At 44.6% G+C, this 143,622-nt stretch overlaps 7 protein-coding genes and 1 long non-coding RNA gene across 9 annotated transcripts; 4 read left to right on the top strand and 4 right to left on the bottom strand.

Annotated features, from left to right (window-relative positions):
- The first annotated feature begins 30,169 nt into the window (after positions 1-30,169).
- Positions 30,170-34,874, top strand: LOC127311878 (receptor-like cytosolic serine/threonine-protein kinase RBK1). 2 transcript variants are annotated; one of them, XM_051342364.2, is made up of 9 exons: positions 30,170-30,606; positions 30,773-30,829; positions 31,740-32,318; positions 32,728-32,982; positions 33,383-33,537; positions 33,644-33,723; positions 33,833-33,968; positions 34,167-34,316; positions 34,383-34,874. In XM_051342364.2, the coding sequence occupies exons 1-9, from the start codon at positions 30,591-30,593 to the stop codon at positions 34,542-34,544; spliced, it is 1,590 nt and encodes a 529-aa protein (XP_051198324.1). In that variant the 5' UTR covers positions 30,170-30,590; the 3' UTR covers positions 34,545-34,874. The 2 variants fall into 2 exon arrangements, with proteins under 2 accessions (XP_051198324.1, XP_051198323.1); XM_051342363.2 differs by lacking the exon at positions 30,170-30,606 and having other exon boundaries at positions 30,619-30,829.
- Positions 34,875-35,182: 308 nt separating this feature from the next.
- LOC127311879 (fructose-1,6-bisphosphatase, chloroplastic) lies at positions 35,183-38,394 on the bottom strand. Its single transcript, XM_051342366.2, has 3 exons — positions 37,971-38,394; positions 36,389-36,785; positions 35,183-35,786 (listed from the first exon to the last, which is right to left on the bottom strand). Exons 1-3 carry the CDS (start codon positions 38,346-38,348, stop codon positions 35,386-35,388), a joined length of 1,176 nt encoding a protein of 391 aa, XP_051198326.1. The 5' UTR covers positions 38,349-38,394; the 3' UTR covers positions 35,183-35,385.
- Positions 38,395-74,311: 35,917 nt separating this feature from the next.
- Positions 74,312-79,037, top strand: LOC127311880 (vacuolar-sorting receptor 7). The gene is made up of 11 exons (XM_051342367.2): positions 74,312-74,993; positions 76,212-76,999; positions 77,080-77,149; positions 77,280-77,363; positions 77,459-77,535; positions 77,622-77,703; positions 77,785-77,867; positions 77,968-78,031; positions 78,143-78,274; positions 78,380-78,483; positions 78,566-79,037. The coding sequence occupies exons 1-11, from the start codon at positions 74,696-74,698 to the stop codon at positions 78,668-78,670; spliced, it is 1,887 nt and encodes a 628-aa protein (XP_051198327.1). The 5' UTR covers positions 74,312-74,695; the 3' UTR covers positions 78,671-79,037.
- A 2,229-nt stretch (positions 79,038-81,266) lies between these two features.
- On the bottom strand, positions 81,267-84,698 carry LOC127311882 (uncharacterized). Its single transcript, XM_051342369.2, has 4 exons — positions 83,719-84,698; positions 83,485-83,628; positions 82,394-82,579; positions 81,267-81,663 (listed from the first exon to the last, which is right to left on the bottom strand). Exons 1-4 carry the CDS (start codon positions 84,628-84,630, stop codon positions 81,583-81,585), a joined length of 1,323 nt encoding a protein of 440 aa, XP_051198329.1. The 5' UTR covers positions 84,631-84,698; the 3' UTR covers positions 81,267-81,582.
- Positions 84,699-89,507: 4,809 nt separating this feature from the next.
- Positions 89,508-90,839, bottom strand: LOC127315067 (uncharacterized). Its single transcript, XM_051345598.1, has one exon. The coding sequence runs from the start codon at positions 90,837-90,839 to the stop codon at positions 89,508-89,510; it is 1,332 nt and encodes a 443-aa protein (XP_051201558.1).
- A 21,136-nt stretch (positions 90,840-111,975) lies between these two features.
- LOC127315068 (uncharacterized) lies at positions 111,976-116,249 on the top strand. The gene is made up of 3 exons (XM_071824394.1): positions 111,976-112,005; positions 112,456-112,642; positions 114,809-116,249. The coding sequence occupies exons 1-3, from the start codon at positions 111,976-111,978 to the stop codon at positions 116,053-116,055; spliced, it is 1,464 nt and encodes a 487-aa protein (XP_071680495.1). The 3' UTR covers positions 116,056-116,249.
- Positions 116,250-119,352: 3,103 nt separating this feature from the next.
- LOC127315069 (putative F-box protein At4g22170) lies at positions 119,353-125,580 on the top strand. The gene is made up of 2 exons (XM_051345600.2): positions 119,353-119,785; positions 123,887-125,580. The coding sequence occupies exons 1-2, from the start codon at positions 119,476-119,478 to the stop codon at positions 125,128-125,130; spliced, it is 1,554 nt and encodes a 517-aa protein (XP_051201560.2). The 5' UTR covers positions 119,353-119,475; the 3' UTR covers positions 125,131-125,580.
- A 1,724-nt stretch (positions 125,581-127,304) lies between these two features.
- On the bottom strand, positions 127,305-128,686 carry LOC127311883 (uncharacterized). Its single transcript, XR_007857959.1, has 2 exons — positions 128,396-128,686; positions 127,305-127,681 (listed from the first exon to the last, which is right to left on the bottom strand). It is a non-coding gene; the product is annotated as an uncharacterized lncRNA (long non-coding RNA).
- Between the last annotated feature and the right edge of the window lie 14,936 nt (positions 128,687-143,622).

Genomic DNA, 143,622 nt, shown 5'->3' with positions numbered 1-143,622 from the left:
GATCAATAGACTAAACCAAGAACTAACATAGCATGCACACTGTCACCTTCATGCATATGTAGGAGGAATAGATCACATCAATATTATCATAGCAATAGTTAACTTCGCAATCTACAAGAGATCATGATCATAGCATAAACCAAGTACTAACACGGTGCACACACTGTCACCTTTACACACGTGCAGGAGGAATAGGACTACTTTAATAACATTGCTAGAGTAGCACATAGATGAATAGTGATACAAAACTCATATGAATCTCAATCATGTAAAGCAGCTCATGAGATCATGGTATTGAAGTACATGGAGAGAGATTAACCACATAGCTACCGGTACAGCCCCGAGCCTCGATGGAGAACTACTCCCTCCTCATGGGAGCAGCAGCGGTGATGAAGATGGCGGTGGAGATGGCAGCGGTGTCGATGGAGAAGCCTTCCGGGGGCACTTCCCCGTTCCGGCAGCGTGCCGGAACAGAGACTCCTGTCCCCCAGATCTTGGCGTCGCGATGGCGGCGGCTCTGGAAGGTTTCTGTGGTTTTCGTCGAACGCCTCAGGGTTTTCGATCCAGGGGCTTTATATAGGCGAAGAGGCGGCGCAGGAGGGCTTCTGGGGGGCCCACACCATAGGGCGGCGCGGCCCCCCCTCTGGCCGCGCCAGGGTGTGGTGTGGGGCCCCCAGGGCTCCCCTCTGGCGGCTCTCGGGTGTTCTGGATGGTTCCGGGAAAAATAGGAACCTGGGCGTTGATTTCGTCCGATTCCGAGAATATTTCGTTACTAGGATTTCTGAAACCAAAAACAGCAGAAAACAGGAACTGGCACTTCGGCATCTTGTTAATAGGTTAGTTCCAGAAAATGCACGAATATGACATAAAGTGTGCATAAAACATGTAGATAACATCAATAATGTGGCATGGAACAGAAGAAATTATCGATACGTCGGAGACGTATCAACGCCTCCTGCAGACATTGCAAGGGCAACGGGGACGAACAATCCCCTTCGAACCACGAGCTAACTCCTTCACTAACAAATCGGTCTTCCATTTCCATTCATCTGTCACTTGAGTCGAACTAACACGGCCACTGTACATCCACTCATTATCAGCCATCCTGCTTTATTGCGTGACAAACAACAAATAGTAGCATGAAATTGAATGCATCATATTTTTACTTTTCTACCGGCGAAAACGCGTGCATCAACCTACATCTCTACTAGGTGGGCTCCTAGCAGCCCCCGGACCCGTAGTTGGGTACGTTCTCCACGTTCTGCTCGGGTGCGAGACAGAATTTCGGCAGCACCTCCCCGCTGCTCTCCCGATACACGTCTCGGCAAAAAGCCGAGAGGATGTGCATCCGGAGAACAACAGGGAGGCGCTGACGAAATCCTGTCTCGCACCCGAGCAGAACATGGAAAACGTACCCAACTACGGGTCCGGCGACTGTCCCGTAAATGCCACAAGCGTTACGGTTCAAAATATGCTGACCACTAATGCATATTTATCCGCGTAACGCTTGCGGACGGGAATTGACACCTAGGTTACGCGACTTGACGGAGATATGAAATCTAATGACATAAAAAATGCGGAGGGGGAGTCGGCAATTCAGCTCACCCTCGGCTGTAGAGGAAGTAGTCGAACAACCGGCGATGTCGACGGCCGTAGAGATGCGCCGCAAGATCCGGGATCGTCACGCGGGATGCTCACTACGGGACCTAGTTAAAATAATAAAAATTTGTCAATGCAAATTCATCGCTAAATAGATTTCATTTTCAATTTCAATTAGCATTTCAATTTCAATTTCATTTTGCATTTCAATTTTATTTTCAATTAGCATTTCAATTTCATTTTCATTTTCAATTAGCATTTCAATTTCAATTTCATTTAGCATTTCAATTTTATTTTCAATTAGCATTTCAATATCTTTTTCAACTAGCATTTCAATTTCAATTAGCATTTCAATTTCATTTTCCATTTCAATTTTCCCTAACTATTAACTACTCAATAACTAACTAACTACCAAATAGACACAAAAATAAAAATAAAAAGAAGAAAAATTACCTTCAATTACCGGGGCGAGGCGGGCAGGGGCAGCGGAGGCGAGGGGGGCTGGGGCGAGGCGGTGCTGCAGGCGCGGCGGAGGCGAGGGGGTCGGGGCGGGCGCGGCCGCAGCGCGGCGCGGCGGGCCGACGCGGCGAGGCGAGGGCGGCCGGCGTCGGCGGGTGGTGGCGGAGGAAGAGGGCGGCCGGGCGTTGGCCGGCGTCGGCGGGTGGTGGCGGAGGCGAGGGGGTCGGGGCGGGCGGCTGCACGCGCGGGCGGGCGGCCGCCGACGCGGCGGAGGCGAGGGCGGCCGGCGTCGGCGGGTGGTGGCGGAGGAAGAGGGCGGCCGGGCGTTGGCCGGCGTCGGCGGGTGGTGGCGGAGGCGAGGGTGGCCGGCGTCGGCGGGTGGTGGCGGAGGCGAGGGCGGCCGGGCGTGGCGGCGGGTGGCGGCCGGGAGAGACGGCGGCGGCGCGGGGGTGGGGGTGTGACTGAGAGTGGATGAGGTGGTCGGGCCGCGCGCCGATCTGATTATGTTGGACACCCTGTGCCGACGGCTAGGTTGTGCCGACGGTGACCGTCGGCACAGGTAGTTTTTTTTGTTTTTTATTTTTTATTTTTTAAAATAAATACTGTCACTATTTACTGCAAATAATAAGAATAGAATAGATCATCTTAAATCCTAACCCTAACACTAACCCTAAACACTAACCCTAACCCTATAGGTTGTGTCACCGTCGGCACAAGTAGTTTTTTTATTTTTTATTTTTTATTTTTTAAAATAAATACTGTCAGTATTTACTGCAAATAATAAGAATAGAATAGATCATCTCAAATCCTAACCCTAACCCTAACCCTAAACACTAACCCTAAACAATTAGTGTAGAACCCCCTGTCCGAGAAGCCGGACACACCCGGGGGGGTAGCATTGGATGTAGAACCATCACAAATCACTTATGTGCATGCCATGTGGACACACACAACTTTTGGGGCCATTCCCTAGGTCCGATGCTCGATTTCTGACGAAACCCTAGTTCTGTTGACCGCGCCGTCTACCCCTTTGACTGCATCCCATCGGGGTTCCCCCGGTGGGCGTATGCCTACGTTTGAGCTTGGTTAGGTCATAGGTACATGTGGAAACAAGGATCATACCCTATGATCCCAAGGTTCTCTCCGGTTCACCTCCGAGGGAGTTCCCCCCTATACATGCAGAATCTGCCTAAGTGTAGGAACCCCATGTCCGAGGAGCCGGGCACACCCGGAGGGGGTAGCATTGGATATAGAACCATCTCAAATCACTTTTGTGCATGCCATGTGGACACACACAACTTTTGGGGCCATTCCCTAGGTCCGATGCTCGATTTCTGACGAAACCCTAGTTCTGTTGACCGCGCCGTCTACCCCTTTGACTGCATCCCATCGGGGTTCCTCCGGTGGGCGTATGCCTACGTTTGAGCTTGGTTAGGTCATAGGTACATGTGGAAACAAGGATCATCCCATATGATCCCAAGGTTCTCTCCGGTTCACCTCCGAGGGAGTTCCCCCCTATACATGCAGAATCTGCCTAAGTGTAGGAACCCCATGTCCGGGAAGCCGGGCACACCCGGAGGGGGTAGCATTGGATATAGAACCATCTCAAATCACTTTTGTGCATGCCATGTGGACACACACAACTTTTGGGGCCATTCCCTAGGTCCGATGCTCGATTTCTGACGAAACCCTAGTTCTGTTGACCGCGCCGTCTACCCCTTTGACTGCATCCCATCGGGGTCCCCCGGTGGGCGTATGCCTACGTTTGAGCTTGGTTAGGTCATAGGTACATGTGGAAACAAGGATCATCCCATATGATCCCAAGGTTCTCTCCGGTTCACCTCCGAGGGAGTTCCCCCCTATACATGCAGACCGCCTAAGTGTAGGAACCCCATGTCCGAGAAGGCGGGCACTCCGGTATGGGGTAGCATTGGATATAGAACCATCTCAAATCACTTTTGTGCATGCCATGTGGACACACACAAATTTTGGGGCCATTCCCTAGGTCCGATGCTCGATTTCTGACGAAACCCTAGTTCTGTTGACCGCGCCGTCTACCCCTTTGACTGCATCCCATCGGGGTTCCCCCGGTGGGCGTATGCCTACGTTTGAGCTTGGTTAGGTCATAGGTACATGTGGAAACAAGGATCATACCCTATGATCCCAAGGTTCTCTCCGGTTCACCTCCGAGGGAGTTCCCCCCTATACATGCAGAATCTGCCTAAATGTAGGAACCCCATGTCCGAGAAGCCGGGCACACCCGGAGGGGGTAGCATTGGATATAGAACCATCTCAAATCACTTTTGTGCATGCCATGTGGACACACACAAATTTTGGGGCCATTCCCTAGGTCCGATGCTCGATTTCTGACGAAACCCTAGTTCTGTTGACCGCGTCGTCTACCCCTTTGACTGCATCCCATCGGGGGTCCCCCGGTGGGCGTATGCCTACGTTTGAGCTTGGTTAGGTCATAGGTACATGTGGAAACAAGGATCGTACCATATGATCCCAAGGTTCTCTAAGGTTCACCTCCGAGGGAGTTCCCCCCTATACATGCAGAATCTGCCTAAGTGTAGGAACCCCATGTCCGGGAAGCCGGGCACACCCGGAGGGGGTAGCATTGGATATAGAACCATCTCAAATCACTTTTGTGCATGCCATGTGGACACACACAACTTTTGGGGCCATTCCCTAGGTCCGATGCTCGAATTCTGACGAAACCCTAGTTCTATTGACCGTGCCGTCTACCCCTTTGACTGCATCCCATCGGGGGTCCCCCGGTGGGCGTATGCCTACGTTTGAGCTTGGTTAGGTCATAGGTACATGTGGAAACAAGGATCATACCCTATGATCCCAAGGTTCTCTCCGGTTCACCTCCGAGGGAGTTCCCCCCTATACATGCAGAATCTGCCTAAGTGTAGGAACCCCATGTCCGGGAAGCCGGGCACACCCGGAGGGGTAGCATTGGATATAGAACCATCTCAAATCACTTTTGTGCATGTCATGTGGACACACACAACTTTTGGGGCCATTCCCTAGGTCCGATGCTCGATTTCTGACGAAACCCTAGTTCTGTTGACCGCGCCATCTACCCCTTTGACTGCATCCCATCGGGGGTCCCCCGGTGGGCGTATGCCTACGTTTGAGCTTGGTTAGGTCATAGGTACATGTGGAAACAAGGATCATCCCATATGATCCCAATGTTCTCTCCGGTTCACCTCCGAGGGAGTTCCCCCCTATACATGCAGAATCTGCCTAAGTGTAGGAACCCCATGTCCGAGAAGCCGGGCACACCCGGAGGGGGTAGCATTGGATATAGAACCATCTCAAATCACTTTTGTGCATGCCATGTGGACACACACAAATTTTGGGGCCATTCCCTAGGTCCGATGCTCGATTTCTGACGAAACCCTAGTTCTGTTGACCGCGCCGTCTACCCCTTTGACTGCATCCCATCGGGGTTCCCCCGGTGGGCGTATGCCTACGTTTGAGCTTGGTTAGGTCATAGGTACATGTGGAAACAAGGATCATACCCTATGATCCCAAGGTTCTCTCCGGTTCACCTCCGAGGGAGTTCCCCCCTATACATGCGAGACCGCCTAAGTGTAGGAACCCCATGTCGGGGAAGCCGGGCACCCCCGGAGGGGTAGCATTGGATATAGAACCATCTCAAATCACTTTTGTGCATGTCATGTGGACACACACAACTTTTGGGGCCATTCCCTAGGTCCGATGCTCGATTTCTGACGAAACCCTAGTTCTGTTGACCGCGCCGTCTACCCCTTTGACTGCATCCCATCGGGGTTCCCCCGGTGGGCGTATGCCTACGTTTGAGCTTGCTTAGGTCATAGGTACATGTGGAAACAAGTATCATCCCATATGATCCCAAGGTTCTCTACGGTTCACCTCCGAGGGAGTTCCCCCCTATACATGCAGAATCTCTCCTGCCCTTTTTTCCGCCCACCCTTTTCCCGCTGCTTCTCTCCCGCCCTTTTTTCCCGCCCACCCTTTCCCGCTGCTTCTCTCCCGCCCTTTTTTCCCGCCCACCCTTTCCCGCTGCTTCTCTCCCGCCCTTTTTTCCCGCCCACCCTTTCCCGCCCATTCTCTCCCGCCATGTTTTCCCGCCGTTTCAGCCCCTCGTCGGCCTATATATAGCCATGGCTTCTCCACTAACAGCACCAGCAACATTTCTCCCTTCATCACTTCTCTCATCCAATAGAACCACAAAATCCTCTGAGCTGAGCTGCCGCTGAGATGGCTCCTCGTCGCCGTAGCAACACGGGCTTCATCGGCGTTCGCCTGCGGCCTGCGGGACATTTCGCGGCTGAAATCACCGCCGGTGGTACGCGTGTGTGGCTCGGCACCTTCTACACGAAGGAGGCTGCTGCCCGCGCATACGACGTTGCGGCTTGGAGGTTTGGCCGGCCGCGCCACGAAATGAACTTCCCGGAGGTCAGGTCTCTGACGGAAGCCGAGAGTCTCTCTACTGAGCCGCTACTTCGCTCAGAGGGTGAAGCGCAGCGGTTCAGAGATGGCCAGCGGCGGATTGATACCACCGAGGCGGACGAGCAGTTCATGGCACAGTGGCGCAGAGACCATCCCGGAGACGTCGTGGCCACGCGCGCATTCTGGAAGGAGAAGCAGGCGTACAGGACAGGAGAGAGAGGAGGGCGGGAAAGCGGCAGAGGAGGGCCGAATATGACGCGGAGTACGCCAAAGGAGAGGCGTCGACATGGGGGGAAAATGATGAACGGTGGTTTTCGTACCTCTCAAGTACCGCTTCAGAGGACACCCCCAGCGAGGATGAAGATTTCGACTTCTCTGATTAATATGTGTGTGTCGAGTCCGTGTGTCTAGCGGGTCATGTGTCGACCCAGTGTTCTTTAAATGCTTTGGTTTGTGTGTGGGTCTAGTTCTTTAAGTGTTTTGGTTCATGTGTGTGGGTGTAGTTTCTTTAAGTGTTTTGCTTCCTCTGTGTGGGTGTAATTCTTTAACTGTTTCAGTTCGTGTGTGGGTCTAGTTCTGTAAGCGCTTTGGTATGTGTGTGAGTCTAGTTATTTAAGTATTTTGTATCGTGAGTGGGTCTTAAGTATTTTGTATCGTGTGTGGGCCATTCACCCCCTCCGAGGTTCGATTTCTGGCGAAGGGGTTCTATACCGCCCTTATACATATATATAGGTTTCCCGCAAAGGGGTTCGCCAAAATAGCAGTGAGAAATAAATAAACAAAAAAATGATTGGGATTAATAATTATCTCTTTGGTGCAAAAAAAATGGAAAAACAAAAAAATGTGCATAATTGGCTGTGCCGACGGCCTTTTTTGTGCCGTGGGTGACCGTCGGCACAGAAGAAGGGGGACCCAGTTTTCAGTCCCTGTGCCGACGGCCGCCGTTGCGCCGTGGGCTACCGTCGGCACATCAGACGGCGCGTGACAGCCTAACGGCTGGGCCCGCCTGTCTGCGCGTGTACCGACGGCCGTGGCTGTGCCGACGGTGACCTTCGGGCGCCAAGTTTCTGTGCCGACGGTCCGGTTTGCGCCGACGGTGACCGTCGGTGTAGACAGCTGTGTGCCGACGGTGACCGTGCGCCGACGGTCAGCTCCGTCGCCGGTCGACGAGGGCCTCTGTGCCGACGGCCCCGACATTTGGCCGTCGGCACATGGGCTGGCCGTCGGCACATTAAGTTTCTCCCGTAGTGCACACCACCGCCCATCCTAATATATCTTGGTTTCTTTAATAAATGGATTTTGAAACTTGTATAAAATATCACCAATATACCTAACAAGGTGATACACGTAAACGCCGAAAAATCGAAGTGTCAGTGTCTCCAATACAAGTCTTCGCTGTCAGGTACAGTATGGGACGACGAACCGATCGCCGGGTTTGACGCACCTCAAGGGAGATCACCGGCCGTGGCGGCGGGGCGGTGCGCGCGCGCACACGAGGCACGGCACTATCGCCACGCATGTCTCGGCTCACGTGGATGGAGTAAAAGTTGGGTAGGTTCCGGTCGGTTTCTTGCCGCCGGCGACCACATGCGCCCGCGACGGCAGCATCTCCACAGGATCCTACTCACTCGCTCCTGTGATCGCGGCGGAAGTAGCACACGGTGGGCCAGTACTAGTTGTTGGTCATCTTTTTAAGCTCTCGTCATATTTCTTCGTTCTGTTTCGGTCCTTCATGTGTGTGGGCTGAATTCAGTTCCCGTTTGAAAATTCAGCTCCAGATAAAAAGAAAATTTGTCACTTCTCATCTCAATACTACTACTACTAATTGCAATGAAAAAAATCATAACAATAGCGCATTCAAATTACCTGGTTCACAAAGTAAACTGATCAAAGTCGAAATATGGTAGCTTGACACACGTGCAACGCTTCAGCGCAACATATATGGTGTAAAATGAGGAGGGAAAACAGAAAATAGCCAAAAGGTTATTCTCTCATTTATATTCATACTAGTACAAAGCCCGTGCTTCGCTACGGAGCAAACACAAGAATATTCCGTGACTGGTTCGTTTCCCAGCCAAAATCCTTGGTTCCAATAGGAAAAATACCCAATAGTATTGTTATTGTCGCATTTTTTCTTGAAGATGTTGGTTGGTCCGTGATACAACAGAGTGCAATTAGCGTGGTGGGAATTCTCCCGTGGCCGCTGCGGCTGTTTGGCATGTTCGTTTTCGGGTTGACCAACCTTCTCGATATTAGTTTATCTTTTCTTCTTTTTTTTTGGATGTGCTTGTGACGTGGCTCCATCAGGTATATCGTGTGGTTGCTATATTAATATGGCGAGAGAAAGCCTATTTTGAGAAGAAGCTAAATGAGTGTATTCATGGTAAAAAGGAACAAGCTGCCATGAAAACTTATTGTTGCAAGCTCACTGCAGCTCCTTTGCTTTTATAATTTTACTGTAAAAGGAATACTTAGGTCTCAAAAATATCCCCTTTTCCCATTTCTCGCACGAGCCAACTGTACTGTACCAAAATCCAGTATATCGTTGAATCTCGGCAAGAATGCCCGTTCTGTACTATCACTATATATATTCTGAATGCTTTGCTTTCAGATACTTTTCAGTTCCATTCTAAACAATAAAAGTTATGAAAGCTTGAGAAATCAAATAGTCTGAACTTTGATGTACAAGAGGGATCAGTGCACATAAAGGATACTCCTACTTTGTTTGACAACAAAACATGTCCAACTTATATTATACATAATATATCCCATTAGATTTCAGAGAGTAGGTTCAGAGGAGAGAGAAGCACCAAGTGAACTTTTTTTTCATGTAAGAACTATGGGAACTGCCATAACAAATTATGGAATTTCTTTCTTTGAACTTAATTAAACTTTACATTGTTTGGCATAAAAGATTTCCGATTTGTGGATTTTTAAAAAATGACATAAGCATAGGAAAGCTACAGCTAGTATAATCATCATCGATAGTTCGTTTAGTAACATGCTCACTCTTCAATTTTTCATCTAGCAAGGATCCCAAGTTTCGCTAGACAAAAAAAAATCACACACCGCAGGTATTTAAAAAGGTAAGACACGTAACAGTAGACACACTTGGGCATGCATTTGAGACTGAATTTTCCAAACTTCGTCAGCGGGTTCAGAGTTCAGACTCATCCACTGCTAGACATGTGACCCGTTTGTATCTTGGACTTCTGTGAGGGCCAACAGGAAGCCGGAGGGAGCAGCTCCTCCTCGCCGGCGCGGAGGTGGTCGCGGCCAAAAATCCAGCAGGACGGCTCCCAACCGGACCGACTCCTCGCGTGCAGGCTCTACCTACCGCTGTCCGCATCGATTTCCGGCCAAGAACGGCCGCCCGCCGCCTCCTTCCACCTGGACACGCCGCTGGCCTATCTCCACCGCATGGCCAAATCAACTTGAGGTCGAAGTACCGCTGCCGCTGCTCCTCGTGAGCAACCACAGAATACAGCTCACGTTTTGGTTTTGTTGACCACGGCCAAAATTTCAGAATCGTGTGCAGCCGAAAATTCAGAAAAAAAAGAAAAAAAGAGGAAGCGGTGGATCGAGATCCAAGAGCAACAGAATTATGTGCAGTCGAAAATTCGGAAGAAGAAAAAAGAGGAAGAGGTTGATCCAGATCCAAAATCATCGTCTGCAGCCGAAAATTCAGCAAAAATAGAAAAGATAGAGGAAGTGGCTGATCCAGATTCAAGAGCAATTCCTCTTCCACCAGCACTTTTCCCCGACCACCTCGCACAGGAGCACCTCGTCGCCGATCGCCTCGCACACCCCAATCACCGGAGCACCCCACGACGACGCGGTTGCGGTCTCGCTGCGAGGGCGGGGAAGCGCAAAATTAGCGACGGAGAAGAGCTGGGACCGGTGTGAGCTAGCGAGTTCGACGAAGCGAACTGTTCTGTTACATGAGCGGTGGCATCGCTCGTAAATTGGATAGAAAACAAAGGCTAAGTATAAAACGGACCAAAATTTGGGGGAGAAACCTTACTTCCTTTATTAGTAGGTATAGGTATATATTACGTCTCATTCAAATAAATCTATGTAGCTAGAAACGTCCATCTTCTTTATCCACCGCAAAAGAAAACTTCCGCCGCTCTCCAAAACCCTAGCAGCCTCCACTTCAGCCTCCTCCATAGATCGGTTCCCCCTCCTCCGGTCGGCTTCGCCGGCGTCGGGAGGAGTGGAAAATCCGATCTATGTGTGGAGTTTCCAATAAAAGTAGTATTTTCGGTTGATTATGTTAAGATTTTGGTAGTCGTCTTCTTGTTTGTTTCCCCCCAGTGGAGATGGTATCATCTGCAACAAGTGATCTTCGGGCTTTTGTTCGACGACGAGATCTTCTTCCCGACATCAATGGTATGGGCCTTCAGATCTTGCTTCGCCAGATCGATTTTGGAACGTTTGTCGTTGTTGCCGCGAGGAGAATTATCCTCGCAGCTTTTGTCCCGGCTGCTACGTCCTCGACAATGGTGATTCGTACTCTCGGCTCTCCGTCGACATCGACATGGCTAGTCGGTTGTTATTCCCTGATATACTAATGTTGGTACTCTTGCCGATGTTTAATGACTGCTTTAATGATTGCGCACATGCACGCAGCCTTAGCATTGCGGCTCAAATTAAAATTGTGAGAGAACCTTCGTCGGTATTTACAGGTTTATGGTTCATTATCTGTCTTTGGCTGCCTTCAGAAGAGTACAAGATTGCGTTCTGAAAGAAGAAAAAAATTTGAAGATCTCGAAGATTTGTTAGTATCTTTTAGACATTATTTTGTAATCGTTGGAGTCAGCTCATGTATCTCTACCATGTATTATTTGTTACTATAAATATATGTGGTATTGATTGTCAAAAAAAATCTATGCAGATCTATTTTAATTTTTTATATAAATATTAGCGATAAATAATATAAATGGTAGGAATCTATTTTTCGTTTTTGCTTCAGAGAAGGGAACCTACACGATTAGCGCCGCTGTTGACGAGGTAGCAGTGTGCCGTGATGCCACGAGTGGCACCTTTTTGGCAGCATGTGTAGGTGCGAGACTGCGAGGAGTCGCTCACCTGCTCGATCTCTCTAGTCTCTCCACACTTGTTTCGGTCACTGGTTGCACGCTCGCGCGCAGTCACAAAGCCCGTTCTCTCGCCAGCCACTACGCTGCTACGTACCACTCCAACTCCATTGACAGCAGCATCCACAGACGAGGTGAACAAGCTTTGCCGCGAGTGTCAAGTCAAATCCGGCGTTCTTTTCGTAGTGGGGAGTGACTTAAACCGGCCTATGTCTGCCTCATCCGCCGCCCGGAAAAGTGCTGCTACTACCACTGATCAAAACTTTGTTAGCGTTTGACCACACCCCACAGCTGGGCCGGCCGTGCGACGCTTACAAGCACTTCAAATCCAATCGTGGGTTCGTTGCTTTACCTTATGTGCGTGCAGGTTCGTGGTTATAGACCAAATATTTGTCTTTTTTATTGTGTGAAACATATTATAATTATAGACGCTTACATATACGTACATATACTCACTACTATGAACGCACACACATACATGCACTTACTTCTATGAACGCATGTCTATGAGCATCTTCGAGAGATTGCGTCCAATAAACTGATTTAACGCATCTTGAGATTGACGTGCAGATGCACATTGACATACTAGGAGTGGGATCAACGCACACCTCATGTAGCTAGGGCATGATCTGCATCATCGGAACCATGTGCCCATGCATCGTTGTCTTGTTTTGCCCACATGAATCTCAATGCAAATTTGGTGACGGTTCTGAAGAGATTGCAAAAGGAAATATGTTTCACTAGTGCTGATTAAACAGAGAACACTCGGCTTACAAGCTTTCCTAGTTTCCAACCCACTCTTGTTTCGGAGAAGTTAACAAACGTGCTGCGTGCCGCGTGCGTGGCGGATTTTCGGCGCTGGTGGGGTTGGGCATTCTTCAGTGCCCGGGTGACGAGTGACTCAGTGACTCGAGGGAACTGAATTAACGGGCGACGAGGGTTCAGTTCACCAACTCCTGGTTTCCTGCTCATGTTATGGCACAACAAGATCAGGTTGGGTAAAACAAAGGTAGGGTCACACCGCTCGCATACGTGCGTAAAAGTGTCGCAAGCGTGGCAGCTTGGAAAAGGTGGCGTGTTTACGCAGAGCTGGATTCGGTTAACCAACTCATGTTTTCCTGCTCATGTTATGGGCAAGTTAATAAAACTAAGTGTTTACGTTGGTTAAATATAAGGGTCCTACGAACTCTGTACCTTAATATTCTCTTTGTACCCTATGGTATGAAAAAATTCTCAATTACAATCCTCTCAGGGTCTACCCACTTATAAAAGCGTCTTCACCGTCACGTCCAAAATTGTAGCCTGCAGCAGCGCCAACAAAGTGCTATTGGGGGAGCCAGTAACAATCATCGGTCTACTGGGAACAGGTGAACCCACCAGCGTCCCCAGTAGGTAATCCCAAAAAAATTCAAATAAAATTCAAATTTACATTCAAATTTAGAACAAAGTTTGCAAAATATAAACTAAAACATAGTAATAAGCCTAATCTACCAGTATAATGTGTCGTAGTCGAGGTTGTCACTGCGTCATCGTCGTCGTTGAACCATGTTTCATCTAAGATGTCGTCCTCGGGCGGATCCTCTTGCGGCGGCACCTCTGGCTCCATGAGGTCAATGATGGCGCTGCTCTCTGACGTGGAACACCACTGCACAAATGCATTGGTGTCCTGCTAGATCTCGTCGAACGAGCTCACCATGAGCATCTCCTAGCTCGGCGTGTCTTTGATGTCGCTTGACTCACGGAGAGCCACCAAAAGCTCCAACTATAATTCCCACCACGCCTTCTCCTTCTTCGGTGACAACGTGGGGACATGTTGTGGATATACTTCATAGGTATACCATCGACATGGTCCAATTCCGGCAAGCCCGGGTGGCCCACAGATGGTGGTGATGTCATATGGCCCACCGGGTAGCCCAGTTGTTGTTGATCAAGATGGAAGATGTCCAACCCAGGAACAAGGAGTCGGATCCGAACCGCCCTAGGAAGGTAGCCGGATCCAAACCACCCTACAGAGGTACCCGGATCCGAACCGCCCTACAGAGGTACCCGGATCCGAACCGACCTACAGAGGTACCCGGATCCGAACCGACCTACAGAGGTACCCGGATCCGAGGAGGTCTATGCCAGGAGTCAGATCCGTGAAGGCCCATGAAGGAAGCCGGATCCATGACGACAAGTTAGGAATAGGTGGATCCTTGACGTACACGGCAATGTAATATTCCGTAGTTAGGCAACTTGTATTCCGGGTAGGACTCTCCGTAGAAACCCTAGATCCGGGCGCCTATATAAGCCGGATCCCGGGAGCCCTGAGGGGAGATCTCGAGCTAGAAGCGAGAGGACCTCAACTCATTGTAACATCGTGAAAGCGCCCAGATAATTCCAGACAAGCAGCAGTAGGCCCTGTCATCGTGCAGGTGTTCCGAAGCTGGGTAAATCGCGTACCACCGTCCCGTGTGCACTCCGCCCTATGACCTCTACTTCTTCTCCCCCTCGTGAGGATCCCTCCTCCGGGGTACTGTCGATTAGGCAACGACAGTTGGCGCCCACCGTGGGGCCTGCGGCGTCTGGAGGCCGGAACCGGGCGGGTTCCACATCTTCATCTGCGAGACCGTTGATTTCGACGGAAACGCACTGGTAAGTAATGTAGCTACGACCGCCGCCGAGCAGGACGCAGCTGCAAAGATCCGATCCGAGTCGCTGGAGCTTTCCACGGAAGAATCCGCCTTAGACCTGGAAATTTCAAATTCTGGTTTCGGTAGCCGGATCCGCGCCTACGTTTTTGGTAGTCGGATCCGCACCTACGTTTTTGGTTGCCGGATCCGCGCCTACGTTTTTGGTAGTCGGATCCGCACCTATGTTTTTGGTTGCCGGATCCGCGCCTACGTTTTTGGTAGACGGATCCGCACCTATGTTTTTGGTTGCCGGATCCGCGCCTACGTTTTTGGTAGTCGGGTCCGCACCTATGTTTTTTGTTGCCGGATCCGCGCCTACGTTTTTGGTAGACGGGTCCGCACCTATGTTTTTGGTTGCCGGATCCGCGCCTACGTTTTTGGTAGTCGGATCCGCACCTATGTTTTTGGTTGCCGGATCCGCGCCTACGTTTTTGGTAGACGGGTCCGCACCTATGTTTTTGGTTGCCGGATCCGCGCCTACGTTTTTGGTACTCGGATCCGCACCTATGTTTTTTGTAGCCGGATCCATACTAAAATTTTGGTAAGTGAATCCGCACCTAATTGTTGGTAGCCGGATCCGCACCTATATTTTGGTGATCGGATCCGCACCTACATAACCACCGCCTAGCATGCTCCGGCTAGCATGGCTCGGAATCTACAGCCCGACATTGAGGAACTTCCGCCTTGGGGTGCGAAATCTGCGTCGCCATCACAGGTGACCTCGCGCACGTGATATGGTCGAAGACAACGGTGGGCGAAATAAATCCATAGGTCATTGATTTTTCCGCCTAGCTGGTTCAAGATCATCCGTGTCATGCCTACTGATGCGGCCGTCGAATTCGCGTTAAAGGAAGATCGATTAGCAGGAAAAGAAGATTGATTTTGCTGGCTTACGTGCACGGCACAAGTCCCAATGAGTTGTTGTATTTTATTACAACATACTAATTACGCTGGCTGCAGAATCAATCAGTGAGGCCTCTTCATGCCTCAGCTCACATGCTTTAAACATAAACCATTGCGGTGTTGTGGTGAAAGACGCGGATGCCAGAACCGCGACAAATCGGGCACCCTTGGCGCTCTCTTGCCGTGATCGATTCCGGCAACCTAAACATCACATCTGTATCTGATCCCTCCGCCTTCATCTGGTTTAGGCGGAAATTTATAGCCTCCGTTGGTTCTTACAGTCGAAGTAGTAAGACCTGGAGCGATTATCGCCAAAAGCCGTCCCGCCGGTTTAAGCCGTTGGCTGGGAGAAGGCTTGCACGACTACATCTCCGGCTGCGCGTTCGGTTAATATGGTTACTTCGGTTCGGTTAATACGGTTTTTCAGTAAATACGATTTCAATATTTCGGTAAATACGGTTACGTATAAAAATACGATTCGGTTTCGGTAATAACCATGTAAATTCGGTTCGGTTTCGGTAATAACCAAATTAACCAAAGTTGACGCGAATTTTTGAATAGCACCTATTTTCTAGGACATATATTTTGTTTCTATATATTTTTAAGACCAAACTAATTGTGTTATGGGAGAAAAAAAAAGATAAATAGCAAAAATGCGGTCAAACTAAAAAAATTGCAGCATTGTTGTCCATCAGGGACTTGAACTCACGACCTGTTCTCATGTAAATGTATACTACCAAGTCCATAACAACATGCTGGAGCGCATTCCTTGTACAATACACTCTTCCAGACTTATATAAAAGGTTAACGTGCATGTAGGATGGGCCTGGAAACGAAACTGTCTGTTCGTCTAGGCTATTCGGTTTTCTTTCGGTTAACTGCGGTTTTTCGGTTTTTAACTGAATTAACCGAATTTTATATGGTTAGCACTTTTACTAACTGAAACCTAACCACAAAACCATAAAAACTGAAATTTGGTTACGGTTAGGTTTTTTTCGGTTCGGTTTTCAGTTTCGGTTCGGTTTTGTGCAGCCGGAACTACATCAATCTGTTATATGTCAATGTAAACTATGAACTTTGCCATAGTCGGATTCGTGTGGTCGCCACAATGTTCGGATTTGTCTCCGCCACAACTGACGTTGACTCCGCTCCAAACAGCTAAGTCCCTATTTATATTTAATATTTTAAAAGTTTATGATCATGAGATTAAGATTGGTTCACTCATATCCTGAGTCTTTTACCGCTTTCACTGTTGATCATATCTTTTCGACGATTTGCCTCGCGCTCGTGAAAAACTTTGTACTGTTTTTGCTGCATAAGGCTCCAGTACGCTACAAAATTTCCTCCTTCGAGCGTTAGCTTGAGTTTTCTGGCCTACACGTTTTCTGTTGTTTATATGTGGATTTCTTAGTAGTGACATTTCGGTACTTAAAGCCGGCCTCTGTTTCTGTGGTTCTTGATTGTTTCGCTATTAAGCGCTATCGCCTCAGCAGATGTTCTGTGTTTAAAGTTTGCCGTCTCGCGAAAAGTCAAGCATATAAACCAGAAGAACGGATAAACCAGCACTTGCTTAAAACATATAAATTACATTAACTGTTCAAGATAGTCGAGTTTTTTCCGCCTTGACAGTTTTATGTTGTTCAACTGCTGCATAGTTTCAGCTTTAAAACATTTGTTCAAAGGCCGTTTTTGTTCCGTCTTACATTTGTTCGTTGAACATGATCAAAGAAACAATTTATACAAATATGTTTTTATGTTTATGTATCAGGTACATGACACTTGGACGTACAACAGTCCTCGATTTAAGGTGTTTTCAAGCTGATCTAGCACCGCGCGAAGCCCCACGGGAAGCTAGCCGGATCCAATGAGAGAAGGTTAGGCGGATCCATGGCGTGCACAGGTGGAAAAGCAACTTGAGTTTTGATTCCGCTATGCTTAGCCGGAACCAACCCTCGGGGGCTGCGATTTTGATCTTAAGTGAAAAGTGTGTTTCCTTTCGAGTATTAGTGCTAGAAATTTCCGCATAGATGCTTGGGATTTACACTATTCCTTGGTCACATATAAAGATAAAGCTACTCTAAGAGCTCCAAGCCGGATTTTCAAGTAAATTCACCTTGGCGCTCGGGGGCTACATCGATGAAGTTCTCTTTGGAGCAACTAACCGAAAAATTTCCACCTTGACGCTTGGGGGCTAAGTTTCTGAGCATCGAGTCTCCTTGGAGCAAGCCGACTCAACGCTCGGAGGCTACATACATATTGTTATGTCAAGAAAAATTTCAAAGATGACGAAAATCTGGCTAACTAGTCGGATCCGCACCTAATTTTTTGGTAGTCGGATCCGCACCTAATTTTTTGGTAGTCGGATCCGCACCTAATTTTTTTGGTAGCCGGATCCGCACCTAATTTTTGGTAGTCGGATCCGCACCTTAATTTTTTGGTAGCCGGATCCGCACCTAATTTTTGGTAGTCGGATCCGCACCTTAATTTTTGGTAGTCGGATCCGCACCTCAATTTTCGGTAGCCGGATCCGCACCTAATTTTTTGTTAGTCGGATCCGCACCTATATTTTTGGGTGGTCAGATCCACACCTATATTTTGGCTAGTCAGATCCGAACCTACATTTGGCTAGTCGGATCCATATCGAAGATTACGTTGGATGGTGTCTTCGAAGAATCTGACCATTGGATCATGAAGTTTCCGACCAATATTTGGTTGGAGATATGAAGTTTGGAGTCCTTCAAGATTCTCTATTATTCAGTCCAGCCAAAGGATGAAGATACATGCGCAAGCTGAGCTGGATGGAAGAACGGTGAATCTTGGAGAACTCCGGGGGCTACTGTTGTGGATATACTTCATAGGTATACCATCGACATGGTCCAATTCCGGCAAGCCCGGGTGGCCCACAGATGGTGGTGATGGCATATGGCCCACCGGGTAGCCCAGTTGTTGTTGATCAAGATGGAAGATGTCCAACCCAGGAACAAGGAGTCGGATCCGAAACGCCCTAGGAAGGTAGCCGGATCCAAACCACCCTACAGAGGTACCCGGATCCGAACCGCCCTACAGAGGTACCCGGATCCGAACCGACCTACAGAGGTACCCGGATCCGAACCGACCTACAGAGGTACCCGGATCCGAGGAGGTCTATGCCAGGAGTCAGATCCGTGAAGGCCCATGAAGGAAGCCGGATCCATGACGACAAGTTAGGAATAGGTGGATCCTTGACGTACACGGCAATGTAATATTCCGTAGTTAGGCAACTTGTATTCCGGGTAGGACTCTCCGTAGAAACCCTAGATCCGGGCGCCTATATAAGCCGGATCCCGGGAGCCCTGAGGGTAGATCTCGAGCTAGAAGCGAGAGGACCTCAACTCATTGTAACATCGCGAAAGCGCCCAGATAATTCCAGACAAGCAGCAGTAGGCCCTGTCATCGTGCAGGTGTTCCGAAGCTGGGTAAATCACGTACCACCGTCCCGTGTGCACTCCGCCCTATGGCCCCTACTTCTTCTCCCCCTCGTGAGGATCCCTCCTCCGGGGTACCGTCGATTAGGCAACGACAGGACACCAAGCATATCCTTCTTATTCTTTAGGTGCTAGAGGAAAGGGACCCACGAGGCAGCGACTGCGGCTCTTCTTTCTTTGGGCACATAGATGGAGAGTAGGCGCCACTGCATCCTTCTCCTTCTTCGTCGCTAACGGTCCGCGTGAGTTAAACTGCTCGTGGATGATGATGCGGCATACGTGAGCACCGATGAGGAGTAGGGCGCCGAGCGTTGGCACATGGGTGAACCCGACAACCCCAACTAAGAAGCTGACCGAGGCGGCACAGGGAAGACCGATGCTCACGGTAGATGGTGATGAGGAGGAGGCGACCGATATCCGTGATGGCCGAGCATCTCCTCGACGTTGCGCTCCTTTCATCAAGGACGCTGCCCGAGGCAATTGTAGCGCCTGGAGTTGGATCGTACAAATGGGCCAACTCGACTTCCCGTTCCCGTTGGAAGAGCGGGGGCAGAGTTGGCTGGTTGCCTTCCAATTTGCATCCGTCCTGTCGCGCCTCCGGTAGCTCAGCCCGGTGGCGCGCGATGTATGCCTACAGATTTGCTCTCCTTTGATATTCGGGGAACCGTGTAGCTAGAGTTGGAGTTATTCCAGTAGTGCGGTAGGCTGAGGTCCGTCGGCATGAGAAGGTTGTTCTCGTCCAGGACCGCCGCCTCCTCTAGGTTGAGGTTTTCGGTCCAGGGCTCAACGTTGTCCTGGCCAGCACTAGAGTTGTTGCCTCCTTCCCCGTGGTTGTGCGACATTGCCGACACGAGGTGAGAATGGCGGCGAGAGGCAGCTAGGGTTTTTGGGACAGTCAAGATGACACGCCAGTGTAACCGTGTAAGGCGGTGAGCAAGCCAGCTCCCCTTAAATGGCCGTGGCCGAAGTAGAGGTGGTATTGGGCCCTAGGCTGGGTGTTACGATCATTGTTTCAGCTCGCAGACTCAAATCGTATTCAAAGCACATTATTTCCATTATTTTTCCGGTTTTTTTCTAGTTCAACGAGTGTCTCTTAAAAAACCAGACGGGCGCTGGTTTAGATTTTTTTTTTCCGGTTGGACCGCTGGTCCGGTCAAGTTTTAAATTACGGGTGTAAGGAGGTGAGCAAACCACCTCTCCTTAAATGGACGCGGCCGCAGTTGCTGGACGGGCCGGCCGCAGTCACGTCGTCACGCAACCATCGACGTGTGCCGGAGACGGGTGGCCGTGCTTGGGGAACGCGACAATAAACAACATAGACATCCGCTCGTGTCACTGCCAAGGTGGGCTGCCTTGTCAGATTCGACTTGCGGTGGCAGGTGATGCCGCCCCTCCCCGATCCTTTTGGGTAGTGGCATGGGTGCGCCGACGATTTTATTGGACTTAAAAATGTGCTGGCACATTTTAGGGTACGCTTGCGGCAGTCTAAAATTGAGCGGAGCCCAATAGACATATTAGAGGCGCTATTGGGGCTGCCGGTGAAAATGCTCTAACTCCTGCCAGACCTAAAATTCGCAATTTAAATCGAGCGGCTTTAACTTGAGTCAATGTAGATTAGCAAAATCCTGAAATAAAAAAAAGTTGGGACATGCACTGCCATAGCGAGAGTTCCATGAGGTGCTCTCTGACCGACTGGTCATGTGAGTCGGACACTGCACGCGTGGCAACTTGGAAAAAGAGGTCGATGACAACATTTGAATATCGAGTTGTGCCAACCACCAACGCAAACCACTTAACTCTCACTGTTCATTACATGATGTCGTTCAATTTCACCTAATTAACTGAATCCTGGCATGGTTGATGACAGCATTTGGAAATCCAGACTTGTGCTAACCACCGACGCAAAGCACTTCAGTGTTCGCTGCATGATGTCGTTCAGTTTCACCACAGGTCCGTGGGATCTACATACTCCTATAATTAACTGAATCCTAGCATGAGCAAATGGCACCTGGACAAGAGATCGATGGCAACATTTGAAAATCCAGATCCGGTAAGTAGGTGCCGGCGCCAGTCTGGTTGTTGCAGTCAATAGCGTTAGGACAATTTGGGATGCGATGAATGACTTCGGATGTGAACGTTGCCACGACGCCTTTTTGTGTACAGGCTGCCGGACTGTTGTATACAAGGACAGAGCGAGCAATCTTCCCGTGCCCAAGGTGGATACTGCGAATTTACGCATGCACTTGGGCCGAACACGAAGGCTAGAAAGCAGTTAATGTTGTGTCTCGTGTGGGGTGACTGAATGAATGCTCGGATCTGCACAGCAGCTTCGGTGTCTGAATTTGAAATTCCCAAAGAGTACTAGCCAGTCATGTAGCAGTAGATTAGCTAGGCTTAACCACCGGCACGTCTCGCGACCAAAGAGAAAACAAAACGGGATTTCTACTTTCGGAAGTACAAACTCCAACGCCTCCAACAAAAAAGATTAATCCCTGATATAAAGGTATAAACATATTTTCAGATTCATAGTACTCTTTGACCTTGTACAAAAATTATGAAGCGTCTCAAAAATAGGTGCAGAGCTCGTTGGATTCATCTACTACGATGGTTGCAGAGGCCGTTGGATTCGTCTACAATGGTTGCAGAGGCCGTTGGATTCGTCTCAAATATTACGAATCGTGTTCTTTGATCTTGTACCTTTTGGTGTCCAGAGGCTTCCCGAAAATCCAAAATACTAACATAACATTTTTCTGTCAAACTGAGTTATAACCAGAATAAACAAGATATTTTTAGAAAATCCCTGAAATCAATGTAAAATATAATTCTAATAGTATATAAGATGCAAATATGCTGGAATATAACATAATAAACAACAAATAACATAGATGCATTTTACATGGATCAACTTGGTCCACCTTAACATATGCCCGTCCTCAAGCATAAAGGTGATAACTAAATGGGTTTTGTAGATTATTGGCAATACATGCACAATATATATAGAGTTCATGATCATCTATACTCAAAGTATGAAAGTTTATTTATAAATATATAGCATTAAGAAATCATCATATGAAGTAAAAGAAAACATAAAATTCAAATATGCATAAGAATAAAGACATCCCGAATAAAGTAAATGAACAAGTATTATCAGCAATTAAACAAACTTGCATGCAAGATATTAATGATTAGTAAGCAAGCTTACGTATCTAGAAATGTTCGTATCTTTTGGTTTTAGAATAGAAATATTAAAAAAAACTTTATATCTTAGACTCGGAAAAAAGTAGAAAATTAGTAGGGATTAAACACGTGCATGATATCTAGCTTCCGAACCTCATCACTTAAGAGCATGCTTTATTGTTGAGTTTTATTGCCCTATCATGAGCATCGTTAATATCAACTACATCCTTTTATGTCCCAAATGTTATAAGTTATACATGACATAAAAACAGTAAAGTTTGACATTAATCTTTATAATATCTATTGCACCTTTGTACAAGTAGCCACCCGGCGGTCACACCATCATGTTTATATTGATGACTATCCATACTCTAATGACAATAAAATCAGCTGAATTTGTTTTAAGGTGAAATTGTCCATCATAAATTAAGGGTCCAAACACCATGTCAAACTCAACTAAGCAAATGAGGTAGACAAGCATATCAACTATTATTCTTTTAATAATGCCACCCTTAGTTGGTGGATTTGTTGCCTCATCTTTTATAACTCATTTTATTACTAACACGGTGGTTGTGCCTATCAAGTTCGTGGATCACCCCACAACAAACTTCTCCATTTCAAGCATAGATAAAAGCAACATGATTTAGAATCTCGATAAAATAGCACATGAAAAATATACTTGTAATAGCATGAATGCTATGTAGGAACATATGGAGAACTCTGCAGGAAATAACTTAGTTTAAGGATTTTGGATGTACAAGCTTTGCTTCATTTTTGAAAGGCTAACAAGAGGGAGAATGTTGACCACGGAAAAAATTGTTCATTAGTACTACTCATTCCCTAACATGAAAGTTATAACGATACTTAAACATACAAGAAGTAAATGAAAGCTAGTACTAAATATGGCGCTTCCAAGATATCATAAACTCAAAAATAAAACATCACACAAAGTGTAGAAATAGTCACTAGTTAAGCTTATGTAACTATTCATCCTTTTTTCCCTTTCTTTAAATGTGCACCCAAGTTATTTTATTTCTACAAATGCTTTATTGATAGTCATCTTGGCAACATGATTAAGATACATGATAACCTAAATAACTATAGGTATAGACGCTCCAAGTTTATGCACACATATTATATTACTAAAAACAAAAGTTAAAGAGTTTGCAAACCGAGAGTTCTATGGGTCCGGTGGGGTATCTTGGGAAGCCACAAGCTTATGTTTTTCATCATCTGGGGGTGACTCCTTGTTGGTCGTTTCTTCATTCCTTGTGAAAAGACTTCAACACAAAATTTCTCTCGTTTCTTTTCTTGGGGAGGGGGGGAGAGGAGGGGTAACATTAGTGGTATACATATGATTCCTTTGATGTGATCAAGACACAAATACAAATTGGTTTCATACGTTCAGAGAGTGTGGCTCAACTGTCTAACATTCTCAAAAAGTCAAAGGACCCAAAAAAAATGAATTAGAAACTCAAAATAGCTACTTTTGCAACAAAAGACAGAATCTGTCGAGAAAACACCATGTGGAAAACATGCGGATCTGCCCACTTAGGAACGTATCCAGCACGAGCAAATACAACCCTAGTGATGGGTTTTAAGGCCGTTTATGTGCATGCATGGGAGTTATTAAAACATAATATCCAAACACCGCAGTAAATTTTTTGGTTGCTATTAGTTTATCCCCATTGATTTGTCATCTTTGTTCATCCGTAACCTATAAACACACGAAACGGTGAGAACCTTATGAATTCTCCTAACCTATGTGTGTGCTCATAATCAGTACATAAGACATTCATAGAAGATAACAAACTTGTAAGCAACCATAAAAAAATCTATCACCATAGCTATGAATAAGTCACTACTCAAATCTGGACATAGATATACAATATATCATGAGAAAATAATAGCTTGCACTCACCATCATGTTTTCCAAGAGATTAGAGCACGGAGATAGATTATATGAAGGCGGTATTGATGTAGATGTAGATGTTGACGTTGACCACGCTGGAGGAGGGTGGAGCCACCCGGGGTGACTCTAGCAGCAGTTCCCCCCCTCCAATCTTCGTCGGTGGTGGACTGCATACTATCTGTTTATGTGGTTTTTTATCCGCCTCCGTGTTTCAAGAGGAAGACCACCATATGGTATATATGTAAAGGGATTTAGGTAAAAACATACCCGTACGCGAAATTTTGAGGCCATCGGATAGCTAAGGTGGCAAGGAGGGTAGGTGGCGCGACCTGATACTCGCAACGCGCCATCAAAACTCATGGACAGACTATTGAGCTTATGGTGGCCCACTTTATCTCATTGGCTTCGTCTCAAAAATTCTAAAGAGTTATTTATGAACTCACCGTTTTGGAGTCCCGAAGCTCCCTCAAAGTCCAAAATACAAATAGGAGGGTTTTTCTGCCAAACAAAGTAAGAACCAAAATAAAGGGAATAATTTGAAAATTTCCGAAATCAATGTAAAACATGATTCTAACGGTATATAAGATGCAAATATGTCGGAATATAACACAATAAACGACAAAGAACGTAGATGCATTTTACATGCATCGGGGGCCGACGCTTTTGGTGCCTCTCAAAAGGTCCCCATGTTCGCTCCTGTAGGAATCCAATCTGGTGCACAAATTGCATCCATTATGGCCATGTCGCTCGTTTCTGTTGAGTTATGCCACACACCCATGAGTCTACAACACTTCATTCTGCTACATCCGATCCTGCTCCCACCAATGATGCTTTCCGGGTGCATATGCAGCATGTACTCCTGGAGGAGGTCGTGTTGCTTTGCTCCAAGCTTCATGACTGCCATGCATGTGGTCTGAGGGTTTTCGTTAGAGCGGAACATGCTCTAGGAAAATTGCATGCTATGCCTTTGCTATCTCAGCACCTGGCACCAACACCAGGTGGGTTCATTCGAGTGTGTGGACTTATGTGCTTCCTATGAGCAGAAATCATCCGTGGTTGTGGATGATAATGCGTTGCTGAGATGATATCGAAGGCTGACATTGAAGCCATTGTTGATAAGACCCAAGGGAAGGAGGATGAGTCTGTGGTTGTGGAACATTTTTGGTTTTTTACACTCCTTGTGTCAGGTCTAGCCCATCACTACAACATGACATGTTAACCCATCACTACATCACTACAACACGACATGTTGATTGTCTCTGAGTGCGAGGACATCGTTGTGATCATGGCTCATGTGATACAGATCATGCATGAGCTTAAAGAGCTGTGTGGGGAGCCCTCACCCTCTCCTCCTCTATCGATGGTGTAGCAGCATGTGGAATTTCTTGGGGCCTCCACGGTGGTATATACAACACCACTAGTGGATCTTGGACAACCACTTGACCTCATTGGCCATGGCGACAAGGTTAATGATACGACTGCTGTGACACCTAACGCAAAGGCGCTCTTTGAGAAGAGCTTTGCAAGCTACTCTTTAGTTTGAAGGATTCTAACTCTGGATCTAGCGAAGAGATTGCGAGCCTCCTGTTGGACAAGGCTACGATGGGCAAAATCAAAAAGGTGAAGGAGTACCTTAGAAGTATAAGAAAGAAGAGGGGTGCCGCAAGGGAGGTGGAGGCAACCGACTAATGATGATTCTCATCTTTTAGGTTGCCATGTCCAAGATCTCTGTTCGACAGGGTTTTATCTTTATAGATAGAATTTGCAGTCGTAGCTGGTTGAGAGTGTTGGTTGTTTTGTGTTTACAGTTAGGGAGTCCCATACTTTGGACTAGTTCGCGTGTGTAACGGTTTTCATCCGGCTTTTTGTTACTTAACTGGATAATTCTCTTCTTCTTAATTAATAGATTAGGACCAAGCTTTTGCGTCTGTTTAGAAAATATGGAGTGTATCTCTAGCTTAGTGAGATAGCACCAGGTTTCCCAGACACTAATTTTTTAAAATACTACTAGTGGCAGAATAGAACAAGAAAACTGATTTGTTAGGAAAGACTCCACAAAACAAAGGCAATGCATCAACCTCCAAATTGCCAAACTCAACTTGATCCAACACAGACAAAACTTACTCACTCCAATCCACAATAAGTGCCGAGATTTAATAAAATGTTATACTAACTTTGTACTAAATTTAAGGTACTTATTATGGATCGAAGGGAGTGATATTTTTATCCGTAACCGTACAGGGGCACCACACCATCATCTTGATTTCCCTGCCCATAATATAACACTAACAAAAACATCTAAACCATGCACCGGGAATTTACTGAGATGGGTAAGACATACAAATAAAAAAAAACCAGTATTCTTTCCACCACCAACTCTGATATCTCTTTTCCTGCATCACTCCATGAGAGCATGAGAACCATTCCATTAGTACAAAGTTTTTTTCTCCGTGGCAATAATGTATTCCATTTTATTCTCTAGCCCTGGTTTGGCTTGGACTTCCCTCTCGTAGTCATGCCCTACCCTGCTCGTAGTGGAAGAGATATTCAGTCAGTCCGGTTGACCACTGACGAGTGCGTTGCAGGAACTGAATTAACGGGCGATGGGGATTCAGTTCACCGACTCTACTCTTTGCACTCATCCCGTTCATGTCATTGCCAAGATAATAAGTGTTCAGGTCAGCTAAAGTAGAACTAGGGTCTAGGGACACAATACATACGTAATCTACGCAGACGGTCTTATGACATTTGCACGCGTGGCAAGTGGCAACCTGTTTACGCAGGAGTAGAGCGGCAACCACTCCCGGTTCTGCTAACCATTCATTCAAGAACTTTCAGCACATCATCTAAAAAAAAAAGAACTTTCAGCACATTCGGTCCCACCTGATGATTCCGCCAGAGCTCCGTGGGATCAACCCCTACCGGTAAATCAGCTATAGCAACCTGGACAAGCTTTGATGGCATAAGAACAAGTTCAATAGTAGAGTCAACGGTTGACTATAAACTAAGTGTCATGTCACCTATAGTCAATCTAGAATTAACATGTACAATATGAGCTATACAATTGTACTACTTTATTAATGGATGACCCACCATTTACTCTCACAAAGTATATAGGAGCACGTGCTAGAGCTGGCACTTGCATTAGACCACTCCTTTTCTCTCTTCTTCTCTCTATCCTCCAACTAGGCAACAATATATTATTCTAATCTTTGTAGCTAGCTGACTAGAATTTATTGTACTTGCTCTCATTTGAAAATCGATATGAGAATATTCCACCGCTAGTTGTGCTCGGACATTATTATATTAGATATCGAGCTTCTAACATTTTAAAAAAATGTGAACTAAACCATAAGCATTGTTTATGCTATTTTTTATTTTGTGTAGAAAATAGGAGAAATTCAATTCACCTCTGGGATGTGTATGCTCTCTCTACCAAAAAAATCATATTTTGAAGTGTTGAAGTTTTTTGACAAAAAATCTACATGTACATCTCTATAATATATGTGTGTTCATTAAGTTTCATGAAAAACCAATAATTTTTGTGGTCTATGAAAAAAGCGGAAATTTATCTTGTGAAAAGCATTATTTTTAGCACTGAACTTTGTATTTTTTTTATAGATTTCATATGACAAGTCGATTTTTTATGAAATGAATTTGTGAACGTGTAGCACGTGAAGTTATACGCACGAATTTTTGTTTCTATTTTTAAAATTCAAAATATATGTAAGATGCATTTCAAAATATAAGGAACCGTATTCTTCCATGTTCCAAAATACCACTTCCAAATAGATCTTTATCAAGCAGCCAGGATTACAGAAAACTGAATGCGGTCTCCTGAAGAACAACATCAGGTCCACTGAGCCAAATTCCAGAACTATGCTTTGTCCTTGTCAAGTTTGCAAGAATGACTCGTGCTAACTTGCCCGTGGTCTACTTTTACAAAGCCGCTGACTCTACCCTTAATATACACCCGTAAAATGTTATCTCAAAATATGATCATATGTGACCTGCGAAAAAATAGAAGACATAAATGAATATTATCTCATGCTATTTAGAAATTATTCGTTATCTTTTGTGTAAGTCAGATATTGTTATATTTTTAAATAAAATTTTACAGGCGCACAAGATATAACATAACATGGACCCATGATTTATTTTACATTTCTTTGGAAATTTGAAAGTGGGATATAGTACAAAATAGTAAGGTGCACCAGCACCTACTTACAATCAATGATCAGGGTCGATTAGGGATGGATCCGGATGTGAACGTTGCCACGATGCACCGGTCAGACTGTGCTGGTACAAGGACAAGGCAATCGTCCCGTGTCCAAGGTGGATACGATGCTGCTATGGTCTTTGGTGCACTTGCGCCCGCCGCACACGAGGCTAGCAGTAGTTAATGTTGTGTCTTGTGTGGGGATAAAACTGAATCAATGCTCGGATCTGCACAACAGCTTCGAATGTCTGAAATTTGAACTTCCCCAAGAGTACCAGCATCCGTGTAGTGTCTACTAGGTTAGCTAGACTTAACGGCCGGTACGTCTCTCCACGAAGCGAAAACGAAACTGGATTTCTAGGGTACAGATTCACTGTATCGTTAGATAAAAAAGAAAATTCAGTGTGTTTTATTTCAGAAATTTAATTCGATAAACTTGTCGTGTTATCAAGTTTTCTTTTTTGCGAAAATTCTACTAACCTTTAAATAAAAAATCATCAAGTTTTTCTTCTTAGCTCCTATGTGGAATTGTGGATGAAGCGCACCATCTCGAAGGCCAAAGCTAAACTAAATCCGCACTAGGCATATTTAACTGGAATGTGGTTATTTTGTCCATGTGAGATGATTATTTTTAGGTGCTGATATTATTGAAGCGGGGTTATTTCAGGTGTGATAACAAATTTTACAGCTGGTAAAATCTATTTACCTTCTTAATATGTGCTTTAAAGGGGAGCTTGTGTTTTGGCTCATAGATGCAGATGAACATAGTATTATAAAAAAATGTATAAAAACACAATTAAAAATGTCAAAAAATTACCAAAATAAAATTTCGCGTGCATATCAGAACATACTTTGTTCGCATACAAGTTTTCAGTGGAAAAGAACATTTTATGTGGCATGTGTAAAAGAGAACACCCAGGATGATGATTAGTCTCAGCTAAGCATATCCCAATCACACATGATACACAACAAAGTTTGTTTGATTCCATAACAGAATTTAAAACAAAAAGATCCTTACCCAAGAGGTCTGAGTAGATGTGAAATGCATTGCACATAACATGATTTCGTATTAAAAATGCATACAAGATTCAATTCTACAAGTCAAATTAATAACAGCTACTCTAGAAAATATTTTTTAGGATTTAAATTCTAAAAAAATCTAACAAAATCCGTTCAATCAAAGAGATCATTTATGTAAAATCCTTTTTAAAAAAAGTATATGAAATTCAATCATACAATGATACAAATAAAACAACCAGTATAAAGTAAATTCTCCAGCATATAAATTCTTGATAATTCCTACAGAAATCTTTCAAGTCAAAGAGACCCTAACTGTTAAATTTCTGCAACAACAAACAATCTCTTAATGAACAATAAATCGAAAACATTGGTCCTGAGTCCTTAAACACAAGCGGCGTAGCAATGATCCCCTGGGCAAAGGGACCCCTTTTTATGCGACCTTTTGAGCTGAAACTTTATTGCCACCACGACATGGAGCGAAGCATGATCCACAAATCTTGCCAACCGGCCATTGCCGCTTTTACACCAGATGAGGGCATGCATTTTCACATTGTTCATCTCAATGCATGTGCTACCAATGCTATCCATGCGAAGTGGAGTGCATCTGTAGCTCTGTGACACCACCGGATCTCCCGGAACTCATATTAAAATTGAGAAGTACTAGTTGCAGAATAGACCAAGAAAAATGGATACGGTTGGAAGGACTCCGCAGACCACAGGCAAGACATCACCCTCCAACTGCCAAACCCTACTTGATCCAATATGGAGAAAAGTAAGCCATGCACCAAAGTCTAATCTTTGTTCCTAATTGCACAGAGGCGAACCACACCATCACCTCAATTGCCCTGCCCCCTAACACTAACAGCAACATCTAATCCATGCACCAAATATTTACTGATCAGAAAGAAGACAAGCACATCAAGATCCAATTATAATTATTCTTTCCACCACCAACTCTCACATCTCCTCCCCTCTCAGCCTCCTGCATCACTCCATGAGACCATGACAGAACCATTCCATTAGTACAAAGTTTTTTTCTTTGTGCCAATAATTTATGCCATTTTATTCTCTAGCCTTGGCATGGCTTGCAATGTGTAGGTCCCCTACAGGTCCAAGGAGGTCATTACATAAAGTGGCACTAGAGAGACTCATTGTTCATCGCCTCTCTGTCCCCTCCCCGCACTCCCCCACTCTCTCTCTCTCTAGACCTCTCTCCACATTGTTCTCTTCTTTTGAGAGAAGGGAGGAATATCTGTGGCCGAGAGGGAAACACTGCCAAGTTTCAAAAGAACCGCCACCCCTCCCCTCTCTCTCTCTACACCGGCCTAGTACCTTCAATCCTCTCTCTTATTTACTACTGGTTGCCCCCATCCTCCATTTCTTGGTCGCCGTGCGCAGACAGAGCTCCGAGAAAGAAGTACTGCCTAACCTGCTGCTAGTTGTGTTTGCTTCCATCTTTCTCCCTCCCTCGTTTCCTCTCTGGTGATTCGCCAACAACAAGCAGTGTTGGTAGTCTCTTCAATGCAAGAAAGTATCAGCGGAAGGTAGCCTCGGTGAGTTTCGTCAAGCTCGTCGCTGTCTCCGAAAGAAAAGTCCTTGCAGCGAGCGGTAGAGGATATAATGGCCTCCAAGGAAGGTATTCTTCTTCCTCCTCTCTCTACCAGATTCTGGTAAAAATTACTACTTGCTTCCCCTTTTCACTTCTCCTTGCCTGCATCCATTCGGGGATGCGGAGGAGGGGAGTGGCAAGAAATTGTTGGCGATGACGAAACTGAAGGAGTATTTCCTGCTTGAATCTGCAGAGGCGGGCGGGGGAGAGAGGGCAGAGGATTTTCGTCGTCCTGCTTCTGACGAGGAAGGTGAGCCCTGGTTACCGATTGCTTTCCCCATCTTTACCTGCGTGAGAGAAATCAGAATCTTAGCTCATCATTTGTTTCCTCATTTGCTTCGTTTTCCTGCTCCATTGGGCAGATGCAAAAAAAATCTCTTTTTTTAGCAACCAAATTTCAGCAATTAAAATGAAGATTCTTATTTCGAATTCTGGAGTTTGGTCTGTGTTGCCACACGTGTTCCAACTTCCAAGGACTGACCAAGAGTTGTAGGTCTTTTTTGAAGGGAGATTGTTGATGTCAGCTTGGGGATCCTGACCATGTTTGTAACCGTTTAATACTTTAGGTTGGGCTGACCCAGAGTTTAGACTTCTTGAGGAGAGATCGTTGATGTCAATTTGGGGATTCTGACCATGTTTGTAACCGTTTAATACTTCAGGTTCAGCTATCTTCTATATCACTCCATATAAGAAACTGATAGGTTGTCAAATTCCTCCAAATTTTCCCTCCCCTACCAAAATCTCTGAAGTGGACATATATATTTGTCTATCTGCACCCACCTCACCTGTTTCAAATATGCCATCTTACATGTCTGCATGGGTTAATTTAAGCCTTTGGACGTGGTAGGCAGAAGGAGAGCATCAGTTTTGGAAGGTTGCAGGGGTGGTGCAGATGTCAATTTGTTGGGGGCATGCATATCTCTGCATGAGAACACCTCTCAGCGGCAGCATGTGGTTTTCATGGCAAACCGGACAAGCACAAACCTCCTGCTATCATGGATCATGATGGAATAGAATAGAGCCTATATGTGATAACGATGTGTTCCTTACGGTTCGCGGCATTGCGCTTTGTCTCGTTCTTGAGTAGGTAGTTGATTTGTTCATGCCAAGGGCTTCAATTTTGTTGCCTAACTGTGTAAATCTTGATTTGCTCTGCTTAGTGCAAGGAGTGGAGCAAGAAGAGAGCAAGAGAAGCCCCAGCGAACAGGCTGACGAGGATTGCGACAACAGTGGGTCAGTAACCGCTGCCCCTGCGCCAAGTGAAGATCCCAGTGAGGGGCACAGCAGTGACAGCAGCAACCAATGTGCTGGTTCTGACGGAGGTGCCAAAGAGGTGCCTGAAATGGATTCCAAGGGAAGCAACTACGACAACTCTGAGTGCATCGACCAGAGCTCTCCACGTGCTGTATTGGATATATCGGTATCGGGTAGCGTGGACTCTGACGAGAACTCCTCCACTGAGCAGACAGCAGAGCCCAGCCGCAGTTTGCACTGGAGAAATCTGGTCGGTGGACTAATACTGTCGAGGAAGAAGTTGATGGCTAGAGCAGTGACATTCCCTCAGAGATCCAAGAGCTCCGGGCTTAAAAGGTACCTGGGGAGGATCCGGAGTGGTAGGAACCAGATAGACTGCAGTGCCATTGCCCCAGAGATCTTCCCTGAAATTGAGAAGTGGAGGCCATCATGGAGAAGCTTTGACTACGATGAGCTCTGTGCTGCAACTGACAGATTTAGTTCAGGTAACATGCACACTAACTTCTATGTTGATGTAATTCAGTGACTTAATTATTAGACTTTGTCACTATCATTGCAAAACTTGTGGGATGTAGCTTTGACATAAAGCTAAGGATGCATAATTGGAGTGATGTGCTTTCAACAGGAAAGAGGGTTTGAGGTCCTAATCATGAACTGTACCTTAGGTTAATCATGGTTGTTACTGGCTGCTGTTATTACTCTATGCTAGTTTCTTTACGTGTCCACTTTTCTGGATTGTGGTACCTCTAATATTTTGACAATATAATATGGAAATCTAATAGTCCCTGTATGTTGTAAGACAAGTACAGTTCTTGGCCAGAATTAGTTTTCTGTATCTGCATTGTATCTGAACATTTTTGCTTGACACCTGAATACCTGATATTATATTACTAGATAATTTGATCGGAAAGGGAGGGCATGCTGAGGTGTACAGAGGACAGCTTGCTGATGGACAGTTTGTGGCAGTGAAGAGACTAACAAAAGGTGGTAACAAAGAGGACAGGATTAGCGATTTCCTATCTGAGCTTGGAATTATAGCACATGTTAACCACCCAAATGCGGCACAGCTCTTGGGGTTCAGTGTGGAAGGTGGCTTGCACTTGGTTCTTCAATTCTCACCACATGGAAGCTTGGCTTCTGTTCTCCATGGTACAGCCCTCTTAACAATTTGTTAGGCAATGAATGTCATGGTTGAGATTTCTTGGTGGCATAGTTTACATCATAGTTCCAAAAAAAAGAGGGAGGGAAATCTCATGACATGTATGCCAATTCAGCATAAACATCTAGAAAATATCTTAAATGCTGCTTCCTATTGAGTGCATTTTAAGACCACATAAGGTCGTAATTTGCATTTCTGCATACTATTTATAAATATCGCATCATCACTTCGTGTAGTGTTTTTTTTTTGAGTTGCTTCTGGATCACATATGCTAAAGTTTAAAATATATGCATGTCAGAAGAATCACTCTTATCTAATGTAAAGGACGGTGTAAATAATTGTACTTAAGGTGCCGTCAATCTAGTGACATAATGTTGCTTGGCTGATCAGGTGCAAAGGGAGCCCTCAGGTGGAAGGCCCGGTTCAGTATTGCACTTGGAATCGCTGAAGGGCTATTTTATTTACATGAAGGTTGTCATCGGCACATCATTCACAGAGACATCAAGGCTTCAAATATTCTTTTAACTGAAGAGTATCAACCTCAGGTACGTATTCTACTATTAGTCTGTTATACACTAGCCCCACGCCATTCTACTATTCCTGAGTCCTGACGATGTAAACTGACAAATTTCATGCTCCCTTGTTGCACAGATTTCAGATTTTGGCCTTGCGAAATGGCTTCCTGATAAATGCACCCATCAGGTTGTGTTCCCCATTGAAGGCACATTTGGGTGAGTTTGATATGTTCCCGAGTCCCGACTACTACTTCATGTTCAAAATGATATACTTCCGAGTAAACCAAAACAATGTTTCATTTTTATTCCAACTTTGATTTTACAGGTATATGGCTCCAGAGTACTTCATGCATGGGATCATAAATGAGAAGACCGATGTATTTGCATATGGAGTATTGCTTCTTGAACTAGTGACAGGGCGGAAAGCGGTGGACTCTTCCAGACAAAGCCTAGTAATATGGGTGAGTATAGCAGATTGATTTGATATACTTCACGTCAAGTAGATTCCAATCAGCTCACTGAATATTATTGTTTGATCATATAGTTATAGCAAACCGACAGTTCAATTTTAAGTGAATGTGCATTGAAAGCATAAAGCAGGACAGTTACGTACTTCTGGAACCCTTTTAGCTCATAATCTGTTCTTGATTATTTCAAAGGCAAAACCGCTGCTCGAGTCGAACAACATGAAGGGACTAGTGGATCCTTCTCTTGATGCTGGATATGACCCAGAAGAGATGGCACTCACCCTAGCAGTGGCATCGATGTGCATTCACCACAGCTCAAACTTGCGGCCTAGCATGAGATCGGTGAGTGTCTATTGCTTCAGTGCAAAATGAGCATTGCAAATTGCTGAAGTGATGTGTTGGTTGCAGGTGGTCCGTTTCTTGAAGGGAGACAGAGAATCACTTGAACTGATGGGGAAGCCTAAACCCACGAAACCCCCTATGTTTGACTCCTGTGATTCAGAAGATTACACTCGCACAAGTTACCTCAATGATCTGGACAAGCACAAACAGCTTGCCTTGGAGCAGTAAATCTAGTTGGCTTTGGACAGATTTTGTCATTTTTTGTACATTGTCACTGCCTACATTGTGATCCTCCTGCTTTCCAGAGATGCTCAAAGATTGTATGGATAGAAGTGAGGGATCAATACTTGCTGGTTGATGATTTAAGGTGTCAATTTGGCTTCCAATCCTTATTGCAGGCTGTGATACCATGATCTGTATGACCAGGACCTTGTGTCAAGTGCTGCTGCCCTAGTGACAGCATATCATTATTCCTCAGATGGGAAAGTGTTTAGGTATAGAAGAATGTATGTATTTGGATCACGTGCAGGGTTAATTCATGTGTCCTTGTTGTGAGCTTTTCTTTTTGTCAGTTTAGGCTTTCAGCACTTATGTTTGATGGTAAGCTAAGTCATTGCATAAATATTGGTTATCATTCCAGCTCACAGATCTCCTAAGGGTTAGTCCTTAACTGAAGCAATGAATGTTGAACACTAGCCGCTGGTGCCTCTTGTGCATTTTGGTGTCTTCTGTCTGCGTCCCTTTCTTTAATCATTTGTGGAACACTATGTTAGTGCAAAGCCCACCCAAAAAAGAAATACTACAGCACGTTGCCTTTATTTCTGGCCAAATATGGAAGTATATTTTATAAAACAAAAAGAAGCATGGAAATGAGAAAACTCATATTGCATCTTTTGTTTTCACACTGAACTATAGAAAATTCTTGCATGTACTCTCTACAACCACGTAGGTAAGAAAGCAAAGAAAACAAGACACATACAACATTGTTCTTGCAAATATAGACTTGCCCTAGATACATTTGTTACCTCATTTTATGCTACAGTAACTGAAGATTTTACCTACTTTCACATTAAACTTCGTATCCGGGATTGACCTTCTGCTGGACATCTCCATAGCTTTCTAACTCAAGCATGTCATCCATGCTTCCCAGGAACAATGGCAGCCTCTGGTGCAGCTTCACAGGCTGAATGGAAAGGATTCTGGCCTTGCCATCTGAGCCTCGACCACCAGCCTGCTCGGCAAGGAAACTGAGAGGATTTGCCTCATAAACCAATCGAAGGTGATCCCTTGGGTTCATTGCAACTCCACCATAAATGAGCGTCCGATGAAAATCAGCGACCAGTGAGCAAACATACCGGGCTGAGTATTTCTTCGGATGCTGCCCCTTGCCTTGTCTGATCGTGTCAATGTACTTCCTTAGGCCCTCGGGCCAGTCGAAATATCGTGCATCATTCACTGAATATATCTGTCCTGGCATAGTATGCAATTGCCGATTTTGAGAAGAAGATAAAAGCAACAGATAAAGCATGCATTCTTAACTTACAGGGATAACTGCATACCAAAAGGAAGCTACAAAGAATGAAGCACAGCAGCAATACAGCAAAGTACGGTGTTCATATTTCAGGAAGTTATTCTATAGTTATCTTCTAAAGTAACTCATATTGTATGTCAACTGAACCCTACAAATTGTAAAGAAAGAGTTGAGATAGTTTGTCCTGCTAGTTCACTGGAACTAGGTAGGTAACAACCAATAAAGATTTAATAAACAATGAGGCAGTCAGAAAATCAGTAAGATCTGGTATTCATCTCTTTTTCTCTATTGCAAGAACCGCATATAAATACTCCCTCCATTCAACGAATAAAGTTTGACCCGACTTTTAGAAAGAAAAAAAACTATCAAGAATCATGATATTATATAGATATCATACGGAAATATATTTCATGATATATCTAGCGGCGTCGATTTTGGATTGTACACATTTATAATTTTTCCTAAAAACTTGGTCAAACTTTATGTACTTTGATTTCTAGAAAAAAAATATAAGTCTACGGAGGTAGTACATCTTAGTTACCTCTAGGGGGTATTTGGATGGAAGGATGTGTCAGAATAAATTCTCCCGTCGACCGATCCAACGTGAAGCCATGGGTTCCTGCACCGAAGCTGATACAGAAGATGGTGGCAGATGAATACAGGACGTAACCAGCAGCGACCATATGAGTTCCACTTTGCAGCGAATTCAGCTGAGCTCTTTCCTCCACAGAAAGATTGTCAAGTTCCACAAGCCTATTGTATATCCCAAATATTGTCCCGGTGGGGATGGAGACCTCGATGTTGCGAGAACCATCAAGCGGGTCTGTGACAACAACATAGGGACCATCATCGTACATCCAGACGGGGAGATCATTTTCTTCAGACGCTACCACTGCAACTTTTCCCGAACTTTGCAGCGACGACAAGATGATCTCATTCTGAATGAAAACAAAGTTGTAGTCATGCCAAGATGCATATAACTTCCACCAGATATACAATAAGAGGAAACAGAAGATACTCTTTACAGTAAGCTGCTGCGAGCGCACCACATACAGCGGGAACTGACCGTCATTCTTGAGGTACGAGATACAGTTTACGAATTCAAACAAAGTCTACTAGCAGAAACTTATGCCGGAAGAAAAGTCTAATACAAAGGCTACTAGCATATGTAATTGCCTCTCCAATCCAAAGTCTACATAACTGAACTCAGGAATGCCGCAGCTCTCCAAACCTGCAGTTCTTACGGCTTCAGTTGTTTTTTTTTTTCAAGAACATGTAAAAGGGTGCATGTCTTTTCATTAAGCTTGGAGAAAGTATTTACAAGATTGTTGCATACATCTGCGAAAGCGCAGCAATGTCCGCCGCAAAGCACTAAGGACTACTCCTCCCTATCCTCTGCCACACGCCTAGCCTGTTGCCTGTGCCCACAAGGCAAATTCCGCTAGAACTAGATTACAGACCGCCAAATCGGTCATAATTTTGCGATTAAAACCCGTATAGTTTCGCTCTAGCCAAGCTTTCGACAACAAGCCACTCCAAGTGTCGCCAGATGAAGTCTCGAGTTCTTTGGTTGGCATCTCTGTGAACTACACCACCAGCTTCGGAGGTTGTCATCTATGTTGGGGGTGAAGCCTTTGCAAGCCGTGTGACCTGAGAGTTTGCAACCACACTGTTCTCGCGAAAGGGCCCTGAACCATGACGTGGTCAATGGTTTCAGGTGCCTGATCGCATAGTGGGTATAGGCTGGGTCCTGGGAATCCTCTATGTGCAAGATGATCTCCAGTCCAGCAGCGGCTGCGTAATGCCAGCCTTAGGAACAGCTTCTCCTTCAACGGGGCGCAATTCCCCCATAGCAACTCTGCGTAGTCCGCGGCGCTCGTGCCATGGAAGAAGCCCAGGTATGCAGATTTTGCAGAATATACGCCTGTACTGGTCAATCTCCAACTGCATCTCTCTTGCTCTTCAGAGAAAGGAGGTAGCGCCCGTATTTGTTCCCACGGCTTGATGAATTGCTACGGTTTCAGCTCTCATCGAGCAACACAAATCGTCGCGAAACTCATTTAGTAGACGCCGGAACTGACGCAGGAAACAAAAGAAAACCCCGCGGAACCTGGTACACGCACCGACAATTCGTCGAGCGGCTTGGGCGCGTCCCGCCCGGCGGCCACCGCCTCGGCCCCGCCGCCTGCCGCCTTCGCCCGCGACAGGTCCGCGTTGCCCGGGGACGCCGCGAGCGCGGCGATGCTCTTGCAGGCGCCCTGGATGTGGGCGACGAGGACGGCGAGGTCGGCGGGCGTGCCGGCCCGGCCCATGTACTCGAGCAGCGTCGGGGCCGATGGCGAGGCCGCGGCAGGGGCGGCCATGTCCGCGGCGCCCGCGCGTGCGAGGAGGACGCTGCGGCGGCGTGTGAGCCGCGGGAGGCGGGAGACGGGCGGCGGCGAGCGGTTTGAAGTTGGCGGGAGAGCCGGTGGAGGGTGGAGAGACACAGAGGATAACGGCATAGTTTGGCCACCCGTGGCGCTGGATGACTTCGTCACGACTCACGACTCGGGATTGGGGAAAACATATGAGAATGGGGACACGTGTACAATGATTTCCTATGTAGTTTTTCTTTCTTCTGAGAAACGCAGTACAAATGCAGAGGTTCACGCACACGCGTATACCCTATCCCTTTGAGAACATCCGGAAGACTGAGCCGATGGATTGAATCTTGAAATTGACGAAGTTACCACAGGCACCTCGCTATCGACGGGAACGTCGCCTCCCATTAAATGAATATTCAGAGACACACAGATGTCAAACCTGGGGTTTAAACTCTGGTGGACTAGGGTTACAATCATCCTCCTAACCACCCAACCTCATATTGGTTATCGATTTTCCTCTGTAGGCTCCCACAATAAACCGCATTTTCCAGAAATGCGAGGAAAATGGTTTGTTTTTTTACACGAGAGATATGGAAGAAAAAATGGTTGTGAGAGAGTGTGTCATATTTTAATCTTAATATTTGGATCATCATCAAGATGAAAATGAACTACCCGGCTTGGTCCTGTTATTGTCCCGCTAAACCTGTAACAGGATTGTAGGTCCAAGGTTTGATCCGCACCTGCTTGGGCAGGGTCATGGGTAAACACAGTTTTGGCCCTCCAGTTGTTGCTGGACTGAGTTAGTCGCAAAAGTTGCATCAGAAGTGGGCGGCAACGAGGAAATTTCGGGGAGGCGGGATGTCTAAGCTCTACTCCGAAACTCCGACGAGCTCTAAGCCCACGTACTCAGAACCTAGGGTGCGAGTGCCTCCTGTTAGATGTAGATGGGTTGCAGCTCACAGCCTATGTAGCTTACAATTCATGAAATCTCAACGCCCATCATGTTAGCAGCCTGGGGACAGTCTTGGGGGACAAAGTTTAGTCCCACATTGTTAGTTGGTAGGAAGTTGAAGTGGTATATAAGTGTTGTTCTTCTAGTCCTTCCAAGTGAGTAAGAATAGAAGGAGCCCTCGCGCACTCCTCCGTCGCCCGCCCCGCCTCGTCTCGTCACACACGTCGCGTTTCGTGACTCAAGTTCGAGTTCGAGCTCGAGATACACTCGATCAAGGAAGCCTCATGTGCATGCTCGACGTGTGTCCCTAGCTTCCAACGCGGTTGGGTCCGAAACCTGTCCGTCGAGATCTTCCACCGGGAGGCGGGCGATAAGATTTTTGGGGAGCGTCTCGGCGTGACTGCTCGCTGCTGTTTGTGTTCTTCTTCGCCAGTTCGACTGCTTCCTCAACAAATTTGACTACAGCATGGGCGACATCAACGATGGCCATGGTGGTGGTGCTGCTGCTGATGCGACCTTCCCGTCGCGATGTATGTGCTTTTACTCTCCTACCTTACACTGCTACTTGTTTCATGTTCAGATCTGATGCATGTGCTTAATCTGGTGTGTGTGGTTAAGTATGCTTGTGCATCTGTAATGTTGGATCTACTCCGACGAGCTCGCGCAACCCAACTGTGAGCACCACCCATGTCGGCGCCTTTCCCCTCTCTCGTGGCGGCTTGCTCACGTGGAGAAGAAAGAGCCGAGAGTAGGTTCGGTTCGACCCTAGGTTCTAAAGGATATTACCCTTGTTGAACCTAAAACTTTGCGGGACACCCCACTACCCTATTGGTGCCAAAAAAGGTTTGGTTCAGCGGGTCAATGGGTCGATCCGGACCCGTTGCATCTTGAGATCATGGAAAACTTTTTTTCCAACTAAAACAACAAGCCTTGCACAAAGATCCCAAAGCAAATGTCTTCATGCGTCAACAATACAATATATATTCTACTTATGCATTACTCACATCTGAAAGGTCTATGTGAGTTCCGGTTCGATCAATGATCGTCGAATATCTCTAACATATTCAATGTGTATTCATTTTGTACTCCAAGAAAACAACAAGTATTACAGTTTATTGAATTTTATTATACCACGAGGAGATACATATAGTTATTTGCACTTTGCTTGCATGAACATTATTTTGGAGAATCTGTTCGACAGCAACATAATGGGCTCCCATAATATTCTTCACATGAGCTTTTTCCTACGTCAAAACCAACTTGGTTTGCACAGAACTGTTTGCATTCACTAATTGAGCATTTTGTTCTCCCAATGCAAGTCTTTACGGTACCTGTGAGGGACAAAAATGCAATATCTCAGCAAAACCAGAGCACCACAAATAGTTTAGAAAAGCGATACAAAAAAATGTGAAACTGCATGTGAAGATAAAGGTAAAGATGTACGTGCCTACCCGCATCACATGTTTGGGTAATGGTTAGGAACACCAACAGAATCGCTATGAATTGTATCCATGTGGTTCTGTTGAAAGACGCCATTGCCAAAAGCTACAGGGTCCTTATGTTCTACAGCTTACTGGGGATGCTTTTCTTATGTTTATATAGCGTGCCAATAAATAAGTTAACAATCTATATTGCTTCATATCTTTTCTATCATGATTAATGTTTTCTCCACTATATATACTTATGTTTATTTCGCCCATGGTTGTGCATAATATTAATGTGTCTGACTCAAATCGTTTGCATTAAAGTTTATCTTTATTCATAAATACACTAGTTTCGAAGTAATCAGTACTATAGACTTATTGTTGATATCTGATCTAACGTTTCGCTAATATTGTATCTTACAATTATATGGATTCTAGTGTTCATGAATATGAGTATATCTAATGTTGGTGAAACGTTAGGTAGCACTAATCGCTCAATAGTATTTATTACTCAGATAAACTTTAATGTTGATATGCAGAACCATGGAAAAATTAACTTTCAAATATTAACCCAGAAAACATTAAAACATGTGATCGTAGGAGAAAATATATCGTTCGGGAGTATTTCCAATGATCTACCAGCAAATGGAAGGATACATTGATCATGAGAGAATACATAGGTCACACCCTTACTAATAGATAGTGTAGTGGTGTTCTGGATAAGGGGTACATGGCGTATTTTGCAGTGTACAAAATTGGGATGCGAGAGGTTTCGGTGAGGCGGGATGTTTCGGCGCTGAACTGGAAATGTGTATTTAGTTACATTCAAGGTAAACTAAAAAAAGTTAGGTGATCACTCCTTGCCATATTCTCAAGTACTCCCTCCATCCAAAATTAGGATGCATATTAATTTTATCAAAGTTAAACTTTAAAACTTTGACCAAATATATAGAAAATAATGTCAACATCTACTACATAAATTCAATGTTAACAGAATCATCATGAGATAAATGTTCATATTATATGCATTTGTTATTGTGGAAACTAATATATTTTTAAATATAGTCAGTCAAACTTTATGAAATTTTGTCTCAAACTATTACCTCTTTTATTTAAAATTTAAAATATTCTTTTCTAACCTATTTTATGTACTGATTGTTATTTGGAAAAAGGTTTAAAACACACTAAAATAAAATAAAAGTGTTTTCTTAAAATAAAAGGGGGAAGCAGCATCCCCAACCGGTCTAGCCCAGTAAGGCCCCAGCCAAGCCAGACCGACACATCAAGCCCACCTAAGTTCACCTAAACACACATCTCTTTGCTCACACTGTGCCTTCCATTCGAACCTCCATCGTACTCACCCACCCGCTTTACCTGCTGCTCTCCTCTCTTCCCCACTCCGTCACTCACTGATACGTCTCCAACGTATCGATAATTTCTTATGTTCCATGCCACATTATTGATGTTATCTACATGTTTTATGCACACTTTATGTCATATTCGTGCATTTTCTGGAACTAACCTATTAACAAGATGCCGAAGTGCCGATTCTGTTTTCTGCTGTTTTTGGTTTCAGAAATCCTAGTAACGAAATATTCTCGGAATTGGACGAAATCAACGCCCAGGGTCCTATTTTGCCACGAAGCTTCCAGAAGACCGAAGAGGAGACGAAGTGGGGCCACGAGGTGGCGACACCCTAGGGCGGCGCGGCCTGGCCCTTGGCCGCGCGGCCCTGTGGTGTGGGCCCCTCGTGCCGCCTCCTGACCTGCCCTTCCGCCTACTTAAAGCCTCCGTCGCGAAACCCCCAGTACCGAGAGCCACGATACGGAAAACCTTCCAGAGACGCCGCCGCCGCCGATCCCATCTCGGGGGATTCAGGAGATCGCCTCCGGCACCCTGCCGGAGAGGGGAATCATCTCCCGGAGGACTCTACGCCGCCATGGTCGCCTCCGGAGTGATGTGTGAGTAGTCTACCCCTGGACTATGGGTCCATAGCAGTAGCTAGATGGTTGTCTTCTCCCCATTGTGCTTCATTGTCGGATCTTGTGAGCTGCCTAACATGATCAAGATCATCTATCTGTAATTCTATATGTTGCGTTTGTTGGGATCCGATGAATAGAGAATACTTGTTATGTTGCTTATCAAAGTTATGTCTATGTGTTGTTTATGATCTTGCATGCTCTCCGTTACTAGTAGATGCTCTGGCCAAGTAGATGCTTGTAACTCCAAGAGGGAGTATTTATGCTCGATAGTGGGTTCATGTCTCCGTGAATCTGGGGAAGTGACAGAAATCTCTAAGATTATGGATGTGCTGTTGCCACTAGGGATAAAACATTGGTGCTATGTTCAAGGATGTAGTTACTGATTACATTACGCGCAATACTTAATGCAATTGTCTATTGTTAGCAACTTAATACTGGAGGGGGTTCGGATGATAACCTGAAGGTGGACTTTTTAGGCATAGATGCATGCTGGATAGCGGTCTATGTACTTTGTCGTAATGCCCAATTAAATCTCACAATACTCATCATAATATGTATGTGCATGGTCATGCCCTCTTTATTTGTCAATTGCCCAACTGTAATTTGTTCACCCAACATGCTGTTTATCTTATGGGAGAGACACCTCTAGTGAACTGTGGACCCCGGTCCAATTCTCTATACTGAAATACAATCATCTGCAATCTTTGTTCTCTTGTTTTCGCAAACAATCATCATCCACACTATACATCTAATCCTTTGTTACAGCAACCCGGTGAGATTGACAACCTCACTGTTTCGTTGGGGCAAAGTACTTTGGTTGTGTTGTGCAGGTTCCACGTTGGCGCCGGAATCCCTGGTGTTGCGCCGCACTACATCCCACTGCCATCAACCTTTAACGTGCTTCTTGGCTCCTCCTGGTTCGATAAACCTTGGTTTCTTTCTGAGGGAAAACTTGCTGCTGTGCGCATCATACCTTCCTCTTGGGGTTCCCAACGAACGTGTGAGTTACACGCCATCAAGCTCTTTTTCTGGCGCCGTTGCCGGGGAGATCAAGACACGCTGCAAGGGGAGTCTCCACATCCCAATCTCTTTACTTTGTTTTTGTCTTGCTTAGTTTTATTTACTACTTTGTTTGCTGCACTAAATCAAAATACAAAAAAATTAGTTGCTAGTTTTACTTTATTTGCTATCTTGTTTGCTATATTAAAAACACAAAAAAATTAGTTACTTGCATTTACTTTACTTGATTCATCATGTTTCCTTTTAAATTTACCACGAAAGACATACCGGTAGGACGTGGGTCTATAGTTGGGAGAAATAATATAGAGGAATTTTTCAACCATGTTAGTACCATTGACGATTTTGAGGATAGACACTTGGTAGACCTTGCTCCTACTTATGAAATTGCTGCTGCTGCTTTAGTTCGCATGTTGGAAACTAAATTTGTTAATCTCAATCCTATAATCCAACACATGTTTCTCACACTTGGTGATATGGAAGAAGGGGAAAAGAAAGATTTTGTTTTAGAAACCCTTCTTAGAGAATTTGGTGGTCTAGCAAGGGAGGCTAGAAAGGTCTTTGCTAAATTTAATATGCTTGGTTCTTATACCAATTTTGTTAGTCTCCTTGAAAAGATGGACATGGATAGAATAAGATACACTAATAATATTGATGATGGTGGGGAGATCAAAGCACCAATACCATGTAAACTCTTAGCTATGAATGATGCACTAGAAAATAACTATGCTTGGCTTGTTCCCGAAAATTTGTTTGATGAGAGTAGCAAGCCCAAGACTAATGAAAAGGGAGATGCTAAAACTTATATATCTAATATACTATGCCTGGTTGAGAAAACTCCATACCCCGCTGAAGATGCACCAACCTCCGATAATACTTGATACACACTTTCTGCGCCTAGCTGAAAGGCGTTAAAGAAAAGCGCTTATGGGAGACAACCCATGGTTTTTACCTACAGTACTTTGTTTTTATTTTGTGTCTTGGAAGTTGTTTACTACTGTAGCAACCTCTCCTTATCTTAGTTTAGTGTTTTGTTGTGCCAAGTAAAGTCGTTGATAGTAAAGTTCATACTAGATTTGGATTACTGCGCAGAAACAGATTTCTTTGCTGTCACGAATCTGGGCTGTTTTCTCTGTAGGTAACTCAGAAAATTATGTCAATTTACGTGAGTGATCCTCAGATATGTACGCAACTTTCATTCAATTTGAGCATTTTCATTTGAGCAAGTCTGGTGCCTCGATAAAATTCGTCAATACGAACTGTTCTGTTTTTGACAGATTCTGCCTTTTATTTCGCATTGCCTCTTTCGCTATGTTGGATGAATTTCTTTGATCCATTAATGTCCAGTAGCTTTATGCAATGTCCAGAAGTGTTAAGAATGATTGTGTCACCTCTGAACATGTTAATTTTTATTGTCGCTAACCCTCTAATGAGTTGTTCTAAGTTTGGTGTGGAGGAAGTTTTCAAGGATCAAGAGAGGGAGATGATACAACATGATCAAGGAGAGTGAAAGCTCTAAGCTTGGGGATGCCCCGGTGGTTCACCCCTGCATATTCTAAGAAGACTCAAGCGTCTAAGCTTGGGGATGCCCAAGGCATCCCCTTCTTCATCGACAACATTATCAGGTTCCTCCCCTGAAACTATATTTTTATTCCATCACATCTTATGTGCTTTGCTTGGAGCGTCGGTTTGTTTTTGTTTTTGTTTTGTTTGAATAAAATGGATCCTAGCATTCATTGTGTGGGAGAGAGACACGCTCCGCTGTAGCATATGGACAAGTATGTCCTTAGGCTCTACTCATAGTATTCATGGCGAAGTTTCTTCTTCGTTAAATTGTTATATGGTTGGAATTGGAAAATGATACATGTAGTAATTGCTATAAATGTCTTGGGTAATGTGATACTTGGCAATTGTTGTGCTCATGTTTAAGCTATTGCATCATATGCTTTGCACCCATTAATGAAGAAATACATAGAGCATGCTAAAATTTGGTTTGCATATTTGGTTTCTCTAAGGTCTAGATAATTTCTAGTATTGAGTTTGAACAACAAGGAAGACGGTGTAGAGTCTTATAATGTTTACAATATGTCTTTTATGTGAGTTTTGCTGCACCGGTTCATCCTTGTGTTTATCTCAAATAAGCCTTGCTAGCCTAAACCTTGTATCGAGAGGGAATACCTCTCATGCATCCAAAATACTTGAGCCAACCACTATGCCATTTGTGTCCACCATACCTACCTACTACATGGTATTTTCCGCCATTCCAAAGTAAATTGCTTGAGTGCTACCTTTAAAATTCCATCATTCACCTTTGCAATATATAGCTCATGGGACAAATAGCTTAAAAACTATTGTGGTATTGAATATGTACTTATGCACTTTATCTCTTATTAAGTTGCTTGTTGTGCGATAACCATGTTCACTGGGGACGCCATCAACTACTCTTTGTTGAATTTCATGTGAGTTGCTATGCATGTTCGTCTTGTCTGAAGTAAGAGCGATCTACCACCTTATGGTTAAGCATGCATATTGTTAGAGAAGAACATTGGGCCGCTAACTAAAGCCATGATCCATGGTGGAAGTTTCAGTTTTGGACATATATCCTCAATCTCATATGAGAAAATTATTAATTGTTGTTACATGCTTATGCATAAAAGAGGAGTCCATTATCTGTTGTCTATGTTGTCCCGGTATGGATGTCTAAGTTGAGAATAATCAATAGCGAGAAATCCAATGCGAGCTTTCTCCTTAGACCTTTGTACAGGCGGCATAGAGGTACCCCTTTGTGACACTTGGTTAAAACATGTGCATTGTGATGATCCGGTAGTCCAAGCTAATTAGGACAAGGTGCGGGCACTATTAGTATACTATGCATGAGGCTTGCAACTTGTAAGATATAATTTACATGATACATATGCTTTATTACTACCGTTGACAAAATTGTTTCATGTTTTCAAAATCAAAGCTCTAGCACAAATATAGCAATCGATGCTTTTCCTCTATGGAGGACCATTCTTTTACTTTCATTGTTGAGTCAGTTCACCTATTTCTCTCCACCTCAAGAAGCAAACACTTGTGTGAACTGTGCATTGATTCCTACATACTTGCATATTGCACTTATTATATTACTCTATGTTGACAATATCCATGAGATATACATGTTACAAGTTGAAAGCAACCGCTGAAACTTAATCTTCCTTTGTGTTGCTTCAATGCTTTTACTATGAATTATTGCTTTATGAGTTAACTCTTATGCAAGACTTATTGATGCTTGTCTTGAAGTGCTATTCATGAAAAGTCTTTGCTATATGATTCACTTGTTTACTCATGTCATATACATTGTTTTGATCGCTGCATTCACTACATATGCTTTACAAATAGTATGATCAAGGTTATGATGGCATGTCACTCCAGAAATTATCTTTGTTATCGTTTTACCTGCTCGGGACGAGCAGAACTAAGCTTGGGGATGCTGATACGTCTCCAACGTATCGATAATTTCTTATGTTCCATGCCACATTATTGATGTTATCTACATGTTTTATGCACACTTTATGTCATATTCGTGCATTTTCTGGAACTAACCTATTAACAAGATGCCGAAGTGCCGATTCTTTGTTTTCTGCTGTTTTTGGTTTCCGAAATCCTAGTAACGAAATATTCTCGGAATTGGACGAAATCAACGCCCAGGGTCCTATTTTGCCACGAAGCTTCCAGAAGACCGAAGAGGAGACGAAGTGGGGCCACGAGGTGGCGACACCCTAGGGCGGCGCGGCCTGGCCCCTGGCCGCGCGGCCCTGTGGTGTGGGCCCCTCGTGCCGCCTCCTGACCTGCCCTTCCGCCTACTTAAAGCCTCCGTCGCGAAACCCCCAGTACCGAGAGCCACGATACGGAAAACCTTCCAGAGACGCCGCCGCCAATCCCATCTCGGGGGATTCAGGAGATCGCCTCCGGCACCCTGCCGGAGAGGGGAATCATCTCCCGGAGGACTCTACGCCGCCATGGTCGCCTCCGGAGTGATGTGTGAGTAGTCTACCCCTGGACTATGGGTCCATAGCAGTAGCTAGATGGTTGTCTTCTCCCCATTGTGCTTCATTGTCGGATCTTGTGAGCTGCCTAACATGATCAAGATCATCTATCTGTAATTCTATATGTTGCGTTTGTTGGGATCCGATGAATAGAGAATACTTGTTATGTTGATTATCAAAGTTATGTCTATGTGTTGTTTATGATCTTGCATGCTCTCCGTTACTAGTAGATGCTCTGGCCAAGTAGATGCTTGTAACTCCAAGAGGGAGTATTTATGCTCGATAGTGGGTTCATGTCTCCGTGAATCTGGGGAAGTGACAGAAATCTCTAAGATTATGGATGTGCTGTTGCCACTAGGGATAAAACATTGGTGCTATGTTCAAGGATGTAGTTACTGATTACATTACGCGCAATACTTAATGCAATTGTCTGTTGTTAGCAACTTAATACTGGAGGGGGTTCGGATGATAACCTGAAGGTGGACTTTTTAGGCATAGATGCATGCTGGATAGCGGTCTATGTACTTTGTCGTAATGCCCAATTAAATCTCACAATACTCATCATAATATGTATGTGCATGGTCATGCCCTCTTTATTTGTCAATTGCCCAACTGTAATTTGTTCACCCAACATGCTGTTTATCTTATGGGAGAGACACCTCTAGTGAACTGTGGACCCCGGTCCAATTCTCTATACTGAAATACAATCATCGCAATCTTGTTCTCTTGTTTTTCTGCAAACAATCATCATCCACACTATACATCTAATCCTTTGTTACAGCAACCCGGTGAGATTGACAACCTCACTGTTTCGTTGGGGCAAAGTACTTTGGTTGTGTTGTGCAGGTTCCACGTTGGCGCCGGAATCCCTGGTGTTGCGCCGCACTACATCCCGCCGCCATCAACCTTCAACGTGCTTCTTGGCTCCTCCTGGTTCGATAAACCTTGGTTTCTTTCTGAGGGAAAACTTGCTGCTGTGCGCATCATACCTTCCTCTTGGGGTTCCCAACGAACGTGTGAGTTACACGCCATCAAGCTCTTTTTCTGGCGCCGTTGCCGGGGAGATCAAGACACGCTGCAAGGGGAGTCTCCACATCCCAATCTCTTTACTTTGTTTTTGTCTTGCTTAGTTTTATTTACTACTTTGTTTGCTGCACTAAATCAAAATACAAAAAAATTAGTTGCTAGTTTTACTTTATTTGCTATCTTGTTTGCTATATTAAAAACACAAAAAAATTAGTTACTTGCATTTACTTTACTTGATTCATCATGTTTCCTTTTAATTTTACCACGAAAGACATGTTCTTGAAGCTTTCCATTCAAATGGTGTGCATGTTCAAGATGAACCATCTCGAAGAGATCATGTTCTTGAAGCTTTCCATTCATATGGTGATCATGGATATGTGAAGATGCGTCAAAGAAGAAGCTCTCTTGTAGTGGATTATGTGGGAGCAATCCACAATGCTTCATCAAGAAAGCACAATCAAGAAAGTTGTTCCATCTTGTCGTGGTTAAGATCGCCATCATCTCGATTAAGTGGAATGCGCAAGGTTAAGATTTGTTCTTGATAGGGTTTCTTTCTTACCAGTTAACATGGGTATACCTAATTAGGCCCATGGCATTGGTATCCCTAGTACATATTCTGGGAGAAGCCCATGATGTATTAGAGCCTGGAAGCATCTGAAGGCTAGGAAGCAGACGTGTTGATGAATAAGGGAAGGCCCACCTAGGGGCCGATGTAAACATAGGTTATTGTAAAATGACCTGGACAGATCTCTGAGACCCGACCTCTTATATAAAGGCTGGGAGGAGCCAGCGGGGAGGGATCACAAAACAATCGATCTAACCCTAGTTTGTTCTAGCAATACGGTGACTTTACCTCATAGTCAATACATCATCGGACTAGTTTGTTTGTCTGATAAACAGATGAGTTCACTAGCGCACCTCTTTCCCCAAAACCCTAAGTACATATCCATGGATATTGCCCAGGCTAAACCTCATCACCGGTCTTGTGGTTCAGTTGGTCGACCGGCTTATAGGTTAGTTGACATACTATTAAGAGGGCTCTCGAGCGAGTAATTCAACCATATCGTTTGGAGATACTCAAATATTTGCATCCTTACATCATATTTCTTGGTTGTTAGTTGGATCTTATCAATGTCGTGTTTTATAGCTTGTTCTTATTCTCATGACAATCTCTAGTTCATCTAAAACGGATTGCGCATGAAATACTTGTTGCGTTTTCGATATTGGCTTTTTTGGCAGTTCTTCGTATTTACAGGTTTCACCTCTAATTAGTGGAAAATTTTATCCCACTTGTTCGTAAGATTATAAATCTTTTCATGGTAGCTCTTTTAATGATCTTTCCAACAAAATTGGTTTCACCTAAATTGGGGTTTTCTAACTCAAGTTGTTGCAGTTTCGATGTTGAAGGTTTTACCGGTTTGTCTCTTATAGATAGGTTAAACCTTTATTAATTTAGTTGTACCCTCCTTTTCTGTACTATGATTTTTCTCTGCATGGTCTTCTAGATCTCATTGTTCGCTACGAAACGAGGCCAAGATCAACAAAATTGGAGTCTAGATGCTCAAGCTATGGTCGTTTGAGTTTCAGCTTTTTTTTTGTCTTTCCCAGGGCCGGAGACTCCGGTCTAAACCTTGTTTTCTCCGTTTCGAAGTGTGCCTTGCTCCCATTATGGGGGGCTGGAGTCTCCAGCCCTCCAGGCTAGAGTCTCCGATGTAAAATGGTTGTAACGGACAAATTTAATGGGGGGCTATAAAAAGGCCCCCTATTTCCCCTTGGGCATTTTCTCTCTCGTCCATTGTTGACCGTTAGTAGCTTGCTCTTTCTCCCTAATCCATCCATGATTTTTGCACCCATTTGTGGGAAAAGGGAGAGTGGATCTAGATCTACATATTCACCAATCAAATCCCTCTCTTCCAAATAGCTTTTTAGATTTGGTGTAATTTGAGAGTGAAGGATTTGAGAATCTTAGTGGTGTTCTTGCCATTGCATTATGTACATCGGTTTGACTTCTCTGTGGTGATACGTGGAGGTGAAAGTTCATGAGATATTCTCTTCAGGAGCTTGTTCCCAGAGCTTATTCCTCTTGGGTCTTTGGACCCTAGACGACTTAGTGATCTTTGTAGTGTACTTGGGGCCTCTAATTAAGTTGTGGAGATTCCTCAAGAGTGAGGCCTTCGTGGCGGTTTCTTCGGAGGCTCCAATTAAGGTTGTGAAGATTTCCCCAAACTTTATGCGGGTTCGGTGACCACCCTCAAGGTTCCATAGTAGATCGAGAGCTTCTCTTTTGGTGGGGAGCCTCGGGGAGAATATGGTGAGGCCTTCGTGGTATTTGAAGAGCCTCGTGCCTCCACACTGCTCCAAGGGAGAGTGGCATTCGCATGAGTGTGAACTTCGGGATACATCGTCATTTCCGCATCACCTCGGTTATTTCTATACCTGAACTCTTTACTTAGGAATTTTAATTTGTGATAGCCTTCTTATTGAAGTTATATATCTTGCTATCACATAGTTGTTTGTCTTTATGATAAATTTAAAACCTTGCTTAAGGGGTCGATCATGCGGGTATGGGTACCATTTTGTATCCTTGTAGGGTTAAATCTTATTTAAAAAGCCGTGTTCGTTGTTATTCACAACTTGGTGAAGTGTTGCTTGGTCGTAGACAACTTACAGTTGATAATACTAATTAACATTGAGTAGTAATTAGCTCTACCACAATCAATAACTTGTAAAACTGCTAACCATGTGAGTGCATTTTTTTGGTCGTAGACAACTTGGGAAGTATTGGGCTGGATTGGTTCAGGTGCTGCTGCTCTCTCTCACACACACACAAACCCTTTTCTGATTTTAAAATTGCTTTCAAATAAGTTTCAAATTTACACTCTATTTGAATTTAAACAGAAAGGTGACAGAGAGAAAATAAAATATTTTAAATAATAATTTTATTTTGTTTTTATAGTTTTGTTTTAGGTTCTGTTAAATGAAAAGGCAAGATGGGGGGTTTTATTAAACCATACAAGAAAATAGATTTTGCTGTAAATAATTTAGTGTTTTTCGCAAAATATGCAAGGTAAGATATGCATGATGCCATGATGATGCAAAAAAGAAAAAGAACAAATAAAATCTAATAGGGGTATTATCCTGGGCCGTTACATGTTGCTTTGGCATAGACAACTTACACTTGATAATACTAATTAACCTTGCGTGGTAATTTTTAGATTATCAGCAACCTCCCCGATTCCATTCATAACATAAATGAAACCAATGTTCAAACACACTCCACCCAAAAACGCACCAAAAGCCACTGCTTAATGTCACACACCCAAAACTGAACTAAGTTTTAAACTACTCATCATAAAACCCTCCAGGGCAGACTAAACTGCTGTAGCCCAACGCCAATAAAAGCACGTCACCCAGCTAAAGAACTCAAACCGAATTCCAAAAACCACCACCTCCACGGCACAACATCATGACAGAACAAAAGTCATATGGGGAGTCTAAAGCCTATTACACACCACTGGAGAACTGAGGTGATTACAGGACAACATGAACCGAGGCATGTTTATTTGGATGTTCCTTCAAATACTCCAGCGAAGCTCGTCCTCCATGAGCAAGTTTGGAAGCAGGAGCCCAGGAGGAAATCCAATCGAAGGAAGAACACTTCAGCTTGGTGCCAGCTCCAGTGGTGCTTTGATCTTGTTTGACAGATGCTCCATGAAGAGGTCCAGTTCCTTCCACAACTGATCCTTGAAAGGAACCTTCCAATTTCTCAGATAGGAAAGAATGACTCTCCACACCTGCTTCAAATCTAACCAAGTGAGTCTATTGAACACTAAGCTATTCCTAGAATTCCAAATCCCCCACAAAATAGTAGAAGATATGAAATTAAATTGTAAGAACCTTTTATTACAGAGCCATCTACTACCTATATCTAAGTACTCCCCTACTTTATACTTAAAAACTTCATCAACCAAACCCCACACCTGTCTAGCAACAATACAGTCGAAAAGGAGATGACGAACACTCTCAAATTCTTTGCAAAAGGAGCACTCCATAGGTTTTGGAATACCCCTCCTACTCAAATTATCCCTAGTCATAATTTTATTTTGTGACATAAACCAGAGGAAAATCTGAATCCCAGACGGGATTTTTAAATCCCAAACAGCAGGTAAATAAATTGGAGTCACTCCTCTAAAATTTACTAAAGCATACATAGATTTTGATGAGTAGAACCCATTTGTCTCATAAGTCCAGATAAGTTGGTCCTCATCAGTATTAAAAACTACAGTCTCTGCAATAGCTATCAATTCCTGCCATTGCACTATCATATCATCAGTAAAACTTCTCCTAAAGTCACATCTCAAATTTGTTCCATCCCATATCTCACTAACAGTTTTAGTTTGTTGATTAGAAATAAAATAAATGTCCCAAAACTGAGTAGCTAAATTGGTATTACTAAACCAAATATCTTCCCAAAATCTAACACTCCTACCATTTCCTATTTTCCATTTATACCCAAATCTCACTGCCTCTGTAGCACCCATCACTCCTTTTCAAAAGGTAGATGGATGTGCATCATGGCAACACAGGATATTGGGATCCTTAGTATTATACTTGCTATCTATCACTTTCCTTCGCAGGGTCCCTTCCCCTTGATACGCGTACAGCACGCGTCCGTTGGGAACCCCAAGAGGAAGGTGTGATGCGTACAGCGGCAAGTTTTCCCTCAGTATGAAACCAAGGTTTATCGAACCACCAGGAGCCAAGAAGCACGTTGAAGGTTGATGGCGGCGAGATGTAGTGCGGCGCGACACCAGGGATTCCGGCGCCAACGTGGAACCTGCACAACACAAACCAAGTACTTTGCCCCAACGAAACAGTGAGGTTATCAATCTCACCGGCTTGCTGTAACAAAGGATTAGATGTATAGTGTGGATGACGATTGTTTGCAGAGAACAGTAGAACAATTGCAGTAGATTGTATTTCAGTATAAAGAATTGGACCGGGGTCCACAGTTCACTAGTGGTGTCTCTCCCATAAGATAAATAGCATGTTGGGTGAACAAATTACAGTTGGGCAATTGACAAATAGAGAGGGCATGACCATGCACATACATATTATGATGAGTATTGTGAGATTTAATTGGGCATTACGACAAAGTACATAGACCGCTATCCAGCATGCATCTATGCCTAAAAAGTCCACCTTCAGGTTATCATCCGAACCCCCTCCAGTATTAAGTTGCTAACAACAGACAATTGCATTAAGTATTGCACGTAATGTAATCAATAACTACATCCTAGGACATAGCATCAATGTTTTATCCCTAGTGGCAACAGCACATCCATAACCTTAGAGGTTTCTATCACTCCCCCAGATTCACGGAGACATGAACCCACTATCGAGCATAAATACCCCCTCTTGGAGTTACTAGCAAAAACTTGGCCAGAGCCTCTACTAATAACGGAGAGCATGCAAGATCATAAACAACACATAGATATAAATTGATAATCAACATAACATAGTATTCTCTATTCATCGGATCCCAACAAACACAACATATAGCATTACAGATAGATGATCTTGATCATGTTCGGCAGCTCACAAGATCCGACAATGAAGCATAATGAGGAGAAGACAACCATCTAGCTACTGCTATGGACCCATAGTCCAGGGGTGAACTACTCACTCATCACTCCGGAGGCGACCATGGCGGTGTAGAGTCCTCCGGGAGATGAATCCCCTCTCCGGCAGGGTGCCGGAGGCGATCTCCTGAATCCCCCGAGATGGGATTGGCGGCGGCGGCGTCTCTGGAAGGTTTTCCGTATCGTAGCTCTCGGTACTGGGGGTTTCGCGACGAAGGCTATTTGTAGGCGGAAGGGCAGGTCAGGGGGCGTCACGAGGGGCCCAGGAGACAGGCCGGCGCGGCCAAGGCTTGGGCCGCGCCGCCCTACCTCCTGGCTGCCTCGTGGCCCCACTTCATTGACTCTTCGGTCTTCTGGAAGCTTCGTGTGAAAATAGGCCCCTGGGCGTTGATTTCGTCCAATTCCGAGAATATTTCCTTACTAGGATTTCTGAAACCAAAAACAGCAGAAAACAGCAACTGGCTCTTCGGCATCTTGTTAATAGGTTAGTTCCAGAAAATGCATAAATATGATGTAAAGTATGCATAAAACATGTAGATATCATCAATAATGTGGCATGGAACATAAGAAATTATCGATACGTCGGAGACGCATCAGCATCCCCAAGCTTAGTTTCTGCTCGTCCCGAGCAGGTAAACGATAACAAAGATAATTTCTGGAGTGACATGCCATCATAACCTTGATCATACTATTGTAAAGCATATGTAGTGAATGAAGCGATCAAAACAATGTAAATGACATGAGTAAACAAATGAATCATATAGCAAAGACTTTTCATGAATAGTACTTCAAGACAAGCATCAATAAGTCTTGCATAAGAGTTAACTCATAAAGCAATAATTTCAAAGTAAAGGCATTGAAGCAACACAAAGAAAGATTAAGTTTCAGCGGTTGCTTTCAACTTATAACATGTATATCTCATGGATATTGTCAATGTAAAGTGATATAACAAGTGCAATATGCAAGTATGTAGGAATCAATACACAGTTCACACAGGTGTTTGCTTCTTAAGATGGAGAGAGATAGGTGAACTGACTCAACATAAAAGTAAAAGAATGGTCCTTCAAAGAGGAAAGCATCGATTGCTATATTTGTGCTAGAGCTTTGGTTTTGAAAACAAGAAACAATTTTGTCAACGGTAATAATAAAGCATATGTGTCATGTAAATTATATCTTACAAGCTGCAAGCCTCATGCATAGTATACTAATAGTGCCCGCACCTTGTCCTAATTAGCTCGGATTACCTGGATTATCATCGCAATGCACATGTTTTAACCAAGTGTCACAAAGGGGTACCTCTATGCCGCCGGTACAAAGGTCTAAGGAGAAAGCTCGCATCGGATTTCTCGCTATTGATTATTCTCAACTTAGACATCCATACCAGGACAACATAGACAATAGATAATGGACTCCTCTTTTATGCATAAGCATGTAGCAACAATTAATTTTCTCATATGAGATTGAGGATATATGTCCAAAACTGAAACTTCCACCATGGATCATGGCTTTAGTTAGCGGCCCAATGTTCTTCTCTAACATTATGCAATGCTCTAACCATTTTAGCGGTAAATCTCCCTTACTTCAGACAAGACGAACATGCATAGCAACTCACATGATATTCAACAAAGAGTAGTTGATGGCGTCCCCAGGAACATGGTTATCGCACAACAAGCAACTTAATAAGAGATAAAGTGCATAAGTACATATTCAATACCACAATAGTTTTTAGGCTATTTGTCCCATGAGCTATATATTGTAAAGGTAGAGGATTAGAAATTTTAAAGGTAGCACTCAAGCAATTTACTTTGGAATGGCGGAGAAATACCATGTAGTAGGTAGGTATGATGGACACAAATGGCATAGTGGTTGGCTCAAGGATTTGGATGCATGAGAAGTATTCCCTCTCGATACAAGGTTTAGGCTAGCAAGGCTATTTGAAACAAACACAAGGATGAACCGGTGCAGCAAAACTCACATAAAAGACATATTGTAAACATTATAAGACTCCACACCGTCTTCCTTGTTGTTCAAACTCAATACTAGAAATTATCTAGACCTTAGAGAGACCAAATATGCAAACCAAATTTTAGCATGCTCTATGTATTTCTTCATTAATAGGTGCAAAGTATATGATGCAAGAGCTTAAACATGAGCACAACAATTGCCAAGTATCACATTATCCAAGACATTTTAGCAAATTACTACATGTATCATTTTCCAATTCCAACCATATAACAATTTAACGAAGAAGAAACTTCGCCATGAATACTATGAGTAAAGCCTAAGGACATATTTTTCCATATGCAACAGCGGAGCGTGTCTCTCTCCCACACAAAGAATGCTAGGATCCATTTTATTCAAACAAAACAAAAACAAAAACAAACCGACGCTCCAAGCAAAGCACATAAGATGTGATGGAATAAAAATATAGTTTCAGGGGAGGAACCTGATAATGTTGTCGATGAAGAAGGGGATGCCTTGGGCATCCCCAAGCTTAGACGCTTGAGTCTTCTTGATATATGCAGGGGTGAACCACCGGGGCATCCCCAAGCTTAGAGCTTTCACTCTCCTTGATCATGTTGTATCATCTCCCTCTCTTGATCCTTGAAAACTTCCTCCACACCAAACTCAAAACAACTCATTAGAGAGTTAGTGCACAATCAAAATATACATGTTCAGAGGTGACATAATCATTATTAACACTTCTGGACATTGCACAAAGCTACTGAAAGTCAATGGAATCGAAATATCCATCGAACATAGCAAAACAGGCAATGCGAAATAAAAGGCAGAATCTGTCAAAATAGAACAGTTCGTAAAGACGAATTTTATTGAGGCACCACACTTTCTCAAATGAAAATGCTAAAATTGAATGAAAGTTGCGTACATATCTGTGGATCACTCACGTAAATTGGCATAATTTTCTGAGTTACCTACAGAGAAAACAGCCCAGATTCGTGACAGCAAAGAAATCTGTTTCTGCGCAGTAATCCAAATCTAGTATGAACCTTACTATCAAAGACTTTACTTGGCACAACAAAACACAAAACTAAGATAAGGAGAGGTTGCTACAGTAGTAAACAACTTCCAAGACACAAAAATAAAACAAAGTACTGTAGTAAAAACATGGGTTGTCTCCCATAAGCGCTTTTCTTTAACGCCTTTCAGCTAGGCGCAGAAAGTGTGTATCAAGTGTTATCAAGAGACGAAGTGTCAACATCATAATTTGTTCTAATAATAGAATCAAAAGGTAACTTCATTCTCTTTCTAGGGAAGTGTTCCATACCTTTCTTGAGAGGAAATTGATATTTAATATTACCTTCCTTCATATCAATGATAGCACCAACAGTTCGAAGAAAAGGTCTTCCCAATATGATGGGACAAGATGCATTGCATTCAATATCCAAGACAACAAAATCAACGGGGACAAGGTTATTGTTAACGGTAATGCGAACATTATCAACTTTCCCCAAAGGTTTCTTTGTAGAATGATCAGCAAGATTAACATCCAAATAACAATTTTTCAATGGTGGCAAGTCAAGCATATTATAAATTTTCTTAGGCATAATAGAAATACTTGCACCAAGATCACATAAAGCATTACAATCAAAGTAATTGACCTTCATCTTAATGATGGGCTCCCAACCATCCTCTAGCTTCCTAGGAATAGAAGCTTCGCGTTCTAATTTCTCTTCTCTAGCTTTTATGAGAGCATTTGTAATATGTTTCGTGAAAGCCAAGTTTATAGCACTAGCATTAGGACTTTTAGCAAGTTTTTGTAAGAACTTAATAACTTCAGAGATGTGGCAATCATCAAAATTTAAACCATTATAATCTAAAGCAATGGGATCATCATCCCCAATGTTGGAAAAAATTTCAGCAGCTTTATCACAAGCAGTTTCAGCAGTTTTAGCAGTTTCAGGCAGTTTTTCGCGCTTTTCATTAGAAGTGGAAACATTGCCAACACCAATTCTTTTACCATTAATAGTAGGAGGTGCAGCAACATGTGTAGCATTAGCATTACTAGTGGTGGTAATAGTCCAAACTTTAGTTATATTATCTTCTTTTTCATTTTCTTCTCTTTCCCACCTAGCACGCAATTCGGCCATCAATCTTATATTCTCATTAATTCTAACTTGGATGGCATTTGCTGTAGTAACAATTTTATTATTATGATTTTCATGAGGCATAACTTTCGATTTCAAAAGATCAACATCAGCAGCAAGACTATCGACTTTAGAAGCAAGTATATCAATTTTTCCAAGCTTTTCTTCAACAGATTTGTTAAAAGCAGTTTGTGTACTAATAAATTCTTTAAGCATAGCTTCAAGTCCAGGGGGTGAATTCCTATTATTGTTGTAAGAATTCCCATAAGAATTACCATAGCCGTTGCCATTATTATAAGGATATGGCCTATAGTTGTTACTAGAATTGTTCCGGTAAGCATTGTTGTTGAAATTATTATTTTTAATGAAGTTGACATCAACATGTTCTTCTTGAGCAACCAATGAAGCTAACGGAACATTATTAGGATCAATATTAGTCCTATCATTCACAAGCATAGACATAATAGCATCAATCTTATCACTCAAGGAAGAGGTTTCTTCGACAGAATTTACCTTCTTACCTTGTGGAGCTCTTTCCGTGTGCCATTCAGAGTAATTAATCATCATATTATCAAGAAGCTTTGTTGCCTCACCAAGAGTGATGGACATAAAGGTACCTCCAGCAGCTGAATCCAATAGGTTCCGCGAAGAAAAATTCAGTCCTGCATAAAAGGTTTGGATGATCATCCAAGTAGTCAGTCCATGGGTTGGGAAATTTTTAACCAAAGATTTCATTCTTTCCCATGCTTGTGCAACATGCTCAGTATCCAATTGTTTAAAATTCATTATGCTACTCCTCAAAGATATAATTTTAGCAGGGGGATAATATCTACCAATAAAAGCATCCTTGCATTTAGTCCATGAATCAATACTATTCTTAGGCAGAGATAGCAACCAATCTTTAGCTCTTCCTCTTAATGAGAAAGGGAACAATTTTAATTTTATAATGTCACCATCTACATCTTTATACTTTTGCATTTCACATAGTTCAACAAAGTTATTGAGATGGGCAGCAGCATCATCAGAACTAACACCAGAAAATTGCTCTCGCATAACAAGATTCAGTAAAGCAGGTTTACAAAGAATTCTGCTGTAGTAGCAGGTGGAGCAATAGGTGTGCATAAGAAATCATTATTATTTGTGGTTGTGAAGTCACACAACTTAGTATTTTCAGGAGTACCCATTTTAGCAACAGTAAATAAAGTAAACTAGATAAAGTAAATGCAAGTAACTAATTTTTTTGTGTTTTTGATATAGAGTGCAAACAAGATAGCAAATAAAGTAAAACTAGCAACTAATTTTTTTGTGTTTTGATTTAGTGCAGCAAACAAAGTAGTAAATAAAATAAAGCAAGACAAAAACAAAGTAAAGAGATTGCGATGTGGAGACTCCCCTTGCAGCGTGTCTTGATCTCCCCGGCAACGGCGCCAGAAAAAGAGCTTGATACGCGTACAGCACGCGTCCGTTGGGAACCCCAAGAGGAAGGTGTGATGCGTACAGCGGCAAGTTTTCCCTCAGTATGAAACCAAGGTTTATCGAACCAGCAGGAGCCAAGAAGCACGTTGAAGGTTGATGGCGGCGAGATATAGTGCGGCGCAACACCAGGGATTCCGGCGCCAACGTGGAACCTGCACAACACAAACCAAGTACTTTGCCCCAACGAAACAGTGAGGTTGTCAATCTCACCGGCTTGCTGTAACAAAGGATTAGATGTATAGTGTGGATGATGATTGTTTGCAGAGAACAGTAGAACAATTGCAGTAGATTGTATTTCAGTATAAAGAATTGGACCGGGGTCCACAGTTCACTAGTGGTGTCTCTCCCATAAGATAAATAGCATGTTGGGTGAACAAATTACAGTTGGGCAATTGACAAATAGAGAGGGCATGACCATGCACATACATATTATGATGAGTATTGTGAGATTTAATTGGGCATTACGACAAAGTACATAGACCGCTATCCAGCATGCATCTATGCCTAAAAAGTCCACCTTCAGGTTATCATCCGAACCCCCTCCAGTATTAAGTTGCTAACAACAGACAATTGCATTAAGTATTGCGCGTAATGTAATCAATAACTACATCCTCGGACATAGCATCAATGTTTTATCCCTAGTGGCAACAGCACATCCATAACCTTAGAGGTTTCTATCACTCCCCCAGATTCACGGAGACATGAACCCACTATCGAGCATAAATACCCCCTCTTGGAGTTACTAGCAAAAACTTGGCCAGAGCCTCTACTAATAACGGAGAGCATGCAAGATCATAAACAACACATAGATATAAATTGATAATCAACATAACATAGTATTCTCTATTCATCGGATCCCAACAAACACAACATATAGCATAATAGATAGATGATCTTGATCATGTTCGGCAGCTCACAAGATCCGACAATGAAGCATAATGAGGAGAAGACGACCATCTAGCTACTGCTATGGACCCATAGTCCAGGGGTGAACTACTCACTCATCACTCCGGAGGCGACCATGGCGGTGTAGAGTCCTCCGGGAGATGAATCCCCTCTCCGGCAGGGTGCCGGAGGCGATCTCCTGAATCCCCCGAGATGGGATTGGCGACGGCGGCGTCTCTGGAAGGTTTTCCGTATCGTGGCTCTCGGTACTGGGGGTTTCGCGACGAAGGCTATTTGTAGGCGGAAGGGCAGGTCAGGGGCGTCACGAGGGGCCCAGGAGACAGGCCGGCGCGGCCAAGGCTTGGGCCGCGCCGCCCTACCTCCTGGCTGCCTCGTGGCCCCACTTCGTTGACTCTTCGGTCTTCTGGAAGCTTCGTGTGAAAATAGGCCCCTGGGCGTTGATTTCGTCCAATTCCGAGAATATTTCCTTACTAGGATTTCTGAAACCAAAAACAGCTGAAAACAGCAACTGGCTCTTCGGCATCTTGTTAATAGGTTAGTTCCAGAAAATGCATAAATATGAAGTAAAGCATGCATAAAACATGTAGATATCATCAATAATGTGGCATGGAACATAAGAAATTATCGATACGTCGGAGACGTATCACCCCTGTATATACCTCTTAATCCAAGACCCTAGGAGACATAGGTTTAAATCCTGCAAATGAGGAATCCCCATGCCACCAAACTCTTTTCTCATACACACAGATGACCAATTAGCTAAATGTATTTTGTTGTTCCTTTCCTCATCATTCCATAAGCAATTAGCTAGCTGTGTATTGATTAGTTTCAAAGCCCATTTGGGGAACTTGAAAAAAGAAAGCAGATAAATTGGGATACTAGCTAAAAATGACCTAACTAGTTCCCTTTTAGCTGCAGAGGACAAAAATTTCCCTCTCCAACCAGCTAATCTACTCAAAAGAAAATCAATCAAAGGTTGTAAATCTTCTCTTTTCAATATGTCATAGTGCAACGGAATCCCTAGATATTTAATTGGAAAAGAGCCTAGTACACAGCCAAAACTCAAGAAGAAGGTGGTACACTCTTCCACTTCTACATTAATAGGTATCAACTCACTTTTATGGTAGTTAATTCGCATGCCAGAGATCTGTTCAAAACAGGTTAAAATCCATTTCATATTAGTTGCAATTTCATTACTTTTCTCAAGGAAGAGTAAAGTATCATCAGCATACTGAAGACACACAACACCTCCTGGGACAAAGTCAGGACAAAGACCTCTAATCAGGCCCTCATTGCCCCCTTTGAGAAGCATTTTGGAGAAAACATCAACTACAAAGTTAAAAAGACCAGGGGACAGAGGGTCCCCTTGTCTTAAACCTTTACCAGTAATGAAGAAGTCACTTTCTACTTCATTTACTTTCACCCCAACTGAACCACCTATAGTTAACTGTTTTATAAGCCTAATCTAGAAAGGGCTAAACCCTCTAAGATGTAAAACCTCATACAAGAAATCTAGATTAACCTATCATATGCTTTTTCATAATCAATTTTAAAAACAAAGCATTCCATTTTCCTCCTATGTACCTCATGCACAATTTCATGTTCTGTAACAACACTCTCCAAACTATATCTATCTTTAATAAAGGCAGATTAATTCTGGGAAATCAATCTCCCTATAATTTTGGCCAACCTATTTGTCAAAACTTTACATAAAATCTTAAAACTACAATTAAGTAAGCTTATAGGCCTGAATTTCTTCATAGTTCTAGCATCATTTTCTTTTGGAATCAAAGTAATCATAGCAAAATTTAATCTAAAAATATCTAGCTTATCATCAAACCAAGCATAAAAAAGATTCAATAAATCTTGAGCAATAATGTCCCAATATTTCTGATAAAAGAAAAAGGACAGACCATCTGGCCCAGGTGCTCCATCAGCATAAGAACCAAAAACAACCTCTTTTATTTCCTCCAAAGTAAATCTACTCCCTAACATCTCATTTTTTTCTACAATTACTTTTTCCTCAGGTAGGAAAAAATTATCTAGTAGCTTCTCAGGTCTCTCTTCAGCCCCAAACAAATCTTTGTAGTAAGTTTTAGTTATCTCTAACATTCCTTTTGTTTCAGTTACAGGACCTTCAGGGCCATCCAGCACAGGAATCATTTTCTTCCTTCTTCTTTGGTTAGCTAAAGCTTGAAAATATGCAGTATTCCTATCCCCCTCACAAATATCTTTATCTCTAGAACGTTGTTTTGCTTTTATTTCCTCAATAATCCAAAAGGAACTCAGTTCAGCAAGGATTTGCTTAAACCTCCCAGCTTCACCCACTAAGAGTTCCTGGGTTTCAGCCTTAATATCTAAAGCATCATATTCTTCCATAAGGGATTTTTCTTTTTCCTAATTTTAGCATCTATATTTGCACTCCAACCTTTAGCAGAGCTCCTAAAACATCTCACTTTAGCTTGCCATATACCCAAAGGATTATTACTATTAACTTGGATAGCCCAAGCTTTAACTACTACATTCACAAAATCTACTCTAGTACTCCACCATTTTTCAAATTTAAAACTACTTAGGAGTATTAGCCTCTCCAGAATCCCAATCTATTGGAGTGCGATCACTCCCTAACCTTGGCAAAGCTCTTGCATTCCCTAGAGGAAATAGAACCTCAAAACTAGTATTATAGAAAATCCTGTCAATCCTACACATAATCCTATTGCTTTCATTATTACTCCAGGTAAAGGATCTACCTGCCAAACCCATCTACACTAAAGCCCACATATCTATCCAAGCATTAAATTTGTCAGCCCATTTAAAATCTATAACACCATTACTCTTATCACTCTGAGACCTGACCAGGTTAAAGTCACCTCCAATCTTGGCAGGCCCATCCCAGTTTAAGAACAACTCATGCAATTATGAAATAAAAACATCCTTACCCTCCTCATAAGGAGAGCCATATATACACTGTAGTTAACCTAATAACTACACCAGAGCTTTTAATCCTAGCAGTTGTACTAACATAGAAAGATTTAATGTTCCAAGAAATAACCTCAAAAATGTCACTATTTATACCAAAAAGTATACCACCAGCAATACCAACTGCAGGCATAAAATTCCACTCAAAATTCCTATTCCCTAAAATAGTTTTCAAGAAAGATTTGGAGAATTTCTCTTTTTTGTCTCCTGAAAACCATTGTAATCAACTTTCAGAGGAATAACAGTGTCCTCTAGGCACTTCTTCCTACCAGGAGCAGTAATCCCTCTAATATTGAAAAAGGAAACTAACATTGTAACCTCTTCTTGGGGTGCTTGCCCCGAGACTTCCTAATAACTTCTATCCATTTCTCCCCTTCATCCTCATAGATTTCATCACACTTCCTATTTATATTATTTGGAGTAGCAACTAAAGCTCCACTACTAGATAATAAAACCATATTCTAAGATTCAAGAAGTAAATTCTCCCTAGGAATCTCAAAATCTACTAACTCACTCATAGGAGAGACCACACTGTCCCCATTAATCCTAGGTTGGACAACATGATTTTTCTCTACCCTACCACTAGCACTAATAGCAGAAATATCAACACCAACACTCCTAGCCAAAGATTCAAGATAATCAACATCTAGAGACTGAAAAACATTAGACTGCATTATACCTTTTATCTTTTTGTTAGGTTCCTCCAGGTTACTCCTCTTCTTGTACTCAATAGATTTCTTCATCACATTCATGGATCTATCCACCCTAGAGCTTTGCCTAGTAGCTTGCGCAGGCCCCCAAACCTTCTTGTTTCTTGCTCTCTCCTGGTTATCTGTGTCCACCCCCTCTTCTTTGTCAGACTTCTCAAGGTTGGAGAGGAACTCTTCTGGCAGAGCAGCTTCAAGACATCAACATTCATCTCCATAGTTTCCAGAACAATCTTCTGGTGACCAGCTAGGTTCTCTTGTTCCTCCAAGAGGAAGCTCTGAACCTCTTCACTCACTGAATCTGCAGAGCTGCTAGCCCCATTTTTCTAGATAAATCTACCATCCTCACCAACACAACCATTCTTGAGCAGCAAATCATACACCTCTGCACCACTGACATACTCCTTGACCTCTTCATCATCAGAGACTAGTCTTCTCACCACAAAACCAGAGCTGGATACACCATGAGTCATCACAGTGGAATTAGCAGAAGCATTCCCTGCTGCATTGCTTCTATCAGTCTCCATGCCATCCTGCCTCTCACCAGTTTGTCCATCATTCCCATGCTCATCATTTCCATCATAAGGAGGGGGAGGTGGGGGAGGAGTATCCTAAGCCACCCCCATAGCAGGCTCTCCCTCAGCTTCAAACAGCAGTTGATGAAACTTCCCTTGAAAATGAAACAACCTGCCAGCAGGAATTCTAGTAGAGTCTCTACACTTTATCTTGACCCTAACCACCTCAGCACAGTCCTTGAACACACTCATCCAATCTATTTCTTCTAAGATTCCACACACAGAGACAGCTTGAGCAATGCAGTTCCATTCACACCATGGAGGTTGCATGCCATGAATCTTCATCCAAGTTTCTTGCATAACTGCCATAGGATCTGGATCATCATCCCAAGCTTCCACTTTAACCCAAACACCAGGTTTTGTCAGACCAAACCTTGGGTAACCAATCACCTGGTCTACTGGGAGATGTGGGGGAAATTTGACCAAGTAAGACCACTAGGTGAGCTCTCTGATCTGCCAAGGCCAATTTGTTCTGTAAATCCCAGCAAACTCCTTGGCTAGCTCAGCTTTTGTGATGTTGCCTTCCTCTATCAACACCAAGCCACAGTTCTTAGTGGTAGCCACAGGGTTTACCACCACATCAGGGATCTCATATATGAAAGAAACCTGAACCATTAGCTGCACTTCCTATATACTTAGCTACTTGAGGTGGCCTCTTGATGACATGACAACCTTCAACATAATGATTTGTGGCTTTGCAGATGAAACAGAGAGCCTTTCTGTCACAAGACTGCTTGAAATGTCCAGGTTCTCCACAGCCAAGACAGATAGTATCTACATATGACATATGATTTGGGATTACCTGAGCAGTTTCACCACTCCCACCACTTCTCTTCTTCTGCATCTGCTTAGGCTCCCCACTCTTTGCTTTAGCAGCATTCACTCCATCTGAGCTCTGATTGCTTTGAGGAAAATCTTCAGAATTTGGGGCTATCCACTGGTTAGATTGATACCCAAACTGCTGTGGGGGAAATTGAGGATAGGCTACCTAGAAAGCCCAAGGAGGAGGCATCCCAATAGGCACAAAGCCATAAGGCTGTGGGGGAAAGAGGAAGGCACCTTGATTTTGTTGGAAATCTTGGAATGGATATTGCTGTTGCTGCTGTGGATTCTATTGGAACTGATTGTTGTGCTGCTGTCGATTCCAGTTATATCCTCTTCCTCCTCCAGATCCTCTCGCTCTGTTTCTTCCACCACGGCCACGGTCAGCCATGATCACCTCCTCAACCTCTAGATCTATAATCTCAGTCTCTTCAGCCCCCAAGTAACATAGGGATGGCCTCTCTGGTGGCAATGGTGGCGGAGGAGGAGGACTTCAACCCGAGGGGGCAGCCGAGGGTTTATATATGTCCCCCCCCCCCTCGTGGGTGGCTTGCCCAGATGCTGAGGAATATGCCAAAGTTGCTCGAAAAGCAGCTCGGTCTCCTTATCCTCCATGTCCACCACAGGTACAGGGCACCCACCTTTTGACTTGGTCCACTGCGCCATGGGCAAGCTCCTGGAACCCACCACCACTTCTTCCACCTGTCCTTTCCCACCAAAACCAAGAGCAGCAGTCCCTATCAGACTTCTAAATCCTCGGATCCTTCTATAGGCACTCCCATTAGCAGTGCATGTTGATGTAGAATCAACAGCGCCAATGTTGCCTTTAGTTCTGTGACAGCCATCCCCAGAGGATGAGGTCTCTTGTTCCAACGCGGCGGTAGCTGCGCATGAGCCCTCTGTACTGCCAAGTCGAATGGGGACAGCTGCCTCACTGGACAAAGTCTCCGCTCCGACAGCCGCCGTTTGTCCACCGACAAGCTCTGCGTCGTATCCTAGAGTTCCAGATCCCTCTATATGGCCTCCTGCAACAACACGGTTCTCGGACCAGGCTTCCGCCCCTGCAACGGCGCCTACAGCGCCAGGAATACCTCTGCGGCGATTTTTTTTGCTTCCGGCTTCGCCTGATTCCTCGATCCCCGCCGCTGCGCCGAGGAAGGCGAGTTCGGGAGCAACGACGATTGGCCCAAACGAGCCCTCGCAGAAGCTGAAGCCTCCGCACCGAGGCGATTGAGCTCCGTCCTCGGCGTGCTCCCGGCGCGACGACCTCTGCCTCGCCATTGCCGATCCAGCTTCCGCACCCGCAGCGCCTTCGCGAGGTCCCATCTCCTCTTCCCCGCCTCCGACACCGCATTCCATCCACCACGACCGCTCCCCCGCTTCCTCTCCCTCCTTATCCGCAGATCACCAGCGTCAGCCTTCGATTCACCCTGGATTTCGGTAGGAACCTAGCTATCGGCGGTGAGCTCGAAGTGAATTTCGGTAGGAACCTTGCGTGGTAATTAGTTCTACCCCAATCAATAACTTGTAAAACTGTCAACCATGTGAGTGCATTTGCGAATTCTTCCTTATTGTGTGCGAAGGAGGAACGCATTAGGTTGATTGTGATTGTTGAAGTATTTAGTTGGTTCCTTACGTGCTCTCTAGCACATTGAAGTTCAGAGTGTCTATAGGTTATTTTAGTGCATGTTTTACCGCCGCTTAAACCAACCATACATCATTTCATGGCTTACTTTACATCTACAAAGTGAGCTTGAGTACCTCACGTAAGACGACGACTTGTTTTGACGAAGCTTACTCCTCAAAGTGTTTCTAAGAGGGGAATAGTGTCCACCGGCGCTGAAAAAGAAAATGAAATGGTAGGCTCAAACAAAGTGAAGAACATGACCAAAATTCGCTTCGAATAGGACATGCCAGGTGAGCGTGCCACCGGAGCCCAGAATGGACACAGTCCAGTAGACACGCCCCTCACGACCGGTGTCCATGATTAGGTCTGATATTCGAGCCGAGCCAAGCCAGCTCAGCTCGACTCGCTAAAGCTCGGTCAACTGGCAAATTAGCTCGACTCAATTCGTATAGCAACCGAGCCCGGTTCAACTCGCAAAGCTAACTAGTAGTTCGATAAAAACTGTCAGAAGAAATGTGTATAATATATGATTTACTTTTCTGATTATTTGAGCATAAATGATACGCAACAATCATAAGGAATATGGTACCACAAAAATACATGGCCACTTAGGTTGGATTAGCTTCTTTGACCAGATTATAGAGCATAATGCTGATTTTTACTGTCGTAAATGAGCTACTTGTGAGCCAGGTGAACTCGACCCGTTTAGCTCAAACTCGCTTATAACAATAAAAATTGAAATTCGGATTAACTCGTTGTACGTCGAGCTCGAGTCCAGGCGTAAATTGTGAGCTTCGAGTTTTAACTCCAGGGCATATCGTGAGGCCTTCCACGAATACCGTTTCGGGCTTTTGACCTAGGAGACAGGCGATTGCCTGGCGACTAGGGTTTCCGCCTTGTTCGTCGGTTCTCCACCGGCGGGAAGTCTTTCTTCTCCCTCCATCAATCTTGACGCGATCCCCTGGGGGCCGGTGGGACCTTGGCGGAGGATCATGGCGTCTCCTCAGGCAAGTTCTACGGACTCGGCCAGTGGGTCGGGATCGAAGAAGATGGACAACAATCTGGATGATATGCTGATGCGGCTCGGGATAGACAAGGACGAGATTGATGATCTCGTGTTCGAGGACGAGGAAGGTGTTCCGAAACAAGGTATGAAGTGGACGGCTTTAGCCAGAATTCACACGGCAAATAGTTTTAGTCCCCAGACCTTTGAGCAGCACATGCGTGTGGCTTGGAGTCCTGCCCAAGAGATCATTTTCACTCCATTGGAAGACAAGCTATTCTCTGTGCAATGTTCTTGTCTAGGCGATTGGATAAAGGTGGAGCAAGGTGGTCCATGGCTGTTTCGACAGAATGCCGTATCGATTGAGGCGTATGATGGATTGGCTCCAACGGAATCAGTCGATCTGAATTTTATCAATGTTTGGATTCAAATTCACAAACTCCCAATAGGTTACAGGAATGAATCCCTTATTAAGAACTTGGTGGAGAAGAAGGTTGGCAAGTGCATCTCTGTTGAACTCAATGTGCAAGGGATTGTGAATTTTGTCCGTGTTAGGGTTCGCCTGGATGTTCGCCTACCTTTGGCTCGAGTGGTAACTATTTCTCGGGAGAAACAAAGGGAGTTCTATGCAGTGAAATATGAGAAGATACCCAGGTTTTGTGGTTTCTGTGGCCTCCTTGGTCACATCCATACTGAGTGTGGTACGGGGAACATGATGAATCGAAGCTTAAGTGGGGGGATTTTATCAAAGCAGACTTTGATACTTGGAAAGGAAGGTTTATGGTGAGCGGTAGAGGTTTTGGGAGTGGCCGTGGACGTGATCCATCTGGTAGAGGGAGGGGCCTGTATGGTCGTGATGCAAATATAAGTTGGAGGTTAACGCTATGAACAATACTGATGGTGGCAGTGCGTCTGATTTACAAGATACTGCTACAAGTCCTATGAAAGACAAAGATATTGATCTGCCTGCTAGTGATAATAATCTCTCTGGGGCAAAGAGGGGACTAGACTTCAACCAAGAGAAAGATGATCTTACGCTTCCTCTGGTTGGCAGTGGGGTAGGTGACCCACAGGCAACGACAATGGATATTGTACCTGTACCTCCCCCGGTTGTGGGTGCAGTCATTGACAAGGATAGAAAGAAGAGATCAAAGAAGGATGGGACTAACTCAAACAACTCTGTAGGATCGGCAGACTCCAGCAAGGGGTCTGTCCGGTCGCAATGAAACTCCTATGTTGGAACTGCCGGGGAATGCGTAAGTCGTCGGCAGTTCGTGCGCTCCTGGTTCTCCAGGCGCGAATAAACCAGATGTGCTTTTTCTGTCTGAGGCACATTTGTGTAAAGTTAAGGCGGAATCTTTGAAGCGGAGATTACTGTTTGATGAGATGTTGGTTGCTGAGAGTGATGGCAGAAGTGGTGGATTAGTCTTGCTCTGGAATAACGATATTACTGTAACGTCTAAGGAGGTGGAGCAGAATTTTATTGACATACGCATTAATGAACATGGTGAGGCGGGATGGTGCTTTACTGGCTTTTATGGTGAACCTAGCAGCGATAGGAAGCATCTATCTTGGGATTATATTCGATCTCTTCACGCAGAGTTTGATCTTCCTTGGATTATGGTGGGGGATTTTAATGAAATTCTTTATTCAAATGAAAAAGAAGGAGGTGCTTCCAGATCACTCCGATGTATGCAAGCATTCAGAGATGTTCTTAATGAATGTGAGTTGGAAGATATGGGCTTTGAGGGGGATATTTTCACTTGGAGAAGAGGGAAGATCAGGGAAAGGCTGGACCGTGCGGTTTGTAATTCTAGATGGGCGGATATGTTCCCTAGTGTAGGAGTTCTTAATGAGGATTTTGGAAAATCAGATCATCGCCCTATCCTTGTGGACACTGAACGATTAAATGGGATTCAGGTGCAGCATGCGGTATCACCTCTCCGGTTCGAGGCTCGTTGGTTGTGTGAGAACTCGGTTGAATCTATCATTCAAACGGCGTGGGACAGAGCCAAACTGCTCCATGCGGAGGCTTCCCTCAGTGACCACACGGCAGAGGTGCATGAAGCACTCCATAATTGGGATAAACATGTTCTTAAAGGACCAAGGAAAAGGCTGCGTGAGCTTCAAGCTGAATTGAACCAAGTCATGTCTGGTCCACTGTCGGACGAGGCTATTTCTAAACAGAGAGACATACAGCTCAAGATGGAAAATCTGTTGGAACAAGAGGAACTTTATTGGGTTCAACGTGGCAGGGTTAACTGGCTCCAGCATGTAGACCAAAATACGGCGTTTTTTCACCGTTTTGCATCAGGGCGCCGTAAACGGAATTTCATTAAATACTTGAAGAATGAAGCTGGAGACGTTATTGAAGACCATGATCAAATTATGGGTATGGCTAAGAATTACTTCCAGACTTTGTTTACTGCGGAGGTACAGGATCCTGATCCTAATGTTTTAAACAAAGTCCTTCCCTCTGTTACTCCCGAGATGAACGAAAAATTGCTAGCTCCTTATTCGAGAGATGAGGTGAAAAAGGCTCTGTTTAATATTGGCGATCTAAAAGCCCCAGGCCCAGATGGGCTTCATGCTGTTTTTTACAAACGCTTCTGGCATATTATTGGCGAGGATCTTACTGACGAGGTTCTTCAAGCTGTGAATTCCAGAGTTATTCCGGAAGGCTGGAATAATACCACAATTGTGCTTATTCCAAAGGTGGAGAACCCGGATCTGATAACACAATTCCGGCCTATTAGCTTATGTAATGTGGTATACAAGGTAATTGCAAAACTGCTTGCTCAGAGACTCAAATATATTCTACCAGAGATTATCTCGACCACACAGAGTGCTTTTGTCCCGGGCAGACTCATTACTGACAATGTACTGGTGGCGTATGAGAGCTACCATACTATCAAAAATAAGAAGTTGGGTAAGTATGGAATTTGTGCTGTGAAGTTGGACATGCACAAAGCATATGATAGAGTGGAGTGGTCTTTCCTGAGGAGAATTCTGATTCGTTTGGGGTTTGACCCTACTTGGGTTGAACTCATTATGGCTTGCGTTGCATCAGTAAGGTACCAAGTTCGTCTGAATAATGATTTGTCTGATTATATTTATCCGTCAAGGGGACTCCGTCAAGGGGATCCTCTTTCACCTTATTTGTTTCTTCTTTGCGCGGAAGGACTATCTAGCCTGCTCAAGTTTGAGGAGAATGAGGGGAATTTAATTGGAGTCAAGGCTTGTAGAAATGCACCTGCAGTGTCCCATCTCCTTTTTGCAGATGATTCTCTCATCCTCATGAGGGCTGATCATGGGAATGCTACATCTCTCCGTAATATTTTGAATGATTACTGTGCCGCTTCGGGTCAATTGGTGAGCGAGGCGAAATCAAGCATTTTCTTTAGCCCCTGTACTGAGATTGATATGAAAGTCGAAGTTTGCAATATTCTGAATATCTTAACAGAAGCGATAACTGATAAGTACTTAGGCCTTCCCCCGTTGGTAGGGGTGGATAGGTCGGATTGTTTCCAGCACTTGATTGATAGAATCTGCAAAATCCTTAGTGGTTGGAAGGAGAAGAACATGTCTTTTGGCGGAAAAGAGGCGCTCATTAAAGCCGTCATTCAGGCCATACCTGCATATGCGATGTCTGTTTTTAAACTACCCAAGAAGATTATTAAAGGGATAATAACAGCAATATCCCAATTCTGGTGGGGAGATGATGATCAGCAAAAACATATGCACTGGTTTTCTTGGTGGAAAATGTGTGTGCCGAAAAAACAGGGAGGTATGGGTTTCCGCAACCTTCACTGTTTTAACCTGTCTATGTTGGCAAAGCAGGTTTGGAGATTAATCTCTGTACCAGACTCTCTTTGTGCTTCAGTTCTGCGAGCAAAATACTATCCATCCGGGGACATTCTGAATTGCCAGTTGAAAAAAGGGAGTTCTTATACATGGCAAAGCATCTGGGCTAGTATCAATACTTTCAAAAGAGGACATATGTGGCGTGTTGGGGATGGTTCAAAAATAAATATTTGGACTGATCCGTGGGTTCCTGGAAGTCCAAATCGTATGATCACCACTAGAAGAGGCAATATTGTTTTGTCAAGAGTTTCTGATTTGATTGATCCTGATACTGAGAAGTGGGATGAAGAAATCTTAAATGAGATCTTTTGGCCTATTGATGTACAGCGTATTCTGAACATTCCCCTAGCGAGTGGGATTATGCAGGATTTTGTTTCTTGGCACTTTACCAAGACGGGTATTTTCTCGGTGCGTTCTTGTTACCATGCAGAATGGGATCATCAACACGGCACCAAACTAAGGAGAACATCAGGTTATGGTACATCTTCGAATTTGCCTGTTTGGAAAACAATATGGGCTTTGAATGTTCCAGCCAAGATGAAAATACACTTGTGGAGATCGCTCCTGGGTGCTATTCCCTGTAATGGGGTGTTAGCTAATAGGCACATGATCACGAGCTCTCAATGCTCACTTTGTCAAACTGACTGTGAGAGCATTCGCCATGCTTATTTCTGCTGTCCGCGGGTTTTGGAAATTTGGAGCTTTCTCGGTATGAGTGAGTTGATATCACATGTGACTTCTGTTGAAACAAATGGCGGCGCAGTTCTGGAAGCTTTGCTTCGGGATAAGTTGGCTGCGGCCCCGATGACCCCGGAGGTGGAGCGGAATGACCTGATAGCAGTAGCGGTTTGGTATATTTGGTGGGAGAGGAGAAAAGCCACGCATGGTGAGGCTGTTCAATCTCCTGCTCGTACTGCACAGTCGATATCTACACTCGCTCTGAACTATTCTAGTGCAAAGAAGAGGATGACAGGTATTGACAGGCATGGGTGGGTAAAACCAAAAGAAAACTTTGTGAAACTTAATGTGGACGCAGGGTTTAACGCTGATGCTGGAACTGGAAGCACTGGTGCAATTCTACGTGATGATAGTGGGGCCTTTCTGGCGGCGAGCTGTTGCGGCATTCCGTTTATCTCTGATCCATCTTCTGCCGAAGCTAGAGCGCTTCGGGATGGATTAATTCTTGCTGGCCAGATAGGATGCAACAGGATAGAGGTGAATTCCGACTGCATGGATGTGATTGAGGTTATGAATCAAGGCGGGAATTCTTTTGGCCCAGCTGCAGCTATTTACGAGGAGTGTTCGATGCTTTGTCATAGTTTTGTAGAGGTGGTGTTCTCTCATTGTCCTAGAGAAGCCAACATGGCAGCACATGCTTTAGCTAGATCCTCAGAGGGACCAGAGTCAATTGTCTGGCTCGATGACCCCCCTGATTTCATTTTTAGTGTGTTGGCAAATGATGTAACGATTATGTGACTCAGACAGCAAGTTTCTTACGCACTCTTTTCCTTACCAGGGTACCGAAGGGTACTGGAAGGTTTTTAATGAGGCGGCTTGCTTGTCTTATATATATATTGGTTTTGCTTCAAAAAAAAAAAACTCCAGGGCATATCCATGAAAGGTACGGCGGTGACTTATGTGAGCAAAAGTAAATAGATTCCAGGACCCAACGTACACGTCCGGCCGGGTACCGTCGACTCGTCGTGCAAGGTCCAGAGCAGACTGGAAACACACGGTTGGTCACGACGACTCCACCCGTGCTCTGCACCCGACGACCGACCGATCCACGACTTGATTTCAGCTCTGTTTTCATGACTCGACTCTTCCCTCAGGACTCCTCATCTTAAAATTCAGGTTTTTCCACGGGAGGAAAAGGTGCGCCTCTCCTTTCGCGCTCCAACTTTCTACAGACCCCTCGCATCCGCCAGCAGTTGGCAGCTCCCTAGCTCCTCCTCTCGCCGCCCGTCGCCTTCCCACTTCTCTTCCCTTGCACGTCACAGAAGCTAGCTGCTGGCTGACGCACACCGAATCCCAATCGGACCAAACGCATTCCGTCAGCTTCCCCAGCAGTACAATCCAAGCAAACCATCCCCATCCCCCTGGCCTCTTCCCTTCCATCCATATCTCGGCTTGCAGTCGCAGGAGGAGTCGAGTAAGAACCCGGCAAGGTCGAGCCATTTCTTTTCTTGCCGGGCCACCTAACCTCGCTCGCCACCAAACGCAGCTCGTCGTAGCTCGTAAGCCTTCTTGGCTCTTCCATCATACACTCCTATTCCTACCTCTCGCCGCCATAGACACGAGATAGACGCGCGCGAGGCGAGGTGATCGAAATTGATCGGTCGAGCGGCGATGGCTAGACGTGCTTGGCCGTTCTTGGCCTTCGCTGCCGTGGTGGCGGCGTCGATGGTGGTCATGCCGGTGCGGGGGCGGTTCGTGGTGGAGAAGAGCAGCGTGAGGGTGCTGGCGCCGGAGCACATCAGGGGCCACCACGACGCCGCCATCGGCAACTTCGGGGTGCCCGACTACGGCGGCACGCTCACCGGCGTCGTGCTCTACCCGGACGCCAAGGCCACTGGCTGCGCCGAGTTCCACACCAAGTTCAAGTCCAAGTCCGGACGCCCCGTCATCCTGCTGCTTGACCGCGGAGGTACCCAACTTCTTGCTAATCCGTGGTTCTTAATGAACTGATGATATACTCACAAGCATCACCATTATTTACCGTGTTACTTCATACTAGTTTGTTATTACCGGTTTTTTCTAATTCTAACGAGGAAGTAGTTGCTGGTGGCTAGCTGCACGAGCTTGAACTGTTCAGTCTTACCAACGACTTATACCTTATGGTCATATATCTTGGTTCATGTCAGAGCTGTGCTATTGATGGGCCAAGTCAACGTGTTAATCTTTAAGTACTAGGAAAAGAAGCTACTAATGGTTAGGTAGTTTGAAACTTGCTACACATGCTAATTACTTTAGTGCTACTAGTACTACTAGTATTGTAACCTGTTGATGTAGATTGGTCTCCAACTTAGATATCACACAAATTGCCATCAATTTTGTTTTATTTTTATTTTTTGCTTGCATATTTCTAGTGGAGTTGAATTCGACCGTATTCCATTGACTCAGCTGTTTCGTACCTACTGGTAGATATTTCTGGTGGAGTATATAATTTGTGAAAATATAGGAAAACAATGTATTACTAAAACAATATGAATTCACACGACATTTGTACAGGATCACACTTTTCTTTTGTCAAGAGTTTCAGATAACTCTCTCTGACCTGAAAGACAAAATAGCAGGTTCAGACATACATTTAGTATATCCAACCATTGGATTTGTTGGTGCTCATTTCATCTGATCCAGCCATCGCAACGCACTTGATCACAACACTTGTACTACCGGTCAGTAGGTGTCGGTATCCCTTCAAGCCAAGGGTAGCATCAAATCAACAATCTGCCTCATCCTTCCTTGATTAATTTCCAAGCAAAGCCTTCCCAACCTTGTTCAAGAATTGCACCTTATGCCATTTCTGAACCCAGAAAGCAAGCAGGATAGGTTCAGACATACAGCCAGTATCCAAGCATGCCATTTGTTGGTGTTTGATCCAGCCATCACAACGCACTTGATCACAACACTTGCACTACCAGTTAGTAGGTGTCAGAGTTACTTCAAGCCAAAGGCAGCACCAGATCGACAGTATGTTCCAATGTTCCATCCACCCTTGATTAATTTCCAAGCAAAGGGAGCCCAAGCTTCTTCAAGAAGTTGCACCTTGTACAATCGAACATATCCTAACGTTGCAGAGATTTTACACCACATCAGTACACACAGAGAATTGACAGTTTGATCATGTGACATGTTTTCGCAGAATGCTACTTTGCGCTCAAGTCGTGGAACGCCCAGCAGGCAGGGGCGGCGGCGGTGCTGATCGCGGACAGCATCGACGAGCAGCTGCTGACGATGGACACCCCCGAGGCGTCGCCGGACACGGAGTACATCGACAAGATCAACATCCCGTCGGCGCTGGTGAACCGCGCCTTCGGGGAGTCCCTAAAGAAGATGGCGGAGAAGGCGGAGGCCGAGGGCGAGGTGGTGGTGAAGCTGGACTGGCGGGAGTCGATGCCGCACCCCGACGAGCGCGTGGAATATGAACTCTGGACCAACAGCAACGACGAGTGCGGGCCGCGGTGCGATGAGCAGGCGGCCTTCGTGAAGAGCTTCCGCGGCCACGCCCAGATCCTGGAGCGCGGCGGGTACGCCCGCTTCACCCCGCACTACATCACCTGGTACTGCCCGGAGGCGTTCAAGCTGACGCGGCAGTGCCAGTCGCAGTGCATCAACCACGGCAGGTACTGTGCGCCGGACCCGGAGCAGGACTTCGGGGCGGGCTACGAGGGCAAGGACGTGGTGGTGGAGAACCTGCGGCAGCTCTGCGTGCACCGCGTGGCCAACGAGACCGGCCGGCCCTGGGCGTGGTGGGACTACGCCATGGACTACAAGCTCCGGTGCTCCATGAAGGAGAAGAAGTACAGCAAGACGTGCGCCGAGGACGTGGTCACCTCGCTTGGGTTGCCGCTGGACAAGGTGCTGGAGTGCATGGGCGATCCCGAAGCTGACGCCGAGAACGCCGTCCTGACCAAGGAGCAGGAGGACCAGGTTCGATCGGCTCCCGGGGCATGGCGACCCCTTCCAGTACTCTGTTCAAGCTAGCATGGTAATGGTGTTTTTGTTTTCAGATTGGCCGTGGATCGCGAGGCGATGTGACCATCCTGCCCACGCTGGTCATCAACGACGTTCAGTACAGAGGTATTGATTGTTGCGGCGTCTCTTTCTTCAGCAACAAGGACGGTTTTGCTAGAGTCGATGCGAAAGATTTGGTATGAAATTAGCTTGCATCTTTGCTGACATGATCGACTGGGATGTTGTGTGCTTGTAGGGAAGCTGGAGAGGACGGCGGTGCTGAAGGCCGTGTGCGCCGGGTTCAAGGAGGGGACCGAACCGCACGTCTGCCTCAGCGACGGTAGGAGAAAACTCTCAAGCGTCGTGTTTCTTGTGTAAAGATCGAAGGTTTTTCTGTCTGAACTTGTGACAAGCTCTTGTGATGCGCCATTGCAGACATTGAGACGAACGAGTGCCTGCACAGGAACGGCGGGTGCTGGCGAGACCAGGCGACAAACGTGACCGCCTGCAGGGTACCTAGTGCTACTAGAAGGCTGAATATTCATCCACTCTGCAGCAATGTGTGATCTGATCTTTGTTCTTTCCTGATGATGCGCAGGACACGTACAGGGGCAGGGTGTGCGAGTGCCCGGTGGTGAACGGCGTCCAGTACGAGGGCGACGGCTACACCCACTGCAAAGGTACGCTTCGCATGCCATTTCATGGCGCTATAGGGAATGCTGGAGACGGTATGCTCATGTTTCTCCCTGTTGCTGCTTCAGCTGTCGGGCCGGGCAGGTGCGCGCTGAACCATGGCGGGTGCTGGTGGGAGACCAGAGGGGAACGCACCTTCTCCGCCTGCTCGGTATATCACTTCTCTTCTCGCTTTCAGAGTTCCACTCGACATGGCCTTCATCGTCTATCCATGTATCTCTGCTAAGTGCTAACCCATGAGTTTGTATCAGGACAATGCGCTGACCGGGTGCCGGTGCCCGTCGGGGTTCCAAGGGGACGGCCACACATGCAAAGGTGAGGTCTCCATTGTTCCCTTCCTGAAACCGGTAGTGCAAGAGATGGTTGGAAGCGTAACAGAGCCGAGTTGCTGAGAACGAGTTCTTATGTCCATGGCTGCTTCTTCAGATCTGGACGAGTGCAAGGAGAAGCTGGCGTGCACCTGCCCGGACTGCCGCTGCAAGAACACCTGGGGCAGCTACGAGTGCAGCTGCAGCAAGGGCAACCAGATCTACATACGAGGGGAGGATGTCTGCATCGGTAAGTACTCCAATGTTCTAGTCTGAAATCCTACCAGTCTGTCCGTCGGAATCCTGTGAACCAATGCTTGAGATGCTCATTGCTTTCACTCCGTGATGGATGCAGCTAGCAGCATGTACAGGTTTGGCTGGCTCATCGGCATCCTGGTCGTGTCATGCGCCGCCGGCCTAGGGGTCGCCGGCTACGTCTTCTACAAGTACAGGCTCAGGGTACGTTCCTCACCGCATCTAAATTCTTCCCCTAGATTATATGTTGTGGTGGTTCAACGATTTATTTGTTTCATTGTTTCAGTCGTACATGGACTCGGAGATCATGGCCATCATGTCCCAGTACATGCCGCTCGACAGCCAGAACAACGAGCACCAGCCCCTCCGGCAACATGCTTCAGACGCCTAAGGCTATATCATCATGAAGCTTTTGAACAGATCTCTTGTTCTGCATCTTATGAACAGGCAGTAGATGGAGATGGATTTGGGAGGGGAAACATGCAGAGTTACACCTTCTGGCTTCAACCATACTCGGCAGATACTTCGTTGTGCATTTCGATGATCTCTTAGTTCCCTTTTTGTATAGAAAAGAAAATGATGGTTTGTACAAAACACACAGGGGTGAGCTGTAGATGATTAGCTAGATAGGCATTTCTGCTCCCCTGGTGGATCAAAAACTTTACAGTCAGATTACATTGGCAAAGATAAAATATACTGCCATGTACAAACCAAAACCAGGACTTGTGTTTTTGTCATTTGGGGTTTGTTTTCTTCAACCTTTCGCGAAAGCTGCAGGTGCTTTACTATTGACATGTATCGGTACTATTCTAGGTGCTTCAGAGCATCTCCGGCCGCGTCCCCCAAAGCGATTTAGGGCGCGCCGGACAAAAAAATCGTTTCAGCCGCGTCCCCCAAAGCCCATTTTTGTCCGGCGCGCCCCCATACGGTGTCCGGCGCCCCGAGCCCGTCCCCGTCCCACAGGGGACGCTCCGGGCACGCCGGACACAACGAAAAGCGAGGCGGGGAGTGGCGGGGCCGACCCGTCAGCGGCTCGGATGCTCAACCGCCGCCTACGTAGCGACGGTGCAGTTGCCCGGAAGCGGAACCGTCGCATTGGCAACCGCGTCGCCCGATGCCCCAACCGCCGGAATGGAGCGTGGACTACTCGGAAGAGCAACCGCCGCTCTCTTCGACTTCTGCGCCGCCGTTCATCCGCGCTCAATAAGAAGACCCGTACGTAGGCGCTTTCGGATCTTCAACCGCCCGCCATTGATCCAAGCTTCCAGCGACGATGAGCTACATCTCGCAGCTTCCATCCGACACCCCCAGCGAGGGCAAGTCTGCTGGATTTCTCCATTGGTGGTACAGAACCCAGACGTCCAGCAGCGGTGATGATTCCCTGCCGGCACTTGACAGCGAGGAGGAATGGCTGGGGTCAGAGGAGGCGGCGACGGCCCGTGCGAAGGCGGAGGCGGACGCGAAAGCGAAGGCCAATGCCAAGGCCAAGGCGAAGCCGGTGAGCACCGGCGACGAGGAGGAGGACACTAGTTCCTCCGACGAGTCGGCCGACACCGCCTCTTCGGAAGAGGTGACGAGCAGAAAGCGCCACCGTGATGACGACGACGAGGCGGGGCCATCATCGAAGAAGAAGACGAAGTAGTTTAAAATAATTTATATGTAATTTAATTATGTTTTTTCGAAGTTTTATATGTAATTTTAAGTTGAACCGATTTGAATATTATAGTAAAGAGTTTTCTTCTATCTATTTAAATTATTTTTAATGTTTGGGGGCGGCGTTTGGAGGACGTGGCTGGGGAGCGACGTCCCCCAAACGCGGCACGAACAAAACACGTCCCCCAAACGCTCGATCCAGCGCCCTTTGGGGGACAGTTTGGGGGACGCGGCTGGAGATGCTCTCAGTATCGAATTGATGATAAAAATAATCGCCCAAACTTCTTAATTTGCATTGGTGTCCTTACAATTAAACCTAATTCACTAATTACTGCCTGAGTGGCCATGCATTATCACAGAATCCAATCTTTAGATGGCGGAGCATGACCAGGTTATACGTTTGTGCATGTAGATCAACAGGCCCATTATGTGATTTTGGGGTCTGTTTGGGTTTTGGAACGAGCTGGAATGGAATGGAACGGTTCCACACCTGGAACCCATTCTCGTGTTCGGTTAGACAAAAGGATGGAACGGAGTGATTCCTCAAAACGGAATATTCTACGTAGATGCGGAACGCACCCGTCCGGCCAAATCGGCCGGACGAGGTGGAACGGCTCGTGCTAATCTCTCTCACGCGTTAACCCCACTCTCTCCCGTGGCCCTCCCTCACTGCAATGCGCTGAAGCCGAGCGATGCGACGGGGCGGCCGGAGCCAAGGCGCGGCCGCCGGCGGATGGAGCAGCGGCCAGGACGGTCACCAAGGCGCGGCCGCCGGCGGACGGAGCAGCGGCCCGGACGGCGCCCTGGACGGCGGACGGAGCAGCGGCCCAGACGGCGCCCATGCGAGAGGCGAGGATGGTGGCCAGGACGGCCGGCGGGGGCTGGCGGCGCGGCGGCCAGACGGCCGCACTCCTCCAAGGGCGGCGGACGGCGGGGGCTGGCGGCGCGGAGGCCAGGACGGCCGGCGGGGGCTAGGGGCGCGGCGGCCATGGCGGAGACGAAGCCGTTCCAGGCTAATTAATTGTAAATCTCTTTAAATTAGGCTAATTAATTGCAGATTTAGATTAGTTACATCCGGTTCCATTCCAAGCTTCTCTTTTCAACCGAACAGAAAAATGGAAGGGGATGGAATGTGATGGAATGGAATGGAACCATTCCATTCCATTCCACCCGGTCTGAAAAACGAACACACCCTTGGTGATCCTACTTGGGCAGCTGACTTGCATGCCCTGAAAGGACTTCGTGCTGAGAGCTCACTTCTTAACACAAGATACCATTTCATCTCTCATTCGGTACAAATAAGCGATCCATAGTACAGGAAATAGATCACTCCCTGATCAATTCAAACATACATAATTTGATTAGCACCTTAATCAAGCATTCATAATTCGACCAGTGCCTTGAGGTAAGGGAGTTTCAGTTGTCATAAACAAATGGCGATGGCACTTCTAGAACAAAAAATGACAAGAGGAAAATCTCCTAGAAGAAATATCCATGTTTTCCAGTGATTTTATTTGCCTAACTACCATCCCAGTAGAAGGGAATATAGCATGAATTGAACATAACATCAAACCTTCTCTGAAAAAGGGAAAATCTGCTAAATCTTCTTAGGGGCAAAATGAGATCTTACAACATTGTACCAGAAGGCTTTCACTTGTATTGTTCTGAAACTTCACGAACAAACTTGTCCATGAATTGACATTTCTTGTCAAAACCCCAGCCAGGATTATTCTGCAAAATACAAGAAAGCAAAGCAGAATACTAACTAAGTTAGCAAGTAGAGAAGCAAATTTTGTCCAAGCAAACAAAACCTATGAGTACTGAAATACATCAAGTATCAACACATAAAAGTATTGTTTCTAAGGTACTATCTAGAACGGCACGCTAAGCTGTATATTGCAAATAATCATGATTCTTTTTAAAGAAGTACCGAGACAAATGGCATTGCATTTTTTGAGTTTATGTTGTTAGCTGCAAATATTTTATTATCTGTGCTTAATGTCAGGTGTTTACAAGAAGCTAACTTTAAGCATATACGCTTAACAAGTTTTGAGATAGATAGTCTCAGTCATTTTATATCTTCGAGAAATTAGGGTAAGAAATTATCAAATGTATCTATCTGGACACCCACACAGTGATGCATACAGCTAGATGAAGAAATGTTGTACGATCAGAGCCTAGCAAAACCAGAGTATAGATGAGACCTGAAGGTAAAATCGGGAGAAATATTACACGAAAAATATGATCATGGCCATAGTAAACATCATGTTTAGTATGCAAAGAGAAGGCAGCTCTGGAAACAAGCTGACTCTTAATGGCTATGTCAGAACACGTCAAGTTATATAGGAATCACATTGCTCCCATGACAACTATAAGCTCAATTTACTCTAATTGCTACTAAGAATTGACCCATGAATACTATCTACAGCATTAGTTGTAATAAGAACTTAAGAAGGCCAACCTTAAGAGAGAGTAAAGTTTTATCTGTAAACCGCTTTACTGAGTTAGGTATGCTCTCTGGAAGAGTGTGGGCAACCCTTTGCAGCTCCTCTTCTTGCTGTTTTGCAGATACGACATCAGGCCCACTGTACATGTCTATAAGCTCTTTCATATGGGGTGCCCTTTCCATGACATCTTTCACGGCTTCCTAAGAATGATACAGTAGATTATACCAGATCAGTTGAAGATACCCCCAAAAAGAACACATGTAGCAACGAAATGAATGCAAGTACATAATCGTGAACTGCTCTCGTATATACATGCAATCTGACATTTGTAGTACACTAAAAACTGAATTGTAGAACCGGAGATGCTTACTTGTAAGGCCAATATCTGGAAACTATAACGATCTTACCCTATAAATGATAAAACTATCCAGACATTTGTGTCCTTTAAGATAATCTACAAATTAAATCGAATGTACAGGAAAAAAACAGGCTTTATTTGGAAGAAGAAACTCATCTAATAGTTTAGCAGTTGAACCTCATCAGTCAGCTCAGAACAACAAAATTGACCTACAACTACTCAACAAGACTATAATGGCTCAGAGAGCTAACTATTACTGCCTCCAGACTATTTATAAAAATATGCATATAAGCAACACTAGAATGTTATAAAAGTAGATTTGAGGTTTAACAGCAAGTCTACTAATATCATTTCAACAACAGTCAACATAGTTTTATATGTATACTACTAGACAAAATTAGTGCATGTTCAACTACAAATAAACTAGAAGGGTATAAAATTGCAAACTAAGTTATAGTACTATTTTAATATTGATCTATGTAGCTGGTCCATCAATTTATTATCAAGACTATAGCATGCTATCACATCCTAATATCATCGAACTACAGATATGATAATGCAAGCTATAACAGCGAAACAAGGAAACAAGATCTGATCCAAGTTGACTTACTCTGGCACATTCTAATGTGTGTGGTAAGTCGAAGCAGTAATACAAGTATACCAGAAAAAAAAACAGAACTATCTACTTGCACAAACATTTAGTTGGCAAAACATAATATATCTCATTGTGAGAATTATAAGATTCACCTCCCATTCGTCCTGGTCCTTGATGCCTTCATAGGCAACGATAAATGGCTTCACTTTCTGCAGCACCTCCTCTAATGACATCGGCGGCTTCTCCTCAATGTCAGGATTACCAAAGTTCACATGGTACTCTGGCTCAAACTCAATCTGCACACACAAGCACTCAGAAATAAAAACCCGTCAGGAACCGAACAAGCACGCCCAGATCTGATAATTCTGATGCAGTGCAGCACGCACCATGTTATTGGTGTGCACAGCTTCCAAATAATCATCCTCCTCTGGGTCTGGCAGCGCCTGCTCTGCCGCCTCGTTGAACGCCGCGTCCCAAATCTCCATCTTCTTCGCACCGAGCCGCTTCTCGAGCTTCTCGCCGTCAGCGTTGTCCCCAAAGAAGAGCGAATCGCGCTCGTCCGCCGCAGCAGGCCGGCGGCCACCGTCACGGCCACGCCCGCGGGGGCCGCGTCCCCCTCTGCCGCGTCCGCCGTCGCCGCCACGGGCAAGGAGCTCCAGAGCGCGCTTCACGGCGTCCTGTGGGGCCAGTTTCGGCTGCCCGCTTGGGGCGGAAGGGGCGGGCGCTTTCTTCGCCTCGCGACGTCGAACGAAGCGGTTCTCCTCGGGGGCTCTGTCCGCCGGTTGCTGCACGCGCGGCACGCCGCGGCCGGCGCCGGCGGTAGGGACCGAACGCGGTGGTTCGGAGGAGGAGGAGGAGGAGGCAACTGTCGTTGGCGGGTCCGGATCGGATGAAGGGGGCCCGAAGTCGAACCGCTTGGTGAAAGTCGGTTGCTTGGGGGCATCTTGGACGGACGGCGGCGGTGGCAGGGGCGATCCACGACCGCGGCCGGCGCCGGAGAAGGACGAGAAGGGCGGGATGGTGGGGGAGGGCGGGATCGCGGGCTCCCCGCGGCCACGGCCGGCGGAAGACGCTGCGGCGAAGAGATCCGCCGCGCCATCGTCGTCGCCGTCGTCGGGAATGGGGCGCCCGGGAGCGCGCTGCGGCGCGGAGGCGGAGGGTGGTAGGCCGCGCCCGCGCCCGCGTCCAGCGCCACCGCTTCCGCCGATGCCGGAGAAGGAGGAGAAAGCGGCGGCGTATGAGGGGAGGTTCGCGTGCCGCCGGGCGGCGGCGGCGGCGGCGGCGCCGAGGCCTCGCATGGTGGTTTAGCGCGGGGTGCTGGTTAGGGTTGGGCTCGCAAGCTGTTCGACGGAATGGTAGTGGGCTGGATCCCGGGATCCGACGAAATTGTAGCCATTGGATCTCACTTGATGCTGTTCTCTCAGCCGTCCGATCTTTATTCGAAAGCACTACAAGAGGACCATATTTGAAACTTTGAAAGCAAAATGAATCCGAAGAAAATAACTTAGATCTGACGCCTCCACGGCCGATCTTCTGTCGAAAGCACGAAAAAAGGAATAGATTCCAAACGAACCATATTTGAAAGAAAAACGAGTCAAAAGAAAATAACTGAGAGCAAAATTGCACTTTGAACATCTAGAGAGTCATGTCCCACCATGAATTTTAGAACTTAAATCACTTGTCAATTGTCATGTGTAAGTAAGATGACTACGGGACATATCGTCCACTCCACCTCATCTCCTAGGTTGTCGATGTGGGAAAGACCGGCACGAAGCAAACTGACCGTGTATAATAATTTTGATAGTTAGAATTGGGAACGAGAGAAGAGAGGGACAACGGGGTTTTAAAACGGGAGGAGGAGATGGAAGAAAATAAGATTACAACGTCAAACTCAAGATCCGCTGGATGAGTTATTCGATGCAGTCTCTTGGAGGTGTTCATAGAGGTAGGGTGCGTGTGCATGCGTTCATAGGGGTGAATGTGTGCACGTGTATGAGCGTATTTAATTATATTGTGTTTCGCAAAAAAAATTACTATCACCGACTTGAACCCTACATTTACTCAATGTGTGCATTATGATTGGTTGATACATGGTTCAAATAGATTCCTCTCTTGAGGTGGATACTATGTATACAAAATTGGTCAACGTAGACATTCACGTGGGTTTAAACTGTTGTTTACTTTTGCACAAATAACATACACACAAGGTATCTCGTTCTAGAATAGTAGTTCAAAACAAATTTAGACAAAAAGCAAAAAAAAAACTACTCCCTCCATTGTCTATTAAATTAATAGGGAAATGAGGGAGTAACAAATACCGAAGCTAATCCGCAAAGATTTCATCTCACCATTTGCAACAATAAATTCACTTGCTATAGTTGACTACTGTGAAAAAATATCTTAGTGATAATGTACTTGTGATAGAGAGTAAAGAACAATGTAAATTTGTAGTTTTCGAAAATAACCATTTGTAGAAGTCACAAGACAAAAAGGAGGAACACCAAAACTATGGAGTGTTTCCCTAAAGTGATAGCCAAGGTAATATCTTAAAAGTTATACACAAATCCCCTAACTCTCTTGTTGCAACAATATAAGGATTAAGGAGACATGCTCACCATGCACTGTGCATCTGTCATTATCTGAGAGCAAGAATCAATTTATTTACATGATGTCGATGCATCGCTAGCAGGTACGACTCCGACCAAACTCTGCTATAAGATGCTCCATACTTCGATCGCATGTATGTATCATTACATCTCGGGTCGACATCCGTTGGGATCAGGGTGGGTGAAATATGGAGCGCTTATGCCTGCCTTTATCTCAATTAAAATTCCTAATAAAAGGTAGATAACTGATGCCAATTCTACAACAATTAATGCAAAGATAATTTAGACTATGTTCATATAATTAGTTTAAGTTAATCAAATTTCACTAAATTCAACATCACTCATAGTTATTTTAGTGATACACGATCCAAATTCACTACATCACGTCCGATCATCACATTAGATGACGTAGTTTCAATGGAGAACATGAAAATGTTGATCATATCATCCATATGATTCATGTTCAACCTTTAATTTTCTTGTGCTCCAAGGTTATTTATGTACATGCTAAGCTCATCAAGTTTAACCTAAGTATTTCTGCATGTGTAAAACGGGCTTACACCCTTTGTATGCGAACATAGAATTTATAACACTCGATTATCACATGGTGCTTCAAAACGATAAACTTTCAGAACGATGCATACTTAAGGGAGAACACATTCATCTTATAATGCTACCATCATTTATAAGCAAAATAAGATGCATAAAAGGGATAAACATCACATGCAATTCATAATGTGATATCTTATAGCCTTTTACTTGCGCCTTTCATCTCCATCTTCAGCGCAACAGCATGGTTTCCATCACATAGCACCTAGGTCCTTCGGTGCCGCCATGATTGCCTCCACCATATGTTGCAACTAAAACTATAGCTAACTCATATAAAAAAGTAATGCAATTAAATGTCGTTGAATATTAGCTCACAGGAAATACAAAATACTAAAGACAACCATATGGCTCCTGCCAGTTGACATACTCTACATGCAAGTTGTATTGCATCTTGGAATGCATTGCTAGGCGGTCGTCCATTTGTCGCAAGGGGAGGAAGAGTTTCGTTGGAACCTAGAATGGAAAATTATACTTGGATTCCATGTATATAGCATTGATTCATCCTATTGAGTCAGTAGTTAATAATAAGAAGATTTGGAAGATGAAGATATTGCAGAGGTTTTCGCATGGTACCTTCATCGAGGGAGTTATTATAACTAATGGCAACATTTCAAAATATAACTGGCAGAGAACTAAAACAGCGTGTCTTTTTTCAGCAGGATGAGACAATAAAACATTTATTCTTCTAATGCTAGTTTGCAAGATCTATATGGTCAATCATCCAAATAGGTTCTACCCTATACCCCCCCCCCCCCCCCCCTACAATTGCCAATATTTTTAGCCATTGGCTTAATGGGGTGGATTTTGGATTTACAATACTTGGTGGGAGCGCTTACCATTATTTGATTGCTTTTTCTATGTAGAAATGGCAAGGATTCTAGAAGTAAAAATTCTTATGTTTTTTAGTATATCTACTGGTTTACTAGTTTGCTCCGTTTATGGTCATCTCGTCAGCGTTTGGAGAACCGAGACCTCTTTATGGAGGTGTCTACACGTTTTGAGTACACGGCGAGGGACTTTATTATCTAACATGGGTGATAACATAATCTCAGGATTAGACCTCCACCGCCTTAGAAATCGGTACAATTTCATGTATCTAGCCTTATTTTTGAATTCCCAGTTTGGATGTTGAACGGCTGTGTGTATCTTAGTTTCTTCAACAGAGAGTGTGCATCTTAGTTATGCAGAAGGCAGATGTAATGCTTAAAACTTTTAAGTAATACTAGGAAATTTGCCCGTGCGTTGCACCGGGAGAAAATAATATTCTATCGCAGAGGAGTAGCGGAGAAAAACTATTCTATCGCATAGGAGAAGCATGGCTCAGGACACCCCCATCAAGTCCATCTCCCCTATTTCAAGACGGTGATCTATCCGTGTAGCTCCTTCGCACCTTCGTCGACGGTGGTCATCGTGTCCACTTGCGCACACAATTTGTTTGATCTACGTTTTATATTTACTTTTACTTTTACTTTAATCTACTATTGATACTCCATAGATGCTAATTAGGAAAATCCCTCACTAAAGTAAATAATAACAATGCCTATTAAATTCTCAAAATGTCATCCCGTTGAGAAAAAGGCATGCCAAGATTCATGATGCTCTCAATATTCATGAGTGCGGAACGGTAGGCGTCGCCGCACAGGCCGTGCAGGACATAGACTTCAAGGGCGCGGATAAGGGCGACACAGTTGCGCTCGGCGACGGCCGTGGCCGACTTCTTCTGCTCGCAGCGGTCGATGTTGGCGACGAAGCCGGGTCCATATATATAGAAGCGCAGGGAGCGTGCGGCAACGTCGTCGTACGCATGGAGCGCATACATCGACTCCCTTTTATAGATGCATTTGTGGCTTGCCGAACTGGCAAAGGAGTACATGCCGAGCATGAGCAGCCATGGCAGCGTGCTCTAGAAGAATTCATATCGGAAAGGAATAGATGAGAGGGCCGCCTGAGATTCGGATGGATGACGGTATGTCGTGCCTCGCCGCTGTAGAATTTGTCGGCGCACGCTTCGTGAGGTTGTCGCACTGCTCAGAGATCCCATCCGTGAGCATCATGATGCCAAAGCCGCTATGGTTTGGATGCGTCGGAGCCGAAGGTCGCCATTTGTAGAATCCACGGCAACGCCATTCGTCACCATAGTTTGTAGTGGCAGCGTGGCGCAAGATCGTGATGTCTGTTCCCTGTAGCAGCACGGCCTCGAGACGCACCTCCAGTCGTCCCGGTGGTGGTTTCCCGGGTCTTGATCCGGGCCATATCGTCAACGTTGCGTAAAGACGTTCACGATCGAAGTTCATGACGATGACCATGGCGACCGGCAGAGTTCCAAGCTGAGAACGTTTTGTTTCTTTTTCTGTAGCATCATGGTGATAAACCGTAGCCTAGGTGTGTCTTTATACGTGGTATCTACTCAGTCCTTGTACCTCGCGACTTAGCCAGGCCATAATTGTGAAGTCCATGACGCGCACGACTCCTAGTCGGTTACTGCGGGGATGTACGAACCCTGGTTTTGACGTATAGCTCTAGGTTTTGATCGGGTTTGTTGTATGACTCTCGGTGTGACGGACGAAAGCGCATATCAAAACGGACGAAAGCGCAAAGTGACGGACGAAACCACGGAAACACTATTCCCTTTATTATTAGGTATAGATAAAGCACTCTTCATCGGAAAAAAGTAAGACCAGGGTTAGACATGAATAACTCGAAAATTCCATTATTATTTGGAGTAGAATCAATAGGTTAGACATGACCAGGGTTCCATTGCACACAACGAATGCAGTAGATGCATCTTCATTATGTAGGAATATAAATTAAGGTCTCACACTTGAAAAGGGAAAAAGACAAACAAGACAAATGATCCAAGATGTGGGAGGAGGAATCGTCAACTTATGACAGTCCTTTTCCCCCTGAAAAGACAAACAACAACCATGGAGAAGCTGGCCCCCTGTAAATGATTATTAGGTCTAATGCGAGTCATAGAGAAAAGGAAGAGAAGCAGTGAATGTTTTGTATGGCAGCTGCCTCGGCGTGAACCAGACCTCCTGCGGATTAGAGGCTCTTTCGTAACTCTCATCCCTACACTGGAAAGAATGCTCCAACGTCTGCTTTTTCAAGTCATAAACCTTTACACCGCTCCTCCATCGGTTGTAGGGCTTTCCGTACGCAATTGTGTTCTTGAGCCATGGAGTTGTGAAGTATATACAGTCTGGTCTCAACTCCGGGAATTTGTCGGCGGATAAAACACCCGGGCTATTTTGTCCGAGGAACACCGTGTGTCCTTGTAGAGCCTTTGTTGGGGACAGTCCCACCATTCTGCGGCCTATGAGGTCTAGCCTGTCTATTTCCACCCTGACGCCCTTCTTCCGGTCCGTGTGGAGGATGACGCGTATCTGTAGAAGATGTCCCCATGGAGCCGAAACTAGGTACCTGGTGATGACATCCTTGTCGTCCCTGGCGATGATGGTTTCCCTCTTGGGTTTATTCCGTCGGGAAAAGTTGAAGGAGACGAGTACCCCTTTCATGGTGAGGGCGTAGAACCTGCTGCCACGGTGGTGGATAACATCGGCAAAACTATCACGAGCAGCTCCTTCGATCATCGAATCCAGCAGCCGCCAAGCAGAACTGCTGCCTGCTCCTCCAACCCTCGCAAAGGAGAGCTGCTTGCCAGCTGTGTGGACGACCAGAGCGATGGCGCTGGCTGCAGTAGATGGAGAGCCGGACAGCACGAGCTTGTCATAAAAGGTCATGCCGGGAGCCACCACGTCGTAAGTAGCGTCGCCGCCACGGTAAAACAGATAACGGTAGCCCTCCAGGTTCCCGCCGTCGTCGTCTCCGTAGACCCCCTGGATGCACTTGGAGAAGCCGGTGATGGGCGGCAGCGGGATGGTGGTCATGGCGAAGGGGTCGTAGAGCACGAGGTTGGAGAGTTCGTTGGCCAGGACCAGCCAGCCGTGGGAGGCCCCGCACAAGGCCACGGCCTTGCCCTTGCCCTTGCCCTGGGGGAGGCTGACCTGATACGTTTTCTCGTCCGGGACGTTAAGGAACTTGAAAGAAACGCTTGGATCCCATGCCCTACGACTCTGCTTCTCTCTGGGAAGTGGGTCCGTCACCAAGGACACGAGCCATGGCGTTTGGCGAGTACGCGGCACGCCGGCGGCGGCCGTGGAGGCAGAGCGCCATAACGGGCAGACGGCGCGGAAGGCGAGAGCTTCCGGAAGCTCGAGGAGTTGAACGACGTGGATCAGGAGATCGATGGCGAGGCCTGACCAGCCTGGACTCGCGTATGGTTCTGCCATTGCGAGCAATTGATTCACGCTCTTGTGATCTCTTAGTTGGCAGAATATCTCTACCTGGGGCGGGAGGCGGACACGTTTATGTACTGATGGAGGAGGAGTGTCCTATACGTTGCAAACTCGGACATGGATTCCCCTTCAGATCTTCTCAAGTACTACTCCGTAACAAGGTATAATAATACGTAGTACGATTTATAGCAAACCGATTTTAATGTCTGATTAAGCTTTTGAAAGAGCGGAACAACTTAATAGCGTCTCTTTTAACCACAACTCCATTTGGATGAGTTAACCGATGACCGGTGCATGCAGTTCTTCTACATAGTAGCAAGCAAATCATGTTCGAGGACAAGATTATATATGTCCTGACATGGATGGCGGAGTAGTGTTGGAGTTTGCTTTAACCGAGTTCTCTTTACTGCTTTAGCTTGTTGCTTTATTTTATGGGATATACTAGCTCTCACCTAGCTGAGAATTAAGTTCGCGCTCAGTTAAATCCTACACCATTTAATTGTATCATGATTTGTGTATATCAGTTGCAACTTAGGTTGCAATCGAGTTTTTTTTTCAGTTGCAAATAGAGTTGCAACTCTCTACTCCACTCCTATCTCCGCCCAACCCCACTCTCTTAGCTCTTTCTCCATGACTGGCGCTCATGCTCCTCTCGCGACGCGTTTTCACCCAAGTGGGTGGAAAATCATTTAAATGACATAGATCACATTAAAATATCATATTTATGTTTAATATGACAGCTCCAAATAATATTTTCATCAATACCATCATAATTTGGATTTCGTGGGAAACGAGCATAAGAGGTGCACGCTAGAGCCGTAAAATACGAAAATCCTATCATTACTAATGCAAAAATATAAGATAAATATGCTTTAAAATGCATTCATCTACCTTTAACATTACTTTTATGTATTAATAAAACCACATTGTTTAGCTTCAAAAGAAATTTTCTCTATGTAAAGAAGATACGTACTCATTATGTTGATGTATTTGAGAGAAGGTAGTAATGGCATTGTGTTTTTGTAATTGGTGATGTTGACATGTCACACCGATGTTAGGTGGTGTGGCATCAGTCTGAAAAATAGTGGTGGCTTTCGAGCGTACCACGTCGCCAAATAGCAACATTGTTGGCGTTCTGCCAACGCGCTACCAGTGATAAAATTACCACGTCATTATTTAGTAATTTTATTTAAAATAAAAATATGCGCGGGAAATTTGCATGGGTTTGTGCTGCAATTTCAATTGTATTTTAAAGAAATAACATTCCATATTAAAATGACGAATTTCATTCAAATATTAGGATGCATTACACAAAAGCTTGAATGGCAACAATCCATATTAAACCGACAAATTTCATTCAAATAACATTCCATATTAAAAAAATATTAATACTAGTTGCGCTTTCCGTCAAAGGCGCTCCAAAAAAAAAAAACAAAAAAGGACACGAAGGGTCTTATACGGTGGGCTTACATGTTACATAGAGGACTACAGAAGGAAAATAAATTACAACCGAACCCCCAACTATTACAAGAAGGACCCAAAATAAAAGTTTGAGGATACAATCAGGTCCTTCATTTCCACCGAAGAAGACGAAGCACTCGATGTCACGGTCACCTGCACCTCCGCCGGGGACTAAAAAGGCGCTCCAGTTCAGCGCGGCTTCTCCTCTGCATTGCTGTTGCCACTACTGCCATCGTTACCACCGCCACTGTTGCATGAGTCGTTGTCAAGGGTGATGATCCCCCAATCCCGCGTCGAGCACCAGTAGGCGGTCTCAAGGGAGGATGGTTTACTGGTATTGTAGGAATCAAGGTGGACGACAGCAAGGCTCAGGCTCGGCTCCTCCTCCGGGGCGTTGGGGTGGCGGTGTTCCGCCGGGGTGGCATCATTCGGCGTCCACTCCGGCAGTGCGGGGGGCTCTGGCACCTGCTATGGGCGATGGGCTCTGGCTTCTTCTCCCTATTTGACCGGCGGAAGAAGAGGCAGCCCCTGTGACGGTGAGCGCATCTGGACGCCAGGCTTGTGGTGTATAACGATGTTCGGGGCGATGCAACGGGACGAAGATGCCCATCGCAGAGGCACACCTGCCTCTACCTTGCACCGGCCCAGAGCGGTGGGAGGTGCTTCCAAAGTGGCGGGAGGAGTACGAGGAAGAAAACGACCTCCCCGTCAAAGGTGCGTTGGTGTGGAAGGTGTGGTTGTCGGCATCAGCTCTGGTGGAGGTAGTCCAGCGCGAACGTACATCAGGACTGTAAGGGTACATTGCCCCTATGTGTGGTTTTGGTAATTAATGACAACCCCTATGGACTAATGTTTTCATTGAGTTTATATGAAGGAATATTCCATAGGTACTACTTGTTCTCCATGTGTTGGATTCAAGTATGGATGCCATGAAGATAAAGGTATACCTTGTGTATTGGCATCAAGATCATCGGTATGAAGATATATATGTGATATGATCAAGAAGAAGAAATGAAGATGGAGTTCTTATGTGGAACTCAATATTAGCCATGCTCTATATTATGTGAGTATGAGGAGATACAAGGTTGAGTTGGGCAAGTTTAAGATGAGCATCTTGAGTGAATCACATGCTTGAAGCTTGCCGTCCATTTGGTGATAATGGACATGTGAAGACGTGCATCAATGGAGCTTTCCCATCATAGTGTATGGGGGAGCATTTGTGAGTCTTCACAAAGCAACAATGATCAAGTGAGGCATTCCGGCTTGAGTAGAGCTTGAAGAGTTATCATCAAGATCAAGCGGGATGCACAAGGCAAAGGTATGACCTTGATAGGTTTTCCTTTTACCGGTCTCAAGGTGGTTGATGGGAGACCGGATTATAGGATAGATAGCCGCACTATCAAGAGGGGCTTTCGGTTGGGTAACTTGATCACATCGTCTTAGGGAGCTCAATCCTTTGCATACTTTGCATATCCTTATTGCTTCTTGGTGTTTATCTATGTGAGGTTCTTGAGCTTGTTGCTAGCTTTACAACAAGTCCAAGTTCATCGAAAACGGAATCCGCATGCATCTTCTATTGCGTTTTCGAGTTTGGACGTCTTCACCGGTTCTTGACGGTGGGAGACTCCCTCTCTAAAATCATCTAAAATGTTCTGAGAGGAGTCTCCATATTTCCAGTTTTTGTTGGGGTTCTATTCGTCGTTATCTTTCCAACAAAATTGGTTTCATGCGAATCGGAGTTCGGGAGCAATAGTTATTAAAGAAAAGGTAAAAGAGAAAAAGGAAAAGAAAAGAAAAGAAAAAGGGGGGAGGCGGCCGGTTGTCGCCCGGCCTGCCGGACCGCATGCCGGCCCACCCGGTCGACCGGGCGGCCACCGGCCCACCAGCCGGGCAGCCCAGCTTGCCCTCCGGTCCAACCGGGAACTTGACCAGGCCGCTTCCCGGTCCGGCGGCCCACCCGGCCTGCACCCCCGTCGCGCCCCGCGCGGCCAGCACTCCGCGCCGCCCGGCGCTGCTGGGCCGCCTCCGCCCACGCGGCTTGGGCCGCCGCCGCCACACGGCTGGGCCGCTCCCGCGCGGCACGGGGCCTTTCCGCCGCCAACGCGGCGCGCACCTCGCCCTTTGGTCCGCCGGGCTGGACCCTGACCGGCTCGGCCGGCCACAGCTCCGGTCAACCGGCTGGGCCGCCGGCTGGGGACTTTTTCTGGCCCGTTTTTCTGCCTATTTTCACCTGGTTTTTCCCCAACGGTTATTTTTCTCCCTAGACTATAAATAGCCCTTCTTCCACCTTGAGCAAGCAGTTCTTCCCATTCTCTCTCCTCCATTGCTACTATTTGAAGAACTTGCTCTCCCCCTTGAATCCTCCAACCATTCTTGCTCATATTTGAGGATTTGGGAGAGGGGATCTAGATCTACACTTCCACCGATCGATTTCTTCTCTAAGTGAGGGAAACTCTTGGGATCTAGATCTTGGAGTCTTTGGTTGACTTTCCCCTTGTTCTTCCTCTCCAATCTCATCCTAGCATTCGTTGCTTTGGTGGGATTTGAGTGTGAAGGACTTGAACACCTCCGGTGTTCTTGCTTTGCATCATTGCATAGTGTTGAGCTCTCCACCACGATTTGTTCGAGTGAGAGACCGTGAGCTTGTTACTCTTGGAGGGTGACCTCCTAGTTGGCTTGGTGATTGGTGCTCCGGTGATCTCTTCAAGAAGATTGTGAAGAGGCCCGGGCTTCTCCTTCGTGGAGCTTGTGAAGTGGTTGTGGAGCTTGCCATCTCCGGAGCGGAGGAAAAGCTAACCATAAGGAAAGGGCCATTATCCTTCGTGGGTGTGGTTCGGAGAATAGGGTGAGCCTTCGTGGCGCGGGGAATCCTTCGTGGGACCTCCACTCCTCCAAACGTGACGTACCTTGTTGCAAAGCAAGGGAACACGGGAATACATCCTCGTCTCCGCGTGCCTCGGTTATTTCTATACCCGAGCTCTCTTTCCTTGTGATAGCCATCGTGCTTGAAGTACATATATCTTGCTATCACTTGTGCTACATATATCTTGTGCCTATCTTGCTTAGCTCTAGTTGCTATTGTTACACTTAGTTGAGCTTAGCATATTTAGGGTTTGTGCTTGTAAACTAAACGATAGCTTAATTCCGCATTCATACAAGACAAATCCGCAAGAGTTTGTAATTGCCTATTCACCCCCCCCCCTCTAGGCGACATCTCGATCTTTCAATTGGTATCAGAGCAAGGTCTCTCCTTGTTTTAGGCTTCACCGCCTTGAGAGTAAAGATGTCGGCTAGTAATTTAGTGCACAATGACACAATTATCTTTGTTGGCACAAATTATCTTTTGTGGAGAAATTGCTTGCTTTGTAAGCTTCGGACCTTGTGTCCACATATAGAGCAATTTCTAGATGTCGGTTTTTCTCCTCCGATGGATTCTCAAAATCTATCTTTAGAGGATGAGAAAAACTTACATCTTGAAGCTCAAGTATCTAATGAGCTTTTATTCTCTTTGAGACCCGATTTTCGTAGGTTCTTGATATATATAAAGCGAAAATCGTCTCATGAGATGTGGATCAAGCTTAAAGAAATGTTTGGTGGATCCACTTCTCAATTGGTCGGTGGTGTCTCCGAGGAGCTCTCTTCCCCTTCACATCATGAAGAGCTCCAAGTTGCTTCCACCTCCGGTCGTGATGATATATCATCTTCTTCCACTTCACCAACGTGTTGCAAGACACAAGGTAATGATATGGTGAGTGGTGAGGGAAATTGCAATGTTGATATTGTGCTCAATAGTGATGACTCTTCATCTCTATCTCATTGCAATGTTTCCTCTTTGGACTTAAACACATCTAGCATTGAAAATGACCTACATGCTTGTGTTGTTAGTCCTTGCATATCATGTGTAAATTGCTTACATAGATCTCATGAAGATATGCTTACCTTGTCTTGCCCCCATAATCAAAATGCTTATATTTCCTCTAGTTGTTTGTTGACTAACAATGTAGAGGAAACCGAACACTATATGGATCAAGACATGTTTTCAAATGAGGATTCAAGAATATCTTCATCTTCATTCTCCGGTATGCACATGTGCCTTATGGCAAATGGATCAAAGGTATCTCCTACTTTGACTCCTAACACTTCCTCTAATGATGAGAGTGATGATGATGATAATGATGAAGAATATAATACCTTGGTGCATAATATGGCAATGATATATGCTTCTCTTCATGGTAATAAAGAAGCTCGTGCTAATCTCGAATACTCTATGGATATCTTGAATAAATATAAGGAAACCATAGTGAAGTTGGAGTCCCATGTTGAAAATGAGGAAATGAGATTCACTCTCCTCAAGCATGAGCTAAAAGATGAGAAGCATGCTAATTTCATGCTTACACAAAAAGTTGAATCCTATATGCATGAAAATGAGAAAACTATTGTTGATGCTTGTGCTACTAACTCTAATTCTTGTGAAGCATCGACCTTAAAGGAGAATGTTGAGCTAAGGGCTCAACTTGAGTTGCTAACTAGCAATTATAGGGAATTGGAAGAAAGTCATAAAAAGCTCTCAAGCTCTCATGATGAACTTCTAATTTCCTATGATGGGCTAAAGTTAGCTCATGAGGCTAGTATCACTAAGGTAACATCTTGTGAGCCTCATGTGGACATTAGCACAATCTCTACTACAAATGCTATATCTTCATGTGCTAGTCCTTGTAATCCATCTAGTCAAACTAGTGATACACCTTGTGTTGGATTACTCACTTTGCCTTGTTGCTCTAACAATGAAGCTTCTACTTCCTCTAGTACTTGTATTTCTACTAACCATGTAGAGGAAATAAAAGAGCTCGAGGCCCAAGTCCTTTCTTTGAAGAAAGACTTGGAAAAGCGTCATGAAGGGAAATCCGCACTTGACAAGATGCTAAGTGTGCAACAATCCCCCAATGACAAGAGTGGACTTGGATTCAACTCCAATAACAAGAACAAGTCCAAGAGCAAGAGCAACAAGAAGAAGGGCCAAGACAAAGTCAAGGATTCGGCCAAGTTGGTTTGTTTCAAGTGCAAGGTTGAAGGGCATCATGTTAGATCATGCCCATTGAAGAAGAAGAAGAAGCACTTGAGTGAGAAACAACAAGGGAAACGGCCACAAGGTAAAGGTCAAGCTCATGCTCGACCTCAAGTTGAAGATAGGCCACTTCCCAAGAAGAATCAAGATATTGTTCCTCAAGAGAAGAAATCAATAAAGAAGAGAAAGGGGAACACTTGCTACTTATGCCGTGAGAAGGGGCACTTTGCTTCTTCTTGCTTAGGTGGTACCTTATCTAACCCTATAATTGTTGATAATGATTATTCTCTAGGGAAGGATAAGGATGGCAATGTGTTTGCCAAGTTTGTTGGAACTCAAAGTGGTTTCAAGAAAAGAACCATTTGGGTTGCCAAGCCTATTGTGACTAACCTCCTAGGACCCAACTTGGTTGGGGACCAACAATCTCAAACTTGATCAATAGGTACATGAGGAGGGCATTGGAGATTTGGCTACTTCATGAAGAATTAAGGGATCTTCATATATTATATTTTGACCAAACCAAGTCGTATGGATTATCATCTATATCTCATAATCCAATGTTCCTCCTTGCGGTAACTTATACTACAACTCTTCATGTTTATTGTAAGTTACTTGCCCCTTTGCATGTTTGGTTTTGTACCAAATATGTGTATGTATGTGTTGTGTCTTACTTGCTTATTTGTGTATTCAAGTATGTTTGTTTGACTCACCATATATTTGTGTATTGCTTTGAGCCTAATGCATCTTGATGATATCTTATTTGGCTCTCTTTGAAGTGATTAATGGAACATCCCATTTTGGGGGAGTGATATGCTTTGTGCATCTCTCTTTCTTTAAAATGTGTGTACATGGGTACCACCACTTAGTATTGATATTGCAAGATTATCTAGTCACTATGTGGTGTGCCATACTCATGAGAAATTCAAATTCTAAATATCCATTAATCATCTCTAGTTGAATTTTAGTTGCCTCTTATTTAGAAGAAATGTTTTATCACATAATGGGGGAGTAATATGTTTTGTACATATCACAAGCCTAGAAAATGTGAACATATGAGGTTATGCCACTTAGAGTTGATGCTCTTAATTATCTTGTTCATAGGTGGCATGTTTGCTCAAACAAGCTCCATTCATAATAAAAATATTTTATTACTCATCTTGTGGGCTCTTGTTTGAATATGAAATTCTTGGTGCGGTTTTTCCTCAAATACATATCTCTATATCTTATTTGGGACACCGTTTGCTTCAAGTTATTCTAATCATTGCCGTGCGTGATTGTGTGACTAGTTGAAGTTATCAAGAATCTTCATCCGTGCATAGTGCTTAATTCTATATACTTATCCTATGCCTTTTATTGTGAAGATTGATCCTTACTATCTTTGTCAATTCACCACCGGAAATTATTTCCAATATACTCATTGTCTTTGACAATTGATAACCTTATATGTGGTTGAATTTATGGATCACCTTCACCTTGGATTGTTTCTTACTTCCTTCTTTTATTTCCAAGAAATCTTTGTTGCTCCCATGTGTCTTCCTTGTCCCTTTGAAAAATGTTTTGATAAATTCTCTTGATTCATATCAAGTGTTTGTTTTGGAAGACAAACCTTTTTCCTTACGGTACATTGTGCCATTGTGAAAAGTGTATAGGGTTTGGTTTATTTTGTTTGAACCTTGCTCTTTTGGGGAGTTTGCTATCTCATTCTTTCTTACATGATTTATTTGCTTGAATGAGATAAATCCTTGAGCATGTTTGCTTTATTTCATCCGTTATGCTCAATGGTTTCCTCTTAGTTCATTTGTTGAACTTTGTTGAACAAATCTTTTATGATTTGCTTCTTAGATATAACTTGGACAACAAATTTGTTTTGTGGCACCTCTATGCCTTATTTAATTCCTTTGGTGTTTTGTCCAAAAGTATATCTTTCTTGGATCTTTAAAGGTTTTGGTGCATGCTTATATGTAATTTGTTTATACTTGTAGCATGCTTGCTTTCTTTTGATCCATTATGTGGGATATACTCCATCAAATCCTAAATGGCTAAGATGTGCATGAAATTCAAACTTCATCTAAATATGCACATGTTTATATGGAGTGTGTCCTATATATTGTGGTTAGTCTAACCATGTTGGACCCAATAAGTTTGGGGACCAAGATGTACTTGAATAATGTTTTAGGTACATTGGAGATGCAATGGAGGCTTGTCTCACCTATAAGGAAGGTGTTATCACCATATGAGAATTGGAGTCAAGCTAGGATGATCAATGAACTCTTATCTACTACATCAAGTCATTGCTATCTCGGTAACAAGTATCTTTTTCATGCTCTCTCATATAGCATCCAACCTCTTGTAGGTTGTATCTTGGCATGAAATTATTTATTTCGAAAATATTGCGGTTCTTTAAAAACCCTTTTAAAGTAAAACTTCTCATTGAACATTTGAGTAATTTGAGAAGATGCATATGATAGGTTATATATATATATATATATCATATTTTATGATTCACCTATCACAAATATGCCCTCTAGCAATTTATTGCATATCAATTCCTCAAAAGAGCTCTTGTGTGCAATATTGATGAATTTGTGAAATAAATCCGTATTTGTGATACTTGTTGCCTTTCTCAAAACATTCCAACTAGCTTTACTTCCCTTATTGTTAGTTGTGATGTTTTTGAGATTTTCTTGGTTGAAGCTCATTCATATACCACAAGTGTGTAAATTGGAGCCATAGGCTATATATGCTTTTTAAGCAAACATCCTTGGTATATTTTATGACTTCATCTTGGATATCATGTCTTATTTATTTTGTTAACCTCTTGTGTGTGCATGTTTCTTTATGGATCACTATGTCCACTTTAGAAACTTATATACATGAGAGCGTTAATCCATCAACTTGATATCCTTGTTCCTTGCCAATCATCTTTTACCCTTTTGCTTTTAGTGGTGTTGGTAAAGAAGATTTATGAGTGCTTGGTTTACTTGTTTTTCTTCATGCACTCATATCTCGTAATTGTTGGACTCAAGTTATTCTTGATAAGCATATTATTTTTATCTTGGGTATGTTCTAAATAATATAGAGGGAGTGAGGATTCCATGTTTGTGCATATTGTATTCAAATGCAAACATTATAAATTGTGCACGAACCTTGGGGAGCTTTCTTATTTTTAGAGCACTATATCTTTCTTATCATGATATCTTTGTTTGTCCAATTGGATCTTTGATTGCTTGCTTTATTTGTTGAAGCTCACTTCACCATGTTATCTTTATGCAATCTTTGATCCTCAATATAGTTTGACTTCCTTCAAGTATTCATCATTGGATATGTGCACTTGATTCCACTTAAATTATGAGAAGTGCACACTTTGGGGAGGAACTCACATTATATTGGCCTTCTAAATTTTTCACCCATTTTGACAATCGATGCCAATGGGGGAGAAGTTTAGAGGGTTTAAGGGAATGGTTATACTTAAGTTTGGTTTGTGCTTAAGTGTTTTGCCTCTCATGCATTCCATATTTATACGTCTTGCATGGTTGTATATATATAGTGGAAACTATCCCAAAGGTTAATCTTGACAATGTATGCAATGAATTCATGTTCATCACACGTGCATACATTGTGGGGGAGTTTTCACTATATATATTGGTTCTACTCACATCTCTTGCATTTGTTGTAGTTGTGTGAGTAGAGCCGGTTTTGATATGGGCTAGTAGCTTTGTGTTACTTGACCATATCAAATACAACCTCTTGTATACAATTTATTCTCGGATAAGTTGCGTACTTGTTTCTAATATTCATTATATAAACCCTCTTACTGTGGTTGTCATCAATTACCAAAATGGGGGAGATTGTAAGGGTACATTGCCCCTATGTGTGGTTTTGGTAATTAATGACAACCCCTATGGACTAATGTTTTCATTGAGTTTATATGAAGGAATATTCCATAGGTACTACTTGTTCTCCATGTGTTGGATTCAAGTATGGATGCCATGAAGATAAAGGTATACCTTGTGTATTGGCATCAAGATCATCGGTATGAAGATATATATGTGATATGATCAAGAAGAAGAAATGAAGATGGAGTTCTTATGTGGAACTCAATATTAGCCATGCTCTATATTATGTGAGTATGAGGAGATACAAGGTTGAGTTGGGCAAGTTTAAGATGAGCATCTTGAGTGAATCACATGCTTGAAGCTTGCCGTCCATTTGGTGATAATGGACATGTGAAGACGTGCATCAATGGAGCTTTCCCATCATAGTGTATGGGGGAGCATTTGTGAGTCTTCACAAAGCAACAATGATCAAGTGAGGCATTCCGGCTTGAGTAGAGCTTGAAGAGTTATCATCAAGATCAAGCGGGATGCACAAGGCAAAGGTATGACCTTGATAGGTTTTCCTTTTACCGGTCTCAAGGTGGTTGATGGGAGACCGGATTATAGGATAGATAGCCGCACTATCAAGAGGGGCTTTCGGTTGGGTAACTTGATCACATCGTCTTAGGGAGCTCAATCCTTTGCATACTTTGCATATCCTTATTGCTTCTTGGTGTTTATCTATGTGAGGTTCTTGAGCTTGTTGCTAGCTTTACAACAAGTCCAAGTTCATCGAAAACGGAATCCGCATGCATCTTCTATTGCGTTTTCGAGTTTGGACGTCTTCACCGGTTCTTGACGGTGGGAGACTCCCTCTCTAAAATCATCTAAAATGTTCTGAGAGGAGTCTCCATATTTCCAGTTTTTGTTGGGGTTCTATTCGTCGTTATCTTTCCAACAAAATTGGTTTCATGCGAATCGGAGTTCGGGAGCAATAGTTATTAAAGAAAAGGTAAAAGAGAAAAAGGAAAAGAAAAGAAAAGAAAAAGGGGGGAGGCGGCCGGTTGCCGCCCGGCCTGCCGGACTGCATGCCGGCCCACCCGGTCGACCGGGCGGCCACCGGCCCACCAGCCGGGCAGCCCAGCTTGCCCTCCGGTCCAACCGGGAACTTGACCGGGCCGCTTCCCGGTCCGGCGGCCCACCCGGCCTGCACCCCCGTCGCGCCCCGCGCTGCCAGCACTCCCGCGCCGCCCGGCGCTGCTGGGCCACCTCCGCCCACGCGGCTTGGGCCGCCGCCGCCCACACGGCTGGGCCGCTCCCCCGCGCGGCCTGGGGCCTTTCCGCCGCCCAGCGCGGCGCGCACCTCGCCCAGCTGCTGGTCCGGCTGGGCCGGACCCCAGACCGGCCTGGCCGGCCACAGCTCCGGTCAACCGGCTGGGCCGCCGGCTGGGGACTTTTTCTGGCCCGTTTTTCTGCCTATTTTCACCTGGTTTTTCCCCAACGGTTATTTTTCTCCCTAGACTATAAATAGCCCTTCTTCCACCTTGAGCAAGCAGTTCTTCCCATTCTCTCTCCTCCATTGCTACTATTTGAAGAACTTGCTCTCCCCCTTGAATCCTCCAACCATTCTTGCTCATATTTGAGGATTTGGGAGAGGGGATCTAGATCTACACTTCCACCGATCGATTTCTTCTCTAAGTGAGGGAAACTCTTGGGATCTAGATCTTGGAGTCTTTGGTTGACTTTCCCCCTTGTTCTTCCTCTCCAATCTCATCCTAGCATTCGTTGCTTTGGTGGGATTTGAGTGTGAAGGACTTGAACACCTCCGGTGTTCTTGCTTTGCATCATTGCATAGTGTTGAGCTCTCCACCACGATTTGTTCGAGTGAGAGACCGTGAGCTTGTTACTCTTGGAGGGTGACCTCCTAGTTGGCTTGGTGATTGGTGCTCCGGTGATCTCTTCAAGAAGATTGTGAAGAGGCCCGGGCTTCTCCTTCGTGGAGCTTGTGAAGTGGTTGTGGAGCTTGCCATCTCCGGAGCGGAGGAAAAGCTAACCATAAGGAAAGGGCCATTATCCTTCGTGGGTGTGGTTCGGAGAATAGGGTGAGCCTTCGTGGCGCGGGGAATCCTTCGTGGGACCTCCACTCCTCCAAACGTGACGTACCTTGTTGCAAAGCAAGGGAACACGGGAATACATCCTCGTCTCCGCGTGCCTCGGTTATTTCTATACCCGAGCTCTCTTTCCTTGTGATAGCCATCGTGCTTGAAGTACATATATCTTGCTATCACTTGTGCTACATATATCTTGTGCCTATCTTGCTTAGCTCTAGTTGCTATTGTTACACTTAGTTGAGCTTAGCATATTTAGGGTTTGTGCTTGTAAACTAAACGATAGCTTAATTCCGCATTCATACAAGACAAATCCGCAAGAGTTTGTAATTGCCTATTCACCCCCCCCCCCCTCTAGGCGACATCTCGATCTTTCAATTGGTATCAGAGCAAGGTCTCTCCTTGTTTTAGGCTTCACCGCCTTGAGAGTAAAGATGTCGGCTAGTAATTTAGTGCACAATGACACAATTATCTTTGTTGGCACAAATTATCTTTTGTGGAGAAATTGCTTGCTTTGTAAGCTTCGGACCTTGTGTCCACATATAGAGCAATTTCTAGATGTCGGTTTTTCTCCTCCGATGGATTCTCAAAATCTATCTTTAGAGGATGAGAAAAACTTACATCTTGAAGCTCAAGTATCTAATGAGCTTTTATTCTCTTTGAGACCCGATTTTCGTAGGTTCTTGATATATATAAAGCGAAAATCGTCTCATGAGATGTGGATCAAGCTTAAAGAAATGTTTGGTGGATCCACTTCTCAATTGGTCGGTGGTGTCTCCGAGGAGCTCTCTTCCCCTTCACATCATGAAGAGCTCCAAGTTGCTTCCACCTCCGGTCGTGATGATATATCATCTTCTTCCACTTCACCAACGTGTTGCAAGACACAAGGTAATGATATGGTGAGTGGTGAGGGAAATTGCAATGTTGATATTGTGCTCAATAGTGATGACTCTTCATCTCTATCTCATTGCAATGTTTCCTCTTTGGACTTAAACACATCTAGCATTGAAAATGACCTACATGCTTGTGTTGTTAGTCCTTGCATATCATGTGTAAATTGCTTACATAGATCTCATGAAGATATGCTTACCTTGTCTTGCCCCCATAATCAAAATGCTTATATTTCCTCTAGTTGTTTGTTGACTAACAATGTAGAGGAAACCGAACACTATATGGATCAAGACATGTTTTCAAATGAGGATTCAAGAATATCTTCATCTTCATTCTCCGGTATGCACATGTGCCTTATGGCAAATGGATCAAAGGTATCTCCTACTTTGACTCCTAACACTTCCTCTAATGATGAGAGTGATGATGATGATAATGATGAAGAATATAATACCTTGGTGCATAATATGGCAATGATATATGCTTCTCTTCATGGTAATAAAGAAGCTCGTGCTAATCTCGAATACTCTATGGATATCTTGAATAAATATAAGGAAACCATAGTGAAGTTGGAGTCCCATGTTGAAAATGAGGAAATGAGATTCACTCTCCTCAAGCATGAGCTAAAAGATGAGAAGCATGCTAATTTCATGCTTACACAAAAAGTTGAATCCTATATGCATGAAAATGAGAAAACTATTGTTGATGCTTGTGCTACTAACTCTAATTCTTGTGAAGCATCGACCTTAAAGGAGAATGTTGAGCTAAGGGCTCAACTTGAGTTGCTAACTAGCAATTATAGGGAATTGGAAGAAAGTCATAAAAAGCTCTCAAGCTCTCATGATGAACTTCTAATTTCCTATGATGGGCTAAAGTTAGCTCATGAGGCTAGTATCACTAAGGTAACATCTTGTGAGCCTCATGTGGACATTAGCACAATCTCTACTACAAATGCTATATCTTCATGTGCTAGTCCTTGTAATCCATCTAGTCAAACTAGTGATACACCTTGTGTTGGATTACTCACTTTGCCTTGTTGCTCTAACAATGAAGCTTCTACTTCCTCTAGTACTTGTATTTCTACTAACCATGTAGAGGAAATAAAAGAGCTCGAGGCCCAAGTCCTTTCTTTGAAGAAAGACTTGGAAAAGCGTCATGAAGGGAAATCCGCACTTGACAAGATGCTAAGTGTGCAACAATCCCCCAATGACAAGAGTGGACTTGGATTCAACTCCAATAACAAGAACAAGTCCAAGAGCAAGAGCAACAAGAAGAAGGGCCAAGACAAAGTCAAGGATTCGGCCAAGTTGGTTTGTTTCAAGTGCAAGGTTGAAGGGCATCATGTTAGATCATGCCCATTGAAGAAGAAGAAGAAGCACTTGAGTGAGAAACAACAAGGAAACGGCCACAAGGTAAAGGTCAAGCTCATGCTCGACCTCAAGTTGAAGATAGGCCACTTCCCAAGAAGAATCAAGATATTGTTCCTCAAGAGAAGAAATCAATAAAGAAGAGAAAGGGGAACACTTGCTACTTATGCCGTGAGAAGGGGCACTTTGCTTCTTCTTGCTTAGGTGGTACCTTATCTAACCCTATAATTGTTGATAATGATTATTCTCTAGGGAAGGATAAGGATGGCAATGTGTTTGCCAAGTTTGTTGGAACTCAAAGTGGTTTCAAGAAAAGAACCATTTGGGTTGCCAAGCCTATTGTGACTAACCTCCTAGGACCCAACTTGGTTGGGGACCAACAATCTCAAACTTGATCAATAGGTACATGAGGAGGGCATTGGAGATTTGGCTACTTCATGAAGAATTAAGGGATCTTCATATATTATATTTTGACCAAACCAAGTCGTATGGATTATCATCTATATCTCATAATCCAATGTTCCTCCTTGCGGTAACTTATACTACAACTCTTCATGTTTATTGTAAGTTACTTGCCCCTTTGCATGTTTGGTTTTGTACCAAATATGTGTATGTATGTGTTGTGTCTTACTTGCTTATTTGTGTATTCAAGTATGTTTGTTTGACTCACCATATACTTGTGTATTGCTTTGAGCCTAATGCATCTTGATGATATCTTATTTGGCTCTCTTTGAAGTGATTAATGGAACATCCCATTTTGGGGGAGTGATATGCTTTGTGCATCTCTCTTTCTTTAAAATGTGTGTACATGGGTACCACCACTTAGTATTGATATTGCAAGATTATCTAGTCACTATGTGGTGTGCCATACTCATGAGAAATTCAAATTCTAAATATCCATTAATCATCTCTAGTTGAATTTTAGTTGCCTCTTATTTAGAAGAAATGTTTTATCACATAATGGGGGAGTAATATGTTTTGTACATATCACAAGCCTAGAAAATGTGAACATATGAGGTTATGCCACTTAGAGTTGATGCTCTTAATTATCTTGTTCATAGGTGGCATGTTTGCTCAAACAAGCTCCATTCATAATAAAAATATTTTATTACTCATCTTGTGGGCTCTTGTTTGAATATGAAATTCTTGGTGCGGTTTTTCCTCAAATACATATCTCTATATCTTATTTGGGACACCGTTTGCTTCAAGTTATTCTAATCATTGCCGTGCGTGATTGTGTGACTAGTTGAAGTTATCAAGAATCTTCATCCGTGCATAGTGCTTAATTCTATATACTTATCCTATGCCTTTTATTGTGAAGATTGATCCTTACTATCTTTGTCAATTCACCACCGGAAATTATTTCCAATATACTCATTGTCTTTGACAATTGATAACCTTATATGTGGTTGAATTTATGGATCACCTTCACCTTGGATTGTTTCTTACTTCCTTCTTTTATTTCCAAGAAATCTTTGTTGCTCCCATGTGTCTTCCTTGTCCCTTTGAAAAATGTTTTGATAAATTCTCTTGATTCATATCAAGTGTTTGTTTTGGAAGACAAACCTTTTCCTTACGGTACATTGTGCCATTGTGAAAAGTGTATAGGGTTTGGTTTATTTTGTTTGAACCTTGCTCTTTTGGGGAGTTTGCTATCTCATTCTTTCTTACATGATTTATTTGCTTGAATGAGATAAATCCTTGAGCATGTTTGCTTTATTTCATCCGTTATGCTCAATGGTTTCCTCTTAGTTCATTTGTTGAACTTTGTTGAACAAATCTTTTGTGATTTGCTTCTTAGATATAACTTGGACAACAAATTTGTTTTGTGGCACCTCTATGCCTTATTTAATTCCTTTGGTGTTTTGTCCAAAAGTATATCTTTCTTGGATCTTTAAAGGTTTTGGTGCATGCTTATATGTAATTTGTTTATACTTGTAGCATGCTTGCTTTCTTTTGATCCATTATGTGGGATATACTCCATCAAATCCTAAATGGCTAAGATGTGCATGAAATTCAAACTTCATCTAAATATGCACATGTTTATATGGAGTGTGTCCTATATATTGTGGTTAGTCTAACCATGTTGGACCCAATAAGTTTGGGGACCAAGATGTACTTGAATAATGTTTTAGGTACATTGGAGATGCAATGGAGGCTTGTCTCACCTATAAGGAAGGTGTTATCACCATATGAGAATTGGAGTCAAGCTAGGATGATCAATGAACTCTTATCTACTACATCAAGTCATTGCTATCTCGGTAACAAGTATCTTTTTCATGCTCTCTCATATAGCATCCAACCTCTTGTAGGTTGTATCTTGGCATGAAATTATTTATTTCGAAAATATTGCGGTTCTTTAAAAACCCTTTTAAAGTAAAACTTCTCATTGAACATTTGAGTAATTTGAGAAGATGCATATGATAGGTTATATATATATATATCATATTTTATGATTCACCTATCACAAATATGCCCTCTAGCAATTTATTGCATATCAATTCCTCAAAAGAGCTCTTGTGTGCAATATTGATGAATTTGTGAAATAAATCCGTATTTGTGATACTTGTTGCCTTTCTCAAAACATTCCAACTAGCTTTACTTCCCTTATTGTTAGTTGTGATGTTTTTGAGATTTTCTTGGTTGAAGCTCATTCATATACCACAAGTGTGTAAATTGGAGCCATAGGCTATATATGCTTTTTAAGCAAACATCCTTGGTATATTTTATGACTTCATCTTGGATATCATGTCTTATTTATTTTGTTAACCTCTTGTGTGTGCATGTTTCTTTATGGATCACTATGTCCACTTTAGAAACTTATATACATGAGAGCGTTAATCCATCAACTTGATATCCTTGTTCCTTGCCAATCATCTTTTACCCTTTTGCTTTTAGTGGTGTTGGTAAAGAAGATTTATGAGTGCTTGGTTTACTTGTTTTTCTTCATGCACTCATATCTCGTAATTGTTGGACTCAAGTTATTCTTGATAAGCATATTATTTTTATCTTGGGTATGTTCTAAATAATATAGAGGGAGTGAGGATTCCATGTTTGTGCATATTGTATTCAAATGCAAACATTATAAATTGTGCACGAACCTTGGGGAGCTTTCTTATTTTTAGAGCACTATATCTTTCTTATCATGATATCTTTGTTTGTCCAATTGGATCTTTGATTGCTTGCTTTATTTGTTGAAGCTCACTTCACCATGTTATCTTTATGCAATCTTTGATCCTCAATATAGTTTGACTTCCTTCAAGTATTCATCATTGGATATGTGCACTTGATTCCACTTAAATTATGAGAAGTGCACACTTTGGGGAGGAACTCACATTATATTGGCCTTCTAAATTTTTCACCCATTTTGACAATCGATGCCAATGGGGAGAAGTTTAGAGGGTTTAAGGGAATGGTTATACTTAAGTTTGGTTTGTGCTTAAGTGTTTTGCCTCTCATGCATTCCATATTTATACGTCTTGCATGGTTGTATATATATAGTGGAAACTATCCCAAAGGTTAATCTTGACAATGTATGCAATGAATTCATGTTCATCACACGTGCATACATTGTGGGGGAGTTTTCACTATATATATTGGTTCTACTCACATCTCTTGCATTTGTTGTAGTTGTGTGAGTAGAGCCGGTTTTGATATGGGCTAGTAGCTTTGTGTTACTTGACCATATCAAATACAACCTCTTGTATACAATTTATTCTCGGATAAGTTGCGTACTTGTTTCTAATATTCATTATATAAACCCTCTTATTGTGGTTGTCATCAATTACCAAAATGGGGGAGATTGTAAGGGTACATTGCCCCTATGTGTGGTTTTGGTAATTAATGACAACCCCTATGGACTAATGTTTTCATTGAGTTTATATGAAGGAATATTCCATAGGTACTACTTGTTCTCCATGTGTTGGATTCAAGTATGGATGCCATGAAGATAAAGGTATACCTTGTGTATTGGCATCAAGATCATCGGTATGAAGATATATATGTGATATGATCAAGAAGAAGAAATGAAGATGGAGTTCTTATGTGGAACTCAATATTAGCCATGCTCTATATTATGTGAGTATGAGGAGATACAAGGTTGAGTTGGGCAAGTTTAAGATGAGCATCTTGAGTGAATCACATGCTTGAAGCTTGCCGTCCATTTGGTGATAATGGACATGTGAAGACGTGCATCAATGGAGCTTTCCCATCATAGTGTATGGGGGAGCATTTGTGAGTCTTCACAAAGCAACAATGATCAAGTGAGGCATTCCGGCTTGAGTAGAGCTTGAAGAGTTATCATCAAGATCAAGCGGGATGCACAAGGCAAAGGTATGACCTTGATAGGTTTTCCTTTTACCGGTCTCAAGGTGGTTGATGGGAGACCGGATTATAGGATAGATAGCCGCACTATCAAGAGGGGCTTTCGGTTGGGTAACTTGATCACATCGTCTTAGGGAGCTCAATCCTTTGCATACTTTGCATATCCTTATTGCTTCTTGGTGTTTATCTATGTGAGGTTCTTGAGCTTGTTGCTAGCTTTACAACAAGTCCAAGTTCATCGAAAACGGAATCCGCATGCATCTTCTATTGCGTTTTCGAGTTTGGACGTCTTCACCGGTTCTTGACGGTGGGAGACTCCCTCTCTAAAATCATCTAAAATGTTCTGAGAGGAGTCTCCATATTTCCAGTTTTTGTTGGGGTTCTATTCGTCGTTATCTTTCCAACAAAATTGGTTTCATGCGAATCGGAGTTCGGGAGCAATAGTTATTAAAGAAAAGGTAAAAGAGAAAAAGGAAAAGAAAAGAAAAGAAAAAGGGGGGAGGCGGCCGGTTGCCGCCCGGCCTGCCGGACTGCATGCCGGCCCACCCGGTCGACCGGGCGGCCACTGCCCACCAGCCGGGCAGCCCGGCTTGCCCTCCGGTCCAACCGGGAACTTGACCGGCCGCTTCCCGGTCCGGCGGCCCACCCGGCTCGCACCCCGTCGCGCCCCCGCGCGGCCGACTCCGCGCCGCCGGCGGCTGGGCCGCCTCCGCCCACGCGGCTTGGGCCGCCGCCGCCCACACGGCCGGGCCGCTCCCCGCGCGGCTCGGGGCCTTTCCGCCGCCCAGCGCGGCGCGCGCACCTCGCCCAGTTCTTGGTCCGGCTGGGCCGGACCCCAGACCGGCCTGGCCGGCCACAGCTCCGGTCAACCGGCTGGGCCGCCGGCTGGGGACTTTTTCTGGCCCGTTTTTCTGCCTATTTTCACCTGGTTTTTCCCCAACGGTTATTTTTCTCCCTAGACTATAAATAGCCCTTCTTCCACCTTGAGCAAGCAGTTCTTCCCATTCTCTCTCCTCCATTGCTACTATTTGAAGAACTTGCTCTCCCCCTTGAATCCTCCAACCATTCTTGCTCATATTTGAGGATTTGGGAGAGGGGATCTAGATCTACACTTCCACCGATCGATTTCTTCTCTAAGTGAGGGAAACTCTTGGGATCTAGATCTTGGAGTCTTTGGTTGACTTTCCCCTTGTTCTTCCTCTCCAATCTCATCCTAGCATTCGTTGCTTTGGTGGGATTTGAGTGTGAAGGACTTGAACACCTCCGGTGTTCTTGCTTTGCATCATTGCATAGTGTTGAGCTCTCCACCACGATTTGTTCGAGTGAGAGACCGTGAGCTTGTTACTCTTGGAGGGTGACCTCCTAGTTGGCTTGGTGATTGGTGCTCCGGTGATCTCTTCAAGAAGATTGTGAAGAGGCCCGGGCTTCTCCTTCGTGGAGCTTGTGAAGTGGTTGTGGAGCTTGCCATCTCCGGAGCGGAGGAAAAGCTAACCATAAGGAAAGGGCCATTATCCTTCGTGGGTGTGGTTCGGAGAATAGGGTGAGCCTTCGTGGCGCGGGGAATCCTTCGTGGGACCTCCACTCCTCCAAACGTGACGTACCTTGTTGCAAAGCAAGGGAACACGGGAATACATCCTCGTCTCCGCGTGCCTCGGTTATTTCTATACCCGAGCTCTCTTTCCTTGTGATAGCCATCGTGCTTGAAGTACATATATCTTGCTATCACTTGTGCTACATATATCTTGTGCCTATCTTGCTTAGCTCTAGTTGCTATTGTTACACTTAGTTGAGCTTAGCATATTTAGGGTTTGTGCTTGTAAACTAAACGATAGCTTAATTCCGCATTCATACAAGACAAATCCGCAAGAGTTTGTAATTGCCTATTCACCCCCCCCTCTAGGCGACATCTCGATCTTTCAAGGACCTCGTCCAAGACTCAAATGGACGGTGTATTTATCCGTTTGAGTCGCCCGGCGGACACGTGGACGTCACGCGGACGCGCACATACGTCCGCCTCAAATTTTATTCCCCAACGGTCACAACCTAAAACAGACGAGGTAACCGTGCGACTCACAGGGCACGCCCACGCCACAACACCTAGGGATGGAGGCTGCCGGCATCGAGGGTGGCGAGGTGCGGGGAGGCCGGCGTCGTGGCGCAGCGCGGCCTGTGCTCGTAGCAGCGTGGCGAGGCGAGGCCGGGGCCCGCGGGGGCGAGGCGCGGCCGGTGCCTGCGTGCCCGCGACGACGTGGCCGGCCGGTGCTCGTGGTGGCGAGACGAGGCGAGGCCCGTGCCCGCGGTGGCAGCACGTCTGTCAGGCCGAGAAGCTTTGGGAGAAGATTCAGTGCTTTGAGATTCGTGTGCACACGTGCCGCATTTAAGAGTTGGTCTAATTTGACGGGTGGGGAAGACCCAGTCTAGTCGGATTGCCTCCTCCTTCTTCTTCTTCTTCCCTGCTCCTCTTCCGGACCGCTCCCCACTCAATCGACGAAAAAAAAAAACTAATACGGCTGAGCTTCTAGCCGCACCATGCCGCTCCCATGGCGACGCGAGTCCGTTCCCCTTCCTCCAACTTGGGATTAGGAGAAGGCCGTCGGAGGAGCTTCCAGGGACGCTCGTGATTCCTCCCTATTTGATGACGGATTTCACGCATCCCGTGATTCCGTTCCCCTTCCCCCCTCTTCGGATCGGGAGAAGGCCATTGGAGGAGCTTCCACGCCCCTTCCTGCTAATTGCGTCGCTTATGAATTCCCAAAAGCCGATGCTCTTGGTAAGCCTATTAAGGGGGTGTTTGGTGTGGCTTTTTTTGGCTTTTGGCTTTGGCAAAAGCCACCAAAAGCACCTAAATAGGTGCTTTTTTTGGCTTTTGGATTTTGGAAGCCAAAAACAAAGATCCTATTCTTTTGGCTTCCAAAATCCAAAAGCCAAAAAAAGCACCTATTTAGGTGCTTTTGGTGGCTTTTGCCAAAGCCAAAAGCCAAAAAAAGCCACACCAAACACCCCCTAAGATCCAAACACAATTGCCCTTATGGACCAAAGATGCGATTTTTCCTGCCAATCCTATGGTTTATTTCATAAAGATGCAATTTTTTTATGTTAGTTTTGTTCTCCGCAATAGAGCCTAAATGCTTAGCTCTCGTATTCTAATTTTTTTTTATCGAATTGTTAGTCTTCCTGTTAACTTGCATAGGCCCAGTTTACTCAGGGCGAATCGAATTGCAATTTCTATGTGCTAGTTTCAGAGTAACTTATGTGTGCTAGTTTCAGAGTAACTTCTGCCTGCTAGTTTCAGAGTAACTTCTGCTTGCTAGTTTCAGAGTAACTTCTGCGTGCTAGTTTGCTAGATTCGGAGTAACTTCTGTGCGCTAGTTTCAGGGTAACTTCTGTGTGCTAGTTTTAGAGTAACCCCAGGTTTTATTAGTAGGCAGAGTAGCTGCCAAGTTTTAGTATGTAACTCAATTAGCAAGTGACTGCAGCAATAAATTTGTCTCCCCGCTCCTCTACTGCGCCTGCTGTGTTCCCTAGTCATAGCAACAACATTTTTTAGATGCTCAATCACACATGTTGTGATTCTATGGTGCCGTTGCTTTGCTCTTCCAAAGGCTCTATTAGTTACAATGATATTTTTTTCGGGCAGCGTATGCGGGCTTGTTTGCCTGGCTATACACCATCCCAGCCTCTATTCCACTGCTGCCCCTCCTTCATTGAGGAAGAGCCCTAGACTCTTTTGGCGCGAAACAAGACAGAGAACCCATGGGGCACCCTCGTCAACCGACGAACCCATCCTCGTCCACTTGCCCTTCCTCCCCCTCAACCCCCCTCCTTCGATGCAAGGAATTGACGACCAGATATTTGGGGAGTGCAGCAAAACTCCCATTAATATAATTTATTGAGATCTATGTGATAATGATCTCCATTTCCCTTCAAAAAGATGTTTTGGGTCAATTCCACTCAATCCCAGTTCGGTTGCTGCAGATTAGGTTCTTTTCTTTTTGTATGCCATCCTATTATGATTTCTTCTACTGTTTTAGTTTTCGTCAATTCTCAATCCAACCGCGCATGTAGATTATGATTTCTTCTTTCTTCGTTCTTTTTTCTGTTGGGTTTCATATCTAGCCTACCCCAACTTGCTTGGGAAAAAGGCTTTGATGTTGTTGTTGTTCTTGGTATGGCGAGTTGGCAATCGCATAATTTTTTTTTGCCGGTATGATTTTCATTTAGCCTTCAGACCTGTTGCAGATTATTTTAGTAGCTTCCATGTGCTAGTTTCAGAGTAACGACAGGTTTTATTAGTAGGCAGAGTAACTGCCAAGTTTTACTTTGTAACTCAACTAGCAAGTTCCTGCAGCACCAAATTTGTCTCTCTTTTCTCGATCTCTATTGTGTTGCTGCCGTTGTGTTCCCTAGCCATAGCAACAACATTTTCTAGATGCTACACATTGCCGTAGATTATGTTTTATTCGTACAATTTGTGTATGCTGTTTTTTTACAGAATCCAATCTACCCAGCTAGAACTATCTGTGTGCAGTACCATAGGGGTTTCCCTATGGTTTCACGGTAATTTTTTTTATCTGTGTATAGGTATGCACATTTTGTTTTGCAAAGGCATTAGTGATAATCCTTCTCAGCTAGATTTGATATTTGTTTGCAATCGTATTCCTTTGTTTTGTATTCTCTGCTCCAACCAGAGCCTAAATTTATTCTGCTATTTGAAAAGCTCACCCAGTGATATCCTCTTCAGAGTCAAACATGCAAGGAGATAATATGATTCCAAATTGGTTTCCCGATTCATGTTTCATAATTGTTATTTCACTACATCTGAATGAGGCTTTTTTGTCGGAAAGGGCAACATGCACATGTTTGCCTGGCTATATAGATCTGCTTAAATATATTTTCCTTCAAAGAATACCTTAACATGGTTTTTTCACAATTGCAGGACCTTACGCAACTCCAGGCTGGTCAGACCTCCCCATCGATCTCCTGATCCGTATCCTGCATCTCCTCGAGCTACCCGAGGCCCTCGCCTTCCGAGCTGTCTGCCCGTCATGGCGCTCTGCCTCTACGGCCGCGGGCAGTGTCCCACCTCGCCGTTCGCCGTGGCTCGTGTCCTTGGCGAAGGAGCCTCTTCCATCGCAGGATCCACAGCGGCATGCGTGGCGTAGGTTATGGGAGCCTGCTGCCGCTTCTGAGCTCCGCAGCCTCCTGGACACTGAGAGAACTATTAAGGTCAGCTTTCCCCATGGCCAGGTTGTGGCCCTCTGCGGCGCGTCCCATGGCTGGCTTATCACTGCAAACAAGCTCTCTGACCTCGTCCTCTACAAGCCCTTCACCGCAGAGTTGGTTCCACTCCCGCCGATCATCGGTTTTGATTCGTGCATTGAGGGGGTCTACGGAGACGACGAAGGGAAGACCCTCATGGGGTATCGCTACGGGTGTTACGAGAGTGGCCGTGTCTATAACTTGCAAGAAGTGGGTTGGCATTTCTATGACAAGGTTGTCCTGTCAGGTTCTCCATCTGCTGGTCGTGCATTTGCTTTGGCCATCTACTTGGATGGCAGGCGACTCTCTTTCGCGAGGGTAGGGGATGCCCGTTGGCAACAAGTTTCAAGGATACGAAGAAGTGATGATGGCTTTGCAGATTGTGTCTACCACCGCCGAAGGTTCTACGCGGTCACGATGAGAGGGAGATTAAAGTGTTTGGATTTTGGTGGACCTGGCGAACTGTGGATGGAAACAGTCATTGCTAAGGATGACGACATTGATGGTGTTATCACGAGGTACTTAGTTTCGACCCCTTGGGGCCGTCTCCTGCAACTGCGTGTCATTCTCGACAAACACCAGGTAAACAACGTCAGGGTGGAAATAGACAGGCTGGATATGAAGAGTCAGAAAATGGTACGACTGAGCTTGGGGAAGGCTCTGCGGGGGCACTCGGCTTTTGTCGGACAGAATAACCCAGGTCTTTTATCCCCCAAGGAATTCCCTGAGCTCAAACCGGACTGCATCTACTTCACAACTCCCCGTCTGACAAAGCATAATGTTTCCGATAAACGCCATAACGAATGGAAGGGTGTGAAGGTATATGACTTGAAGAAACGGACCCTAGATGCTGCTTTTACACCAGGTGCAGGAGATCATGGAGCGTGGTGTCCATTTGAGGTCTGGTTCACGCCGAGTCGATGATGGCTAACCAAACCCGTGTTATAATTTTTTTTTTTTTAGAGAAACCCGTGTTGTAAATTGTAAGATTCGTTTCGTTCTGTAATAAACTTGCGTGGGACCTAGGGCCCAGCCAAATTAGGGGCCCAAAGCTGGTACATATGTACTACATGTAAGGCTAAGGCATACTATAAAAGAAAAGGAGGCACATCTATCTATTGTACACGCCCAGCAAGGTCCAGACCTCCAGGCTCCAGCAAGGGGTACACTAGTTAGAGACTGACCTTCGCGAAGGTAAGCAAAGGGTTACTAGCTAGAGACTGATCTTCGCCGAGGTAAACTTCGTCCTGCACAACGTACGTACGGTTGACACGTGTCAGCCCCGCGTGACACGCTCGCCCGCGCGAGTAGAGCAGCTCTAGTACTTACATCTACGAGCGTAAAGCCGCGTATGTCCGGTCACGGGCGTACGTCCAGCCGCATGCACGAGCAAGTACAGGTACAGAAGTACAGTCACCCACACGAACAAGTACATGTATAGTTGCGCCAACAAACAAGTACAGGGATAGAAGTACAGTCGCGCACACATCAGATACAGAAGTACAGTCACGCACACGAGCAAGCACATAAATACAGTTGTGCACGCGAGCAAGTACGGGTACGGAAGTACAGCGCACACGAGAAAGTACAGATACTGAGTAAAGGGAAAACATCATCAAATACACTAAAAATAGAAGTACATATCAGTTGAAATACGAGTACAATTGGATACACACCACGAGTTCAACCATACCAGTATTGAAAGTACATAAAAAAAAAATCAAAATCTATCAACATGGGTCTAGTTTTGAAGACAAAAGTGAAAACGGAACGTAATTTGGATTATATTTTTCAAGACATTTTATTTTGAAAAAACGAATTTACAAAATAAAGGGAAAAGCTACGCATCCTCCCTCTGTTTTCTTCTCCCTGCTCCCTTCTCCCCACCTTAATTCCCCTTGCGACATGTACCGAGTAAGGAGACAACTACTCAGAGATTTTATGACACCACAACGCGCCATTTATCTCGTACGGAGCGAGTTGTCTCTCGCGATGTAGCATGGAGAGTCGGAGAATGACTGCTGCTAGCCTGCTACGGCCACCTTGTGCCCTAGCGCGCAAGAAATTTGGGAGAGAGCAAGATGGGCGTAATTCTCTTGGACCGAGCTGGTCTGATTTCAATAGTAGAGAAACCCCCCTTTAGTACCGGTTCCAAAGGGGCTTTAGAACCGGTACTAAAGGTGCCTCCATGTGGACACGGAGGAGCCCGCGGGGCTGGAGACCGGTACTAAAGGCTATAACTACACTTAATCTCTAGTCAAATTACTTACCCATGGTCAAACTTCCCGATCGGTCACCCATCCTCACACTAGCACGCTTAACTTCCGAGTTCCTTTCCGTCTCACTTCCAAATGCTTCGCGCGCATGTTGTTGATAGTAGTATCATATCAATCCTATTAACATGTTGGTCGATGTCACACTTCTTTATTATTTGTATTGCAAATAATTCTTTTAATAAACAAAAGTAATGATGTAATAATAATGTTGAATAAATAAATAAAATTAACTTTTTTAATTTATATTATTTTTCATTATTTTTTGAATTTTTAATATTTTTTTTGCAAACCTAAAACCTGAAAATTTGAAAATCTTATAATTTGCTAAAAGTAATAGTAATGTTCTAGGATTAAAAAAATCTTATAATTATTAATTTTAATTTAAAAAAAATAAAAAAATATAAAATTCTAATTTTTTGGAAAAAACCTAAAATCTTCCTGCTTTCATATTTTCATTTGGAATTTTGAGAATCTAAAAATGGGCTAACCGGGTAAACCCAGGTGAATTCGGATGTAAATTTTTCCCACGATGATTTTGATATATTATAAGTTTTTTTCCGACATCGTATGCAAAAGTTAATGCGGTTTTACCATTTTTCAAAAAAAATTTACAAAAAAAGTCAAAATTCGAATTTCTTAATTTCACCGAATAGTAGATTGCATAACATACAAGAATCTGAAAACATTTTATTTTTTTTATTTTCTATCATTTTTATTTGTATTTTACAAAGCAAAAAAAGCGATCCACAGGGGGGGTGAGGTGCGTGGGGAGCAGGAAAACCTTTAGTACCGGTTCGTGACAAGAACCGGTACGAAAGGTCTACCCTTTAGTACCGGTTCGACGCCAACCCTTTAATACCGGTTCGTGACACGAACCGGTACTAAAGGTCCTTCACAAACCGGTATTAAAGGTTGCAGGGGGCCTGGGCAATGCAACCGGTACTAATGCACCCTTTAGTACCAGTTCGTAAGGAAACCGGTACTAAAGGGTTGGACGGAAGCCCCTTTTCTACTAGTGTTTTTCGTGTTCTCGATCCAAAATTTTCAATCTGGTGGACCGATTTGTCTTTTCCAACACTTGCAGCTACTTCCGTTCCTTAGCATCTACCCTCGGTTCACCCAAAGTCATCAGATAGCCGGCTTGAGTTTTACTAGTCTGCTGCAACATTCACGTGTCCTCTCTCCTAATTTCTTGTAAACATGTCTCAGAAAAAAGCTGTGAATAAATTCATGTGACTTTTTGTTATCTTAATTTGGGTCCATTGATGGAGTTCGCCCTAGGGCCTCTGTAATCCCAAGCCGGCTTGATTGTAACCTTTTGTTTGGTGTGACCTGATGTTGTGCAACTTGATAGACTATGTTAGAGAAGACATGATTGCATGCATACGACTTGGTGTTGTGTACGTGTAAACCTGATGGATTACTATATCTAAATATTTTGTTGTATGACACCTGATGCATATTGTTTCTCTAAATTATGTTAAAAATTTCCCAAATTACTCGTGTTAGGAGGGCTGGTTCAACCATGTGTAAATTTGGTGGACCCCAGTCGCCAGTTTGGTTGTTGAGTGGGTTAATCCTAAGTTTAGATCTCTTTGCAACAGAATACATGTAAAGGTGATATTTTCTGCAAAAGAAAGATAGCAATTATGAGTAGTATGTGTAACACATGCAGCAAAAATAGGTGGTTTGTGCAATTTGCTCGTCCAGATGAGGAGCGAGGACGTACCGCTGTAGGATCGGGTTACAGTGGCAGAGTAGACTTCGGAGAAGGACGTGTTCAAAACCGTCAGGCCGAGAAGCTTGGGAGAAGATTCAGTGCTTTGAGGTATCTGTGCTTTGAGATTCGTGTGCACACGTGGCGCATTTCAGAGTTGGTCTAATTTGACGGGTGGAAAGACCCAGTCTAGTCGGATTGCCTCCTCCTCCTCCTCCTTCTTCTTCTTCTTCTTCTTCTTCTTCCGGACCGCTCCCCACTCAATCCACGAAAACAAAAACACAAATACGGCTGAGCTTCTAGCCGCACCACCATCGTCTCCGGCAGCCCAACGCCCCCCACCCCGACCCTATGCCGCTCCCATGGCGACGCGCGCTGTCCGCCGGCTCCGTCGCCACACTCGCCGGCTCTTCCTCCTTGGCCGGATTTCACGCATCCCGTGAGTCCCTTCCCCTTCCTCCAACTTGGGATAAGGAGAAGGCCGTCGGAGGAGCTTCCAGGGAGGCTCGTGATTCCTCCCTATTTGATGACGGATTTCACGCATCCCGTGATTCCGTTCCCCTTCCCCCCACTTCGGATCGGGGGGAGGCCATTGGAGGAGCTTCCACGCCCCTTCCTGCTAATTGCGTCGCTTATGAATTCCCAAAAGCCGATGCTCTTGGTAAGCCTACGCTAATTTTCCGCAACGCCTATTAAGATCCAGAAACAATTGCCCTTATGGACCAAAGATGCGATTTTTCCTGCCAATCCTATGGTTTATTTCATAAAGATGCAATTTTTTTATCTTAGTTTTGTTCTCCGTAATAGAGCCTCAATGCTTACCTCTCTGATACTTTTTTTTATCGAATTGTTAGTCTTCCTGTTAACTTTCATATGCCCAGTTTACTCAGGGCGAATCGAATTGCAATTTCTGTGTGCTAGTTTCAGAGTAAGTTCTGTGTGCTAGATTCGGAGTAATTTCTGTGTGCTAGTTTTAGAGTAACTTCTGTTTGCTATTTCAGGGTAACGCCAGGTTTTATTAGTAGGCAGAGTAGCTGCCAAGTTGTAGTCTGTAAGAGCATCTCCACTCGTCCCCCATACGGCGTCCGCCGCCTGACCGTATGGGTGGTGTGTGTGTGTGTGGGGGGGGGGGGGGGGGGGGGTGTGTGGGGGCCGCCTAACCCCTAAATAGGGGTACCGGCGCCCAGCCGCACCCCCTAAACGCCCACCCCAAATTCGAAACTTTAAAACGTTGGCCGATCAGATTTCGTGCCCAAAAGATCATTGTCTCGACGAAACACATCGTAGCAAATGGAGATCTCGACGAACACATCGTCATAAATCGCAGCATTGAAATGTCTAGCGAACCAAAAAAGGGGCGCGCAGGCCGGCAACACGGGAATCAAGCGATTTCCTCAATCGGGGAATCGGGGACGATGGTGGGCGTTGTCGGCGTAGCGATCGGCGATGAGGCAATCGATGGGGAAGCACCAGTGGCCGGTGGAGTCGCGGTGCTGGGCGGGGGCGTAGGTGGAGCTCGACTCTCCGCTAGGATGGTGGCGCGCTGCGCGGCGCACCACGCCTTGACGTTGCCGTCCATGCCGCTGGTGTCGATGAGCAGGATCGCCAGATCCTCCTTCTTCTTGGTGACGATGTTGGCCTTGATCAGGTCGAGCTTGATGTCCTGCCTCTCCATGACCGACGCCCACCTTGCCGACGCCACCTCCTCCATCTTCGCGGCTTGCTCCGCCCGCGTGGCAGCGTGCGCGGCGGCGGCAGCGATGCACGCCAGGATGGACGAGTGGAGCTTCTCGATGGCCGGCGCGGGATCCCTCATTGCCTTGGCTTTCTTGTTCCCGACGGGCCGACCAACAGCAGCCGGTGTAGGCGTGTCGTTCGGGTCGAACGGTGCGGCGGCCTTGGCTAGGGTAGTCCGGACCTCCTTCCACTTGTCGCACGTCTCGATCCGGGCGAACACATGCACGAACTTGAACTCGACGTCGTCATTGTCCTCGCGGTAGGCGGTGATCATGGCGCGCATCTGCAAAAATGGCGGACGGTTGAAATGCCGGTGATCAAGGGCAATGAATGGTGGGAGCGACGACTGTACCTGATCCTCCAAGTTGGTGCCGCTAATGTGGACGCGGCGAACCTCCTCCACAACGCCGTGCCACTTGTTGCAGGCGTGTTGGATCATGTGCCAACGGTGGAGACATGACGGAGACGTTGCGATCGGCGGTGAGCGCCTTGAAGTAGGGATCCAGTAGCAGACACTCATCGAACGTGGCCTTCACCCTCTTCCAATAAGACTCGGCGTTCTGGTTGGCGCCGGTGAAGGGGTCGATGCTCACGGTCTTCCATGCCTCGGCTAGGCACTCGTCCTCCCTGGAGCTCCACTTTGGCCCGAGCCCGCCGGCCTTCTTCTTCGGGTCCGCCGCGGCAGCGGCGCCCGATGCGGTGTTGGCCTTCTTTTTCTTGCCCTTGGGGTCGGCGACGGCCGGCACGATCTCTCCGAGAGCTTCGGCGTAGGTGTACACGTCGTTCTCCCACCCAGCGTCGTCGCCTTCTTCCTCATCCTCGGCGTACGCCTCGGCTTCCTGCTGCGTGAAGGACGGCAGCCCACTGGTGCCGTCGATGATCATGTCATGATGGTGTAGCCCGGCATCGAGACGAACGGCGCTTGTGCGCTGCTGCTCGCGGCGAACTGCTGGTAGCCGGGGTGAGGGCCGGGCTGAGGAGGAGGCCCGCCTCCACTGTACGAAGTGCGCGCCGGAGCATAGGCGATCCGGCCGCCAGCATGTGTAGATCGGTGGCAGTGGAAGTGTTTGGGGCGGCGAAGGTGTTGGGGTTAAACCCGCCAAGCGGGTCAAAATCGTGGCAGCTCGGCGAGAAGCGGGACAATTGGGGTGGGTTACCTTGGGCGTCATGGAACAAAGGCGACGGCGACGAGGTGGACGCTGATAGCGAGAAAACGCTGCCCTGGCTGCCGCTCCCTGCGGCGGGGACGGACGGATGCGCCGGGCTGTGGGGCGCCGCCATGGCAGCGACCCGCTCCATCAACACAGCCTCTTTCGCCTCCGCTGCCGCATCCCTCTTCGCCTCCCTCGAGCGGTGGCTGGCGTTGTCCATCGCCCGACACTGGATGTCGAACGCCCACTCGGCGTTGGTCATGCCCGGCGGCCTCTCCTTGACGATGGGTGCCCGCGCCGCCCTCTTCTTCGGGAGCAGGCTTGGCGGCGAGGGCTTCCTACGCCGACGCGCGCGGAGCGACGTACTGCCTCGTCTTCATGGCTGGACGACGGAGCAAGGCGACGGCTAGGGTGGCGGAGGCGATGGTTAGCGGACGGAATGGCGGGAACTAGTCGAGAGAGAAGGGGAACGGGGTGGTATGGCGCCAAGAACGGCGGGAAAGCTAATTATTTTGGGGGAAATTAGTCGTGTCTCGCCGACAGAGCTGGCCCACGCTCGCTTTTAGCGCCATCCGGCGCCCCCAATAGCCTCCCGCCGGATTGGGTTCGGCCTGGTGGCGCCGGATGAAAATACGCGCCGCGCCGGCGCGAAAGTAATTTTGGGGCGCGTGGCTGGGGGAGTATTTCGGCGCTGGCACCTCTATTTTTGGCTGTTGGGAGGGCGAGTGGAGATGCTCTAACTCAACTAGCAAGTAACTGTAGCACCAAATTTGTCTCTCTGCTTCTCTACTGGGCATGATGTGTTTGCTAGCCATAGCAACGACATTTTCTAGATGCTCAATCACACATGTTGTGATTCTATGATGCTGTTGCTTTGCTCTTCCAAAGGCTCTATCAGTTACCCTCCTATCTCTATCGCACTGCCGCCCCTCCCATTGAGGAAGAACCCTAGACTATTTTGGCGTGAAATCGAAACGGACAAACCATGGGGCACCGTCGTCAGCCAGCAATCTCACCCTCCTCCGCCTGCCCTTCCTCCCCTCAACCCCCTCCTTCGACACAAGGGATTGACAACCAGATATTTTGGGATGTCAACAAATCTCCCAGGAAATAGCTTAAAAGTTTTGGGCAAGTCTCAGTCTAACAGCGCATGTAGACTAGGTTCTCTTTGCATGGTATGGCAAATTGGCTACTGCATAAGTTTTTTTTTTCCGGTATGATTCTCAGTTAGCCTTTGCAGAACTCTTGCTAGATAATTTTAGTAGCTTCTGCGTGGTAGTTTCAGAGTAGCTGCCAGGTTTTATTAGTAGGCAGAGTAGCTGCCAAGTTTTACTCAATAACTCAACTGCAACACCAAATCTGTCTCTCTTCTCTCGATCTCTACTGCGTCGCCTCCCATCGTGTTCCCTAGCCATAGCAAATTATATACTCTTTGTACAATTTGTGTATACTGTTATTTTCTACAGAATGCATTCCTTCCGAGCTAGAACTATTTGTGTGGAGGAACTAGTATGTACACTTTGTTCTGCAAGGGCATTTTAGTGGCAATCCTTCTCAGCTAGATTTGATATATATTTTTGCAATCCTATTCCTTTTGTTTTGTATTCCTCTGTTCCGAACAGAGGCTAAAGTTATTCTGCTATTTGAAAATCTCAACCGCAGTCATATCTTATTCAAAGGCAAACACACAAGGAGCTTATACGATTTCAAATCGGTTTCCCATTTCGTGTTTCACACTTGTTATTTCATGACATCCGAATGGTGCTTCTTTGTCCGAGAGGGCAACATACACGGGCTTGTTTGTCTGGCTATATAGATCTGCTTACATGTACTTTCACAGAATACCTTAACGTGATTTTTTTTCACAATGGCAGGGCCTTATGCAAGTCCAGGCTGGTCAGACCTCCCCATTGATCTCCTGGTCCGCATCCTGAATCTCCTGGAGCTACCTGAGGCTCTCGCCTTCCGAGCTGTCTGTCCGTCATGGCGCTCTGCCTCTACTGTGGACACCACCGGCGTTCCACATCGCTGCATGCCATGGCTCGTGTCCTTGGCGGCGGAGCCTCTCCCTGGAAGCAAAAAAAGTAGTAAGCTGTGGGATCCCACTGTTTCTTCCAAGTTCATTAACCTTGTGGACGAGAAAACTTATAAGGTCAGTTTCCCCCGGGGCCAGGCTGTGGCCTGCTGCGGCGCCTCCCACGGCTGGTTGGTTGTGGCTAATGGACTCTCTGATCTCGTCCTCTATGACCCCTTCACCGCGGCGCTAGTTCCACTTCCGCCAATCACCAGCTTCCCGTTGTGCATCGAGGGGGTCTATGGAGACAAAGGGAATGTCGTGGGCTACCGTTACGTTAGTGACGGTAACACCCCGTGTAGTAACCGTGTTCATGACGTGGATTCTTTGGGCATGGAATTGTACGACAAAGTTGTGCTCTCCGGCTCTCCGTCTGACGGTGACACCATTGTCTTGGCTATCTACTTAGATGGCTCGCAACTCTCTTTTACGAGAGTAGGAGACAATTCTTGGCGGCATGTGTCGGCGATAAGGGGAAGCAACGATAGTTTTTCTGATTGTGTCTACCACCGTGGTAGGTTCTTTGTGATGACAATGGAAGGTTCATTGAAGTCTTGGGACCTTAGTGGACTGCATGGGCTGAAAAAGAGAACGATCATTGCAGAGGACGATGGTGACTTCTGTGATATTATCACGAGATACCTAGTTTCAACTCCTTGGGGACATCTTCTGCAGGTACGTGTCATTCTCGACACTGATCAGGAAAACTGTGTCAAGGTTGAAATAGACAGATGTGATCTCAAGAGTCGCAAAATGGTTGCACTGACCCCTTTGAAGGCTCTGCGGGGACTTGCAGTGTTCCTGGGACAGAATAGCCCAGGTTTTGTACCCATGAATAAATTCCCACAGCTGAGACCCAACTGTATCTACTTCACAACTCCACGACTCAGGAATGACAGCACTTTTGAGCGTCGGTATAACCAATGGAGTGGTGTAAAGATCTATGACTTGGAGAAGCAAACACTGGAACCTGCTTTTCCGTCGGGTGGTGGTAACTATGGAACAATCTATCCGTCGGAAGTCTGGTTCACACCGAGCCTGTGATTCAGCTATGTTGTTACTTGTAATAGCATGTTGCCATATAGAACATTCAGTGTTTCAATGTATATTACTACCTCCATCCAAAAGCTTAGGGCTTATATTATTTTTTAAAAGTCAAACTATGCCATGTTTGACTAAGCTTTTACCAAAAATCATTAACATGCAAAATATAAAATTAATATCATTAAATAGATGATGAAATATATTTCCTACGGTATCTACACAATATTATATTTGTTGATAGAATGTTCTAAAAATTTGGTCAAACTTTACTTGGTTTGACTTCTCAAAAAGAAATAAGCCTTAAGCTTTAGGATGGAGGTAGTAGCATTTAGGCATAGGTATTTTGCGGTGAGCTTCTTCTTTGTTGTTATCATTTCGATGGAAAAAACTGTGTAATATGGATATTTCCTCACTTGAAAGATGTACTACCATAAAAGGATGTCGTAAGTTTGTTTAAATTTAGATGTATTTATATAATCACTTTTTAGTGTGTACATACATCTGAATTTTGACAAATCTTTAACTTCTTTTTGACATCCTTTTGTACACTAAGAGCACCTCTTCTCTAAACAGAGTTCAAACAAATATAAACGATCGTTAGGTAAAAAAGAAAAACAGAAATGCTAGACTTGTGAAAGATTTCTTACGGACTGAGCCTATGGACAGACGTGGAAACAATTGATTGGCCAATTTTTGGTTCCCTTCTGTGAATGTAGGGCTGTGAAGGCGAGGAGTGATTAATTCCACGACTGTTCGTAGTAAGTCAGTTGCCGTAAATATGAGTCCGTAGATGTACTTACTACTGGTCCTCTCAAATGCATTCATCCTTCTCTAAGACAATGGAAGTTCAAACAAATATAAACGATCGTTAAGACTATGGAACTTTAACCATCCACCACTTGATTATTGCATAATGGGAGATTGCGCTCCATTTGGCTCACAACTAACTCCTGAGTATCTTCTTATTGAGAAACTCCCAAGTTCTTTCTGCCAGCAGTTTGTCCAAAAGTAGAAGCAGCCAGAAGCGATTACCAGTTACTTCAAGCCCATTATCCAAGAACCCTATTTTTATGGATTCTTTTCCGAAGTTGAAGTTGTGGTACCGGGAGCACCAACCTTGTCTGGCCTCCACTCTCACTGGACTCAGCTCATGGAACACCTGTACATAACATTGTAGACAGCCTTCTCAACTTGATTTTTTTAAAGCCTTCTCAACTCAATGTTCAGAAAGGTGAACAAAGGTTCTTTAGCTAGGAGTGGCAGCATAAGTAACTCCTCTAGTCTTGGTGGTGACTATTCACATCTTTGGCCTCAGTTACCTGCTTGGGAAATACTGGAAGCTGTCCCATTTGTAGTTGATGCTGCTCTAACTGCTTGTTCCCATGGAAGACTATTTCCACGAGAACTGGCTACAGGTTTGGTTGTTGTTTTCAGTTAAGGTCAATCATGGTTTCAGAATTGAGAGTGAGGGTTGAGCTTCAGTATGTAACCATCACTATTTATTATGGCCTAAGGGATCATCACAGTGTTTGATGGTACAATTTTATTTTATTTTCAGGTCTCAAAGATCTAGCTGATTTTCTGCCCGCATCTATTGCAACAATCGTAAGCTACTTTTCAGCTGAAGTGGCACGTGGTGTTTTAAAACCTACCTTCATGAATTGAACAGATTGACTTTTCAGCTGAGGCCCTGTTCGGCACAGGGGGTTTAATGAGTTTTCCAGTGTATTACCCCACCGGTTTTGGGTGAAATCACCCCCTTCACCCAATCCACTTCCTCACCTCAATCCCCTTGCCAATTAATTCCCTTCCCCAGCTACGGCTGTTCGGCACGCACGGATAGAAAAATCAGACTTTCATCTGCATAGCGATCAGTTTTGTCAACAATAAAAACTAAATCTTTACACTACAAATTCGGCACCATATCAGCCACATTTTTTATGCAATTACAGTATCTCAAGAGGCATTACATGAACTCAGAATATGACATCATCATAACTTATTAATATTTTTGCAACAAGAACTTAAAGCTCATTTTGTCATTTTGCATCTTCAACTGGGTGCTCGCCCAAGGGTCTTTTTTTTTTTCTATATATTGGAGAAAGCTTTTGCCAACAATCTCATCAGTAGTTGTCGATCATCAATGACATCCTCATCATCCGACACTGGTTCCGGTCATTGAAAAGGCAAATTCATTTCCGTACAAACAATTAGTATAGAATTATGTCTAGTAGTTTGCACATAAACACTAATTACTCTCTCTGGTCGTGTTTAATCGACGCAGACATAATAAGTACATAAACTGCTCCCTAATCATACACTTGTTGTCAATTTTATCCAACCGGAGGGAGTACAAGTTTGCCAATTCAAGTCAGCACTGGAAGGTCTTGTACAATGAATGCCTAGCAGCAACATTGATGAAAATCTCACAATTTTTGGCACATTTGTAGATACCATAGCATTTGATTCTGAGAATAAGGCAATCTTCTGTTGCAGCTCACTCAATCCTTCTTGCAGGTTCTTGTAAAAATAGCAACCCCATTATCTTATACTGATGATAATTGGAAAGAGAAACACCAAGTTAACCATGTATAAACCATACTATTAATATCAGGCTAAGCAAAAAAAAATCGAATTAATTGTTGTTTAAAACACCAATGATTTTACATAGAAAATATGACTTCAGAAGAAATAAATGCCCGCATATGCAAGGTGACGGCTGGCAGCACCTACGACAGTTTGTGTTCGACCAGATTACCCTAGCAGATGCTAATGAATTGTTGTATCTTCAGTAGGGCTCCACCCTCTATACATCAAGGGAATGAGACACATACAGTATGTGCACGCCCTGATTACTCTAGCAGATGCAGGCTATATGTGTAGGTGTAGTACCATGTTTATTACAACCTGTTGCTACCATATACACTACAACCTGATGATACCATGTTTACAAATAAACTGAGCCAGGGTAGGTATGCATCAGCAGGAAACAGATCGTACAACCATACAACCATTCAACGCCACTCCACCGTGGACTCAAAACACACCATACTGTTAATTGAACAAGTACTTAGACCAAACTAACTACTACATGCATATCAAGAACTAGATCAAGAAACCTAGTTACTACATGCATATCAAGAATTGGATCAAGAAAACTAGGTCAAGAAGTAGATCAAGATCTGGATCTCACAGGGGCATCAATCTTATGTCCGCATCTAGCAGTGGAAGGGGAGAGGAGTGGAAGAAGTTGGACAGTACTTACGTATGAGAAATCCAGCTCTGCGGCCGTCGGCGGCGGCGGAGAGATCTCGGCGGCGTCGTCAACGGCGGTGCCGGAAAAGAAGGAGCGGCCGGTTGCGGGATGGGAAGAAGGAGGTGCAGGAGTTCCAGGCTTTCTGGCTGTGATATGGTGGAGCGGCCGGCGTCGTTGGCAGCGTTGGTCGGCGCCGCCACCGCGAGGGGAGGTCCGGGCCGTCGCTCGCTTCGCCAAGAGGTAGAAACGCGAGTGGGGGCAAGCGTTTCTGAAAACCCCCAACCCGCCGTAACCCGCCGTGTATCGAGATTTTATCACTTAACACCACTAGTTGAGGATTTTTTATCACAAAACCACAACCCCAATATTTTTTATCACAAAACACCAACTTCTCAGGTAATTGCTTGCACATAACACAGTAGTTGTAATTAGTCGGTTTGACAGCCCATTAGTGAATTAGGACCCAACGTGGCACCACGTCTAGCTAGCACCCATCGTTGGATGATATGCTCGCACTCTATCTTCCCTCCCAGCAAACACAACACAGAGCGCGGCGAGATGCGACCGGCCGACCCGGCGGCCAGCGACGGCAACTGGGACGGAGGAGGGCCGGCGGCGGGATTGGGCCATGGTCAGGCAGCGGAGGTTCAGCCAGGGGCCAACGGATTCACATGATTTGAGGTAGAAGCGGGCGTCAATCGAGCAGGCACCGGCGAAGGGGGCGGCGGCAATGAGATGTGGACGTCAACATGAGCAGGACAATTAAGCCTCTTATTGTGTATGTCTGTAAGACACTAAATGTGAATTTTTTTACCAAAACTAGTGTGGTTCATCTTATGAGGCAAACTCATGTTTTGTATGTGATGTAAGACACTAAATGTAAACTTAGAGCATATTGGCAAGCTCCTTTTGTGCTGGAAGCGTATCGTCTAATTCCAATATCATGTCGGGTTATAATTTTAATGAATATTATCTCCTGGTCATTCTTTATGTGGTATCAAAGTCCCTGCATGTCCATGTTTGGTTGTCCAATTTTCTTGTAGCTTGTGCCTTGTTGTGTTTTGGTGAAATGAATTGAAAAATGCATCTTGTAGGAAAGATGTACTGTTCAGAAAAATCTAAATGTTGGTGTTTTGTGATAATTTTTTTTTTTATCAAATGGGCTGATTGGCTGTTAAACCAGCTAATTACAACTAGTGTGTTTTGTGCAAACAATTACGCCAGAAGTTGGTGTTTTGTGATAAAAAATTCTAGGGTTGTGGTTTTGTGATAAAAGATCCTGAACTAGTGGTGTTAAGTGATAAAATCTCCCGTGTATCGGGAGGGTCAATCGGGCTGAAACACCCCAATCCCAGCCTACCGAACGGTCCAGAGGTGTTTTCCAGTGGATTCAAATTGGGCCGGGTAAGACACTCCGAAACTCAAAAACCCACCCCTGCCGAACAAGGCCTGAAGTGGCACGTGGTGTTTTAAAACCCCCCCTTCATGAATTGAACAGATTGGCATAGTCCTGCCGCCAATCTTTCCATGGTTGAAGAGCATATCTAGGGCTTTTGATTCCATGTCGTGGGGGTTTTTGCTGGAGGTGCTGGGCCATGTAGGGTTTGGAGAGCTGTTCTTAAAATGGGTGGCCACCCTGTTGTATACAGCAAATACAAGAGTCGTGGTGAGTGGTGAGCCTGGTGATTGAATCCAACATGCCTGTGGACCCTGTGGTCCGAGGTCCGAGATAGGGAGATCCGACCTCACCAATGCTATATGTTATTGGTATGGAAGTGCTCACAAAGGCAATTACATGCGCGGTGGATGAGGGCCTGTTCCAAAATCTCTCTGGCATATCGCCAATCCAACGGATATCAGTTTACGCCGATGACGTGGTGCTCTTCTTTAGGCTGGCAACAGTGGAGCTACATGTAGTTAAACAGATACTTGCGATCTTTGGTGAGGCATCAAGCTTGCATGTAAATTATAGGAAAACTACGGCAACGCTGATTCGAGGGGGTGTGCAAGAGGAGCAGAGGGTCATTGAGATCTTGGGCTGTGACATTGCAAAATTTACTATCAAATATCTTGGGTTACAGCTCGTGCTTAGGCTTCTAACAAAAGCTGATTGGCAGCCCATGCTTGACAGAGCCATTCACCTGCTGCCGACATGGCAAAGAGGCATGCTCAGGAAAGAGGGGAGACTTATCCTTATCAAATCGGTGCTCGCTGCGAGGCCAATTCATCACCTGTTAGTTGAGGAAGCGCCAAGATGGCTTCTGGAGGAGTTGGTAAAGTGGCTATGGGCCTTCTTTTGGGCGGGGAAAAGACAGAATAGAGGTGGGCAATGTCTTGTGGCCTGGGATACGATCAGCAAGCCGCTGTGCTTCGGTGGCCTATGCATCAAGGACTTGAGACTGCATGCCTTGCGTTGCGTGTGAGATGGCAGTGGCCGAGTCGAACGGATCCTCTGAGGCCGTGGCAGGGGCTGCAGGTGCAGAAGGATGAGGCTGCGTTAGAGGTTTTTCAGAGTCTAGCTAAGATCGAGCTTGGGGACGGTGGATTCAAGGGAGGAAAGTGGAGGAGATTGCGCCCGAGGTCCACTCTCTGGTTCCAACTAGAGTAAAGAACAGGGGATGTGTCGCGGATGGACTGACTGACAACAGATGGATGTTGGACATCTCAGAGCGCCTCGATGTAGAGGCTAGTTTTTTTTGAAACATTCGGCAACTTTATTGGATAATAATCATATCGTTTACAAGCATAGACGTAATAAAAATAGGAGATATATCGAACCAAGTCTCTGCTGTACCCTGTTGAGCACTTCGGCGAGCCAGCTCATGTGCTGCTCCGTTGGCCTCTCGCGGACAATGCTTCAAAGTCGCCATGCCTAGAGTCATCAGTAACTCCCGGCAATCATCAATGATAACAACTCCAGTACCTCTGTAATCAAAGGGATATGTCACCGCTTCTACTACTTCCATAGAATCTGATTCTACCATGATTGATCTTACTCCAATCGCTTCTGCTAGTTGTAACACAGCAAGCAGAGCCATGGCCTCCATTGTAGAAGCATCAATTGCATGTTCATTATACTCACAAGAAGCTGCAATAAAGTTTCCCCCTGAATCTCGGATGATCACTCATGTTGCTCCCGTTCCAGTATCAGCAGAATAGGCCGCATCAACATTTAATTTCAGAACTCCAGAAGGTGGTCTGCACCATCCATGGCGTCTGACCATATTATTCAGTCCTTTCACCTTAGCATTATTAGCTACAATTCCTTTAATACTCAAAACTGCTCTTCGTGGAGTTGGTGATGCTTCATTATTCTTGGTTTGTCTCCTCATCCAACAAATGTACCAGCATGAGACCATCACAGTTTCAATAGTGTACTGTTCATCATCCAGAATTTCAGAACAGAGAATCTCTTCCAAGACAGTCGATCCAGCAAGGTCAACTCCTAAGGCCTTCCGAATTAATTCTTGAAGCCCAAGCTGTCTCCATACTTCTGCTGCCTTGTCACAATGAAAGAGCATATGCTTCAAATCCTCAGGATCAACATTACATACTGGGCAGCAGTATTTATGTGTCTTTTAGCAAGTATGCAATGACAAGGAACAATGTCGTGTAGCGCACGCCAGTTAAAGATCTGAATTTTTCTTGGTACTTTAGCATTCCAGATCTTCTTCCAAACCTCATGCGATGATGCACTATTTGTACTGTCCCCTCTTTCTAGTCTTCGACTATACCTTGCTCTCCATTCTTCATGGTAAGCAGACTTAACAGAAAAACATCCTGATTTGTTAAGATGCCAAGCGATGAAATCAGGTTGACCGTGATTTTGAAGGGGAATTTGTAGGATCCTCTCCACATCAATCGGCCATAGGTTCTCTCCATCCCAAAACCCTGTCACAGGATTTATAAATTCCTGGACAGTAGAAAGTAGACAATTTCCTCTTGGTGACATAACCTGACGGTTTGGGCTAGATGGTACCCACTGATCCGCCCATACATTGATGGTTGATCCATCCCCTACTCGCCAGATACATCCATGTTTAAAAGTTTTTAGCCCAGACATTATACTCTGCCATGTGAAGGATGAACCCTTCTTCAGAACAACATTTAAAAGATCACCATCTGGGTAGTATTTCGCCCTAAGGACCTGAGCACATAAAGAGTCGGGATCACTTAGAAGTCTCCAACACTGCTTAGCAAGCATAGCTTGATTAAAACTGTGTAGATCTCTGAATTCCATGCCTCCATCTTGCTTAGGTACAGACATTTTCCACCATGCCATCCAGTGGATTTTCCTATTATTTTCTGTCCCTTCCCACCAAAACCTTGCAATAGCATTGTTAATTTCTTTGCAAATTTGCTTTGGTAAGTTAAACACGGACATTGCATATACCGAAATGGATTGTGCAATTGCCTTCAGTAAAATCTCCTTCCCTCCCATAGAGAGTAACTTCTCATTCCATCCATTGATCCGTTTAATAATTCTGTCAATCAGATATTGAAACGAATCACTTCGGTCTACACCCAGTAGAGCTGGCAAACCGAGGTATTTGTCTGATGAAGACTCTGTAACAATATTCAGTTTCGAACATATCTCCTCCCTGACTTCCACTCTAGTATTCGGACTGAAGAAAACACTAGACTTTGCCTCACTTACAAGCTGACCAAAGCTTGCACAATATAGGTCTAGAACATTACGGAGAGCTGTGGTGTTGGACACATCGGCTTTCATCAGAATCAGGGAATCATCGGCGAAGAGCAAATGAGAAATCGCCGGTGCACTACGGCACACCCTGACACCTTGAATACCACCAGTCACCTCCTCATATTCTAGCAAACTTGATAAACCCTCACTACAAAACAAAAACAAGTATGGCGATAGGGGTCACCTTGCCTGATTCCCCTAGTAGGAGTAAAACACTCAGTCTCGTCAGGGTTGAACCATATTCTGTAGTTCACACTTGTCACGCCACGCCGTGATCATATCGACCCAGACTTCTGAAAACCCCAGTCTCAACATCATGTCCTTCAAGAAACCCCATTCTACACGATCATACGCTCTATTCATATCCAACTTGATGGCGCAAATACCATTATTCCCTTGCCTCCTTTTCTTGATGGTATGAAAGCATTCATAGGCCACCAATACGTTATCTGTAATCAACCTACTGATACGTCTCAAATGTATCTATAATTTCTTATGTTTCATGCTAGTTTTATGACAATACTCACATGTTTTATATACACTTTATATCATTTTGGTGTATTTTCCGGCACTAACCTATTAACAAGATGCCGAAGCGCCAGTTCCTGTTTTCTGCTGTTTTTGGTTTCAGAAATCTTACACAGGAAATATTCTTGGAATTGGACGAAACAAAAGCCCACGGTCTTATTTTCCACGGAGCTTTCCAGAACGCCGAAGGAGAGACGGAGAGGGGCCAAGGCGGCCCACACCCTAGGGCGGCGCGGCCTGGAGGGGGGCGCGCCGGCCTGTGGGGTGGGCCCCTCGGCCGCCTCCCGACTCTGCCCCTTCGCCTATTTATTCTCTCCGTCGCGAAAACCCTAGTACAGAGAGCCACGATAAGAGAAAAGTTCCAGAGACGCCGTTGCCGCCAATCCCATCTCGGGGGATTCAGGAGATCGCCTCCGGCACCCTGCCGGAGAGGGGAATCATCACCTGAGGACTCTACATCATCATGCCCGCCTCCGGATTGATGCGTGAGTAGTTCATCCTTGGACTATGGGTCCATAGCAGTAGCTAGATGGTTGTCTTCTCCTCTTGTGCTATCATGTTTAGATCTTGTGAGCTGCCTAACATGATCAAGATCGTCTATTTGTAATGCTACATGTTGTGTTTGTTGGGATCCGATGAATATGGAATACTATGTCAAGTTGATTATTGATCTATCATATATGTGTTGTTTATGATCTTGCATGCTCTCCGTTGCTAGTAGAGGCTCTGGCCAAGTTGATACTTGTGACTCCAAGAGGGAGTATTTATGCTCGATAGTGGGTTCACGCCTCAATTGAATCTGGGACAGAGACAGAAAGTTCTAAGGTTATGGATGTGCTGTTGCCACTAGGGATAAAACATCAATGCTTTGTCTAAGGATATTTGTGTTGATTACATTACGCACCATACTTAATGCAATTGTCTGTTGTTTGCAACTTAATACTGGAAGGGGTGCGGATGCTAACCCGAAGGTGGACTTTTTAGGCATAGATGCATGCTGGATAGCGGTCTATGTTATTTGTCGTAATGCCCTAAGTAAATCTCATATTAGTCATCATGATATGTATGTGCATTTTTATGCCATGTCTATTTGTTAATTGCCCAACTGTAATTTGTTCACCCAACATGCTATTTATCTTATTGGAGAGACACCACTAGTGAACTGTGGACCCCGGTCCATTCTTTTACATCTGAAATACAATCTACTGCAAACTCTGTTCTCTGTTGTTCTTCGCAAACAAACATCATTCTCCACACCATACGTTTAATCATTTGTTTACAGCAAGCCGGTGAGATTGACAACCTCACTGTTAAGTTGGGGCAAAGTATTTTGATTGTGTTGTGCAGGTTCCACGTTGGCGCCGGAATCCCTGGTGTTGCGCCGCACTACACTCCTTCACCAACAACCTTCACTTGGCCTTCATCTCCTACTGGTTCGATAACCTTGGTTTCTTTCTGAGGGAAAACTTACTGCTGTGCACATCACACCTTCCTCTTGGGGTTCCCAACGGACATGTGCATCACGCGCCATCAAGACTGTTTTCTGGCGCCGTTGCCGGGGAGATCAAGACACGCTGCATGGGGAGTCTCTCACATCCAATCTCTTTACTTTGTTCATTGTCTTGCTTTACTTTACTTTACTTTATTTTATTTTCTGTCTTGTTTGCTTTCTTTATATCAAAAACACAAAAAAAATAGTTACTAGTTTACTTTATTTAATTCTGATCTGCTTTACTTATTTTTATTACTGTTAAAATGAATACTCCTGAGAACACTAAGTTGTGTGATTTCACTAGCACCAATAACAATGATTTTATATGCACTCCTATTGCTCCACCTGCTACTACAGCAGAATTTTATGAAATTAAACCTGCTTTACTAAATCTTGTTATGAGAGAGCAATTTTCTGATGTTAGTTCTGATGATGCTGCTGCCCATCTTAATAATTTTGTTGAACTTTGTGAAATGCAAAAGTATAAGGATGTAGATGGAGACATTATAAAACTGAAATTGTTTCCTTTCTCCTTAAGAGGAAGAGATAAAGATTGGTTGCTATCTTTGCCTTAGAATAGTATTGATTCATGGACTAAATGTAAAGATGCTTTCATTGGTAGATATTATCCTCCTGCTAAAATCATATCTTTGAGAAGTAGCATAATGAATTTTAAGCAATTGGATAATGAACATGTTGCTCAAGCATGGGAAAGAATGAAATCTTTGGTAAAGAATTGCCCTACCCATGGACTGACTACTTGGATGATCATCCAAACCTTTTATGCAGGATTGGATTTTTCTTCACGGAACCTATTGGATTCAGCTGCTGGAGGTACTTTTATGTCCATCACTTTGGGGGCGGAAACAAAGCTTCTTGATGGTATGATGACCAACTACTCTGAATGACACACTGAAAGGACTCCACAAGGTAAGAAGGTAAATTCTGTTGAAGAAACCTCCTCCTTGAGTGATAAGATTGATGTGATTATGTCTATGCTTGTTAATGGTAGATCTAATGTTGATCCTAATAATGTTCCTTTAGCTTCATTGGTTGCTCAAGAAGAGCATGTTGATGTGAACTTCATTAAAAATAATTTCAACAACAATGCTTGTAGGAATAATTCTGGTAACAACTATAGGCCATATCCTTCTAATAATGGTAATTCTTATGGTAATTCTTATGGTAACTCTTACAACAATAGTAGAAGTATACCATCTGGTCTTGAAGTCATGCTTAAAGAGTTCATTAGTACACAAACTTCTTTTAACAAATCTGTTGAGGAAAAGCTTGGTAAAATTGATATTCTTGCTTCTAAGGTTGATAGTCTTGCTGCTGATGTTGATCTTTTAAAATTGAAAGTTATGCCTAATGAAGATAAAGATATTAAGTCATTTGCTACAGCAAACGCCATACAAGTTCGAATTAATGACAATATTAGATTGATGGCTGAATTGCATGCTAGGTGGGAAAGAGAAGAAAAACTAGCTAAAGAGAATAATGTAGCTAAAGTTTGGACTAATACCACCACTAGTAATGATGATGCTTCACATGTTGCTAAACCTCCTACTATCAATGGTAAAATAATTCGTGTTGGCAATGTTTCTACTCCTAGTGCAAAGCGTGCTAAATTGCCTGAAACTGCTGAAACTGCTAAAACTGCTTGTGATAAAAGTGCTGATTTTTTTTAGAATATTGGGGACATCGATCCCATTGCTTTAGATCATAATGGTTTAGATTTTGATGATTGTAATATCTCTGAAGTTATTAAGTTCTTGCAAAAACTTGCTAGAAGTCCTAATGCTAGTGCTATAAACTTGGCCTTTACAAAACAAATTACAAATGCTCTCATTAAAGCTAGAGAAGAGAAATTAAAACTTAAAGCTTCTATTTCTAGGAAGTTAGAAGATGGTTGGGAGCCCATCATTAAAATGAAGGTCAATGATTTTGATTGTAATGCTTTATGTGATCTTGGTGCAAGTATTTCTGTTATGCCTAAGAAACTCTATGATATGCTTGACTTGCCACCATTGAAAAATTGTTATTTGGATGTTAATCTCGCTGATAATTCTATAAAGAAACCTTTGGGGAGGATTGATAATGTTCACATTATGGTTAACAATAACCTTATCCCCGTTGATTTTGTTGTCTTGGATATTGAATGCAATGCATCTTGTCCTATTATTTTGGGAAGACCCTTTCTTCGAACTGTTGGTGCTATTATTGATATGAAAGAAGGAAATATTAAGTATCAATTTCCTCTCAAGAAAGATATGGAACACTTCCCTAGAAAGAGAATGAAGTTACCTTTTGATTCTATTATTAGAACAAATTATGATGTTGATGCTTCATCTCTTTATAATACTTGATTTACACTTTCCGCGCCTAGCTGAAAGGCGTTAAAGAAAAGCGCTTATGGGAGACAACCCATTATTTTATTTCTGCAATTTTTGTTTTATATTTGTGTCTTGGAAGTTGTTACTACTGTAGCAACCTCTCCTTATCTTTACTTTATTGCATTGTTGTGCCAAGTAAAGTCTTTGATAGTAAGGTTGATACTAGATTTGGATTTCTGCGCAGAAACAGATTTCTAGCTGTCACAAATTTGAGTAGAACTCTCTGCAGGAAACTCAGAAAAATCTGCGAAAATTCATGAGTGATCCTCAGATATGTACGCAACTTTCATTCAATTTGAGCTTCTTCATCTGAGCATGTTAGGTGCGTCTAAAAAAATCGTCTTTACGGACTGTTCTGTTTTGATAGATTCTGCCTTTTATTTCACATTGCCTCTTTTACTGTGTTGGATGGATTTCTTTGTTCCATTAACTTTCAGTAGCTTTGGGTAATGTCCAGAAGTGTTAGGAATGATTGTGTCCTCTCTGAACATGTGAATTTTTGATTATGCACTAACCCTCTAATGAGTTTGTTTTGAGTTTGGTGTGGAGGAAGTTTTCCAGGGTCAAGAGAGGAGGATGATACAATATGATCAAGAAGAGTGAAAAGTCTAAGCTTGGGGATGCCCCCATGGTTCATCCCTGCATATTTCAAGAAGACTCAAGCATCTAAGCTTGGGGATGCCCAAGGCATCTCCTTCTTCATCGACAACTTATCAGGTCACCTCTAGTGAAACTATATTTTTATTCCGTCACATCTTATGTGCTTTACTTGGAGCGTCTGTATGCTTTTATTTTTGTTTTTGTTTGAATAAACTCGGATCCTAGCATTCTTTGTGTGGGAGAAAGACACGCTCCGCTGTTTCATATGAACACTGGTGTTCTTAGCTTTACTTTTAATGTTCATGGCGAAGGTTGAAAACTGCTTCGTTCATTGCTATTTGGTTGGAAACAGAAAATGCTCCATGTGGTAATTGGTATATTGTCTTGAATAATTTGATACTTGAAAATTGTTTTGAGTTCTCAAATAGATCATGTTTAAGCTCTTGCATCATGTAGATTGAACCTATTAGTGGAGAATTACTGTAGAGCTTGTTGAAATTTGGTTTGCATGATTGGTCTCTCTAAAAGTCTAGATATTTTCTGGTAAAAGTGTTTGAATAACAAGGAGACAGTGTAAAGTCTTATAATGCTTGCAATATGTTCTTATGTAAGTTTTGTTGTACCGGTTCATACTTGTGTTGCTTCAAACAACCTTGCTAGCCAAAGCCTTGTACTGAGAGGGAATGCTTCTCGTGCATCCAAAACCTTGAGCCAAAACCTATGTAATTTGTGTCCACCATAACTACCTACTACATGGTATTTCTCTGCCGTTCCAAGTAAATTGCTTGCGTGCTACCGTTAAAATTTCATTCCTTGTCTTTGCAATACATAGCTCATGGGAAAATAGCTTTAAAAACTATTGTGGTATTGAATATGTTGTTTATGTATCTTATTTTTTATAAGTTGCTTGTTGAGCGATAACCATGTTCCTGGGGACGCCATCAACTATAACACCTTTGTTGAATATCATGTGAGTTGCTGTGCATGTTCGTCTTGTCTGAAGTAAGGGTGATTTATCATGATTAAATGGTTTGAGTATGCATATTGTTAGAGAAGAACATTGGGCCGCCAACTAAAGCCATGTATCATGGTGGAAGTTTCAGTTTGGACATTAATCCTCAATCTCTTATGAGAATATTATCTATTGTTGAATGCTTAAGCATTAAAGAGGAGTCCATTATCTGTTTTCTATGTTGTCCCGGTACGGATGTCCTTAAGTTGAGATCTATCAAAAACGAGAAATCAAATGCGATCTATCTCCTTGGACCTTTGTACAGGTGACATAGAGGTACCCCTTTGTGACACTTGGTTGAAACATATGTAATGCAATGATAATCCATGGAAATCCGAGCTAATTAGGACAAGGTGCGAGCACTATTGGTATTCTATGCATGAGACTTGCAACTTATAGGATGTTTTATGCATAACACATATGAATTATTACTACCGTTGATAAAATTGTTTCTATGTTTCCAAAATAAAAAGCTCTAGCACAAGAGTAATCTCTGCTTCCCTCTGCGAAGGGCCTTTCTTTTACTTTATGTTGAGTCAGTTTACCTACTTCCTTCTATCTTAGAAGCAAACACTTGTGTCAACTGTGTGCATTGATTCTTACATACTTGCTTATTTGCATTCATCATATTACTTTGTGTTGACAATTATCCATGAGATATACATGTTGAAGTTGAAAGCAACTGATGAAACTTATATCTTCCTTTGTGTTGCTTCAAAACTTTCTACTAAGAATCTATTGCTTTATGAGTTAACTCCTATGCAAGACTTATTGATGCTTGTCTTGAAAGTACTATTCATGAAAAGTCTTTGCTATATGATCAGTTGTTTAGTCATTATCTTTACCATTGCTTTGAATCACTTCATTCATCTCATATGCTTTACAATAGTATTGATCAAGATTATGATAGCAGCATGTCACTTCAGAAATTATCCTTGTTATCGTTTACCTACTCGAGGGCGAGTAGGAACTAAGCTTGGGGATGCTTGATACGTCTCAAACGTATCAATAATTTCTTATGTTCCATGCTAGTTTTATGACAATACTCACATGTTTTATATACACTTTATATCATTTTGATGCATTTTCCGGCACTAACCTATTAACAAGATGCCGAAGCGTCAGTTCATGTTTTCTACTGTTTTTGGTTTCAGAAATCTTACACAGGAAATATTCTCGGAATTGGACGAAACAAAAGCCCACGGTCTTATTTTCCACGGAGCTTTCCAGAACACCTAAGGAGAGATGGAGAGGGGCCAAGGCGGCCCCACACCCTAGGGCAGCGCGGCCTGGAGGGGGCGCACCGGCCTGTGGGGTGGGCCCCTCGGCCGCCTCCCGACTCTACCCCTTCGCCTATTTATTCTCTCCGTCGCGAAAACCCTAGTACCGAGAGACACGATACGAGAAAAGTTCCAGAGACGCCGTCACCGCCAATCCCATCTCGGGGGATTCAGGAGATCGCCTCCGGCACCCTGCCGGAGAGGGGAATCATCACCGGAGGACTCTACATCATCATGCCCGCCTCCGGATTGATGCGTGAGTAGTTCATCCTTGGACTATGGGTCCATAGCAGTAGCTAGATGGTTGTCTTCTCCTCTTGGGCTATCATGTTTAAATCTTGTGAGCTTCCTAACATGATCAAGATCGTCTATTTGTAATGCTACATGTTGTGTTTGTTGGGATCCGATGAATATGGAATACTATGTCAATCTGATTATTGATCTATCATATATGTGTTGTTTATGATCTTGCATGCTCTCCGTTGCTAGTAGAGGTTCTGGCCAAGTTGATACTTGTGACTCCAAGAGGGAGTATTTATGCTCGATAGTGGGTTCATGCCTCCATTGAATGCAGGACGTGTGAGAAAGTTCTAAGGTTATGGATGTGCTGTTGCCACTAGGGATAAAACATCAATGCTTTGTCTAAGGATATTTGTGTTGATTACATTACGCACCATACTTAATGCAATTGTCTGTTGTTTGCAACTTAATACTGGAAGGGGTGCGGATGCTAACCCGAAGGTGGACTTTTTAGGCATAGATGCATGCTGGATAGCGGTCTATGTTATTTGTCGTAATGCCCTAAGTAAATCTCATATTAGTCATCATGATATGTATGTGCATTGTTATGCCCTGTCTATTTGTCAATTGCCCAACTGTAATTTGTTCACCCAACATGCTATTTATCTTATTGGAGAGACACCACTAGTGAACTGTGGACCCCGGTCCATTCTTTTACATCTGAAATACAATCTACTGCAAACTCTGTTCTTTGTTGTTCTTCGCAAACAAACATCATTCTCCACGCCATACGTTTAATCCTTTGTTTACAGCAAGCCGGTGAGATTGACAACCTCACTGTTAAGTTGGGGCAAACTATTTTGATTGTGTTGTGCAGGTTCCATTTTGGCGTCGGAATCCCTGGTGTTGCGCTGCACTACACTCCTTCACCAACAACCTTCACGTGGCCTTCATCTCCTACTGGTTCGATAACCTTGGTTTCTTTCTGAGGGAAAACTTACTGCTGTGCGCATCACACCTTCCTCTTGGGGTTCCCAATGGACGTGTGCATCACGCGCCATCACCTACCAGGCACAAATTTGCTCTGATTCGGTGATATAATCTCTGGCAAAATCAGTTTCAACCGTTTAGCCAGCACCTTCGATATAACTTTATACATGACATTACAGAGACTGATCGGCCTGAATTTTGTGATCAGTTCTGGACTTTCCACTTTTGGAATGAGAACAGTTGTCGTTTCGTTCCAGCCTTCAGGTATTACACCAGTATTTAATGCCTGCAAAACTTCAGTTGTCACCTGATCTCCAAAACTGACCAGAATTTCTTGAAAAAGACGGCATGCAAACCGTCAGTACCAGGAGCTTTGTAGTCTCCTATACCGAACATGGAAGCTTTCACTTCTTCAGCTGTATAAGGCTTCAGGTGAGCTTCATTCATCTACCTCGAGACACGAGGTCTAACATGATTAAGCAGTGCCTCATCTGTTCCCTGAACATCCGATTGAAACAAAGAGGAAAAATAATTTTTTATATGGGCACCTGAAAGAACATGGAGCCCCCATGTGTGGTTTTGGTAATTGATGACAATCCCTATGGACTAACGGTTGTATTGAGAATCTATCTTAGGTCGTGTCCATAGCCATGTGTCGGTCTCAAGGTTGCAAGATGGGGAAGATTGAGTACATGAAGAAGACGGATGAACACGGTGTCGAAGAGAGATGAAGACGGTGTAGAAGATGAAGAGAGACGAAGATGGAAGAGTTGAAGACAGTGGCGTGCGTAGAAGATGGATGACGACGATGGCGTGTATGTTGGAGGAAGACGGTGGCATGTACAAGGTTGAAGAGAGATGAAGACGGAGTTGCCGACTCGAGTGGAACGCGCATGGTCAAGATTTGTGCTCGGTAGGATAGTTGGTCGCATCATCGGAGAGGGCTCAAACCTTGCATGCATTGCATCGTGTTTCTTGGTTGTTCTTGGTTCTTATCCATGAGATGTTTTAGAGCTTGTGTTCATTCTCATGACAAGCTCTAGCTCATCGGAAACGGATTCCGGATGCATCGAATGTTGCATGTTCGAGGGTGATGATTTTTCCGATATACCATATTGAGAGGTTACACCTATATGACCATAAGAAAATCATCATCATCTCTTTGGCATGATTTCAGTTCGTGAGAAGGTAGCTCTTGTTGTCCTATTTCACGCAAAATTGGTTTCACCCAAATCGGAGGTTCCTATCTTGAGTTATCGCTTTTCCCGTATCGCACATATTTGAAAAAGAAAGGAAAAGGAAAAAAGAAAAAAGGGGGGCCGGTACCACCGCTTGGGCTTCCGGCCCAGGTACCGTCCGGTCCTCCCGAAGCCACTTGATCCATGCGGTACTAGGCCGGTACCGGGCCGGTAGTGCCGTACTATGTACGGTACCAGGCCGGTACCAGCCTGGTACCACCGGCCCATTCCTTTTTTTTTGTTTTCTCCCTTCTTCCTCTCAGCTGCCTCCCCGCACTTGGGCAGCCGCCACCTTCCCAGCCCACTACCGCGCCCCCACTCCTCTCCTCCTTGGGCCGCCGCCCCAGCATGGCCCAGCCATGCGCTCACCAGGCCACCACGCGCCGCTCGGCCCGCGGGAGAATCGATCGAGCGCGTGCGCTCGCCTCGATCTCGTCATGCGTTGACCCGCGCGCCCGCGTACGGTTCCCGACCAAGCATCGCTAACCCCCATACGCGCTGCTGCTGCACTGCATGCTCTACCGACAGGCTGGCCCTGCCATGCTGCTGCACGCTGTCCCATCTCTCTCTCTCTTTGCTGTTTTTATTCTCAGTTTGGCACAAGCGGTAGTACCGTTCTGCAGAGCGGTACGACCGGTTTGGGTCGGTTTTTTGACTGATTTCTGCACAGTTTGCGCGCGAACGGTAGTACCGCTTTGACAAGCGGTAGTACCGCTCGTGCGCGAATCTGACCGTTTTTCAGCCCCAATAGTCAT

Source organism: Lolium perenne, chromosome 7 (assembly GCF_019359855.2).
Source record: "Lolium perenne isolate Kyuss_39 chromosome 7, Kyuss_2.0, whole genome shotgun sequence".
NCBI classification, from domain to species: domain Eukaryota; kingdom Viridiplantae; phylum Streptophyta; class Magnoliopsida; order Poales; family Poaceae; genus Lolium; species Lolium perenne.
Note: the sequence above shows the minus strand (reverse complement) of the source record. Positions and strands in the feature narration are given on the sequence as shown.

Excerpts from the sequence above, each read along its gene's own strand:
- LOC127311880 (XM_051342367.2), top strand. The coding sequence starts at position 74,696 with ATGGCTAGACGTGCTTGGCCGTTCTTGGCCTTCGCTGCCGTGGTGGCG. Across the intron at positions 77,000-77,079 it reads CCAAGGAGCAGGAGGACCAG|ATTGGCCGTGGATCGCGAGG; the intron begins GTTCGATCGGCT and ends TTTTGTTTTCAG. Across the intron at positions 77,150-77,279 it reads CAACGACGTTCAGTACAGAG|GGAAGCTGGAGAGGACGGCG; the intron begins GTATTGATTGTT and ends GTGTGCTTGTAG.
- LOC127315068 (XM_071824394.1), top strand. The coding sequence starts at position 111,976 with ATGGAGGCTGCCGGCATCGAGGGTGGCGAG. Across the intron at positions 112,006-112,455 it reads CCGGCATCGAGGGTGGCGAG|GAGAAGGCCGTCGGAGGAGC; the intron begins GTGCGGGGAGGC and ends ACTTGGGATTAG. Across the intron at positions 112,643-114,808 it reads CCCAAAAGCCGATGCTCTTG|GACCTTACGCAACTCCAGGC; the intron begins GTAAGCCTATTA and ends TCACAATTGCAG.
- LOC127311879 (XM_051342366.2), bottom strand. The coding sequence starts at position 38,348 with ATGCCGTTATCCTCTGTGTCTCTCCACCCTCCACCGGCTCTCCCGCCA. Across the intron at positions 36,786-37,970 it reads AGCCGCTCGACGAATTGTCG|AATGAGATCATCTTGTCGTC; the intron begins GTGCGTGTACCA and ends GTTTTCATTCAG. Across the intron at positions 35,787-36,388 it reads CATCCAAATACCCCCTAGAG|GACAGATATATTCAGTGAAT; the intron begins GTAACTAAGATG and ends ATACTATGCCAG.
- LOC127311882 (XM_051342369.2), bottom strand. The coding sequence starts at position 84,630 with ATGCGAGGCCTCGGCGCCGCCGCCGCCGCCGCCGCCCGGCGGCACGCG. Across the intron at positions 83,629-83,718 it reads CTGTGCACACCAATAACATG|ATTGAGTTTGAGCCAGAGTA; the intron begins GTGCGTGCTGCA and ends TTGTGTGTGCAG. Across the intron at positions 81,664-82,393 it reads AAACTTTACTCTCTCTTAAG|AATAATCCTGGCTGGGGTTT; the intron begins GTTGGCCTTCTT and ends TGTATTTTGCAG.
- LOC127315069 (XM_051345600.2), top strand. The coding sequence starts at position 119,476 with ATGCCGCTCCCATGGCGACGCGCGCTGTCCGCCGGCTCCGTCGCCACA. Across the intron at positions 119,786-123,886 it reads CCCAAAAGCCGATGCTCTTG|GGCCTTATGCAAGTCCAGGC; the intron begins GTAAGCCTACGC and ends TCACAATGGCAG.
- LOC127311878 (XM_051342363.2), top strand. The coding sequence starts at position 30,733 with ATGACGAAACTGAAGGAGTATTTCCTGCTTGAATCTGCAGAGGCGGGC. Across the intron at positions 33,724-33,832 it reads CCCATTGAAGGCACATTTGG|GTATATGGCTCCAGAGTACT; the intron begins GTGAGTTTGATA and ends TTGATTTTACAG. Across the intron at positions 33,969-34,166 it reads GACAAAGCCTAGTAATATGG|GCAAAACCGCTGCTCGAGTC; the intron begins GTGAGTATAGCA and ends ATTATTTCAAAG.
- LOC127315067 (XM_051345598.1), bottom strand. The coding sequence starts at position 90,839 with ATGGCAGAACCATACGCGAGTCCAGGCTGGTCAGGCCTCGCCATCGAT.